The sequence below is a fragment of the Lagenorhynchus albirostris genome, chromosome 16, assembly GCF_949774975.1.
Source record: "Lagenorhynchus albirostris chromosome 16, mLagAlb1.1, whole genome shotgun sequence".
Classification (NCBI taxonomy): Eukaryota; Metazoa; Chordata; class Mammalia; order Artiodactyla; family Delphinidae; genus Lagenorhynchus; species Lagenorhynchus albirostris.
Window position 1 is genome coordinate 74,879,660 of NC_083110.1, and position 102,551 is coordinate 74,982,210.

The window sequence follows — 102,551 nt, forward strand, 5'->3', positions numbered from 1 at the left end:
CCGCCAGCCAATGCAGAGGACATGGGTTCAAGCCCTGGTCCAGGAAGATCCCACATGCCGCGGAGCAACTAAGCCTGTGAGCCACAACTACTGAGCCCATGTGCCACAACGAATGAAACCCACGCGCCTGGAGCCCGTGCTCCACAACAAGAGAAGCCACCGCAATGAGAAGCCCGAGCACCACAACGAAGAGTAGCCCCCGCTCGTCGCAACTAGAGAAAGCCTGCGCACAGCAACAAAGACCCAATGCAGCCAAAAATAAATAAATTAATTAATTAATTAAATTTTTAAAAAGAGTGGCAGCTGAGCTTCAGAGAATAAGGAAGTTGTACATCCAGGTTCCTCAGAGTGGCAGAGCCGGGGCCACCACGGGCCTGGCCACAGGGCTCACCTGTTTCCATTTCCCTCCACAGGCCACTGAGAAGAGGGGAAAAGTTTACTTATTTATTTATTTATTTGGCTGCATTGGGTTTTTGTTGCTATGCACGAGCTTTCTCTAGTTGTGACGAGCAGGGGCTACTCTTCATTGCGGTGCGCAGGCTTCTCATTGCGGTGGCTTCTCTCTTTGCAGAGCATGGGCTCTAGGCGCGCGGGCTCAGTAGTTGCGGCTCACGGGCTCTAGGCGCGCGGGCTCAGTAGTTGTGGCGCACGGGCTTTGTTACTCCGCGGCATGTGGGATCTTCCCAGACCAGGGCTCGAACCCGTGTCCCCGGCATTGGCAGGCGGATTCTTAACCGCTGCGCCACCAGGGAAGTCCCGAGGGGAAAAGTTTTAAGGTGCTTAATTCAAGTATTTATTGAACACCTACTACATGCCCGACAGAACTGTGTGCGGAGCATCTGGGCATGCTGGGCCGTGCTGGGCAGGCTGCCGCCACATGGGAAATCACATTTGATTCCGCTGGGGGCGTTGGGACAGGGCAAGGGTGGTCTCACTGAGGAGGTGGCAGGTAAATGGGCCATGGAGGATGAGCAGTGTCCTTGCAGGTGGAGGGTTGCTGGGAAATGGTACAGGTGAAGCTGAAACAGCTGAGAACAGGCTCATGTCCAGGTCCAGGACTCTTGGACTGAATCTTCACCAGAATCTCCTGGTTGCTGGTGCAAATGGACCCCTGGCCCCCCAGCTGTGAAGGCTGACTTTGCAGCCTAGGAGACACCCAGGAACCTGCACTTTAACTCCCAGGCTTTGGGGAAGTCCTGATGCGGGAAGTCTGGGATCACTCCCAGAAACAACTCAGATCGATCTGAAAATGTTGATTCCATAGCAGGGGTCCCCACCGTACCCCACATACCCGACTGTCTTTCTTCTCCAGTGAAAAAAAAATCCAATAACAACAACAAAGCTGTGAATCTATTTCACCACACTGGATGATTTTATTTTTAAAACCAAATTTCCTGTATTATGAAATATAGAACTTCAAGGAGGCACCCTCCTCTGGGTGGACCATTTACTATAATGCAGAGTCCACCCCTTTCCACTAGGGGGCGAGGTCTGCCTCAAAACTGGGAACCAGAATTTCAGTGGCAGAAATTTGCAACTTAAAAGCTCATCTTGCAGGGTCTTCCTTGCTTAGTGGTTAAAAGTGAACTTTTTTTACATCCCAGATTCTCATCTGGGTCATTCAAACATCTACAGTGTTCACATCACAAAATCTCTGAACCTGGGAAGTAGAAGTCTTGAGACAAAAATTCTTAAGATGATCTTACAAGCTCTCCTTACAAGTGAGAACTTCTTAGACTAGAATTTAAAAAGTCCACAGTCACCAGGCCAAAAGCAGTGACCATGAGTGTTGGTCAGCCTAACATATTATGTGCCATGTCCATGACCTTCTCTGTGTTTGCTTCTCCTATCACCGACCATCTGGCTCACCTCCCCAGACCTTCCCCTCCAACAAAGATGGCCCAGCAACTCTTTTAAGTCATGAAGTAGCAAGACAAGGGTTTGAGTCCTAGCTCTGTCCCTTACTAGCTGTGTTGCTTTAGGCAAGTCACCTAACCTCTCTGAACCTCAGAGTCTAATCTGAAGTGGGCCATCAGACCTGTGGTGTTAAATAAGTTGATGTGTGATTGGTAAAGCACCCAACACATAGTAGGAGGTTGATACAATTTATCTCTGTTCCTCCTCATTATTTGGAGTCATTCAGTATTTATTAGGTCAAGATGGATGCTCTGTGATCTTGGGCAAGTCCTTTTTCTCTTCTGGGCCTTCTTCCTCTTATGCAAAATGAAAGGTCGAGCTAGGCACTCTTGGTAGACCTTCCCAGCTGCATTCATTCATTGAGTCCTCTGATTCCAGGAGAGCAGAAGAACAGAAGTGAATGGCTGTGCCTATGACCAGGAAAAGTAGGACCTGGGGAAGAAATGAACTGTCTTATTTTCCTGTGAGCTCATCGGGAAGAGCAAGAAGGGCTTTTATCCTCACTCTTTAGAGGGTTTGGTGTCCTGGAGGCTAGAGTACCAGATGAGAGAGGACATTTTTGCTCTTGTAAGCCTAAGATGAGAAGGGGATGTGCTGGGGCCTGCCAAGCTGCTGGGGAGAAAGACGGGCTCCCCAGGAACTGGGTGGGGGAAGTCCCAGCCCCATGTGCCCACAGGAGGATGGCATAGGATGTGTTGGAGGCTGGCCTACAGGATCTGAGGCCTTGAGAGCTAAGAAGCAGTGAGGACAGAGTATCCTGTGGGAGACAGAGAGGAGAGAACCCTCTGTAGGGAAACCTCTAGGGCAGTGCTATCCAGTAGAACTTTCGGCAGTGATGGAAATGTCCTATATCCACCTTGTCCAATATGGTGGCCACTAGCCCCATGTAACCACAGAGCACTGAAATGTGGCTAGTGTGACTAGGAAATTGAGTTTTTAAGTTTATTTCATCTTAAGGTATTTACATTTAAATCACCATAAATGCAAGTAGAAGGAACAGGGTAGCAAAGGTACCAACCATGGAACAGGACTGGGACCTTCCAATTTCTAGAGACCCTCCAGAGTACTGAGTCTTTTAGTCTCTCCCCAAGGCCCAGAGAAGGAAGCGTCAGTGGCCATGCCTGAGGCTCAGCCTGCAGTCACCAGAAACATTTGCCTGGACTGCTGGGCGAAGGCTACCTCCTCAGGGGCAGGGAGAAGCATGTTGGGGGAAAGGAAGGTTCTAATGCCAGGGAAGCAGAACTCAGCTCTCTATCAGGAGTCCCAGTGTTACCCCACTCCTACCTGCACTGACAGTTATTTAAATTTCAATTTATTAAAGTGAAATAAAATCAACAACTTAATTTCTCAGTGGCATTGGCCACATTTCAAGTGTCCGGTGGCCACATTTGGCTGGTGGCTACCGTATTGGACAGGGTGGAATAGGACGCAAGGCTCCCATGGCTCCCCTTGGTGACTCTGAGTGAGTTATGTGCCCTTTGCGCTTTCAGCCCCTGACGTTCATTCTACAGATTTCTCATGGGCGGCTGGCTGCTGTGGGCCAGGCGTGGGTTAGGGCTTCAAAGGTGAACAACACAGACAGCCTCTGCCCTCATGGAGCCCACAGTGTGGAGAGAGACAGGTGTTGATGGAATCATTGCACTAAGCAATGCTTCAGCGCCCTGAAGCGAGGAAGCCCAGTTGCTTGAAAGCTTAAAGCAAAGAAGCTGACCTAGAGCCCAGGAGGGCATGCGAGGCCCAGGGAGGGGTCTTTGCACGGAAGTAGCCCTTAAGCTGAGACATGAAGTATGAGTGAGATTTTTTTTTTTTCCACTGTGCCACGTGGCTTGTGGAATCTTAGTTCCTCAACCAGGGATTGTACCTGTGCCCCCTGCAATGGAAGTGCAGAGTCCTAACCACTGGACCACCAGGGAATTCTCACGAGTGGAATTAAAATGGGTTTGGATGGAGAAATCGGAACCCTCATGTGCTGTGAAATGGTACAGCCACTTTGGAAAACAGTCTGGCAATTCCTCAAATGATTAACCATAGAGTTGCCATATGATCCAGCAGTTCCACCAAGTATATACCCAAGACGCATGAAGACATATGTCTATACAGAAACTTGGGCACAAATGTTCACTATTCATAGTAGCCAAAAGGTGAAAAGAACCCAAATGTCTATCAGCTGACAAATGGTTAAAAAAAATGTGGTAGATCCATACGATGGAATATTATTCAGCTGTAAAAGGGAATGAAGTACAGTACATGCCATAAGGTGGATGAACCTCGAAAACATGATGTTAAGTGAAAAAACCAGTCACAAAAAAGCCACATATTATATGATCCCTTTCATGTGAAATGTCCAGAACAGGAAAATATGCAGAGACAGAAAGTAGATTAGTGGTTGCTTAGGGCTGGAGGGAGGAAGAGGCTGGGGAGAGAGGGAGGGTGACAGCTAAAGGGTACAAGGTTTCCGTCTGAGACGATGAAAATGTTCTAAATCGACTGATGGTGATGGTTGCAAAACTGTAAATATACTAAAAAACTATTGAACTGGACATTTAAATGGGTGAGTTGTATGATACATGAATTATATCTCAGCAAAGCTGTTTTTTTCTTTTTTTTTTCATTTATTTACTTTATTTATTTATTTTTGCCTGTGTTGGGTCTTCGTTGCTGCACATGGGCTTTCTCTAGTTGCGGCGAGCAGGGGCTACTCTTTGTTGCGGTACGTGGGCTTCTCATCGCGGTGGCTTCTCTTGTTGCGGAGCACAGGCTCCAGGCATGCGGGCTTCAGTAGTTGCAGCACTCGGGCTCAGTAGTTGTGGATCACGAGCTCTAGAGCGCAGTCTCAGTAGTTGTGGCGCACGGGCTTAGTTGCTCCATGGCATGTGGGATCTTCCCGGACCAGGGCTCGAACCCGTGTCCTCTGCATTGGCAGGTGGATTCTTAACCACTGTGCCACCATGGAAGTCCCAAAGCTGATTTTTAAAAAGGAAAAGTTGGGGGTCAGGAGAAGATTCGGTCCAGACTAGAACGTGAGCTGGGGAGCCGACTCCTTTAGAAGACGAGGAAGAAGGCCAAGTGGCCAGAGGCAGGGGAGCAGGCAGAAACAGCTGGAGTCGTGGTGGATTGGACATCGGGGGGACTTGCGAACCGAATCTGTGTTTTGAAAAAGTCATTCTGAACGATGCATGGCAAAGGAGTGGGGGGCTGGCGAGTGGGAATGAGGCTTAACGTTTAAGAGGCTTTTGTGGTGATCTGGGAGAGGTGAGGGGTCTTGGGCAGGAGTGACAGCCGTGGAGATGGTGGCCAGACAGATGGGGAGAGACGGAGCTCAGCTCCTGCTCTGCCCAAAGGGAATGACCATCCCTCAACTGCCCTGCGTGAATGTTGGCTGTGCTGCCAGGTCCCCAGGTGACCACCCAGGGGTATGACTGTGGCCACTCAGGAGACAGAAACCTCCTCTTCTATCACAGATTGTGTGCATTCTTCCAGAAGTGGTTGCCCCAGTTTTTTAAAAAATAAATATCCCCAAAGGACGCTGGCTGGTGGCAGTATAGATTGGTACTGTCTTTTTGAGGACAATTTGGAACACTTTAGAAAAGGGCTTAGGATGTAAGCGACTGTGGTATATCATTATAACGGCCCCAGTGAATCCCACCTCCCTGTGTCTGTGCCCCTTGGCCTCGCTGCTCCACTCATCAAGAGATGGAGACCATTTCTCCACCCTCTTGAATCTGGGCTGGCCCTGGGCCTTGCTTTGGCCAATAGAATGTGGCAGAAGTAACATCATGAACCCCTTATGGTTCAGGAGTCTGGACCATAATGGGCTTGCACCACCACCCTTGTCCTCTGGGAGCCCCAGGACCACACCATGTTGCAGCCTGGGCTAGCCTGCTGGAGGCTGAGAGGCCATGTGGAGAACTGAGGTTTCGGCCAACTACCAGCACCAACAGCCAGACCTGTGACTGAGGCCGCCTGAAACCTTCCAGCCTAGTGCCCCCTCCAGAGGAGCACAGCCACGTGAGTGACCCCAGAAGGAACCTAGTGCCCCCTCCAGAGGAACACAGCCACGTGAGTGACCCCAGAAGGAAATTCCACCGAAAAGGACTTCTCCAGCCAACCCTCAGAATCATGAGAAATAATTAATTTTTTAATCAATTTTAAGAAATTGAAGTATAGTTGATTTACAATGTTGTGTTAATTTCTGCTATACAGCAAAGTGATTCAGATATGTGTATATATATATATATATATATATATATATATATATATATATATACACATTCTTTTTCTTAACTATTCTTTTCCATTACGGTTTATCATAGGATATTGAATATAGTTCTCTATGTTATACAGAAGGACCTTGTTGTTTATCCATTCCATATATAATAGCTTACATCTGCTCACCCCAACCTCCCACTCTATCCCTTGAGAAATAATTGGGTTTTTTCGTTGTTTTTTTTTTGTGGTACGCGGGCCTCTCACTGTTGTGGCCTCTCCCGTGGCGGAGCACAGGCTCCGGACGCGCAGGCTCAGCGGCCACGGCTCACGGGCCCAGCTGCTCCGCGGCATGTGGGATCCTCCCGGACCGGGGCACGAAACCGTGTCCCCTGCATCGGCAGGCGGACTCTCAACCACTGTTCCACCAGGGAAGCCCAATAATTGTTTTTTTAAGCCACTGAGTTTTGGGGCAGCTTATTACCCAGCAATAATACTGAAAAACATGCTCTTTTGATTGAACAAATACACTTTAGGCATTTATACTGGTGAAAGCAAAATCCAGAAAAGAGCCAATGATTCAGTTACGAAGGTGTTCCTTGCAGCATTGTTTATAGTGCAGAACGTCAGCATGATCTTAGCTGTCCAACAGTAGGAATTAGAATACTGTACACTATGCAATCATTGAGAAGCTATTGTTGAAGCATTCTAGTGGCAAGATTTCCAGAATATACCAATAACTGGAAACACAAAAATTCTAAAAGCATGTGTGATCCCCTTAAAACATGCATATTTTAAATATATTTTAACATGAAATCGGTGGGTCCAAGGGCATGTGCAACTTCAGTTCGATCACATAAAATCGCTCTCTACAGTGGATGCCACAGGTTTTCTTCCTGCCAGCAGCGATGAGCTTTCCTGCTTCTCTGTGTCCCAGTCCCTTCCTGCCAGCCACGTTTGAGAGGCAGGTGAGTTCATTCTCAGAGCTGTTGTGACATAAAGCAAAGATAGCTTTAACATTTATTTCACTGAACAAGATTTCCTGGTTTCTTGGCCACCCAGAGACATCTTCCCCGGACCCATTTCTCACCCGAACAAAGGGGCCTGATAGGCTCCTGGACTCCCTTAAGGAGAGGGACCCATCAGGCCCAGCATCACACAAAACCAGCAGGAAGCCAGGCTCCATGGGCGTGGGATGGGATGGCAGCTGGCGGCAGGGGAGCTGTCATGTGTCCACCCAGAACACCAGAAAGGGCTCAGCGAGTCTCGAACACAGTGATTAACTTCTCTTTATCTCTGCATCACTGAACAGCATGGCCAACTGCTTGGCTTCCCCAGCAAGCTCTGCGTGAGTCACCCAGTATCTTACTGGGACCTGAGCATGTTTCCTGGCAGGCAGGTGCAACTGTTCCTTTATGCGCCCTTGAGATACCCGAGGAGTGAATAATACTTGCTGTCCCCCCTCTAACACCAACTAAATATTGAATCTATAATGCCTTACTTAAAACAAAATAATATTGCCCCCGAGTCTTTTTTTTCTGCCGGTTCAGTACCCAAGAGATGAGTCACTATTTTTCCCCCTTCTCCTGGCCATTGAATCAAGGCTGAAGGTCCCTGGGGTCTGGGACATCTCCTTAATTAACAGGAAGCTTATTAACTCATGGGTTAATTGAGAAAATCATTTACCAAACCACATGTGAGCATGCGTGTGAGAAACCCTCAAACTGCCATAAAGACCAGAGACCCAGCTGTGGCTTGCTGAGCTCTTTCTTCAAATGTGGGTCACTCTCTGAACTAGGACAGGCTGCAGGTGTTCCCTTTGTGCTCAGACAGACACTCAACTCTTAACCCCTGAAAAAAGAAGGAGGGACAAAGGCCTGCCCGGGGAACGTTGAGGAGCAGAAATCTCAGAGGGAAAAGCCGAAGGCCTCTTTCATGTTGAAGTGCCTTGTTTTCCTCTTACATGATGACATAACCTGTTAAATTCAGTTAGAATCACAAAGACCTGGATTCCACCTCCCCTTTCCTACAACTTTCTAGCTGTGTGACTTTCAGCAACTCACCTAGCCTTTCTGAGCCTCAGTTTTTTATCCTCCCAGAGCCACTGCGAAGATGAGATGATATGATGAATGGGGGTGTGTGGTAGGCAGAATAATGGCTCAAAGATATCCATGTCCTAATCCCCAGGACCTCTGAATGTTACCTTACACGGCAAAATGAACTTCGCAGGTGTGATTAAATTAAGGATTTTGAGCTGGTGAGGTTATCCTGGATTATCCAGGTGGGTCTGAAGTAGGCATCGGGGTCTTTATAAGAGGGAGGCAGCAGGTCGGAGAGGTGGAAGGTGAGGAGACTGTGGAAGGAAGAGACTGGAGTGATGCGGCCACAAGCCAGGGAATGCCAGCAGACTCTAGGAGGTAGAGGAGGTGAGGAGCCCTCAGGAAGAACCAGCCCTGCTGACACCTCGACTTTACCCCAGTGACACTGGCCATCATAACTGTAAGAGGATAAATGTGTGTTGTTTTATGTCACTGAGATTGTGGTAATTCATTCCAGCAGCCACAGGAAATGAATACAGGACGATGTGTACATATAAAGTCCTCCACAAATGGAAGGATTTGCTGTAATGTGGCCAGAGCAGGTGAGGCCAATGTCAGTGGGTGTGGCTGATAAGCCAGCAGGGTGGCAGCCTGCAGGTGTCTATTTGCATGGGACCGGCTGTGCTGCTCTGAGGCCCAGTGACAAGGCAGGACACAGAGGAAGTAGGGAGCATTGGCCCCACTTCTAGACGCACCACGGCCTGGCTGCAGTGCAGGAGACACTGCCTGGCACGTCCTGCAGCCTGAAGCCTGCAGCTCAAGACCGCTGGCTGATCTCAACCTCCACCTGGGTCACTGTTCAGGTGGCAGTGGAGAAACGTCCCCCTTGGGGCCTTGCGGGCCGCAGGCATCACTAAGAGCTTTGAGCCAGAAGACACAAATTTCCCCTGAAACTTCCTCACAGAAATAATGAAGTGAGCCCTGCGGGGGTGGTGAACACCAGCCCTTGGCATTTGGACAGCGTGCGATGGTGCCACTGATGAGGCCTTAGGACCCTCAGGCTACTGTCTGGCCTTCCTGTCACCCATCAAAGTTTCTCTCCGGGACACCTGTTCCCTGGAAGCGCCACTGACCTGGTTCACGGCCACCCCTCCCTGCACAGGTGTGACCACACCTAACATTTCATAACTTGGCTTATTCCCTGGAACTCATGTATGAGTCTCTGGGAATTCCTCCTCCTCTTGGCCACACGCATTCTGAGTCCACTTGGAGAACCGTCAACCACGGTGGCAGAGCGGGACGCTGGATGTCACTGGCTTCTCGTGCTCCAGGTGCCTCGGACAGTTCTGTTAACCCAGCAGCCCTGCAGCTGATGGCAAGGGCGCCCTGCCATCCAGGGGCTGGACTAAGGATTGGGGTCCCCTCTGCTTAATTATTCAGTCAACAAACCCCAAGTGGGTGGCCTCGGGCCTCTTCCTTGCGAGCGTACACTCACCTCACCTGCGTTCCTTGGGTCAAGGCGCCTGCTCAGGCAGCCTCTTCTCCGTCCCTGTCTGCAATTCCTACTTCTCCATCTGCCCCACCACGGCCCACGGTCCACATGGCAGGTCCAACAACCCAACTAGGCTATAAATTGGATCACGTTGTCATTTCATTGCTTTAAAACCCTCTACTGCCTTTCAAATAGGACTTGGAAATACATTTCCCAAGTAAAAATACAGGATGCCAGTTAAATTTGAATTCCAGATAACACATGGATAATTGTTTAGTATAAAACTTATCTGAAATTCAAATTTAACCGGGTGTCCTATATTTTATCTGGCAACCCTTATCGAATACGATGAATGTGATCTCAACTCCTCGCCTCGGCCGCCGCGATCCTGGGGGGCCCGATTCACCATCCTGGTGGACTCACGTTACGCCCTCACCTGCTCTCCATACCTCCCACCACCCCATGTTTCTTCCTGCTGCTTGAACATTGAATCCCTGCTCTGAGCCCTTGCGCTTTCTGTTCTCTGCCTAGAACATTCTTCCCCAGGTCCTCACACAGCTGGCCTCTACTTCTCAGGTCTCAGCTCCGGGTCACCCCCAGGGTGGCTTCCCTGAATCCCTCCAGGCGCTCTCTGCCCCATCACTCTCTCATATTTTCTTCTCGTTGCACATCTAAATCCACTGCTCAGTGGGCTGGAAAATCTCAGAAACTAGCCAAGTGGAAAAGGCACAGGAAACCCGGGAAGTGATTTTCCATCAGGATGGCCTGAGCCAGGGTCAGCGGAAGGCTCTGCAAGAATCGACCTGGTACTCCTGCCACACTACAGTTTCCTCTTCCCCGAGGGGCTGGCAAGACCGGGGCGGGAGAGGGAAGTGTGTCTCCTTCAGGGTCTTTCTCTCCCCACTTCCTCCGCGGCCTGGTTTTGTAGCATTGTCACGGATGGCATCTTTCTGTCCTCACCACCACTCTGCCTGTTCTCTCTTCTCAAGCTGGGCTGCCTCCTCTAGTCAAATGTTAAGGAGACTCTGGAAAGTTCCTCCTGGTCACTCGGTGTTTAGGAAGATCTCACAAAAGGGTCTTAACATCACTATGAGTTTTCCTCTGAACACCATTCTCAGAACAGGGCATCCTGAGCGATTCTAGAATTTCAAAATGTGTGGAGCCATGAGAGGCCAGGGGGAGGGGAGCGAGCCTGAGGACTCCTTTCTTTATACAAGGTCATCTCCTTCTGGAAGTTGGGAGCCAGTCATCAAAATGCCAGACGTTCTTGATCTGAGCCTTTAGTAGGTGTTTGCTAAATGCCCCGGTAGATTCCCTCCAATGAGCAAATCCTGTGAATTCCAGTATATTGCCCAGGTGGGAGGAAGAGCCGATAATACTTTCCTCCTCCCCCATCCCCTTTTAAGTATCTTCAGAATTGGGAGATGTACAAACCCAGCCCAGAGATGACAAGGAAGGCAGTCAGAAAATGAGATTCCATATGGAAATGGAAATTTTATGCAAGAAAATCAGGTAGTCAGCTCGGCACTGCCTCAGCTCAGTCACTCAATGCACTGGATCCCAATTCTGCATGCAGGGGGTGCTTGCTGCCTGTGGCTGGGCAACTGACTCTGACCAGCCTGAAACGTAACCTGCTCTTGTGGGATCATGCCACAAGTGCAGGACAATTTTAAGATCATCTTGGACCTAATCTTACTTTCAGAGGCTTTGCTCCTTCTCACGTCAAATATATTAAAACTCAGCCCGTTCCACATCAAAGCTAAGCTGTTTTGCTACAAATTTTGAAAGTTTTTATCATTTTGCTTTTGAAATTATTTAGCTGTGATAAATATCTAGTGTATAATGTCTATGATTTCTCAGTAGTCATATATGTTTGGGAACATTTTGGGAAGTGAAAGAAATCTAATCTCTGTTATCTTTAAACGTCAAGATGTTCGACCACTCAATTAAGGAACTCAGCAATTAAGGAAGTTGACAAAATGTTATTATGGGTGGGCATATAATTAAATGTTTATTAATTCCAATATTGCCATTTTTTAATTTTGAAGCTAATAGATTTTTTTTTCTGGCTTTAATCATTTTCAAAGGCTCATAGGTCCAAGTGCTGTCTTCTTTTTTAAAAAATTTTTTTAAAAATGTATTTATCTATTTATGTCTGTGTTGGGTCTTCACTTCCACACAAGGGCTCTCTCCAGCTGTGGCAAGTGGGGGCCACTCTTCATCGCGGTGTGCGGGCCTCACTGTCGCGGCATCTCCTGCCGCGGAGCACAGGCTCCAGACGCACAGGCTCAGCAGTTGTGGCTCACAGGCCCAGCTGCTCCACGGCATGTGGGATCCTCCCAGACCGGGGCCCGAACCCGTGTCCCCTGCATCGGCAGGCGGACTCTCTCAACCACTGCACCACCAGGGAAGCCCCTTTGTTTTAATATTAATAATTATGTTTGTCCCCCCAGCTTTTAAGAGTCATCAGTGTTCTGGGAAAGCAACCACATTTATTGTATGTTTTTCCTGTATCCCAACATACCACCTCGGATGCTTGGTGGGAAGTGATGTACTTAGTGGTTGGAGAAACTTGGGACTGGAGGATTCTCCTGCAGAATCTCCGAGCTGGGTGCACCTGGCCTCACTGGGCGCCTGTGGAATTGAGCTCCAAGCACACGCACCAGGATATGCTGGACACCCGTTTAGCCCACAGGCAGGGCCCATAGCCCATCTTCCAGCTGCACCTCCTATGCCATGCAACAGGGAACATTGCCTGGTTCTCCTGCCCTCAGTAGCAACCCAACCACCACTGGAAGATGTGGGGAGGGAGTAGCCAAACCATAAGAGATAAAGGCTTGATAAAGGGATAAAGGATGGAGAGATACACCATGAGACCTTGTGACAACAAAATAAACATAATGCCATGTTTGTATTAGAATAATAACAATAACTAAAGTTCATTGAGTTTACTATGTGACAGACCCCTTGATAAGTGCCTCACATACGTCATTTCGTTTAATCTTTAAACAACCCTGCAAAGTTCCAGATAACATCTTTATCTTCACTTGACAAATAAGGGAAGGAGAGAGGCACAGAGCAATCTCTAAGTCACAGAGCCAAGAAGCAGCAGAGCCAGGACATGAGCCTGGGACCGTCAGACTCCAGAGCTCTCAGCCACTGCCCTGCTGGAGAAAAAGACCCACCTCTTGTTATCCAGCTGAAAACTATGTTTGAGGCTGGCTTTGAACAAGGCAAGAGATGCTCTAAGAACAGCTTGGAGCTGTGGAAGGTCAATGGCTTACTCGTGATTGATGAAATTAATAAAAAACTATAGCCCACGAACAATGTTTAAATTCATTTTGGCTGAAATTTACTCCATCATTATGAGGGAAAAGAACCATTATCTTCCCGATAGTCCTGAGTTGGTTGATGCATTTAAAAAGCAATTTTGGTAAATTAAAGGATATTTTTACCCTCTCTTCCTGAATGAAAAGCCAATAGAGCACAGAAAAGAGCACGTTTGTCCTCAGAAAGATGGAAAGTGATACACTTGAGGGAGAATTATGCCTGGACGGAGTTAGTAATGACCATGTGATGAAACCTCTGAAAAGAGCCTGTGGCCTAATTATCTGTCCCCAGGCCCATCCAACTGCCCAGAATCCCACCTTTAGAAGTCTGGCTTTTCCCGGTAAGTGGCCTGAGGTGACCTCTAAAAATGGTTCGCTATTCACTTGACCCAGAAAACCCCACAAAATCATGCAAGTCAAGAGGTTCAAATCTTCGTGTTCACTTTAAGATCGCTCTGAAACTGCCCAGGCCATAAAGGGTATGCATATCCGAAAAGCCACCAAGTATCTGAAGGATGTCACTTTAAAGAAGCAATGTGTGCCGTTCTGCTGTTGCAGTGGTGGAGTTGGTAGGTGTGCCCAGGCCAAACAGTGGGGCTGGATGCAGGGTCAGTGGCCCAAAAAGAGTGCTGAATTTTTTACTTCACGTGCTCAAAAATGCAGAGAGTAATGCTGAACTTCAGGGCTTAGATGTAGATACTCTGGTCATGGAGCACATCCAGGTGAACAAAGCCCCCGGGATGCCGCGCAGGACTTACAGAGCTCATGGTCGGGTCAACCCATACATGAGCTCTCCCTGCCACATTGAGATGCTCCTTACTGAAAAAGAACAGATGGTTCCTAAACCAGACGTGGAGATTGCCCAGAAGAAAAAGATATCCCAGAAGAAACAGAAGAAACAAAAACTTATGGCCTGGGAATAAATGCCACAAAAAATAAATGCAAGTAAAAGTAAAAAAAGAAAAGAAAAGAAATCTGTACTTTTGGGTTAAGACACTGTTGTTTCTAGAAGTCTTCTGTTTTCACCTCCTGACAAAACGGACTGTGTCTTATTGGGCTGCGTATCTTTGGGCCACCCAGCTCTTTCCCTAACTTGCTGTGGGACCTTTGGTGGCTACTGCAGACTGTGTCACATGCGCCAGGCATGGGGGGAGGACAGGGGAGGGGGAAGAGGCCGGGCTCTCCACTGAGGTGATCACTCCCAGTAGCACAGAGAAGACAGGACTTAAATAACTGCAACTCAGGGAGGAGAAAAGAGGGACCTGAACAAACTGACCTGAGGCTTCAGAGACAGATTCCTCTCAGCTAGTTGGGGAAGTGACCAGGCAACAGGTTCAGTACCATTTTAGAGGAACAGCAACAAAAAGCAACCTCTTTGGGGTGGCCAGAGGGTGTCTTCCTCCCCCTTTGTAACTGAGCCCCCTGTAGCCCGTAGAGAAGGGTGGAGGTATCGAGAGACTGGAATTTTTTTTCATTCTCTGCTGTTTCTCTCGCACCCTGGGCAAGCCTTTTCTCCTATCTGGGCCTCTTTATCTATAAATGGGTTGACGGAGAGGCAAGCACTGCCCAGCTGCCTCCCAGTGAGGTTATAAGAAAGAGGCCCGCGCTGTGAATGGCTCTCAGTCAGAGTGCCTTCACAGATGGGTCTTTGCTCCTTGCCCCGAGGGCGATGCTGTGACTGACGGAGCCGTCTCCTGACCCACAAGCTCACCATCAGCAGGGTGGGGCCAGGCCCCAGCTCTCTGCAGATCCTCCCTTCCTGGGGGTCCAACCCGCCTCCCTAGCTTGCTCAGGCCATTGCATCTTCTCTAGTGGAACTAGTGACGCCCCCTTCCTCAGCAGGAGGTCGGTGACCACCAAGGACACCACCCCAGCCCAAGGCCTGAGCTTGGCCACTGGCCGCTCAGAGGCGGCACTGTCTCCAGTCTGTGCAGTCCCAGAACGTTTGTCCTTGTTGCCAAGATAGGCCGAGACGGGACTTCCAAGGAGCCAGATGCTGCTTCTCTTCAGGCACCAGGTTACCCTGGTTACCTCGCAGGGGCATCCGCCTGCCACTAAGACAGAGCCTGCAAGGTAACTGCTGCCTTACGCACAGCACAAAGGCCGGGGGGAGGGTGGGCCTCTGGGCTGAAGGAGGACGGTCATTTACTGCCATGTCCCTCTTGCCACTCATTTAGTGATGTGCTCACTCCATTCGTTATTCATTCATTCAGACATTCGTTTGCTCCTTGATGTTTTCAGCTATCCATTTGGTCATCCACCCATGGATTTATTTGTTGATTCAGTTAGATATTTGTCTCCCAGTCCACTCATCTATCCATCTACCCACCCATCTATCCACCAACACATCCATCCCTTTATTTGGTTGGTCGGTAATTAAATCAGCTAGGCAGTCAGCGCACATATACGTACTCCCACGTCCAAAGCCCTGGACAGGGGAGGGCAGGGCGCTAACATCCACTGCCAGGCTACTATGTGCCCGGCAAGGTGCCGGCCTCTTAACGTATTGGATCCTCACATTAATCCCGGAGGCAAGTACTAAGCTTCCCACCTACAGAGGAGAAAAGTTAGCCCAGAGACACTGGATGGCCTGCCTAGAGACAGTCAACCAGTGGGAGACAGAGCCTAGGTCCCACCCCGGGTCTCCCTGGCTCTACAGCCCATGCCTTTTCCCCTTTTTGTTTAACATCACTGTTTACACAACAACACAATCACAATAGTAAACATTTTAATTGTCCCCCAAACTGTGTAATCCCCCCTCTTGCCCCCTTTACTTTTCCATCCTCTGATTTCTCTGTAACTATAAATTCGTTTGCATTTTCTACAGTTTATCCAGTAGAACAGGAATCATGGAGTATGTTTTTTGGAGGGAGAGTAGTGTTTTGTTTGTTTGTTTGTTTTTTCTCGGCCACTCTGCGCGGCTTATGGAATCTTAGTTCCCCAACCAAGAATTGAACCTGGGCCCTCGGCAGTGAAAGTGTGGAGTCCTAACCACTGGACCGCCAGGGAATTTTCATGGGAGAGTAATGTTCTTTCCTCTTTATGTTTTCCTTGCATACGGGTCTGGCTTCTCTCACTTGCTAATATATAGAAATAAAATTGGTTTTGTGTATTGCTCTTGTATTCTGCCACCTTAAATTCATTCTACTAGCTTTTTTTGTAGATTTCTTTGGATTTTGTGGACAATCATGTTATCTAGGAATAAAGATCACTTTCTTTCTTTCTTTTTTTTTTTTTTAAAAAATCACTGTTCCCAGAGTGCTTTTACGTTCTTTTGATACTTACCCCGGTCCTGGGAGGTGTCTGTCGAGCAAATGAGCAAAGTGTGGCTCAGGGAAGCTGAGTGAGAGGCCGAAGATCACAAACTGCTAAGGACAGAATCTGAACTTGAACTTGGATTTTCTGACTGCAAAGTTTTGTTCTTGCCACAGCGTTGTGTGCTCCAAGAATTAGCCACATAGAGTAGCAAGTTCTGAGTGGCCCTGGCTGCTGGGTGTGTGGGAAAGAACCCTGGGTTCTGGGAAGGGAGCAATGAACACGTGCTGAGGGGCAGGAAAGGATTTCTGGAGGCGGAAGAACCAAGCCAGGCCTTGAAGTACAGGGAAAACGTTGCCATGTGGAGAGCACTCCAATGGGGCAGAGGTGCAGAGAGTCTGTGTAGGGGGTTGGCTAGAGCAGAAAACCTGTACTGGGCAAAGGAAGAAGATGCTAGAATATAGGTGGGGTTTTCATCAAAGAGTTCGGAGCACTTTTCTAACCCACAAATCTGATCATGTCCCTCTTATTTAAAAACTTTCAATGCCCCTTCTCCGAACCCCCCAAGATAAAGCCTATACCATGTGCTTGGCTTATAGGCCCTCTGTACCCCGTAACTCTGCCTGTGCACCCACAGGGTATCCTACCTCTGACATGCCTGTGTAGGTGCTTGGATGTACTGGCTTCTCCCAGCAATGACTCAGGGAGCAGCTTTGGTTTCAAGGAACTGCATGGGCAGGCCTGCCACTCCCTGGCTGGCCTCCTGCATCCAAAACAAACAGTCTGGCGGGCAGCATGTGGGCAGGAGAATGAAATGGGGGAGAGCATTTCAGGATAACCAGGAAAGCTTCCAGAGCAAAGCTTGTTTGTTGTTAGGAAGTAAAGACGACGAATCCAGGGATGGGGCTGAGGAGGGGAGGGGCGTGAGCCTTCTTCAATGGACACCATCATGGTAGCTGTTACTGAGCACCTGCCATGCACTAAGCCCCATCCTCACAACCGCTACACAGCAGAGGGATCATCTGGAAAACAGGAAGCTGAAGCTCAGAACATGCAGTTGAGTGGCTCAGTTACACAGCCAGCAAGTGGCAGATTTGAACTCAGGTCTCTCTGGCACAAACAGCATCCCTTTGCCACAGCATCGTGGGTCAAAACCTTAGATCACAGACATGTGAAGGACATAAAATTATAAACCAGTAGTGAGCTAATCATTTTAAGACATGCAATCATTTAAGTCTTTGTGAGAGCAGATTTTCTAAACAATGCTAACCATCTTTCTGTGACAAAAAGCGTGAATTGCTGAAGAGCTGTTCATTCAGAGACTGAGCTTTCTAAGTCGTGCTGTTGGGTTGCCATACTGGACTGAGAACCATATCGGTGGCCTTATGTAAGTGACTTAAATGAAGGACTAGAGAGAATTCAGAAAAAGGAATCCTGCAGCAGCAAATCCAGTGAATCCCACTAACTCAGCTCCTCTAACCCAGCTTCCTGGGAAACTCCACATGTCCCACTGGAAGGGGAGTGGCAATCATGAGGGATCAAGGGCCACGTGGCAGTTCTTAAGACAGAGTTCCGGGCCATGTCAGGACTTAGGCGCTCCCAGTCCCTTGGAGCTGGCTGGGCCCACTGATACCCTGCCTAAGGGCTCCATTCTCCCAGCCTCCTGAGCCCATCTCCACAGGTGCCGCAGGGGGTTCGGCATCCGGAGCTAAGCCTGGGGCTTGGAATCAGGACACTGGGGCTGCTACTGGGTGTGAGCCCTGGGCAGCCGCACGCTGTGCTCACACCCAGTCTGTCCCACTGGGTGTCCCACCTGGCAGGTGTCTTTCATGGTCTCTGGGCCATTTCTAGGCCTGGAACCTGCTTTGTTTCTGCCGGCCTCCCTTCCCAAAGCCAGATCTGACCCCAGGTGTCCCCACCGTCCCTAGTAGGGGGCCTGCCTCCCAGAAACCAGCCACTCTTTCTTTCTGCCTTCTTTCTTTCTTCCTTAAATTAATTTAATTTTTAATTAATTTACAATGTTAAGTCAGCCATTATTTCTTGACCCCCTCCTATCTCCAGGGCACTGTGCTGAGACTATAGAGATAATTAAGACATGGTCCCTGCACTTGAGGAAATCATGGTCCCTTACAGAGATGCCCCTATAATTTCAACCTGGGGAGCAGTGGGGTCACAGAGGACAGAGGGTCATTTCTCTAAGAAAGGTCAGAAAGATTCTAAGAGACAATGAGTTTCGACTGGGGTCTTAGTGGTGGGCAGGTTTTATTTGTAAGAGATCAGGGGGCCGAATGGAGCTGGAGGGAAGAGTCACTCTGGGCACAGGCAGCAACATGGAAAAAGAAACAGGAGGGGAAACAACCAAACTGGCCACCTATAGAATAGGTAAATTGTGCTTTATTCGCAAAATGAAATGTTACACAGCAATAAAAGAACAAATTGTTACAACACCCAATGACATAGATAAATCTCACAAACACAATGTTGAGCAGAAGACGTTAGACCCCAAAGAGTATACAATATGGTGTGTAATTGCAATTACATGAAATTCAAGAACAGGCAAAACTAATCTGTGGTGATAGAAATCAAGCAGTGGCCTCCTCTGGCTGGCATAGGAAGAATTTTGGGGTGTGAGAAATGTATCTTGATGTGGATTGTGCTTACATAGTTTATTGGCCTTTATATCTAAGAGCTGTAGACTTTACTAGGTGTCTTAGTCAGCTCCGGCTGCTGTAACAAAATACCACACAGACTGGGTGGCTTAAACAGAAGTTTATTTCTCTCAGTGCTGGAGGCTGCAAGTCCAAGATCAAGGTGCTGGCTGATTCCATTCCTAGTGATGGCTCTCTACCTGACTTGCAGATGGCCACCTTTGTGCTGAGTCTTCACATTTTGGGGAGGTGGGATCTCTGGTGTCTCTTCTTGTATGGACACTAATGCTATTGGATCAGGGCCCCACTTCTGTGACCTCATTTAATCTTAATTACCTCTACAAAAACCCTATCTCCAAATATAGTCACATTGGGAATGGGGGCTTCAACATATAATTTTTGGGGGACACATTCTTAAGTTATACTTCAAAACAAAACAAAAGAAAAAAGAAATAAATAATACTAAAGTCAATTCCTCATTGCCAGAGATTCTGATTCAGTTGGTCTGGGATGGGGTCTTGTCCTAAGAATGTTATTTAAAGCACTCGCAATGATCCTAACACACAACAAGGCTTGAGACCCACTGGAATAGTCCCTCTTGAAGACCTTCTCTCTCCGAGGTTCTAGGACTTGAACCTGGCAGGAGAAGCCAGCTGCTGGGCTTATCCTGGAATGCACAGACTGCAGTGCTGGATAAGAAAATCAGTGCAAAGCTCTTTTTAATCTGAAGGAAGTCTTGCATGAATTGCTGGTTCTGAGACAGCTGCTGAAGCCTCCAGCCTCGGGGCAGTTTGGCCCTGTCACCGAGCAACCGTGCAGACTTCTCAGGGCCAGCCCCCTCGTGCACACCTGCACGGGCTGCACTTGGCAGGGGCTCAAGCTTGGCATCCCTTTTCAGCTTCTCGAAAGCCCCGAAACCCCCGCTGAGGAGGCAGGAAAGCTGTTGATTCGAATAAGCCGCAGTGGGACTAGGACCAGGCAAATAATTGTGAATGGAATTCATGCTTGAGACTTCTGGTTCTCACAGCTGCGGATTGGGGGCGGGGATCACCATGGGAATTCTGAGTATTGTTCAGCGCTGGCTGCAGCTTCCATTGTTGGACTCTGATTACAGCTTTTGTTTCACCATAAAGTACAGTTATTAAATGCCAGCCGAGAACAAAGATGTATTTACTGGCCAGGGGGTCTGGAAGGCAAGCTATTTTTAGAGCTGCCCTGCTGTTAGGTCTGCTGATGGGGGAGGGGCCAGGGGAGGTGGTTCCAGGTGAAAGTGAAATGTTTCTGAAGGAGCAAAGATGATTGAAAATGATGAAGAAGTCTTCACAATCCTGCTCTAATCTATTTATATTTATGCATTTTTGTGGCCAGGAGAAGGGGGTGGGGGGTACTTGGGAAAGCAAATTGAAGTTTCCCTGTATTAGTCAGGGATCTCCAGAGAAAAAGACAAATAGGAGATGGGTAGATAGATAGGTAGAGTTACGGTAGCATGTTTATTATAGGAAGTGGCTTGCATAGTTATAGAGAAGTCCCATTACCTGCTGTCTACAAACTGGAGAGCCAGGAAACCAGTGGTGTAATTCAGAATGAGTCCAAAGGCCTGAGAATCAGGGGTCCAATATTTGAGGGCAGGAGACGATGGATGTCTCAGCTCAAGTAGAGAGAGTGAATTCACCCTACCCCTGCCTTTCCATTCTACTCAGGCCTTAAACGGATTGGATGGTGCCCCCGCCTTATTGGAGAGGGTGATCTTCTTTACTCTGTCTACTGATCGAAATGTTCATCTCTTCCAGAGACACCTTCATCAACACACCCAGAAATAACGTTTTACCAGCTATTTGGGCATCCCTTAACCCAGTCAAGTTGAAACATAAAATCAGTCATCACATTCCCCCAAGACTGGCATCCTGGGTCCTTCCAAATCAGGCCCCTTATTCCCCAGCACCATATCCACATGGCCCTGCTCCCCAGCCATATCAAATTTCCCAAGGTCCTAGACCACAATGAGTACTTCTATCCTGGTCATCCAGATATGTGGGCGGTCCACACCATACCCACTGCCCAGGTGAGAGACTCTGAATGTGTCATCCACCTTGCTCAGGTGGGCTCAGGAATTGGGCTAAACAGGGTACTATTGATGGAGCCAGTAATGTGTGCCAAGCACTTGGCTAAGAGCTTTACGTGCATTATTTCATTTAAGACGTATGCAGAGGCTGTGAAGTAGGAATTGTTATCAACTCCATTTTACCGATGGGGAAATGTTGAGGCTCAGAGAAACAAGGTAACAAGCCCAAGGTCATGGCTAGTCAGCTCAGATGGACTCCGGAGACCAGGCTTTTTGCTTGCGTCCATAGGGTCAGCTGGTGGAAGCTGTCACCTCTGCTTCCCTTCCCCTGGGGGTCACAGCACGGCACACGTCAGCCTTCCCGAACACTTGAGGCACTGGTTCTTGTCGAACGTAAACAAACACTTCTGACAAACGGCAAGATGGATGAGAGAAACCACTGGCCTCTGACTTGAGGAACTTGGCTAGCATTAGACAGGTGAGTTGCCGGGGTCTGAGGAGGAATTCCCAGAGCCCAAGATGGACTCATGCCCAGATCCTCCCCCAGCTTTGTCTGGAAAGAGCCCTTCACCCTCATGAGTGTTCCCCACTTCAGTATGGCAATTAGCCACCCGGCTGTGGCCCTGGACATGCACCTTGGCTTCAGAAAATCTTCCTTTTCAAGTTTTCTCGCCACGCTGGAGCAAGAGTCCACGTGCTTGGAAGATGCAGGCATTGTGTGCTCCACAATTTTAGGGCTTCCCAGAATCCCAGACCTGCCACAGGTAGTCAGGATAATTAATGTATGACCTAACTGGGGTGTCTGATGGGGCTGGAACCTCACCAGACCCCAGAGATCACGTGGGTTGCTGGGGACCTTCAGGGGTCTTGTGGTATCAGGCGATATTCAGTGCCAGGTTCCCTTTTTTGTTGCCTGTTCGTCCTAAGGCAGGAAAGTGCACCTAGGGCAGGTGGTCCTGTTCTCTAAGGGTCTTGGAGGCAATCATCTCCCCTGACCCTCGATTTTTTTTCCTGTGTGAGCCTGGAATTCGAGATTGGTTGCTGACCTGTTTGGAAATCCTGTTCTTGTATCCCAGTAAGCATGGCATATGGACGGTCCCTCAGAGCTCCTCCCTGAAGGAGGATTGTGTTCCAGCCCTGGGACACGAGAATTCTCCAGAAGGAGAATCAGTCACCTGATCTGTATTCTGCGCAGGTCACCTAATCCCACCCCATCCTGGGTAATGACTGAGAATCACCCTTCCTATGGCTTGGCTAAGGCCAGGAACATGGGAGGGCCACTCTTCTGACTCCTTAACCTCAAAAGCAACCCCACCAACTCCCTTCCCAGGGTGTGAGTTTCATTTTCACACTGAAAAATAGGAAAGAGCTGTCTTTAACTCTCTGCTACCCAGTTTCTGGAGGGAATAAGAAAGGAAGAAATCTGGGTTCAGAGAATGTTTGATTCATGTTTGATTCTTGTTCTCTCTGCGTTCTGATTTCTAGTAAAAACAGGAGTTTACTGCTGGAGTTGCTCCTTCTGTTGACTTCTGATTCTGACTCTGTTCATAAAGGGGGCTGGTGGCATCCATCATTCAACAAATATTTCTGTTCTAGGCACTGAGGATACAAAACAGATAAAATCCCTGTGGGTGTGGACGTGACATTCTAATGCGACACGCAGAAAATAAACCAGATAAAAAAGTAAAATATATGATGTGTGGGAACGTGATCATTGCTAAGGAAAAATAGAGCAGGGAAGGAGCTAGGAAGTGCCTGTGAGGGGAGGGAAAGTCAAGTGCTCAGTCCGTTACTGTGACTTTGGATCATCCTCCTGATTTCACTGTTCTAATTTGTGTTGTCAAAGAGGCTAACGCCTGTCTGGAGGATCCAGGGCCCAGCATGTAAGCATACAGAAGGGGCTCAATAAATATTTTTGCTGGAAACATACAAGTGCTTTGCACATGCAAGGCAGGATGATGATGATGACAAGGATGTTTGAAAGGTAAACTGCAGATTCTTGAATTCAGAGTCCTCTCCCTTTTCTTCAGATGACAAGTATCCATGGAATATTCCAGCATTCCTCAATGCCGTCTGTGGGTCCTGAACGTTCTTGGTTTGCTCCCAGACTGTAATTTCAATAAGGGAATATTCCACATACTTTTTTTTTTGTTAAATAACACTGAAAGTACTGTTATGTAATAAACTTCTCCATCCAAAAAAAGACCAGAGGAAAAGCAGAGAGTGTTTTTTTGTTTTGTTCTGTTTGTTTTTTCTTTTTTCTGTTTCTGTTTATTTGTTTGTTTTTCTCATTGTGTTCATTGGCCGATCCAGAGCCTTCCACACAGAGGGATGCTAACAGGTTCTGGTTACACTGCAACCTCAAAGTAGCCCTTACCTTGGTGTGTGTCCTTGGGCAACTTGAGTCACTTCTCTGGCTTTCCTCATTGTCTGTAAATGTGACTGTCAAAATCAAACACCCTTTGGGGCTTGTTAGGCAAAAACAGCAAAGGAATAATTTAAAACCACTCAGTCAGTAATGTCTAATGATAATAACAGGAGAAAGATTCCCTCTGGGTCCCATCTGGAGGGAGTGAGAGCTCTCTGCTTCAGTGGTCTGATCTCTGAGCTAGGGTTTTCAGATCAAACACAAGACATTAAGGTTGAATTTGAATTTCAGATAAACAAGGAATCTTTTTTTTTTTTAAGTTTAAATATGTCCCAAATATCCCATCTAGAATCTTCTAGGATTCTGGAGCTGGAGACCCTTCTAGACCCCCTAGCCAGGGACAACAAGCTCAAATATCCAGAGAGACCAGGCAGGTGACACCTGGGTTTTTATGTGAAATCTCCCTATTTTTAACTGTTAGCTACACATTCAGTTAAAAATAAAACCCACTGTGTGGACAAAAGGAAACAGCTCTGGCCAGTTTATAAACTATGATGAGGCCAAATCCTTTCAAGCATTGTAAAGATGAGGAAATGAGGCCTCGGGAAGACAGCTGTCAGCAGGGCTACACAGCTAAGGTTTCTCAAAAGATAACAGAACAATCATCCTGGAAATGTTGAAGACAAGCAGTCTGAAAGAACCAGGGCGGGAGCATTCCACGCAGGCTGGGAGCGGTTTTCCCCTCTATCAGCTTATCAGACTCTGAGAACATTCTGTAAGGTGAGCGGTTGAGGTCACTGAGCATCAGAAAGGTAAAGTGTCACCCTCTGCCTAAGGTCACAAAGGTAAGTGTCCACAGGTAAGTCTAGGGCTGTTTTCACTCCACCTCTGATTTTGATGAGATAATATCTAAGCTTCCTTTAGAATCCTAATGGAGGTAAACTCCAAATCCGATTCTCTACCTCATAAACAGAAGTGAGTCAGGAGGCCAGGCTGAGTGCTGAGACTTTTGACCCAGTTCACAAATAAAGAAGGCGTTAAGTAGTCAAGGTTCCAGGCTCGTAGGCATTTACCTTGTGTTTTCTGTCCTAGCAGCTGTACACGTCCAGCCTGTGCTACTGCTGGACATTGATTTGTCTCCTGTACATGTTTGCATAGGAAGGATGTTCTGAAAGGTGTTCCTAAAGATTTTGATGGAGAAGGAAAGGAAGGACACAAACGGAACAAATATTTATTGCCAGCCTAGCGTGTGCCATGCACTGTCAAAGCCGTGGCATATAGTCCTTTCCCAGCTCTTTGCGTATCTGAATGATTCTTTTTTTCAGGTTTTAGCTCAAAAATCACTTCGTCAGACTGCCTTCCCTGACCACCCTCTCTAAAGAGCCCCTCCTCCCCCACTATCTCTTTAACTTGCTTAGTTTCTCCATTGCATTAAAATCTGTATTTATCTTGCTAGTTTAAGGACTAGCTCCCGCTACAGACTGCAGACTCCATGAGGTCGGGACGGCATCTATCTTGTTCTCAAGTGTGTGTCTAATGCCTCTTGCGGGATTTGGCATGGTACGTGCTCAACAAACAGGTTAAATATTTACGAATAAATATTTATGATAATACATATTTATGTTCCAGCCTTTCGACTAATCGAATATCGACTAATCGAATGACTAATCGAATTTCGACTGATCATTCTTTAAGTTTCTCTAAGCCTCGTGTCCTATTAAGTAGGAGGTGCAGATACAGTTCTAGGGAGAGAGAAATTGTTAGAATTGGCGCGAAGAGCTGTAAAGCGTTTTTCCCCAGGTCACACAGCAGCCTGTGAATTTATACTTCCTGGACTGATTATGGGACAGCTTGCAAACAAACTATCTGCAAACGAATGAAGCCTATTTTTAAAGATCCCTGTGCCTGGAAGTTCTAGGCGGTGACACAAGAGAACCCTGAGTCCCAACCCCGAGCCAAACCCCGTGGTCCTCGAAAACTACGAATCCCAGGATGCACCGCAGCGCAAGGGCCCAGCGCTCCGCGCGCGGTCCTCCCCAACGCGCCCGAGGTCGCCGCCCCTGAACCAGGAAGACGCCCCCTAACCCGGCCCGCCACGCCTCCAGGACCCGCGCGGGGCCTGCCGGGACTTGTAGTCTCCTCGGGCTGGGAGTGCCCGCTCTGGAATCTCTGCCGCCGTCTGGGGGCTGAGGTAGCGCGGGCACGCGTGCGCAGTGCGCGGGCGGGCCGTCGTGGGCGCCGCTCCCGGCAGCTCGGTGCCTGTGGGACCAGGGGCCGCGGCGGCGCCGGTGCTCCCGAGCGAGGGCCGCCGTGAAGTTCGGCGTGAGGAGCGCGGCCGCGCCGGGGCGAGGTGAGCAGGGCCGGGCTCCGGGAGCGCGGCGCCGGCTGAAGCGAGCTGGGAGGCTCGAGGGACCGGCGGGCGCTGGTAAGTGCGGGCCCGCGGGCGGTGGGGGGCGCGGGGTCCCGGGCTGCGCCCCGAGGCCTCTCTCCTGGCCGGTCGGCCCGCGCGGCTGCACCTGGTAGAGGCCGCGGGGCCGGCTCACCTGCGCGCGCCGAGTTCTGGGCGGCGGGAGGGGGCGGCGGCGGCGTCTTCCCGCGGCTCCTTCCTTTATTGTTTTCCTGACCTCGGCCCTCGGCGGCGTCCGGCCGAGGAGGATGGGGAGCCCGGCGGCAGTCGCTGTCGCCGAGGAGCCGTGCGGTGGCTCTGCTAAAAAGTACCGTCGCGCCCTCCTCCCGGACGCCCGGCCGGCCAGCTGTCGGGGGATTCCCGGCGGGCGACGCCTGTCGAATGGCTAGACTTAAGGGCAGAGCTCACGGGGGCTCAGCTGCCTAGGGGCATCGTCTTGTATTATGTTAATGCGCTTTCACTTTAGGACTCGCCGAGTCAGAAGTCGATTCCGCCCTGTGCCCTAGCATCCTGCAGTATTAGTGCTTTACCCTAGCACCTTAATGGTGCAGTGACCAGTGCGAAAGTTGGAAGTGACTTGTTCAGGGTCACGCAAGTAGGACCAAGGAGGCGACCAGAACCCAGGTCTTTAAGCTTAGAGGCCAGCTGCCAGTCTCACCGCTTTGGGACCGTCTTGAGTGGTTTGTGGTTTATTTCAGATTCTTTCTATTGACCCTCCTGGATAGACCATCAGAGGGGAAAGTGTTGTCATAATGAAAGTCGTGTTTACCGCCTTTGGTAGAATTCTAGTTATGCTGTGCCCAACAGCAGAGCATCTGCGCGCGGCTGGCCACCTGAATAATGAAACTCGATCGCTCTGTTGGGGTCAGGTCCTAGAGGAGGTTATAGAAGATATAGTAAGGCAATTTGGGCCATTTTTTTCCCCCTCCGATTTCACCTTACAGTCCTATAATGCTTGTTTTCTTATTTTATGATTGATCGTTGTTGGTTTTGATAAGATTTTCTTAGCTTTAACGGAGTCGTTGCCGTTTGTCAATTCGTTTTTTTAACTAGAAAACCTTATTTCCTGTGTGCTTAACGACTGGAACCAATAGCGCACTATGCGGTTTATACCATAGTCTTTTATCCGAGAACTACTCATCTGTCTGCTTTATTTCCCCCCAGGCACACAGCTTACACACTTTCTATGTTAGTTTAAAGCCATTGAAACTCTACAGCAAAATTGGGGTAAGCTTTATATGATTCAGAGAAAAACTTGAAAAAATCATTTTGTAAAACAGTGTTTTTTTCACAGAAGAACTTGAAGAATTGCTATTTAAAAAATAGTAAGATTCATTCTGACTAAAAAGCCTATTGCGTTTCATACTTAAATTTTCATAGTAACACATTTGTGGCAAAAGATATTTCCCCAAGTAGAGTTAGTTTAAATCCTTAACTTGGCCATATCTTCCCAGGGGAAATTACATTTTAGAATATTTATGTATTTAAACAAGAGTATTTAAGCTTAGCAGAATTTGAGTTAATAATTAATTTATTTTATAGTGCTGTAAACCCTACAGTGTATCCATTGACAGGATTCTCTTGAAGAGTGTACCTGTATCAAAGGATACGGCCATGCATTTGTCCTTTGTGGTAAGCAGAGGATAACTTTGTGGCATTAAGGAGATGTGATTTATATGTATTGAAACTGCTTCATACCTCATTTTATCTTGTTAATTAGTATTTTTATTGTTGTTTTTGAGGAAGGGGGGAAGTCGCAGGTTTGTATCCCCCTCCCCCCTAGTTTTAGCAATGTAGCAAAATAGGAAAGAGGTGGTGTGTAAATGTGAGTTTGTCATAGACTAGGAGAGACAGTAAAACAGGATAAGTATACAATTGTTAGGAAACTGCCATGAGTTCATAAGCCGGAAGGACCGTTTTAGAATTGTTTAAGGACATTAAGAATAGCATAGAGTTATTTTCTTTAAAAAGTCACTGTGGGCAACACTCACATGTTGGTTGTTAATACATAGGTTGTGATATTGAAGACCCCTAGGAGAGTAACTTGGGAAAGATGGAAACATTTTATCTTTTTATAGGGCTTTTTCTCAAAAAACATTTAATGCAGCTTAAAAAATAAAGACTTTTATTTAAGCCTGAAAGTTCTTACATTCCTACTGCAAAACCCACAGTTACTTCTACCGATGATAATTTGTAATCCAGAATGAAATCCATGAAGTAAGTTATTAGCATAATTTAAGTCGGCCTTTGACATTGAAGTACCGTTTGATGTTAAATAATTGTTCTTGTTTAAATAACTGTCATTTAAGAACGAGGAAGATAAATAGTTTTCTGAATAAAATGTAGTAATTATTCAGATGTGACAGTAGTTACTCACACTCTGCCTTTATTAGACAGAAAATTTCAAGTTCTGTAGCAGTAACTGCCTCAGCTTTATTACTTTTTCACATGCTTGAGCATTTTACTTTTGATAATATTAAAATTTGATTTTAAATTTCAAGGTGATTCTCTCATTTAGATCTGCAATGATACAATAAAATGGCTTTATTAGGAGATAAATATTAACATTTAGTTTTAATTCTTTTGGCCATTTGTAAGTACCTAGCATTTGGAAATTTATTGACTGGTATCAGAAAAGAGTTCCTAGGGTAGAAACTTTCTGTTGCTTTAGATGCTTGTCTGCAATGCTTAATGATTTTTAGAAAGATAAACGTGTGGATTTTTTTCTTAATTTAAAAATAAAAATTGTTGGTATTTGTTGCAGCAATAGGATTTTGTTATGCTTAATGAGTGACATTAAACCATTTGAACTCTGAGTGATATTTTTTCCCAGTAGTTGCTGTATGATAAAGAACACGTGAATTTGTAATTCCTAGAAGATATTTAAGCAAACATGTGCTTGCTGTTTATTTTGGTAAGCCTTTGATTAGTTGAATTGCTTTGATTTAGGAGGATGGTATTTTGAGGATTTTAAATCATAAACATTCTTTGAACTGGAATTTCTGTTGAATGTAAAAGAAAAATCAAAGTCATTTAGGATATTATTTTAATACTTAAGTCTTTAGAGTCTTAAAAATATTGAAGTCTTAAATATTTTTTCCTACATGGAACCCTTATCAGACTTATCAGTCTGATAATTTTGTTCTTCAGAAAGTTGTGGTTTTACTCCTTTGGGTAGCCTAGCCTTTAATAGTTTAACCCTTGAAATCTGGATTCTGGATTCAGTTTAACCTCTTCTTGAAGAAAGGACAATCACAGGCACTTAGAATTGGAAGTGGTCTCAGAGGACTTCTAATGTAGCATCTTGTTGGGTCCCGTAAATCCCCCATGGGAATTTCCACATCAGGTGTTCCTGTCATTACTGAGGGCAGTGGTGCTGTGCCGTATGTCGTCAGGTTATTGAGCGGTCTGAGCTTGGTGAGAACAGATTTAAGACGGTTATATTTTTCCACATTGACTGCTTTCAACTATGCTTTGTTGGATCTTCCCTCTCCCTGCTTCCTCATGATTTCATGGGCAAATGGTAGCTTTTCTATCATTCACAGCTATTAAAAGCTCCAGTCTAATCTATTTCAGTTTAAACCTTCAATCTCCTATTAAAGCTCCACTCCTCCTTTAACCCAGTATCTGGCCACTTATTCCCTGAAGCACTTGGAGTGGGGAGGGATTGTGATGTGCTCCCTGGATACCTCTTTCTTTTCCCTCTTTGTGGATGTATTTGAATAGAGACTAGTTAGAAGAAAAATGAAAAAAGGCAACTCTTTCTTACCTGGCGTTATTAAAGCCTTTTCTTGATTAACAGTGGCGAGCCATTAATATCTAGTAGTAGGCTTCCAAACTGGAATTTTTGGTGAGATCTTGCAGGGAGAGTCCCCACTGCACAGTCCCTGGATATGAAATTTGCTGTGGGTAAACCTTTACCAATCTACACTCCTTCCTCATTTCTGTCCTCTCAGTCTACTTGCTGGTTCTTATGAGTGTTTGGGGGTAAGGTGGGTTTCTCTCTGCAGCCAGATTTTTTGATAACAGCAAGACAGCTCAAGTCCAGCTACCTTCTGTAATTTACACTTAATACACTGGAAACTTACTTCCTTTTGATGTCAAATGGTGGCCTGCAGCCTGCTTAAGTCTGCTCCCTTTCTGTGCCCTGCCGTTTCTCATCAATTCTCTTTGTCCCCCTGCTCAAATAGGCACAGGGTCACTCAGTCTACTTCATAAGCAGACATTGAACTGGAGAAAGAGATGACAATTTGTCCTTCTTGTAGGCACTTCTGATCTTGGTGAATGATTCTCTTGGGGCCCCCTACCACTGCTTTTGGGTGACCATCACCTTCCTTCTCCCTGAACACTTGGAATACTAGTGTTTTTCCCTCTTTCCTGTCAGCTGCTCGTGTAGAGTGGAATGACGGTAAGACGTTGGTTAGAGTACCATAGCCCTGAGGTGTGTGTGGGGTGTCAGGGCCAGACTCCACAGGTATTTGATCCTTGATGTCTGTATATCTTAAGCTTTGTGTTGTCAGAAGTTTTGGGACAAGAGTAGTCTCATTCAGCATCTAATCAGGACTTGAGTAGTGAAGTCCTGTGGGCCTAATGAAGTCTCACTGTGCAGAATTTAATTTTTCTTTTCTTTCTCTCTTTTTGATTTTTGTTTTGTTTTTATTTTTTTGACTTGCTTCATGGTTCCTGATTGATGAAGTGTTAACTGTGTGTGTTAATTTATGAATGTTTGTATGATCTAACTATGCCCTTAGAGCACAAGTAAAGCTGAAGGATAGATTTTGTAGAGGTTTTAATTACACAGTTTTATCTGTTCTTACCTCATACGAGCTTTACTGAAAGTATAAATCCAAACAGAAATATACTATCGAACCTTTTTCCTTCCATCATCTAAGCAAACCAGTCGATTAAATCGTTTGCTAAATGATTTCTCATCAGATGACGCAAAAGCGGCTTTCTGTCTGGAAACTTAAACATTAATATTTGATGCAATAATTATGGGTTCCTTAATTTTTCATTCAACAAATTGTTATTGAGTCCCTTCCATGTTCCAGCCACTGTTTTAGGCATTGGAGAAACAATAGTAAATAGAAAAAAAGTCCCTGATCTCATGGAGCCTACATTCCAGTGTGGGGAAACAGACAAGAAATAAGTAAATGATATTGTTTGTTAGCAGTAAACACTAAGGAGAAAAATGAAGTGGGGAAGGGAGATGGGAAGTGGCAGGACAGTTTGGAGCATTTGCAGTTTTAGATGGGGCGTCAAGAAGGCTTCCCTGAGAAAGTGACATTTGAGTTAAAAGGCTCCGAGTGGGGAGCTTGTCTAGTGTGGTAGGCGTCAGTACTAGATGAGTAATCAAGCGGGGGAACTGGGACAGTTTGGGGTGGGGGGTAGGTGAAGCCTGTATGTCTTTGTAAGAGCTTTGGTTTTTACTTTGAATGAGATGGGATTGCATTAAAACAGTGGTTCTTAACCTTGGCTGAATGTGGGAATTATTGGGGGAGCTTTAAAAATGTACTGATGCTTAGATCCAATCTCCAGAGTTTCTGATTTAATTGGTCTGAATGCTCTAATCTAGGCATCAGGATTTTCAAAAAAACTCCCAGGTAATTTTAATAAGCAGCCAAAGTTGAAGAGATTTGAGCAGAGTGACATTTTATAGTACTGAAGAACATGGGCTTTAGAGCCAGATTCCCCTGGTTTGGATCCTGGCTCTGCCACTTCCTAATCATGTGACCTTGTACAAGTTATTTTTAAAATCTTCTGTGCTTTGTTTTTCTCATCTGTAAAATTATTATAAGGATTAAATTAATTTTAAATATTTGCTTGGCAAATATTGAATAAACACTCGAACATACGTTTTAATGAGATCACTCTGACAGCTGTATTGAAAATGGAGTGAAGGGGGCAGGGATGCCCTTGCAGTAGTCCAGCTGAGAGGTGATGGTGGCTTGGACCAGAGTGGCAGCAATGCAAATGGTGGGATTCTGGATATACTTAGAAGATGGAGCCAGTAGGATTTGCTTATGGACTGGACATGGAATGAGAGAAGCAAGCCTTGATCAAGTGTGACTCCAAATTTTGCCTGAACAGCTGGAAGAAGGGAGTGACTTTACTGAGATGGGAAGGACAGAGGGGAACAGATTGCTGAGGGGGTATATCTGGGCTCAGTTTGCTAAGTGTGAGAGGCCTGTTAGGTAAGTAAGTAGATCCATAGAGTTGGCAGTTGTATACATGAGTCTGGAGTCCAGCAGAGTGTCCAGGGCTGGAGATAGCAGTATTTAGACCTATGTGAATGAGTGAGCTCACCAAGAGATTGAGTGTAAATAGAGAAGAGGTCCGTGGACCATCCCCTGGGACACTACAACATTCAGAGGTCTAGGAGAGGAAATGTTTTTTAAGGTTTCTGATGTGCTCTGGAATGAAAGATAAAAGACAGTTATAATTCTTTTTTTTTTTTAAACAGCTTGGTTGAGGAATAATTCACTCAAAGTGTGCAATTCAGTGGTTTTAATATATTTGCAGAACTGTGCAACTGTTATCACAGTCAGTTTTAGAGTATTTTTAGCACCTTAAAGAGAAACCCTGAACCCTCCCATCTCTAGGCAACTCTTCATTCCTTCCCATCCCCCATCCTCCTAGGCAACTACTAATCTACTTTCTATCTTCATAGATTTGCTCATTCTGGATATTTCAGATCAGTGGAATCATATAGTGTTGTGATCTATTTAGAGAGAAGTGATATCCGTTAATCCCTGGCTTCTAGATTCATTAGATGCTAAATCATTTGGTAAAGGTGGGGACTATAAGATCTCACCACTGTAAAGATACATATACGTACATTTTGCTCTTTGTAATTGGTAAGAGCACGGGGGTGAAATTTTGAGACTGAATATTCTGTTCCCTAACAACCTGTTTTCTTGTGGTATTGGTATTCATTGAAGACTCTTGCTTAAATCAGTGATTATATTGGAATTGCAAAGTGGTGATTTTCTATTACTATCATATTTTCAAAGATCATGAGTTCATACTAACTGATTCAGATGCATTGTATAGAATTTTTCCTTTTGTTTTGTATTTGTACGTTTTTTCCCTTACTGTGAAAATCTAGGTTCCTAATAACAAAATTTGTTTTATTTTACTTTAAATATAATCATAGCATCAGTATGTTTTACATTGTCCTGTGATGCACCTGAAGTACTATCATTTGCATAAAATTGTTTCAGAATTACAGTAGCAAGTAGGATTGCTGGTCATAGGGTAAATGCACATGTTAAATAGTGCCAGGTTCATCTCAGTAGGGTCATACCATTCTGCATTCCCACCAGCAATATAAGAGAGTTACTGTTTTCTTACAGCCTTACTAGTATTGTAGGTTGTCAGATTTCTGAATTTTTGCCAGTCTCATAGATAAGAAATGGTATCTCTGTGTAGTATAGACTTTTTTTGAACTTTTCTTATGAAAAAAAGTTCTTATTAACCTTTCTTTTTGTAAAGAAGGATTGTGAACTTCCACAGAAGTAGACAGGATTGTATAACTACAGTATCCATCATCTAGCCCCGACAACTGCCCACCCAGGCCATCCCTCCTTCATCCACCCCTCCTTCCAGAGTATTCAGATAATGTTTTGTCTCTGTATGAATAAATATCTCTAAATGATGCGAATTCATTTTCTTAGTAACATAACCACAATACCATCACCACACTGAAAAAAATATATATGTTTCCTTAATTTCATGAGGCAGTATTCAAATTTCCGGTTTCCTTAGATAACTCAGTGTTGTTGTTGTTAACAAGATTTAGATAAGGCCCACATGTTGTGATTATGTCTTTTTAGGTCTTTTAACTTATAAGTTCTTCCTCCAGTTCCTTTCCCCCTACTCCCTTGGAATTTATTTCTGAAGAAGCCATGTTGTTTGTCCTGAGAAACTAATTATAGTTTGAATTTTGCTGTTTGAATCTCTGTGATATAGGTTAACGTATTCTTTCTCTGTCTTCTCTATTTCCTATAAATTGGTAGTTAGATCTAGATTCAGGTATTTGTACTTTTTTTTTTCATAAGTGTTTTATAGATGGTATAAATTCCACAAGGAGGCACATGAAGTCTGGTTGCCTTTTTTTGCTTGTGGTGTCAGTAGCAATGCCTACAGTATCGTGTGTCATTTTGGGATTTTCTTATCATGAGTGATTGAGCATCTCTTAATATGTTTGAGGGTCATTTTTATGTCTTTTTCTGTGGAATGTCTGTTCATGTCTTTTGCCCACTTTTCTACTGAAGTTTTGATATATTTCCCTTGACATTTTTTGCAGACTCTTTAAATGTTAGGGAGATTAGCCCTTTGTAATATAAGCTGCAAGTATTTTCTACTGGTTTTGACTTGCTGATCAGGATTTGCCATGCAAAATATTTTTTAAAAAGTTATTTGTAGTCAGATTTATTTAATGAATTTTTTATTATGCTGGATTTTTAAAACTTTTTGGAGTTTAAATTACATACAATAAACTGTATCCATTTAGAGTTTACAATTTGATGAGTTTTGACCATATTGTTGCATGCAGTAGGAGTCCCTTTATATTGTAGACTGCTTTTCCATTGTATAAACATACTACATTTTGTTTATCTTTTCACCTTTTGATGGACATTTGGGTTGTTTCTAGTTTGTAGCTATTATGAATAAAGCTGCTACTACTAATGGTTGTGAATTAGTCTTTGCATGAATATATGTTTTCATTTCTCTTGAGTAAATACTTAGGAATAGAATGGCTGGGTCATAGGGTAGGTGTATGTTTGGTTTTATTGTCAGAACTTTTCCCGTAGTGATTGTACCATCTTACATTCCCATCAACAGTACATAAATTCTGGATGCACCACACCTTTAATAACATTTGGTGTTGTCAATCTGTTTTAATTTTAGCCAGTCTGGTGAGTATATACGGCATCTTTTTTAAAAGAAATTCGGCATTATTGAGGTACAATTTTACATACAATAAATTTTACCTCTTTTAGTGTATAGTTCTGTGAGTTTTGACGGATGCATGTAATTATATAAGCTCTACCACAATCAGGATGTGCAACAGCTATGTTGCCAAAAAAATTTCTCTCTTGTTCTTTCTCTCTTTTGTTCTTGTTCTCTCTTGTTCTTCTATCGCAAGCCCTAGCAACTCTGATCTGGTTTTTATCACTGTAGTTTTTTTTTTTTTAATTTGTATGCAATACAGCTCACTGTATGTGGTATTTGAGCCTACTTTTGATAAATACATAGTTGTGTATCCTATTACAATCAAGATACAGAACAGTTCCATCACTCCGTCAATTACCCTTTGAAGTCAGTCCCTCTCACTGATCTGTTCTCTGTCCCTATAGCCTTTTGGTCTGGCTTTTTTCACTTAACAAAATACCCATATTGTGTGTATCAATACTTTGTTCCTTTATCTTGCTAAGTAGTATTCCATTGTATTGGATGTACCACAGTTTCTTCATTTACCAGTTAAAGGACATTTGGTTTGTTTCTGCTTTTTTGCCAATTATGAATAATGTTGTTTTAAACGTTTGCATATAGGTTTTGTATAAACATAAGTTTTCAATTCAGTTGGATAAATACCTAGGAGTGGCATTGCTGGGCCATATCGTTAAGGGTACGTTTAACTTTCTAAGAAACTGCCAAACTGTCTTCCCAAGCTACTGTGCCATTTCGCATTCCCACCAGCAACATGAGAGACTCGTCATCTGTTTCACATCCTTGCCAGCATTTGGTATTGTCAGGGTTTTATTTGTTTGTTTTTGTTTTAGCCATTCTACTAGGTATGTAGTGGTATCTCACAGTTTTTATTTGTATCATCTTACTAATGATGAGCATCTTTATGTGCTTATTTATTATTTGTATGTCTTCCTTTTTCTTTCTTTTTTATTATTTAAAAAAAACTATGTATATCTTCTTTGTTGACTTGTCTGTTCAAATTTTTTTGCCTATTTTCTTACTTGGTTGTTTGTCTTATTGAGTTGTAATAATTCCTTGCCTATTTTTGGATATCAGTTACTTGATAGATATATGTGTACTGAATATTTTCTCCTGTTCTGTGGCTCATCTTTTGATTTCTTATTGGTGTCTTTCAAAGAGCAGTTTTTAATTTTGATTAAGTCCATTATATCAACCATTATATGGTTTAGGCTCTTTGTGTCTTATCTAAGAAATCTTTGTCTACCCCTAAGATCATGAAGACTTCATTTATATGTATATATAAATGTCTTTAAAAAATGTATCAGTGTGTGTGTGTATGTATTTTTTTTTCAAGAAGCTTAATTGTACGTTAGGTTTCTGATCCATTTCAAGTTAATTTTTTTCCACATGCATAGTTAATTGTTCCAGCACCATTTGTTGAAAGACTATATTTGGAATTGCTTTGACATCTTTGTTGAAAATCAATTAACAGTATATGTATGGGTCTGTTTCTGTATGCTATTCTGTTCCATTGATTTATTATATCTTTTCACCAGTCCTACACTATCTTTATTGCTGTAGCTCTGTTGTAAGTCTTGAAATCAAGTAATGTCGGTCTGTTCTTTGGGAAATAGATTTAGCTTTTCTAGGTTATTTGCATTTAAATATATATAATAGAACCACCTTGTCAGTTTTTACAGAATATCTTGGAATTTTGATTGGATGTATTGTATCAGTAGTTCATTCCTTTCTGTATCTGGGTAATATTCCATTGTATGTATGTACATTTACCTGTTGATGGACATATGGGTTGTTTACAGTTTTGGGCTATTGTGAATAGTGCTGCTATGAATGTTCACGTATAAGTGTTTGAGTACCTGTTTTCAATTCTTTTGGATATATACCTAGGAGTGGAAATGCTGAGTCATATGGTAATTCTACGTTTAACTTTTGAAGAACTACCAAACCGTTTTACACAGCTGTTGTACCATTTTACATTCCCACCAGCAATGTAGGTGGGTTCCAATTTCTATACATCCTTGCCTATACTCTTATTTTTTTCCTCTTTTAATTATATCCATCCAGGTGTGTGTGAAGTGGTATCTCACTGTGGTTTTGGTTTACATTTCCCTAATGACAAATAATATTGGGCAACTTTTTGTGTTCTGGTTGGCCATTTGTTTTATCTTCTTTGAGAGAAATGTCTTCTCAAGTCCTTTGTCCATTTTTTAATTGGGTTTGTTTTTTCGTTGTTGAGCTGTAGGAGTTATTTGTATATTCTGGATATTAGACCCTTATTTGCAAATACTTCCTTCCATTCTGTAGGTTGTAGTTTCATTTTCGTGATGTCCTTTGATGCAAAAAAGTTTTTAATTTTTATGAAATCCAATTTGTCTTATTTTTTCTTTTGTTGTTTGTGCTTTCAGTGTCACATCTAAGAATTCATTGCCAACTCCAAGGCCATGAAGATTTTCCTCTATGTTTTCTTGAAGTTTTATAGTTCTAGCTCTTATTTTTAGATTAATTCATTTTGAGTTATTTTTTGTATATTGTGTAAGATAGCGGTCCAGTTTAATTCTTCAGCACGTGGCTCTCCAGGTGTCCCAGCACCGTTTGTTAAAGAGGCTTCTTTCCCTATTGCATGATGTTGGCACCATCGTTGAAAATCAGTTAGCCATAGATGTATGGGTTTGTCTCTGTGCTCTCAATTCTGTTCCTTTGGCCTGTGTCTTTCCTCATGGCGTACCACACAAGTTGACAGTTTTTACCTGCAGTATGTGTTAGTATAGTGTATTAATTTTCCAAGCTTTGATTACATTTTAGAAATTTTTTAGAACTTTGGGAAAGTTCATTAAAAAATTATCTCCAAGTGCCAGATCTGTAATAACACACACATACAAACTTAATTTATACTTTTGTTTAAAACTTTTTGGGGAACACTTTTGGTGGCGCAGTGGTTAAGAATCCAACTGTGAATGCAGGGGACATGGGTTCAATCCCTGGTGTGGGAAGATCCCACATTCCACGGAGCAGCTAAGCCCGTGCACCACAACTACTGAGCCTGTGCTCTAGAGCCCGCAAGCCACAACTACTGAGCCCGCATGCCACAACTACTGAAGCCCACGCACGTAGAGCCGTGCTCTGCAATGAGAAGCCACCACAGTGAGAAGCCTGCACACCGCAATGAAGAGCGTCCCCTGCACGCCGCAACTAGAGAAAGCCCATGTGCAGCAATGAAGAACCAATGCAGCCAAAAATAAATAAACTAATTAATTAAAGAAAACTTTTTGGCGTGTTTCACCATTTCTCTGGCTGTATGCAGAATAGTGATTTAGATAAACAGTATATCAGGGCATATTCTAATTGAATTTTCACTGTTAGTTAAATGAAAAAATAGTTACATAAATAATTCAACCTGCCGAAAGATGTTGGCGCTGGCTGTAGAAGTACCTTTGGAGTAGGAATAGTCTGCAGATTTGCATCACGTCAGGAGGGAATCACATATCTACAGTTTTTAGAGAAAAATGGATGGAAACACTGCTTTTTATCCAAGCCATGGTTTTTAACTTTAATGAACATAACAAAAATTTCAGTACTTCAGAATCAGAATATGATACGCCTCTGAAGTCTCTTTTAATCTGTGACTTCTCTTTCTCTCTCCTTTTTTTTTTTTTCCCCCTGTAGTAGTTTATTTGCTGAAGAAACTGGGCTTTGGTCCTGATGTTTCCCACGGTCCACTTTTGCTGATTGAATACCTGTGGTGAAGTTTAATATGTTCTTCTGTGTTCTTTGTTTTCCTGTGAACTGGAAGCTTGACTTAGGGAAATCTAGAAACTTGATCAGATTGAGACAAACTTTTTTTTTTTTTTTTTTTTTTTGTTATATGTTCTTTATTGGTGATGTTTGTGTCTTCCATTCGGGGGGCATATAATACCTGCTTATCTCTCTTTTCATGATGTTAACTTACTTTATTTTGATTCATTTTGGTTTTAATAATACCAAGGATTTTAGAGTGACAGGATGATGTAAACGTTAAGATATAAGCTCTGGAGTCCAAGAATCTGGGTTCATGTTTTGATTCATTACCTGCTAGTTCACTAATCTTGGAAAGGCACTTCCCCTTCTCAGTGTTATATTTCTTACCTATGAAATGGGGATGACGATGCCTACTCATAGTGAAAAGTTAAGTAAATTATTCAGCTGACATGAATAGCTGTCCCTTGTCCGCATCAGTTCTATATAGTTGCATTTAGTAACCACTCACAATAAGCTTAATTTCAAGTGATTTTTGCCTATGCTTTTATGTATTCACATTAACCAGCCCCCACCTAATGTTGGAAAGTGGGCTTTTTGTTGAATAAACCATACCATAGCACATTTAATGCTTGAAGTCCACTGAGAAGTACTTACTGTTAATGTTTTTATTTTACAGTGTAATGTTCAAGCATAGAAATGCCTTATGTGGATCGTCAGAATCGCATTTGTGGTTTTCTAGACATTGAAGAAAATGAAAACAGTGGGAAATTTCTTCGGAGGTACTTCATACTGGATACCAGAGAAGATAGTTTTGTATGGTACATGGATAATCCACAGGTTTGTAAAATCCAAAGGGTTACCTCTTCAAAAGCATACAAGAGTTTTAATTATGAAAGTATTTGATATACTATGCAGGTGTTAGGATTTGTCTTCCTAAACAAAATATGTTTAGATTTATTTCTACTGACTGTATTCTCCTTGCCCTGTACCCCCAACTCCTACTGTGTTAAATAAATTTCAGAAGATGAAACTAAGTTTATTTGATAAAAATTTATGCATGTATTTATGTTTTCCCTTCCTTGGGAGGGGCAACTCTTAACTCTGGTAGAAAATTTTTGAATCGTTTTAATTTAAGATACTGTCTCTAAGATAGAGACTACTATCTTTTGGTAAATAAACTACTTAAACGAGTTGATACTCTTGCACATGTATAGTCCTTTCATCTTGTAGTGTCAGACTTGAGTGTTGCCACTCGTGAATTTGATTTTATTGTTGTTTTGCAAATTATTGGAGGTAAATGTCATATATTAAAAATTAGAATCCCAGTTTTAAGATCTGTGAGTGGCCTTGGATTAGAGATCATCTGTTGAGTAGTTTTAAATTTTCTCTGCCTGTGAAACTCTTTATTCAAATTGAGAAGTATGTTGCAAGGAAGCATGTGCAAAGCAAGAGATGAGTCCCTAGCAAACTTCTAAGCTGATTTGGTCTAGTGGATGACTTGTGCAGGTGAGGAATGAAAAGTTGGGGAAGAGCAGGGACTGGTAGGAGGTTCCATTCTGTGTCACAGAGTAGGACCCAGATCCCCTAACAACTGGTCTGGTATTCTTTCCTCCCCAGTACTGATTTTAGGTTAGACAAAATAAATATGTGCTAATGCATTTATATTTGTTTATATATAATTTGAGATGTAAGGAACTATATTCAATATCCTGAGATAAATCATAATGGGAAAGAATATAAAAAAGAGTGTGTATGTATATGTGTGTATATGGCATATATATATGCAGCAGAAATTAACACAAAATTGTAAATCAACTATATTTCAGTAAAAAAATTAAAATAAAAAAGGAAAAAAAAGAGAACTAGGATAAATACTAGACAATTGCAAAAGTAATCAATTGGCAATACCCTTGAAGGCCACAGGGTACTGAGTAACCCCCAGCAGGACTTTGTGAAAAGCAAGTCCAGTCAGGAAGCAAACATCCCCTCATCCTGTCCTGTAATGGGGACAGACCAAGGAGAGATGATAAATTGGAGCTTGGCTTCTGACAGGTTTTTTCTTTTTTCCATTTTTTGGCCGCGCCATGCGGCATGGGGAATCCCAGTTCCTGGAGCAGGGATCAAACCCGCGCCCCCTGCATTGGAAGCGCAGAGTCTTAACCACTGGACCGCCAGGGAAGTCCTATGACAGGTTTTTTTTTCCTTCTGTTATACAAAAGGTAATAAGATGGTGATCAGGGCAGCCTCCAGCGATCTGGTTTAAAATATACCCAAGGTCACACAATACAAGAAGTTGAAGTTTTAGAAAATACAGTGTCATATATCTTGGATTTGGAGTTTATACATTTATCATTTCCTACACCAGATATACTGACAACTCGCACTTCTACTGATGATTAAAAGAAATTATAAACGTAAAAAAAAAAAAAAAAGAATTTGAGTTGTTAGGGACCTTAGTCCTTAGTATTAATTCAACCTCCTCCTTAATGCAAGAAACCCATCTATCCCTGATCTTCACTTTAACTGTTGTTTGAACTATATATTACTAAAAAAACAAAAAAAAGTGTTTATTATATTCGACACAGTTTTTAATTATTATTTTTTTTGTGCACCAGAAGCTGGTTCCTTGGATCTTCTACTTATTGATCTACTTTTGCCTCTTCTACTTACTGATCTACTTTTGCTCTCTGATTCTCTATAAATTTAGTCCTTTATCCACATGCAGCCTTTCAAATTTTGGAAGATAATTTGTATTTTAATTCAGTTTATATTATTTGAGTGCTGACTTTGTATGAGACTTTCTTTGCTAGGAACTGTCTTTTCTCTCTCCTTATCCTTATTGAGTTTATTGACACCCTGTTTTACTCCCTTATCTCTGGGTATGACCAACTTTCTTGGGTGATAGTAACCTGTCTATGCAACTGCATGATTAATACCTTTATTTACTTGACCAGAGTCACTGGGAGAAGGAACAAGTCAGCAGAAATCAAAAGTTCATGTTTACCTTCTTTTTCCTTTTTTTAAAAACATAAATCCAGTTCCTCCCTTTTACTACCCATCCCTTTATCTGTGGCACAGTCCCTTCCCAAACTCCTTTTCCCAAGGTGGAAAGTAACTTAGCCCCCTTTGACTCCCTCTGATTACAGTTTCTTAGATTCCAGTTTCGGTTTTCCTCCCCCATGCAAACCACTGCTCAGTCCTGCCTGTGAGCTCTCTCTCATTTGTCTTCATAAGATCTGGCTGACTCGTATATAGTTTCTCCTGAATTTTATTTATAACTCCTTGATTGTTTTTCTGTCTTTATATGTAATAGAGTCTTCTTAGAATTTCTCCTTTTGTCGGTACTTCCCACTTAAACAGAGCTAAAAGAAGAAAAGTACAAAATAGAATATGTTTATTACACTGAAGGAACCATAAGCTTGAATTTCAGAGGAAAGGTGTGATTATAGCTAGCAGAGGGAGTGAAAGTCTTGACGGAGGTGGTAACATTTGAAATTGATCTAGAAGAATGGGTATGATTTTGGCCAAGAGGTGGAGAAGTGGGTATTCTGGTGCTCAAAGAATAGCATGGGCAGGAAATCAAAGTAAGAAACCCTGTAGTGTATTTGGAAAATAGTTCACTTTGGCTATAGCAGGGAGGGTATATGTTAAAGTTTGGACTCAGCTAGATCTTTTTCACATGAACTCTTCTAAAGCCAGATTTCTGTGGTGTAATTAGCCCATTAGTGTTTTTGAATGTAGTATAGAATTTTAAATCTGTCTTTTTATTCAGTTCTTAATAATTTTATCTCTTCATTCCAACTGATAAGAATCTTTTACAATCTGCATTCTACTGTCCAGTGTATTAGCCATCAATACCAGCTTTGTGTCACTTTAAAATGTATTAAGGCACATCTCTTCATGAAAACTTCAGTAAAATGTCTTGATAAGATTATTGTGGTTGAACCACATGAAATTGCCAATATACCACCATTTTGATCTACTAAAAAACGGCAATTTCATATGATTCAATCTGGTTGCTATGTTAAGTGCTGTAACACTGACTGCTTTACTGATCATAGTAACCCTGATAATGAAAGAAGTTAGTTTGGCTCACCTGTCCTTAGGGAGCCGTTCTTCCTCTGATCACTGCTTTCTTTACCACTAACCATTGGTTTAAAAATCCATTGTAGTGTATTACTAGGGATCAATTTGGGGCTTTCTGTGTTGTTTTTTTAAAAATAAATAAATTTATTTATTTATTTATGGCTGTGTTGGGTCTTTGCTGCTGCACGCAGGCTTTCTCTAGTTGCAGTGAGCAGGGGCTACTCTTTGTTGTGGTGAGTGGGCTTCTCATCGCGGTGGCTTCTCTTGCTGTGGAGCATGGGCTCTAGGCACTCGGGCTTCAGTAGTTGTGGCACGTGGGCTCAGTAGTTGTGGCTTGCGGGCTCTAGAGCACAGGCTCAGTAGTTGTGGCACACAGGCTTAGTTGCTCCGCGGCATGTGGGATCTTCCCGGACCAGGGCTCAAACCCGTGTCTCCTGCATTGGCAGGTGGATTTTTAACCACTGCGCCACTAGGGAAGTCCCGGCGCTTTCTGTGTTTTATTGAGGGAATGAGAAGTGGTGGAGAATTAAATAACTAAGTAGCTTTATTAGGAAGTGAATTTGAGAAAGCTTGAAAGAGTATTTTGGCAAAATGAGTACAGGAACTCATGAGAACAAACGGTTTCTTTCCCTTTTTATCTTAAATGTCAGATTGGTTTATTATTTCTTGTTCATTGTCAAGTAACAAATTTTGAAACCCAGATTTTTTCTGGTTGAACTTGGCAGTAATCGTACCAGTTCTTAGAAACTAGGTATTTTGAATATCATTTTATCTCCCAGCTACTTATATTTCCTTTTACTGTGCCACTATTTAATCTGTGATGCTTTATGTCATGCAGTGATGACATAGTTGCTCATTTCTCTTCCTCACACACGGGGTTAGAGCTGTATTCAGCTAGTTCAAATAATAGACTTATGGAGGACTTAAAAGAAAAATAATGATTTTGAATGGAAGGATAGCAGTGTTTGAAAAAAAATCACATTGGTAGTGGTTAGGAGATCTTGAAGATATTTTAACATTTCATTTTCTTATCCAAAATTTTTTAAAAAACCTTTAAACATAAAACATTTTATATAAAAATACAACCATTTAAAGGTATATATTAAAAATTATAATTTTATTTTATATACATATTTATGGAGATTTAAATTTGGAAGCTTGTACATAGTCTGTAGTTTAAAGCAGAACATAATAGAGTTGTAGTTTACATAGAAACTACAGGTTTTGAAAAGACCTGTCCCTGTAAACAATAATCAGTTCATGTTTGTGAATCTTAAGTCTTTTAAATTTCTAGGCTTCCATAGAATTAAATGTTTCTGCTAAGCTTATAGAGGTTTGAGAAAGGTACCTCCTAATCATTCCTGAGAACAAGCCCACAGATTTTTTTATTAAATATTTATTTATTTATGTGGCTGCATCAGGGTCTTAGATGCGGCATGTGGGATCTTTTGTTGCCGCATCTGGGCTTCTCTGTAGCTGTGGTGCATGGGCTCCAGAGGAGGGTTCCCTTTTCTCCACACCTTCTCCCGCACTTATTGTTTGTAGATTTTTTGATAATGGCCATTCTGCCGGTGTGAGGTGATACCTCATTGTAGTTTTGATTTGCATTTCTCTAATGATTAGTGATGTTGAGCGTCCTTTCATGTGTTTGTTGGCAATCTGCATATCTTCTTTGTAGAAATGTCTATTTAGGTCTTCTGCCCATTTTTGGATTGGGTTGTTTGTTTTTCTTGATATTCAGCTGCATGTGCTGCTTGTATATTTTGGAGATTAATCCTTTGTCATTTGCTTCATTTGCAAATATTTTCTCCCATTCTGAGGGTTGTCTTTTCATCTTGTTTATGGTTTCCTTTGCTGTGCAAAAGCTTTTAAGTTTCATTAGGTCCCATTTGTTTATTTTTGTTTTTATTTCCATTTCTCTAGGAGCTGGGTCAAAAAGGATCTTGCTGTGATTTATGTCATAGAGTGTTCTGCCTATGTTACCCTCTAAGAGTTTTATAGTGTCTGGCCTTAAATTTAGGTCTTTAATCCATTTTGAGTTTTTTTGTGTATGGTGTTAGGGAGTGTTCTAATTTCATTCTTTTACATGTAACTGTCTAGTTTTCCCAGCACCACTTATTGAAGAGGCTGTCTTTTCTCCATTGTATACTCTTGCCTCCTTTATCAAAGACAAGGTGACCATATGTGTGTGGGTTTATCTCTGGGCTTTCTATCCTGTTCCATTGATCTATATTTCTGTTTTTGTGCCAGTACCATACTGTCTTGATTACTGTAGCTTTGTAGTATAGTCTGAAGTCAGGGAGCCTGATTCCTCCAGCTCCATTTTTCTTTCTCAAGATTGCTTTGGCTATTCGGGGTCTTTTGTGTTTCCATACAAATTTTAAGATTTTTTGTTCTAGTTCTGTGAAAAATGTCATTGGTAGTTTGATAGGGATTGCATTGAATCTGTAGATTGCTTTGGGTAGTATAGTCATTTTCACAGTGTTGATTCTTCCAGTCCAAGAACTTGGTATATCTCTCCATCTGTTTGTATCATCTTTAATTTCTTTCATCAGTTTCTTATAGTTTTCTGCATACAGGTCTTTTGTCTCCTTAGGTAGGTTTATTCCTAGGTATTTTCTTTTTTTGTTGCAGTGGTAAATGGGAGTGTTTCCTTAATTTCTCTTTCAGATTTTTCATCATTCGTGTATAGGAATGCAAGAGATTTCTGTGCATTAATTTTGTGTCCTGCTACTTTACCAAGTTCATTGATTAGCTCTAGTAGTTTTCTGGTAGCATCTTTAGGATACTCTATGTATAGTATCACGTCATCTGCAAACAGTGACACTTTTACTTCTTCTTTTCCAATTTGTATTCCTTTTATTTATTTTTCTTTTCTGATTGCTGTGGCTAAAACTTCCAAAACTGTGTTGAATAATAGTGGTGAGGGTGGGCATCCTTGTCTTGTTCCTGATTTTAGAGGAAATGGTTTCAGTTTTTCACCATTGAGAATGACATTGGCTGTGGGTTTGTCATATATGGCCTTTATTATGTTGAGATAAGTTCCCTCTGTGCCTACTTTCTGGAGAGTTTTTATCATAAATGGGTGTTGAATTTTGTCGAAAGCTTTCTCTGCATCTATTGAGATGATCATATGGTTTTTCTTCTTCAATTTGTTAATATGGTTTATGACATTGATTGATTTGCATGTATTGAAGAGTCCTTGCATTCCTGGGATAAACCCCACTTGATCATGGTGTATGATCCTTTTAATGTGCTGTTGGATTCTGTTTTCTAGTATTTTGTTGAGGATTTTTGCATCCATGTTCATCAGTGATATTGGTCTGTAGTTTTCTTTTTTTGTGACATCTTTGGTTTTAGTATCAGGGTGATGGTGGCCTCATAGAGTGAGTTTGGGAGTGTTCTTCTCTCTGCTGTATTTTGGAAGAGTTTGAGAAGGATAGGTGTTAGCTGTGCTCTAAATGTTTGCTAGAATTCGCCTGTGAAGCCATTTGGTCCTGGGCTTTTTGTTTGTTAGAAGATTTTTAATCACAGTTTCAATTTCAGTGCTTGTGACTGGTCTGTTTATATTTTCTATTTCTTCCTGGTTCAGTTTCAGAAGCTTGTGCTTTTCTAAGAATTTGTCCATTTCTTCTAGGTTGTCTGCTTTATGGGCATATAGTTGTTTGTAGTAATCTCTCATGATCCTTTGTATTTCTGCAGCGTCAGTTGTTACTTCTCCTTTTTCTTTTCTAATTCTGTTGATTTGAGTCTTCTCTCTTTTTTTCTTGATGAGTCTGGCTACTGGTTTCAATTCTGTTTATCTTCTCAAAGAACCGGCTTTTAGTTTTATTGATCCTTGCTATTGTTTCCTTCATATTTTTCATTTATTTCTGACCTGATCTTTATGATTTCTTTCCTTCTGCTACCTTTAGGGTTTTTTTGTTCTTCTTTCTCTAATTGCTTTAGGTGTAAGGTTAGGTAGTTTATTTGAGATGTTTCTTTTTTCTTGAGGTAGGATTGTATTGCTGTAAACTTCCCTCTTAGAACCGCTTTTGCTGCATCCCATAGGTTTTGGGTCGTCGTGTTTTCATTGTCATTTGTTTCTAGGTATTTTTTGATTTCCTCTTTGATTTCTTCCATGATCTCTTGGTTATTTAGTAGTGTATTGTTTAGTCTCCATGTGTTTGTATTTTTTACAGTTTTTTCCCTGTGATTGATATCTAGTCTCATAGCGTTGTGGTCAGAAAAGATACAATTTCAATTTTCTTAAATTTACCAAGGCTTGATTTGTGACCCAAGATGTGATCTATCCTGGAGAATGTTTCGTGTGCACTTGAGAAGAAAGTGTGTTCTGTTTTTTTTTGGATGGAATGTCCTATAAATATCAGTTAAGTCCCATCTTGTCTAATATGTCATTTAAAGCTTGTGTTTCCTTATTTATTTTCATTTTGGATGATCTGTCCATTGGTGAAAGTGCGGTATTAAAGTCCCCTACCCTTGTGTTACTGTCGATTTCCCCTTTTATGGCTGTTAGCATTTGCCTTATGTATGGAGGTGCTCTTATGTTGGGTGCATAAACATTTACAGTTGTTATATCTTCTTCTTGGATTGATCCCTTGATCATTATGTAGTGTCCTTCTTTGTCTCTTGTAATAGTCTTTATTTTAAAGTCTATTTTATCTGATATGAGAATTGCTACTCCAGCTTTCTTTTGATTTCCATTTGCATGGAATACCTTTTTCCATCCCTTCACTTTCAGTCTGTATGTGTCCCTAGGTCTGAAGTGGGTCTCTTGTAGACAGCATATATACAGGTCTTGTTTTTGTATCCATTCAGCCAGTCTGTGTCTTTTGGTTGGAGCATTTAATCCATTTACATTTAAGGTAATTATCGATATGTATGTTCCTATTACCATTTTCTCAATTGTTTTGGGTTTGTTTTTGTAGGTGTTTACCTTCTCTTGTGTTTCCTGCCTAGAGAAGTTCCTTTAGCATTTGTTGTAAAGCTGGTTTGGTGGTGCTGAATTCTCTTAACTTTTGCTTGTCTGTAAATGTTTTAATTTCTCCATCGAATCTGAATGAGGTCCTTGCTGGGTAGAGTAATCTTGGTTGTAGCTTTTTCCCTTTCATCGCTTTAAATACATCCTGCCACTCCTTTCTGGCTTGCAGAGTTTCTGCTGAAAGATCAGCTGTTAACCTTATGGGGATTCCCTTGTATGTTATTTGTTGCTTTTTCCTTGCTGCTTTTAATATTTTTTCTTTGTATTTAATTTTTGATAGTTTGATTAATATGTGTCTTGGTGTGTTTCTCCTTGGATTTATCCTGTATGGGACTCTCTGTGCTTCCTGGACTTCATTGACTGTTTCCTTTCCCATGTTAAGGAAGTTTTCAACTATAATGTCTTCAAATATTTTCTCAGTCCGTTTCTTTTTCTCTTCTTCTGGGACCCCTATAATTCAAATGTTGGTGCGTTTAATGTTGTTCCAGAGGTCTCTGAGATTGTCCTCAGTTTTTTCATTCTTTTTTTTTATTCTGCTCTGCTGTAGTTATTTCCACTATCTTATCTTCCAGGTCACTTATCTGTTCTTCTGCCTCAGTTATTCTGCTATTGATTCCTTCTAGAGAATTTTTAATTTCATTTATTGTGTCGTTCATCATTGTTTGTTTGCTCTTTAGTTCTTCTAGGTCCTTGGTAAACGTTTCTTATATTTTCTCCATTCTATTTCCAAGAATTTGGATCATCTTCACTATCATTACTCTGAATTCTTTTTCAGGTAGACTGCCTATTTCCTCTTCCTTTGTTTGGTCTGGTGGGTTTTTATCTTGCTCCTTCATCTGCTGCGTATTTCTCTGTCTTCTCATTTTGCTTAACTTGCTGTGCTTAGGGTCTCCTTTTTGCAGCCTGCAGGTTCATAGTTCCCGTTGTTTTTAGCGTCTGCCCCCAGTGGGTAAGGTTGGTTCAGGGTTGTGTAGGCTTCCTGGTGGAGGGGACTGGTGCCTATGTTCTGGTGGGTGGGGCTGGATCTTGACTTTCTGGTGGGCAGGGCTACGTCCAATGGTGTGTTTTGGGGTGTCTGTGAACTTAGTATCATTTTAGGCAGCCTCTCTGCTAATAAGTGGGTTGTATTCCTGTCTTGCTGGTTGTTTGGCATGGGGCGTCCAACACTGGAGCTTGCTGGCTGTTGGGTGGAGCTGGGTTTTAGTGTTGAGATGGAGATCTCTGGGAGAGCTCTCGCTGATTGATATTACATGGGGCCGGGAGGTCTCTGGTGGTCCAATGTCCTGAACTTGGCTCTCCCGCCTCAGAGGCTCAGGCCTGACACCAGACCAGAGCACCAAGAGTCTGTCAGCCACATGGCTCAGAAGAAAAGGGAGGGGAAAAAAGTAAGTAAATAAATGAATAAAATAATTAAAATTTAAAAAAATTATTAAAATAAAAAAGTAATAAAAAAAAGAGAGCAACCAAACCAGTAAACAAATCCACCAATGATAACAAGCACTAAAAACTATACTAAGATAAACGTAAAAATCAGAAACAAGTCAGTCGTAGACAGCAAACCCCAAGTCTACAGTTGCTTCTAAAGTCCACCGCCTCAATTTTGGCTTGATTTGTTGTCTATTCAGGTATTCCACAGATGCAGGGTACCTCAGGTTGATTGTGGGGATTTAATCCGCTGCTCCTGAGGCTGCTGGGAGAGATTTCCCTTTCTCTTCGTTCTTCGCACAGCTCCTGGGGTTCAGCTTTGGTTTTGTCCTCACCTCTGCGTGTAGGTTGCCCTCAGCCTTCTGTTCCTACCCAGACAGGACGGGGTTAAAGCAGCAGCTGATTAGGGCGCTCTGGCTCATTCAAGCTAGGGGGTGGGAGGGGTATGGTAGTTAGAGTTGGAACATGGGAGGAACCTGCAGCGGCAGAGGCTGGTGTGACACTGCAACAGCCTGAGGCGTGCTGTGTGTTCTCCCAGGGAAGTTGTCCCTGGATCGTGGGACCCCTGGCAGTGGCGGGCTGCAAAGGCTCCTGAGCGCGGGTGTGGATAGTGACCTGTGCTTGCACACAGGGTTCCTGGGGCTGCAGCAGCAGCATTAGTGTTTCACGCCCATCTCTGGGGTCTGAGCTGATAGCTGTGGCTCGCGCCTGTCTCTGGAGCTCGTTAAGGCAGTGCTCTGCCTTCTGTGGGCAGACAGGGAAGGATTCCCCTCTCCTCACACACCCTGAAACAATGGTCTCTTGCCTCTTAGGCAGGTACAGACTTTTTCCCGGACTCCCTCCTGGCTAGCTGTGGCACACTAGCCCCCTTCAGGCTGTGTTCACGCAGCCAGCCCCAGTCCTGTCTCTGGGATCTGACCTCCAAAGCCCGAGCCTCAGCTCCCAGCCCTGACCTGCCCTGGCAGGTGAGCACACAAGCCTCTCTGGCTGGTGAGTGCTGGTTGGCACCGATCCTCTCTGTGCGGGAATCTTTCCGCTTTGCCCTCTGCACCCCTGTTGCTGTGCTCTCCTCCGTGACTCTGAAGCTTCCCCCCTGCCCACCCCCCTCCCACCCCCATCTCTTCCAGTGAAGGGGCTTCCTAGTGTGTGGAAACTTTTCCTCCTTCACAGCTCCCTCCCAGAGGTGCAGGTCCCATCCCTATTCTTTTGTCTCTGTTTTTTCTTTTTTCTTTTACCCTTCCCAGGTACATGGGGAGTTTCTTGCGTTTTGGCAAGTCTGAGGTCTTCTGCTAGCATTCAGTTGGTGTTCTGTAGGAGTTGTTCCACCTGTAGATGTATTTTTGATGTATTTGTGGGGAGGAAGGTGATCTCCATGTCTTACTCCTCTGCCATCTTGAAGGTCCCAAAAGGTTGATTCTTAATCTACAGTGGAGGAAACATTCAAAATCAAGATTGTTTTACTTTTGAAATCTGTCAGTCTTTGCGTTTATATTTATTACTTTTTTCCAGATTCTTTTATCTGATTTTCCCACCTCCATCTTCCCCCTTTATATAATCCATCCAGTTTGTTATAAGATATATTAATTAAAACACAGTTTGATTACAGAACTGCTCACAAAGCCTTCTTTAATGTTTTCAAATTCTTAACAGTATAAATTCCTTGCTAGTTTGTTTCTTATTTAGGTCCTGTATAATTAGGTTCTTAGTTCAAGTTCCTAAACTGCTGTTTCTTTCTTCAGCCCTATATGACTCTATATTATGGCCCAACACAGCCTTTTTCCCATTTCAGTAGAGAGCTTCTGGACATCCTCATCTGCTTGCTGTAGCTCATCTGTTTTCTCTGCCTGGAATATTCTCTCTCCTGCTTTTTGTGTTTCAGAATTTTTCTTTAATAAAGTACAGCTTAAAAGCCCTTCATTCTTTCACTGAGTCTTTCCTGATAGCCTCAGCATGAAATGATTCTCCTTCTTCTTAATTTACCCTTAGCTCTTTTAAGACACAAACTACATCTTAAACTTGTTAAGGGAAGAATAAAAATATTTTTTTATGAAAGTGCCAATATATACATTCCCTGAATATGGTTTTAAAAGTATCAATAATTTTTGGGAAAAATGGTATAAATGTAGATTAGTTATGGTGTAATAAATACTAATATAATTTAAATGAGGGAAAATTCAGTCTTTTTCAAGAGATATATTTGATTTAAAAATTTTAATAAAACAAAGTTACATGTATACTCTTTTGAAATTTCTTACATTTGTGTTTGTTTTATGTCTAAATATTTTTCCCCATTGCTTTCTGGAGTAAAATCTGACCTTGTTTATGAAAAAGAAAAGTTTAGATACAGTGCTAACAAAATAGCCTTTTAGTTATAAAATGCGTTGTGGTGGAACAGACTAGAGTTCAGTTTTGTTATCCATGTTGTCCACATGATTTCAGACTTAGTAAATACTTGAACTGGAATGTTAATTTGTAAAGTGTGACATTTAAAAAAATCTGATTTCTTAACTTTTTTGGTGTGTGTAGAACATTTTATATGAAATAAATTTGTAATGTTGGATAATAATTATATATTAATAATCTGTTTATAGAACCTGCCTTCTGGATCATCACGTGTTGGAGCCATTAAACTTACCTACATTTCAAAGGTAGTCTCTCTGTATTGTCTTACATTCATGCATGAATTAAAATCCCTTAGAATGAGAGTGTGAATAAAAGGAGCCATTTCCTCGCTTTGCCATTTAAGATGATGTTCTGGTTCATATTACATTGAAAACAGTACCTGATTACTATGTTTAGGAAGTTCTTTGATAAAATTAGAAAGAATATGGAGTTAAATTACAGGATGTGGCAAATTGAAAAGTTAACATTAACTTTTATGATCAGGTATATGAACGTCAGAAGGGGAGATTCATCTGTTAACAATTAGGTTCTGTCTTTGGGAAATCTGGAGAAGATTTTTCTAAGTCTGTATTTATTTATTTAAACTGTAATTTTTAATCTCATTACCTTTGTTTGTTCCTTTATGTTTTACTTTGAGGAAAATATGAACCATCTTCATGATAAAAGATGGGTTTTTTTCCCTCATTTGACTTTGTCTCTACTAACTTGTTTTCTTGTTTGTTGATTTTTCTGGAATTTTTGCAATACTGTTTTTCTTTTCTTTTCAGAAATTTAGATTTGGTATTAGGTAGTTTTTTCCCTCTTATTGTCTTTTCTTAGTGTTTTGGGAACTGAGATAGAGAGATGCTGAGGAACTAGTTTTGTTTTACACAAAGTAATAAGCTTGATGATGACTTAAGATGAGATATGAAAAATAGCAACTCAGTATGATTAATATGCATATACATACTATTATGCATACACTGAGATTTGTTAGCAAAGGTCTTCAACAGAAGAACAATTTACAAGTGTGCCTCTATTTAAAAGAAAGATATTTTGATTAAAAAAAGCTGTTATCAGCATCATAATAGAGCTATTCATTCTCATTGACCAAAAAAATTACATATTTAAAGGGAACCATTTTATGTTAAAGCCATATTATGTAAATTTGCAAAAGACAAATATTGTTGAAGTATATCTCAAGTGTTCCTATAAATTTAAGACATTTAGTAATACTTCAGGGTATCTTACGGCTTAAATTCTATAGAGACTATCATTAGGAAGCAAGTGTAGAATTACATTGTAGAATAAATTGTAGATAATTCCGGCCCCCACCTCCCCTTTACTTGATTGCCTACAGTAAAGGTATACTACAATGTAAATATGCTGCCAGGGACCTTTGACTCTTAATGAAGTGATGTGGAAAGGCCTGTTTTCTTGGAATAGGCATTTGAGGTAGAAATGGCCCATGTGCCTGTATCTTTTCAATTGCTTGTTGCCTGGTCTTTTTAAAAATTAAGGTATTAACTCAGCAAAGAAGGCAGACTGACTGGCCAGCTGCATTCCCCTCCTCCATTGCTTCCTTTTTAAAATATAACCTTCCCTGTGTAGTTCTGTTAGGTTTCATCTCTGTCCCACAGCTTACTGAAGTTTGAATTGTACACCTTGTACTCTACTTTAGACATGCCACTTTTTCCCCAGAATTAATTCCTGGAACAAATTTCATTGTGACTCACTGCTCAATTTGTAGTTGAGATCAGTCAGGAACCCCAGACTTAGAATTCCTTCTGAAGGTACAGAACAGATGCTACAGTTGTAAGTTCTAACACTGGGCAACAGCATGGCAACAGTCATGAATGGGCTTCCATGTGAGCTACTTTATTTAAAGGGCTAGCAGCAACCAGGTGCAACTAGTTGCTTCACCTTCTAAACGGGACCATGTGCTGCTTTTAGTAAAGGAGGGGCCCATTATTATCCTAGGGTATTTTAATGTACAAGTGGGAATCCAGTGCCATTTTGATTTCCTCATTGCAGGTTAATGCCTTCTGGATTTTTGGACTTTATTAAATATACAATCTCCCCCTTACCCACCACCATTTCCTCATGCAGTTCACAGCTAATTTAGAAATATGCAATTTGGCAAGAATTCATAGTTTCTGTGGAGTATTCATTGAGGGTATTTTGAAAACTACATTAAACCAAAAATATGTGTATGTGTGACATAAAACTTAATGGTTTATTTTCAATTTCTTTGCACTTCCTTTGAAGAAAAAACAATTTTGTTCAAAGAGAGCATGGAAGTATCATTTGTTTTAAACATCTTAAAGTTGGGACCCATATTCTAAATTTAATTTACAGTTCTTTTTCAGTTGCCTTAAAGTTTAATTTTAGATCTGTGTGCTAAATGTGTATGATTACTGGGAAATCATACATGTGGAATTCACATAGTGTTTAAGATTGGTTATAGTAGCACATGAAGAAGTGAGTGATTCATCTCTCTTTCTTGTTAGGTTAGCGATGCAACTAAGCTAAGGCCAAAGGCTGAGTTCTGTTTTGGTGAGTAGCCATATTTTATACGTTAGTTATTTTAAGTTAGACTAATATAATTTCATCATATTGTAAGAAAAAACAGTCACAGAAAACCACACAACACAATCCTATAGGGTAATGAATTATTCTAAGGCAAATTCCCTTGAAACTATCATCTGGTGAAGAAATAAAACTGCTCCCCAACCCCTGAAGCCTCTTTCCTGTGTCCCATCCCAGTCACAGCCTCCTCCCACTCAGCCCATGTGTAATCATTATCTAGACATTTATAGTGATCACGTCCAGTGAGATTAATTTTAAACGCTCTACCCGATATTATTTGATATTCAATACTTAAATAACAGAAAGGATTTAGTTTGCAGCTTATGGGTAATGAGAAGTTTACAGTTTGGGAGCAAGGGTAGTTGAGGGTATTTGATTAAGTGCTCAGTGAACATTTAATGAATGTCTGGTATATGCACTGTGCTTGCCATGGGGCTATGAGAGTAATAAGAAGCAATTGCTGCCCTTAAGAATCTCACGGGCTGGCTGTCTCACAGACAGATACAGTACCAGGGAGTTATCGTTACATTTATCACAGGCGGTAGATAAAGCAATGTACAGTCTATTCAAGGAAGAGCTTCAGATCCTTTTTGGAGATCTTGGGAGTGAAGGGAGCCACACTGGATGAGACTAACCTGATCATCCTTTATCACTGGGGAGAAAAGCTGGGAGGACAGAGGCGTGCAGGGGAGAAGAACAAGGTGTGAGCAGAGAACTGAACACTCAGTAAAGCTGGAGAGAATGGTGAGAGACTGAAAAGTAGAAAGAGAGGAGTCAGGGTGTAACGTGTTGACAAGCGATTTTTTTTTTTTTTTTTTTTTTTTTTTTGCAGTACGCAGGCCTCTCACTGCTGTGGCCTCTCCCGTTGCGGAGTACAGGCTCCGGACGCGCAGGCTTAGCGGCCATGGCTCACGGGCCCAGCCGCTCCGCGGCATGTGGGATCTTCCCGTACCGGGGCACGAACCCGTGTCCCCTGCATTGGCAGGCGGACTCTCAACCACTGCGCCACGAGGGAAGCCCAACAAGCGATTTTTTTTTGTTTGTTTCTTTTATTTTCTGGAAAACGAGAGAAGAGAAATTAGAGAGCATCTAGAAAGTAGATATAGGGTGAAGGAAGTTTTTTTTTTTTTTTTATGGATCGGAGAGCTTGATGCAAGTACATTAGTTAAGTGGCTTTTGAACTGCTGTTCCTAACATAGAGCCTGAATTAGGGGGAAAGAGGAGGTATGAAGAACATCAAAAGGAAAAGCACAAGGACTCGGTGACTGGATATGTGGGAGTTGAAGGGAAGAGAGAGGTGTCCAGTAGGTTTGCTTCAAGGAAAGAAATGAGGGATCCAGGAGAGCAGATTAGATAGGGTGAAATGTTCGGTAAGGAGTTTGAATGGTGGGGAAACATCCAAATGGAAATATTCTGGTGACAGTAATTGAGGACTGGATGGAGCTTGAAGATCAAGAATGGAAAACTTTAGAATCTGTTAAAATAGTGGGTGTACTTGAAGCTGGGAGGATCGATATGCTGTTAGAGCGTATGTTAGTGGACATTAATGATGAAATTATTGATGTCAGTTTCCAGCTGACATCAATAGGGACTATTTTACATTAAGTAAAAAAGATACTTCTTGGGGTAGAATTGATGTTAAATTTCTTTGTTTTCTTTTGCTTGAAAAGAGCCGGTTTCTTCTGTAGGCAGTATGTTAGGGATAGCATCTGATGGCAATCATATATATCCAGTAAGGAAGTGTGATATGAGCAAGATGTAGTATAGCTGTTCAGAGAATCCTCTATAATGCTTTTATTGCCACTAAGAAACTAATAAAAAGTCATGTATTTATTACAAATTTATAATTTTTGGTTGCCAAATAGGAAAATGCCTCAGAACCTTGTTGAATGGAAGCCTACTGGGGGCAAGTCAAGTGATAGAGAACTTTATATTTTAGAGTGTATCATGTGCATACTCCTGACAGGTCTTTAATGTAAAATCTCAAACATACAGTTTGAAGGGCTAGCAATATACAGTAAAAGATTTGCTATTCAGTTACTGGGGTATTTAGAATGAGTGATTTTAGTTGAAATCAGAGATTAACAGTTATTTATTGGTCTGCCAACAGTTTATTGGTCCTTTACTATTAGAGGGAGTAAAGATTCATAAAATGTTTGCCTTCAGAGAGAGGCACTGGCTTCTAAAATGGAACTACAGCTTCCATTCAAAATGGCAACATAAAGACTTTCCTTCCCTGTTTCCTCTCAGATTGCCCCCAAACAGTGAGAACAAGAAACATCCAAACCATCTTTGCTGAAACTAGCAGATTTCTGTAATCCACAGTGTATAAAGATGGAAAGTGGATGGAGGAGGAATAAATGACTTGACAGAGTAGAAGAGACCAGTGGAAGGTAGCTATTTCCATGTCCTGCCCCCACGCCAGCTCTGGATAGACTAGGTGTTGGCTTTGGTCTGGGGAGGCAACAGGGAGGAGGGACCCAACACAGGGACTTTGTTTGCATGTCTACGTAGAAACAACCTCTAGTCCCTACCTCCATCTGGCTCCAGCAGGCAGCCACCCTTCCCCCATCCCAGCGAGGAATGGCATGCGTAGTATCTCCAGAAATAGAATCAGTGAGGCTGTGTGCGTGGGGACAGTAGTCTCAGAGAAGTGGGGGGATGAGGCATGAAACAGAAAATGGGAGGATTAAATGAAAACTTCTGCACGCTGAATGCAACTGTTTCCCGTGTCCAGGCCCAGAGCACCAGGCAGCCAGGTGGAGGTGGGGCAAGAATCTGAACACCCCAGAGAAGAGAGCCATAGGTACTGACAGCTGGGCATTTCTACCAGAGGAGATTGCTGTACAGCAAAGCCCACCAGTCAGAAACCCTACATATATTCAAGAGAGCTTCCAATCTGTTTTTTGTTACCTTGTTTTTAAATATGGTACCAAAATGCAATCCTGGTCTTGGCCAGTCCAGGATTGCATGACATTTGAGAAGAAAGAACTGTCACATAGGAAAAAGAACATGAGACAATGCAAAACTCCAAAGAAGAAGTCAAAGAAAGCTAAAAATAAAACAAAGATAGATAGTAGGAGAGAAATAAGAAAATTAAGTTAGAGTTTCCATTAAGAAAGCCAACGTCTGACTAATAGAGAAGGAAAGGCTAGAGAAAGAGTAGAGATAGAGAAAACGGGAGAAAATTGGCAAAGAAGTATAATAAAATGTCTCATAACCGTTTGAGCCGTAACCAGTTGATCCTGGGGTGTGAAATGATTTTTGTTTGGAGTCAAGCTAATGTTTATGCTTCAGGTTTTATCCATTTGGTACATTCACTTTGATGGTAAAGACTTGAAATGAAATAAGGGAGTACTTAAGTGAAAAGATAGTAAGCACACAAGCCTCTGCTATGCATTCATTATATACAATGAAACCCTTGCTTTAAAAGCATGGGAAGTTACAGGTTTCATACAGTTTATTATTATTATTATTATTAAAAGTTTTTTCCTTCCTTTCCCTGTCCACTGTTCCCCCAGCATTGCTAATATAAGTTTTTAGTAATTTGCTTTACATTTTCCACAATACTTCTTTACTTGGAAACCTCCAAGTGATGATGATGGTGATGATGATGATGATGAAGGTGATGAAGATGGTGAACAAGAATATCTGTTCTATCCCAGGCACTGTGCTAGTTTCTTTACACAGATCACCTCCACCCCCCAAGGCAGGGATGGGTGGCATTCCACTTCATAGATGAGGAAAACAAGAGTCAGAGATTAAATACATTTCATAAGATGGTATTGCTAGTAAGTGCATGAGCTAGTCAGGTCTGCCAGCTCCAGGCTCTGATTCTCCCTCCTGTCGTATCGCTGTGCCTCTTCCTGCCATTAAATAATGCTTAAAGCACATGATTTTTTATTCAGACTGCAAAGTGTGCTGAGAGTCTTTTTAGAGGTGTATTTGCCTCTCTTCTTTCCCTTCAAAGAGATCCTTATATAAATGTTATTTATTCAAAAATATGTGTATTAAGAGCTTTATAGCAGGTGTAGTGTATTACCAAGAGCTTAGATTTTTAAACTCTTGAGATGTTTTAGGTAGCTGCCCAAAACAACATTGAGGAGGAAAATAGCTGTTATGAGGAGAGCTCAACTTTAGCCGGAGCTGGAAAAAGATTATGAAAGGATGCTTTACTGATTGTTAGAAATTAAAAACAGAAGCTATATATTGACATATATAATAGCCTAGTGAGTTACTAATTTATCTTAATTTATATTTATGGCATTTATAATTTCTCCAATCTCTAGTAAGGTATAAAAGAACAGATTTATAGTGTGTTAAATTTCTTTAGGTCCAAACTAATTGTTTTATAGCACTTCACAAGATAAGACTCTCATATCAATACAAGGAAGCTCTTGTTTAGTGTCTTGGTCTCAGTCTCAATTTCATAATCTTGTGTATTTGAGAAATAAGCTTTTTTCCCTTGAGGGTTTTCATTACCCGCTTCCCTTAGTCATATTCAACTGTTAGTGTACCATTTAAAATTTTGATGGAGACTTTTGGAAGTTATTTGTATATTTACAAAAAAAAAAAAATTGCAGCACTGTAGCTATTCAGATGCCTTATCTCCTAGAATAATGTTTGTTTTTAAAAATAAATCGTGTGATGTATAATTAATAAGCTTTAATTTGAACATTGACTAGTAGTTTGTCAACAACTGTATGCAGATGTGCTTTGCTTTATAGAAGTCGGTAGTCACTAAAGGGGTATATGTAAATTAAATTGCATAAAAAGTTCCAAATGTATTAAGATTATAAACATAAAGAAAATGCATAAGTGCTGGAAAAATAAAGCTGTTTATTTTTATAATCTTGAGTTGGAGAGACTTTCTTAATATGATGTGAAAGCTAGAATCATAATCATTAAAGGAAAAGAAGAAGATGGATGGACTGGTTCTGATTGATCAGACATACCATGAACTAAGTGAAAAGACAAATGATAGACGGGGAAAAGTACTTGAGATAAAACAAAGGATTAATACAAAAGTGCTTATAAATCAGTAAAAAATAAATCAACAACTCGGTAGAAATATGGGTAAAGAAAATAAACAGCTCACAAAACAGATGCGGGTGGCCAATAAACATATAAAGCTAATTTGTCTCAGTAATCAAAGAAATTCATATTTAAACAAGGTATAATTTTTCACCAGTTAGGTTGACAGAGAGTCAGGAAAACACACCACACTTGGCATTTCAAACCCAGGGCATTTGTTACAGGGAATTGGATAACCAGATGTTGAAAGGCTGAAGGAGCACAAAGGGAAATGCTGCAGTAACCCACAAATTAGAACCTGCAGCTACCATCCCCAGGGCTGGAGAGAGGAAAGGGAGGAGATGGTCTTACCAGAACCTAGGACTCTCTGAGGGGACTGCAAGGCTGATGGAGGGAGGGAGCAGCAGAAGAGCCTGGAGCAGTGGCCGTTGTGTGTTGGCTGCTGCTGGAGGGAGACCAGCAAGAGCAGGACTCTGCATGGGAGTCCCCTCCGCCACCTCCCTCCCACCTTCCAGGCTCCCGCCAGGAGCTCCCATCGGCAGAACGTGGCCCATGCTGGCAAGGAAGTCTAGGAAATAATGTCACAGAGCCTTGGGGCTGAAAACAAGAGGTACTGGTGAGGACTATTAGACAAGATAGGCCTTTGGATACACTACTGGTAGGAGTGTAAATGGATTCAGCCTTTGGAGAAGACAATTTACTAATATCTATAAAAATGTTAAATGTGAATTTTCTTTGACCCAGTAAGCCTATGTTAAGAAATTTATCCTATGCTAGTGCTATCCCAAGTGTGGAGAAGTATACGTATATGTTTCATTGGGATATTTTATATAGTTTCAAAAATCAGAAATAGCCTAAATGTCCATCGACAGAGGATTGGCTAAATAAACTGTGGTATTTTTACATTCACTGAAAAACGTGGCCATTAAAAATGAGAGTTTTACCTATGTTATTGAGTGATAAAAGAAGTATCATATATGGTCTAACATTTTGTCAGATTCGAGAGAGTCACAATACTGAAGCTTGCAAGGTTTTTCAGCTGCTGCAGACATAAATTTAGAGGTAACAAGTGCAAAATTTCATATGTTGTAGTTTGTTTTGTCTCTCAACAGTTATGAATGCAGGGATGAGGAAATATTTCCTACAAGCCAATGATCAGCAGGACCTAGTAGAATGGGTAAATGTATTGAACAAAGCTATAAAAATTACAGTAAGTATTTGTACTTTTTGTGTGAAAAAATTTTAATGTGTGGATGTGATCTTTACAGTTTGTAACGATACTTACTGAGTGTCTTCAGCTTACCAACAGTTTGTCCCAGAGTTACTCAAAGTTTGTTTAAAAGACAGGTTATAATGTGAATGAATTTTCTTGTACATGGTAACTTGGCCCCTAAAATCAGCCCATAGATGCCTTTTTAACCCATTGTGTACCTAATAAGGGTCTATATTACTGTAGATTTTTTTTAAAAAATTATTTATGATACTTTTTTTTTTAACTTTTTTAAAAAATTCATTTTTGGCTGCTTCGGGTCTTAGTTGCAGCATGCCGGATCTTCGTTTAGGTATGCGGGATCTTTCCTTGCAGCGCACGGGCTTCTCTCTAGTTGTGGCGTGAGGGTTCCAGAGCACGTGGGCTCTGTAGTTTGCGGCATGCAGGCTCTCTGGTTGAGGCGCGCAAGTTCAGTAGTTGTGGCGCTTGGACTTAGTTAACCCGCGTCATGTGGGACCTTAGTTCCCCGACCAGGGATCGAACCTGTGTCCCCTGCATTGGAAGGCAGATTCTTTACCACTGGACCACCAGGGAAGTCCCTTACTGTAGATTTTAACCACTGTTTACAGTAGTGTTTCTAGGGGAAAATGCATGTAGAGTTTTACCTTGAAGATATGTTTTTACCCCCAGGGAAGATAAAGAGACTTCCTGCCACCTACCCAGGGAACAGGAGTGGCATTCCGTCTCTCCTCTAAGCCGTGACTGGGACTGGCGTTAGGTAGGTAGGAGTTGAAGATAGGAGTGGGACAAGGCAGACAAAGGGCTTAGAAATGACATATGGGGATAGGATAGGGACTGATCGGAAGAGCTGTGGCAACCAGAGGGTCCTGCCCGCGTGGTCCTTGAGGGGTTTGTCTCAGGCATCGCTTCTTTCCCTCCAGTTCCCGGGCACTTTCCTCCTGTGCTGTAGCTTCCTGCTTCCAACCTGGGCTTCTCTTCTTGGTTTTCTGATGAAATCAATATGTTTTGATTATTTATAGTGTGCCAGGCCTTGCACTAAAGGTTCTACATAAAGTATCTGGAAAAGTGAGACTTAGAAGGATTGAGTAACTTCTATGGGTTAAATGGCTGGTAAGTTGTGGAGCCATGAGCCACCCCATCTGCTTGAGTCTGGAACCTAACCCTGAAGTGCAGCACCTCACTGCTTCCTGAAAAAAAGAGCCTCCTTCCTTACTCTTTGACCCTGAAGCAGAAAACAAACTTCGGGGAGAGTTTACTACTGCTGCTGATGAGCAAGTAGGCAGGAACTGTTCCCTGATGAAGCCTCTCCTTCCCTTTCTCCTCTTTACACACTAGTGGAGAAAACACACACAGCAGGCCCGCATGGGAAGTGTGGGCAAGGAGGTCCTGTGTGAGATTTGTGTAAATTGAAGTGTATTTTTACTAAAATGAGGTTATTTACTGACCCTAAATGACTTACTCTTTAAAAACATATGCCCTGACAGCATATGTTCGTTTCCATTTAAATAAGTGATTCCGTATTTATATCACAACACAATAAAGAGTTAATATAATTAAAGCTGTTCTCAGAGTTAAGTCGATTTTTTATCTTGCACCAGAACAGCTTGTTACCACATGACAGAAAACAGCCAGCGCACTGCATCTGATCTGTACGTGGAGCAGCAGTTATTTTAGGTTTGTGCAGTTTCAGGAAAGCAATTTTAAACTGATTCAGAAGTTCATTTTCTTAAAAGGTTTTAACTGATTGTTTTTGACTCTTAATAAATAAATATTCCCTATTTGGAAAATTTCTTTAGAACGACAACATGTAGTAACTTTACTGAATTAATCTATTTTTTTTACATTTGCAATGATAAGCAGCACTGGTTTCTTAGAGCTTTAAGAGAAAAAGTAGTGAATGGTCTCAGGCTTTTTACCATTTGGGAGATTCTTGAATTGCTATATGTAATTTATTAATGGTATGAAACCATCTTATACAAGTGACACTTTAAGCTTATTCAAATGCAAGAGAAACTGATTAGGAATTGGGTAATGTTTCAAAGTATGTGGACTTTTAAATAGCTTTTGTGGTCTTGCAGCTGTTACATGTTGAAATTTTTATAGTTTTTAAGATAAATCTGTTGATATTTGTGTTTTTATAATTCACATTTAGAGAATATATATTTAAGATATAGAAATCCGTAGCCAGTCAACAAAGTGATTATAACTATATTAAAGTGAGTATAGAATTGATAGCACTTACTAAAAATCAGTTTTATATAGATACACATTAACTCATAGAATAGCAATGAAAGAATTTCCCATGCTTTAATAAGATATATTTTTAACTTTATTCTTTAAAAAATCTTACCAGTTTTAATTGCATATGCATTTTACACATTTCAGTGCAGAATCTTTAATTTGTCATACTTTACTATGGAAATTGCTGGTGATTTACGTGTAGATTTCTTTGAATATTTCAAGTTTACATTTTAATATATGTGCAGTTTACCTTTCTGTGGAGTCACTCCAAATGACGTTTTGGTGAACCTATGTAATTTAGTAGTCTGCTGAGTACAATGTAATATGTAAACTTAAAAGTTTTGGAAATCCAAAATTAGATTTTGGAGGTATGTGGTTTCAGAATAGAGGTGATTAGAGGGCAGTGGGTAAGGGAATGGTGGTTATTTATCTACTTATTAATTATAGTACCATGCCGTCTTAATGGACCATCATCCAACACCATAGTTTATGGCTTTCCTTACTTTCATGAAGTCTTTTTGAGTGTGTGTTGGTGGCTACCATTAAAAAATTTTCCCCCTATTTAAAAAAAAGAGAGGAAGAGCAATAGTAGAGGAACAACCCTGAAGGAAGTATTGACTAGAGTTTGGAAAATCAAAAAAAAATTTTTTTTAATAAATTTATTTATTTTATTTATTTATTTTTGGCTGTGTTGGGTCTTTGTTGCTGCGTGCGGGCTTTCTCTAGTTGCGGCGAGTGGGGGCTACTCTTTGTTGCGGTGCGCGGGCTCCTCATTGCGGTGGCTTCTCTTGTTGCAGAGCACGGGCTCTAGGCGCGCTGGCTTCAGTAGTTGTGGCTCGCGGGCTCAGTAGTTGTAGCTCATGGCTCTAGAGCACAGGCTCAGTAGCTGTGGCACACGGGCTTAATTGCTCCGGGGCATGTGGGATCTTCCTGGACCAGGGCTCGAACCCGTGACCCCTGCATTGGCAGGTGGATTCTTAACCACTGCACCACCAGGGAAGCCCTCAATATTAGATTTTAATCTAAAAATTAATGTTTTTAAATTATGGCCAAAATTCTAAACTTTTTTTTTTTAATTGACAACTGGGAGTAGACAGAATAAGCTGAATACAGGACTTTAGTCCTAACAGAAGTGTGTGCCCCAAAGCCTGCAGGTCATGGGTAGAGCCCTCAGAAAGATCCTAACACCCAAGAGTTTGTTCTTGCATGCCTTAGGTTTCAGTCTTTAAGCCCTGCCATTATTCTCCATTTTGTTCATCTGTTCTCTAGTCATCTTTACCTTTTCGTTTTTCTACTATTAGAATTTCCTACTGTTAGGATCATGTGCAAATACTTGCCAAAAATACATTCAAATCTCTCACAAAACAACAGTCAGAACAATAAAGGATAGGGAAGCAAGGGAGAGGGGAAAAAGGCAATAGGCAATTAAACCAAGCATGTTCAATGTCTTTGACATTTGCCATCTGTCTAGGGAGGTCACTTTAAAAAAAAATGCAATTCTAAGTTAATTGTTGAACTGTAACATTGGAATTACGCTATACTTAGCATTTTATTTTATTATAAGGACAAATGAGAAGCAGTAGGTTTAACAGCATAGGGAAGTTTTTTTTTTTTTTTTTTGCGGTACGTGGGCCTCTCACTGTTGTGACCTCTCCCATTGCGGAGCACAGGCTCCGGACGTGCAGGCTCAGCGGCCATGGCTTACGGGCCTAGCCGCTCCGCGGCATGTGGGGTCTTCCTGGACCAGGGCACGAACCCATGTCCCCTGCATCAGCAGGCGGACTCTCAACCACTGCGCCACCAGGGAAGCCCAAGGATTTTTAATATACTGTCATTTTTAGAAGAAAAATGGAAAAACCAATGTAAATTTTAGTATATTTTTAGGGTGATATTAAAGGTATTTTTTAGGATATTCTCATGTATGATTAAATCCTCAACTTCTTGAGAGGGAATAGCCACTTTTTATATGGGTCACCTTTTAACAGCACATTTCAGCTAATACATAAGTTGAATAGATAATTCTGTCTCTGGTTTCAAATTCTTTTAATGCCGTTTTCTGTTCTTAAGGATAACTTGGCCACATTGTCAAAATAATTGAAATACATGATGCTGTTCATTAGAAAACACTGGGACTTCCTTAGCAAATTGTTTCTGGGTGCAGTGAACTTTATAGCCCTTTCATTCTTAAGTATTTTTGCAAATCTCGTCAAGTAAAATTCTGTCCATTATCATATTGCCTTTAAAAAGCACTCCAAAATGTGCAACCTCTTAGAAAAAAACTCTTAGAAGAATTCAGGCTTTCCCCTCCGGAATTCATTTCTCTTCTCTGCCTTTCTTGTTTCCTTCTTTCTTTTCTTTTTTTTTTAACTTAAAAAAAGTTTTTTTTATTTTTAGATTTTATTTATTTGTTTTTTATTTTTGGTTGCGTTGTGTCTTCATTGCTGCCCATGGGCTTTCTCTAGTTGCAGTGAGTGGGGGCTACTCTTAGTTGCGGTGCACAGGCTTCTCATTGTGGTGGCTTCTCTTGTTGCAGAGCATGGGCTCTAGGCGCGTAGGCTCAGTAGTTGTGGCACACAGGCTTAGTCACTCTGCAGCACGTGGGATCTTCCCGGACAAGGGCTCGAACCCATGTCCCCTGCATTGGCAGGCGGATTCTTAGCCCTGCGCCACGAGGGAAGCCCCCTTTCTTTTGTTTCTGCCCACGACTGGTATTGTAGTTTAAATATGGAGAGAGGGTAGAGGGTTGGCCTAAGCCTGGGGAGAGTCATTAGGGGAAGCATCTAAAGGGACAGGATCCCCTGTCCTCGGGATGTTGCAAAATCTTGGGCAGGAATGGAGGAAAGGGAAAGGTAACAGCACAGAGAGGTAATACAATGTCAAGTGCTCTGATAAACTAGGGATGCAGTATAGCGGTTAAGTGTGGAAGAGAGTTACACGAACTTAGCTAGAAAGTGGAATAGCCAGGATCTAAACTTATGTTCCTGGGACTTCCCTGGTGACACAGTGGATGACACTCTGTGCTCCCAATGCAGGGGGCGTGGGTTTGATCCCTGGTCAGGGAACTAGATTCCCACATGCATGCCGCAAATAAGAATTTGCATGCCACAACGAAGGAGCCTGTGTGCTGCAGCTAAGGAGCCCATGTCCTGCAGCTAAGGAGCCGGCAAGCCGCAAAGGAGCCCACCTGCTGCAGCCAAGAACCAGCGCAACCAAATTAATTAATTAAAAAAAAATTATGTTCCCTAATGCCCCTGAGCCTGTTTTCTTACTGCTACGGTGGCGATGCTCCCCCTATGCATAGGGTTGACAGGAGGGTTAAATGGGAAAATATATGAAATAGTACCTGCCCAAGTAAGCACTCAGTAAATGATGGCTGTGTCATAAAGTAATACTGTAAAAGAAAAATTAGTATGAGAACTTAAAGGGGTATTTGCATATACTAAAAATAATTTTTATATATGCCAATTATATATAAATTGATGATCAGTTGGAAATTCTGTGATAAAGAGGGTCTCATATATAATGCTTGTTGCAAAATGATTCATTGACTTACTATTTTAGGTACCAAAGCAGTCAGACTCACAACCTCATTCTGATAACCCAAGTCGCCAAGGTGAATGTGGGAAGAAGCAAGTGTCTTACAGAACTGACATTGTTGGTGGTGTGCCCATCATTACCCCAACTCAGGTAATAAATTAATTCTTCTATTGTGTGATGGTTTAACTACTGCATGTTGATTTTTGTATTGCTATCAAAAGTCAAGCAGTACATCTTTACTGAATTAATGCAATAATTAATACAAAAATTTTATATTTATTTCTTATTTCAGAAGTATATTTTTATTGTAAAATATCTGGAAAGCATAGATAAACAACATTTAACACTTTTCATGTTTTCTTCTGAGCCTTTCTTTGTACTTTTGCCCCTAGAAATGGGGATACTTTGTAAACAGCTTTTTTCACTTACATCTCAAACATTTTCCAAGTCATCAAAAATTATTTCATGTCATTTTTCATGACTGTGTAGTAGTTTTGCCATGAATTTACTATAAATTACAAACCCTCTGTTGTTGGACAGTTCTTTTTCCTTCTCTTTCCTTTTTTCTTTTACAAACAATGTAAGTGTTGTAGGAAGGGGAACCCCTTCCAGGGCCCAAGAGTAGGCTCTTGTCTGACACCCGGCAATGAATTGTCTGAGGAGACACACGTGCTGACAAAGCAAGAAACTTTACTGGGAAGGGGCGCCCAGGCGGAGAGTGGCAGGGTAAGGGAACCCAGGAGGACTGCTCTGCACGTGGCTCACAGTCTCAGGGTTTATGGTGATAGGGTTAGTTTCGGGGTGGTCTCTGGACAATCACTCTGACTCAGGGTTCTTCCTGGTGGCGCGTGCATCGCTCAGCCAAGATGAATTCCAGTGAGAAGGATTCTGGGAGGTTGGTAGGGTATACGGACTGGCTTCTCCTCTGTCCTTTTGACATTTCCCGAATTCTTCTGGTTGGTGGTAGCTTGTTAGTTCTATGTTCCATACCAGGACCTCCTGTTGTAAGAACTCACGCAAGTGGTTACTATCGTGCCTGGCCAGAGTGGGCGGTTTTGGTCAGTGGCTCCCCTAACAGAAGTAGGAAAAACCCACTCTTCCTCCTGTGTTTCTCCTGTACTCTCACACTGCTACACTCACAACACTTCTGACACGAAATGAGTGGGTTTTTTCCCCTACACAAGCAATGCTGTGACACCAGCTGGGGGTCTGACAATTTATCTCAATTCTGACACTGCCTATCTGGATCCCACAGGTGAAGGGCTCAGTCCCACAGGACTGCCCCTCCACCCCCTTCAGATGTCAGTCGTAAGTCCACGTTGTTACCTGTGCTTCTGACTGATGGGCTATAAATTCGAGGTTCCTGTGGCCCCCTTACTGGGTTCAATTAGTTTGCTAAAGCAGCTCACAGAACTTAGGAAAACAGTTTAATTACTGTATACCTGTTTATTGTAAAAGGATATGATAAAGGATACAGATGAACATTCAGATAGAAGAGGTGTGTAGGGGAAGGTATGCGGGAAGGGGTGTGGAGCTTCCATGCCTTCTTTGGGTGCACCATTCTCCCAGTACCTCCGTTAATTCACTAACGCAGAAGCTTTCTGAATTCCATATTGTAGGGATTTTTATGGAGGCGTCATCACGTAGGCATGATTGATCATCCACTCTGTTTCCAGCCCTCTCCCCTCTCTAGAGAGTAGGGAATGGGGCTGAAAATTCCAAGCCTTTAATCATGACTTGGTCTTTCTGGTGACTATCCCCCATTCAGGAGTCCACCAAGAGTCACCTTATTAGAACAAAAGACATGCTGTCACCCAGGAAATTCCAAGGGATTTATGAACTCTTTGTCAGGAAGCAGGGTCAAAGACCAAATATTAGCAAAAAGATGCTTCTAGTGCTCTTATCACTTAGGAAATTACAAGGGTTTTAGGAGCCCTGTGCCAGGAAGTATGGGGCAGGTGGGGGCAATGAGATATTTTCCATTATCTCGTAAATGCTTTGATGAACATGCTTGTAGCATAAACTTTAGAGCCATAGATAATATGTTTTAAAGGATAAACTCCTGGAGGGAAAATTGCCAAGTCAAAGTATTTGTAAATATGTGTAATTTTTTAAACCTGTTTTTCTACAACCTGGCCTAGATGAACTAAACAGAAGACTGGAATTTTAAGTCAGTTCTATCCCCAAAGTACTGGTATGCTGAGTTAATTCTTACTCTTGGGTATTATGGAAAATATAAATTTATTTTAAAGTTTTTGATGAAATTAAAACTTGTATGCACTTAAATTTCTTGGGTTGCTCTTAAGTAAATGAGTTTGTAATGCAAATTAAATTACTGGCAATTGAGAAACTAAGAATTTTAAGGTAATTAATTGATATTGCCAATGTTAGGCATTTTCATTACCTGTGTGCCTTTTTGTACTTAAAAGCCTTATTAGTTAATTAATTATTGAGTGCTTTCTTTATGCTAGACAGAGGATATATGTACTAATGAGCAAAAATTCCCTGCCCTAATGGGAGGTTACATTTTTCACCAAAGTTGGATAAAAAATAAACTGGGAATTTGTGTGTGTGTGTATTTACTTTTTTAAAAAAGTAATGATTTTAACCTGTAAGACTTCTGGTTAAGATAGAGCTAGACTAAGCTGCTTTCACCTGTATTATGTCTTGTGTTGATAGAAGAGCTAAGACAATTTGTCTTTAGTTGTATTAAGATATTGTAGTTGTTTGTACCTGTGGCTGTCTTAATTTTGTATAGAATTAAGATTTGTGTTTTAATTTTGATATCGATTATTCAGTAGGTTCTAAGAGCGTATGGCAGGTGCAATATTAAAAAGATCCCAAAGAATTGTATTGCTTTATCATTTTACAATATAGTTTATTTAAAGTAGTATTTACTCATTATAAAAGCATTCAGATAACAGTAACAAAATGACATCTCATTTGCATGATTAATTTATTCAGTAACTATTGGTTTAGCAGGTTAAGTGCTAGGATTACAAAGTTAAGTACATAATTAGTGCTGTTGACCTGTCTAAATGTAGAACAGATTGAAAATTCCCTAAGATATGACTTGAGTACTTAGTTTTTCTCTTGAGATTTAGGAGTTCTTGAAAATACACCTTTGGTTGATGTGTAGAATAGATTGTCACCTATGTTGTACGTTATAAATAAACAGCAGGCCAATGCTTTGGGGAACATGAAAACTGTGTATAGTCAGGCTTTTAAAAGCACTGGACTGAACTGTTAAAAAAAAATTAAAACTGTGAAACTTTTAGAAAATAGCAAAGGAGAAAATCTTGAGGATCTAGGACTAGGTGAAGAGTTTATAGACTGGACATCAAAAGCACAATCTATATAAAGGGAAAAAATTGATAAATTGAACCTTATCAACATTAAAAATGTTTTGTCTGTTGAGGATGAAAAGAAAAGCACCATGCTGGGAGAAAATATTTGTAAAACCGCATATACAACAAAGCACTTGTATCTAGAATATATAAAGAACTATATCAAAACTCAATAGTAAAAATACCAAACAGTCCAGTTAGAAAATGGGCAAAATTCATGAACAGAGATTTCATCAAGAGATAAAAGATACGGGCTTCCCTGGTGGCGCAGTGGTTGGGAGTCCGCCTGCTGATGCAGGGGACACGGGTTCATGCCCCGGTCTGGGAAGATCCCACGTGCCGTGGAGCAGCTGGGCCCGTGAGCCACGGCCGCTGAGCCTGCGCGTCCGGAGCCTGTGCTCCGCAGCGGGAGAGGCCACAGCAGTGAGAGGCCCGCGTACCGCAAAAAAAAAAAAAAAAAAAAAAGATAAAAGATACACAGGTGGCAAATAAGTGCTAGGAAAGATATTCACCATCATTAGCCAGTAAGGAAATGCAAATTAAGACCGCAATGAGATATCACCATATAGCTATCAGAATGACTCAACTAAAAATTAATGATAACACAAATGCTGACAAAGATGAGGAGAAACTGAATCACTCATACATAACTGGTGGGAATGTAGAATTGTACAGCCACTCTGAAAAGAGTTTAGCAGTTCTTTATAAAAGTAAACTTGCAATCAGTGTATTAACCTAGGATTTGCACTCCTAGGCATTTATCCTAAAGAAATGAAGGCTTATGTTCACACGGAAACAGCGTGAATGTTCACAGCAGCGTTATTCCTAATAGCCCACATGTGGTAACAGCCCAAGTGCCATTTCAGTGGGTGAATTAGCCAGTGGTACGTCCAAACCATGCATACTACTCTCAATGAGAAGGGTCAGACGGTTGGTACAAGGACCAACCTGGATGAATCTCCAAAGTGAACGCAGAGTGAAAAAAGACCATCTCAAAAGCTCACCTACTGTATGATTCCATTTATGTTAAATTCTCTAAATGTCAAAATAATAAAGATGGAGAACAAATTAGCGGCTGCCAAGGAACTGGGGATAGAAGCTCTAAAGGGGTAGCCCAGGGGATCCTATCGTGAACACTCTGTACATTGGCGCTGGTGGTGGTTACACAGATCTGGCAATAAAATCGCATAGAATGATATATACAGAGACAATGAATGCATGTAAAACGGGTGAGATATGAATAAGGTCTGCAAAATGTTTCGGTGTCAGTTTTGATAATGTGCTATAGTTATACAGTTTCCCTGTTGAGGGAAACCGGTTGAAGGGTACATAGGACCTCCTGTACATTGTTTTTTTACAACTTCTTGTGAATCTTTATAATTATTTCAAAATTAAAAGTTATACCCCCCCATCCAGCGCCCCCCCCCCAGCAAAACAAAAACCAAAAAACACTGGTGGCAGGACTTTTGCAGAAAAAGAGAAATAGAAATCTGTGGTTTAATCAGTGGTATTGAAAGTTATGATTAAGTATCTCAAATTAATTAGAAAACTCTTTACTCCAAGATCCGTGTTTCTAACTGAACTAAGATGGATTTTAAGATTTTTCTACTAGAATGACACCGTGAACTACAAGTATGCTTTGAAGGTAAACAAGCAAAAAAGGAATATCTTTATTTTGCTTCATTTTAGAAAGAAGAAGTAAATGAATGTGGTGAAAGTATTGACAGAAATAATTTGAAGCGGTCACAAAGCCATCTTCCTTACTTTACTCCTAAACCATCTTCAGATAGTGCAGTTATCAAAGCTGGATATTGTGTAAAACAAGGAGCAGTGGTGAGTAGTTTAACAAAATATGTGAAGTAATGAAAAATGAGTATATATTAGCAAACTCTCAAAATGGGTTAGGGTTAGGGTTTGCTTTGTTTTTTGAAAGATCCAAAGTGAAAGACCAGCTTACTGACCAGGAGTCATCGGATAGAATAGGGGTTATTCTGTGTTCAAAACTCAGTGCTATTATTTTCTTGGTCTCTGGGTGGCTGGATAAGTTAATGCTTATTACCACTAACCTTCAATTTTAACTGAGCTTCCTAACAGCTTAAATTTATTCCAGAAAGTTTTTCTGTTGATTTTTTTACCCCCCTTGGGAATAGGTCAGGGAAAGGGAGCTCTAGTAGGGAGATTGGCAGGAAAGGGGAGACCAGGGGAGCAGGGTGTGGAAGGGTCACTTACTTGATACGGGGTTGGGCGACCCCAGTTGAAAACACTGAGACCTTGGGCTACTTACTTAACCTCTCAGGCTCTCAGTTTCTTTTTATGGAAAATTATATTATAAAACCTACCATCCAGAGGTCTTTTTTGAAAGATATAAATAGAAAGCACTTAGCATAGCACCTGGTCCTTAGTAAGAGCTATTACCTCTTGGCCCAGATATTCTCACACAACCAGATCCATAATGATGAATTGTGGGAAGAGCAAGTAAATTTACCAGTGTTTATGAATCCAGAATACCTTTCTAAAATGTGAACTAAATCTATAGACTTTCATGAGAAAATAAACTTCAAAGTTTAAAAATAAAATTTTAAAAATTTCTGTGAGTAAAGAAGTACTTAAATGTCTACTGGCGGTTCTGCTTGACCTCACATCACTCCTGGCAAGTCTGATTAGCTTAGGTCAGCCAGAGGAAGGTTCTTTCAGCTCTAATTGTGTGATCTTCTTTAGGCTAAGGGAAATGAAGGTAAGGGCTGAAGGTTTTTCATTCCAGCATGTCTACGGGTAAAATCAGAATTCTCATCAGGTCGAGTGTTAATTAGGGCTTTTAAAGAGACATTCCTTTCTTTTTGTTTTACTCTTAAATCCAAAATACTAACTAACCCTTAGAGATATTGAAGTACTTTCACAAAAGCTATATTTCATTGACAGAAGATATTTGTACAAAGCATATTCACTTTATTAAATACGTGTTGCTTTCCTTCTTAGTGTTATAAAGTACCTGTGGAAGGATTCATGCATTTTACAGACGAGAAGCTTCATGTGGTTTAACAACATTTCCTGTGCTTGCTGTTGAACTCTTGGTGGCATTTACTTTGTGGGGGATGGGGAAGTGCCTTTTTTTTTTTTAACTTTTAGAGCATAAAAAAAATAAGACCATATTATAAAATCATACAGTAAGAGCTGAAAGCCAGCCACCAGAGTTGAATTAGGAGTTCAAGGCCTGAGTAGCAAAAGAGATGAAATTTCCTGTATCTCCTCACTAAGGGATGGTAGTAAGGTTTTCCAGTGCTTGACATTTCTGATTGTGGGTTCATATCAGAATAATTAAGTTGTTACTAACATTTGACATTCTTAGAAAGTTTTATGTCTTAGAAGTTTTATGTCTGTGTTCATCTCTGATAGATGAAAAACTGGAAGAGAAGATATTTTCAATTGGATGAAAACACAATAGGCTACTTCAAATCTGAACTGGTATGTTGCTGAGTCATGAATGTTGCTTTAAAAATGTTTGACAAGTGTTACACTGTGGTGATTATATAATTTCTTGTCCTGTTTTCTATTTTTAAAATAATTAAAATCTGGTTTTGAGAGGTATATGCAGTTCAGTTTATTTTGTTGTGATGCTTTTGGTTAATGATATTTTTGTTAAATACATCTTAAATAAAAAGAGTGTATCTTCAAAGGCATTCTACCTTGAAAGAATTAAAAATATCAGAACCCCTCAGTCTACAGATTTCCTCCGAAGGCATTGGAGGAGGTGGTAGAAAGAATTAAGTCTCTGAAAGTCAACATTTGACCCTCTGATTTCTGCCTTCTCTTCCCTGCCCTCTCTTGATATTTTCTTTTCCATTTCAGATTGACTTTTAAGTTTCTTCATATAAGATATTTTTGTCCTATCTGAAGGTAGAATCAAAGATTGAAGGTCCATCTTTCACTTGTTTGAGTAACATCCTTATTTAAAATACTCCTGTCGTGTGACTGAGCTCTGCAATAGATTGTTGGATAAATTGAGTGCGATCCTACCTCTTCTTTTTATGGGACATTTGAGGGGGGAACCATACGTTTTATTTGAATGACGGTACCAGAGCAGCACTGTCCAGCTGAACTCTGCACTGATGGGAATGTTCCATTATCTGCATTGGCCACGTCTGCTGGTTACATGTGGCTCTTGAGCACTGGAACTATGGCTAGTGCGACTGAGGAGCCTGACCGTATTTAACTTTAAAAGTAAAGCCGGTTGTATCTGGTATTCGTTAATTTAAATTCAAGTAGTTACACGTAGCTAGTGGCTACTCTATTGGACAGCAGAGCACTGGAGAATAGGAAGGGAATATTTAAGATTCATCTCAGGTGTCTGTTCTTCTGGAAGGCTTTTGGACTCTGGATTTCGTGGCTTCTCTTTACATACATGGAAGCTGATGCCCACACCTGTCATGATACTTCCCACTGGCTTTTGTAATTGTTTGCATACTTGTCTTTACCAGTTAATTGCATGAGCTTCTTGAGAGCAAAGATTCTCTTTTGTACCCTTTTATGAACACAGCACCTGGTACTTAGAAAATAATCAATAAGTGTTTTTGAATGAATAAAAAAATGACATAGTATAACAAGGATAGCCATTTTAGCATGGGACCCTTTCTTAGACTTCAAAACCTAAGAGCCTCAGTTGGAAGCAGTAGTTATTTGGTTCAAAAAGTACCAGCCTTGGTGTCTCAGAAGCTACCCTTGTGCTTGGTTGGCAGGTTGATTCGTTGCTTTCTGTTAATGCCAGTCCTCTGGGAGGAGTCCTTCCTGCACCAGACGTTCATTGAGCTCTCCATGGCCCTGGTGCACTGGGAACTGGGAATAAAGAGGGCAGTCAGTGATGTTCTGGCCTTCAGGAGTTCAGTTTTACCAGAGAAATTGACATGTCCCCTTGTCATCCACAGTAGTTATAATGAGACAAGAACTATTATAGAAATATTTACTATAATTTGAAAACCTGCATGTGGATATTATGCTATAAAGTTTGAGATGAAAGAATACTTGAACTATCATAGGAGGTAGGGAAATTATATTATGTGTATTCAGGAATATGTTAAGTATTTAGCAAACACAGATAAAGCTGAACACTTTAAATATAATTATTGACCTTTGTCAGTTACTAAGATGCACATCCCCTCCCCCCGTTTTAACATTTCTGAAATCTTCAGGTCTCTTAGGGATGCTGAAGGTGAGGGAGCCAGGCAGCAGCTGTGCTGTGTTGTCATTGCCTGTGTGTGCACAGCACCTTTGGGTAAGATCAGAAGACACCAGCACCAAAACCTGCAGAAAAGGGTGCTGGCAGCTGGAAGAAAATCTCAGGGACACAGTGGGAGATTCTTAGGAAATGCTGTAGTATCACCAGTGCTCTTTCTGGCCCAGAGAATAGTATGGAGTGAAAAGCACTGCGATTGATGGCTTCTAGTCAGAAAGTGAGCTGGGGTCTGAATGTGAGGTTTTAAAAAACCTTAACCCATTTATTTTGCCTATTTTTATATATGCTCAAGGATAATATATGATAAAAGTTGATGTTTAAAGTATAAAAGGGCTCTTTTACAAAACCTTTTGATCATGGAAAAGTTTGAACATAAAGTAAATAGATAGAATAGTATTCTGAACCCCTATATAGCCATCACCCAGATCTCATAATTATCAACACATGACTAGTTTTGTTTCTTCTGTACCACCACCTACTTCTCCCTTCCTATTTTGAAGCAAATATTAGGCATATCATTTCATCTGTAAATATTTTTGTATGTTTCTCTGAAAGATAAGAATTTAAAAGTTTCTTTCAGTAGGTATAAAAGATTTCAGCAGACAAGAAAAACTGGAGAAAATATTTAATAACATATATCACAGATAAAACATTAATATCTGTAATATGTAAAGAACCTTAAAAGTTGGGGGATCCTTCGTCACCCTGTTTTCCCTCTTTTCCTCCCATCAGTTCCTTACAATTCAGATGTAAATTTTCTAGGCGAGGCACATCAGTGCAGGTGTCCCAGGTGGTGGTGCAGGAGCAGGAAGGAGTGTCTGGAGTGGCAACCAGTGTGGGCGGCCAGAGCCACGCAGATGAAGAGGCCATCCTAGAGCTTACCTGCAAATGAGTTACTTTCTAAAACTTAAAAAATAGATTTTGGTTTTAAAAAAGTGTTCAGCCATGGTTTAATTATTTTCTTAGTACTGCATAAAGTAATGGTATGTCTTAAACTCATGGTGTCGTTTTCAGTGAAATACAGTGTATAGTATTTCATGAAATGTTTACTGTAAGTACTGTGCTAACTAGGAGCTAGTTATATCTTATGTGTGAACCTTATATCTAGTTTTGTAACCTTAGGTGAGGTACTTAATATGGCTAATCCTGTTTCCTCAGGTGAGTAATAGTGCATGTATTCTAGGGTTGTGGAAAGTGAGATAACACATTTAAAACATAGCAGATGTCCCGGCACTTAGTAAATGTTTAATAAATTGTGCTTGTTAAAATGATGTGTTCATATAAAAGTGATATTCCTAAAATGACAAATTTAACTCAAAGAAGCTGGGTATTCACTACTCTGGTACCCTCTGTATGAAAATAACATTCCAAAATAGGAAGTACTCCACTTACTGGGTATATAGGGGTTCACCAAGGAAAAGTCTGGTGGTTAATGGTTTTTAATAAGCTACACTGTCATTTAGCGCATAAATAATGTGAACATGGGTTATATGCCAGTTTCCTTGTTTCAAATCACAGTGTGTATCAGGTTATAGTATTTGAGCTATTCTGATGCTGGATGGTTCAAGAAGGTAGATTTATGTCTTAGATGTGCTTCAGGAAAGAAGCATGATTTTCGCATAGACCTCTAAATAAAACAACTAATGCTTAAAAGCATTTTAAGAATATATGTCATGTATCTGTTTATTTGCTTTTTTTGACAGGAAAAGGAACCTCTCCGCGTAATACCACTTAAAGAGGTTCATAAAGTCCAGGAATGTAAGCAGAGGTAAGCACCACCTCTGACTTGGTGTCTGACACAACTTATTGTTACACAATATATAATTCCTTAGTTTAATTGATGTACTTACAGATGATATTTTTCTGTGTTATTGCTAGTGGGTTATGCTAAAACTTTCAAAACCTTCAGATGAAACTGAGTATTGAGATTTTTTTGTTTGAAAACTACAAATTAGGAAACAGTTCTTAAGCTTATTAATGGAAAGGACAAAATTTAAAGTGAACAGCTATCGTACTTGACAAATTGATGTATTATTAATTCTAGTGTTTCAGGGTTGCTGCAATAGAGCTTTGTAAGAATGTTAACTGTGCCATTGTTTCTTTGAGCAAACTGATTTCTTCACAGTTGAAAACTTTGAATTTTAAAGTTGTTTTATGAACCTTTCTAAAAATACATACAACTATATAAAATATGTAAAATTTAATGCAAAAATAAATTGGAAAACGATCACTTAGTATTTCTCAATTAAATCAGTATTTTATCTCTAATATTTATTTTCTCATTGACACATATTTGGTACTGGGTAAAGAAGTGAAAGGAAACTATCAAACAACTGCTATTTAAGTACAATTGGAAAATTTTTTTCGTTAACAGTGACATAATGATGAGAGACAACCTCTTTGAAATTGTAACATCGTCTCGAACTTTCTATGTGCAGGTAGGATACTTCTTTGGAGATTATAGATCCTCCTAACAAGAAATAAATAATTTTAGAGGTGAAATAAACATAAATAAATGTGTTGCTCATAAAAATAAGCAAAAAATATGACAAATATAATTGCCAATTTAATAAAAAATGTTATATGTAAGATTATTGGCAGGTCATATGTTCAGCCAATAGGGGTATTCTTTGATGGAATTAAGTTTTATTTGGAGGAAGGGAAATGCTATTTAAGTTAGATGCTAAGTGTACTTTCAATTTGGATTATTTTTGCACATATTTTGGAATTTTAATTATATCACCTTTTGGTAATTTTATAAGAAGGGGGGCTCGAATATCCATAATAAAAGTACACAGTATATCGTATCATTTCACTAATGGTAGATAGTATCCTATGTTTAAGTTTAAAATACACTTTTTACTTAACACATTTATTTAGATTAGAAGTTTTTTAAAAGAACATTTGGTTTTGTTTTATAAAAGTTACTACATATGCTTATTGCAGAAAATTTAGAAAATACAGAAATATGAAGAAAAAATGTTTTATAAACCATGTAGAATTCCACATTCAGGCAACCATTCTTTTTTTTTTCCTTTATTAGAGCATATCTTTTTATAACAAATGGGATTATATGATATCAATATAGTGTTATATCCTATTTGTTTACTATATTATAGTCATTTTTTTCTACGTCGAAAATTCTCTTGGGCTTCCCTGGTGGCGCAGTGGTTGAGAGTCCACCTGCTGATGCAGGGGACACGGGTTCGTGCCCCGGTCCGGGAAGATCCCACATGCCGCAGAGCAGCTGGGCCCGTGAGCCATGGCCGCTGAGCCTGCACGTCCGGAGCCTGTGCTCCGCAGTGGGAGAGGCCACAACAGTGAGAGGCCCACGTACCACACACACACACACAAAAAACCAATTCTCTGAAAACCTTTTAGAACTATGCTCTCTTATATGAATGTTTCACAATTAAACTGTTTCTCTACTGTACTGTTACTGATCACTCATTTACATAGTTTTTGTACATTTACTGTGATTTAATGTGGTAGTGCACATTTTGTGCATAAATTTGCCTGAATTTCTTACTTCTTTACAATACGTTTTTAGATCGAGGATAACTATCAGAGCGTGAGCTTTTTTAAACCTCTTTATTTTGCCAAATTGACTTCTAGACTGGTGCTCCTGTTTGTAGTGAATGAAAGTATACTCTGCCTTTGCCTACTTTGAGTTTTTCCTTTTAAAAACTCTTTGTTAATATCATTGGTTCAAAAATATTACTTGTATCTTTAAAATTTTTAAACTACTAGATAGTAGAATCCAGAAGTAAAGGGCAGTACCTCTCCACCCCTCTGAGGGCCTTGTTTAATTGGATTAAAGTCATAGTAAGGTTTTTAATTCACATTGGAAGTCATGGTCCTATCAAGGAAGATGATGCTTTGGAATATGATGATTTAGGGTATTGTTAGAAATTATTATTTTATTTATTTATTTATTTTTTTTTTGCGGTACACAGGCCGCTCACTGTTGTGGCCTCTCCCGTTGCAGAGCACAGGCTCCGGACGCGCAGGCTCAGCGGCCATGGCTCACGGGCCCAGCCGCTCCGCGGCACGTGGGATCTTCCCGGACCGGGGCACGAACCCGTGTCCCCTGCATCGGCAGGTGGACTCTTAACCACTGTGCCACCAGGGAAGCCCTAGAAATTATTTTTAGAAAAATAACATATAAAATGATGTCACAGTGGATTTTTAACTGCACAATTACATAAATATTCATCTTGAAAATTCAAACAATATAGCAGTAGAAATGAGAAGATCTTTCTTTGACTTCTTCCTCTTCTTGTTTTCTCTCCATAATTATTCATATTGACACTTTTTGATGTGTCTCATCTTAAAACATTACATGCCCAACTTACATCTCTGTAAGTTACCCAGCAAAACCTGGTTTAAAAAAGTGATTTCTAAAAGTTTTTGGAAACCATTGCCTTAGAATGATTTTGTTGTTGACACTGTTAATTACCAAAATGAATACATTGGATTTATAGACATAGGAGCTGATTTTGAGGAAAAATTGAATGAATCCTTCCTTCCCCTTAGGCTGATAGCCCTGAAGAGATGCACAGTTGGATTAAAGCAGTCTCTGGTGCCATTGTAGCACAGCGGGGACCTGGCAGATCAGCGTCTTCTGTATGTTTCCTGTTCTCTGGGGTGATACTCCCTTGGGTCCCCTGATCCTGTCAAGTTATTTTTCTTCCTCTCCCCCTAATCCTTTCAGTTTCTTTCTGTTTTGAGATTTATCTGCATGTTGACTTTCATACCAATTGGACTTGCAAAAAAAATAATGCATTTCTAATTTAATGCTTCCTGTAGTGTTATGTATACATAACTTTCTGTGCATTGTATTGTCTTAAATGCACAAGCAGGGCAACTAAAGAATGAACATTTCCTTGTTTTGTTTTAGGAGTTCTTACTTGTCAGTAGGTCCAGATTTGGTATAATTTTACCAATTCTTAGTATGGTATTTGGCCTAATCATGTGAGGCACCTTTAGTTGTAGCATTACACAGTTTTGTGAAGGTCTCAATTTCCTTTTTGCTTCCTATGATTTCAGTTTAGGTTTTTGCCTCACTAGTGCTGGAAGACAGTTGAGCAGCTGGAACTTTAAATAGAATCTAGTGTTCTCAGTCAGTATTTTCCATTTCATTCTCATTTTTTACTAGGTTAATTTAAAAGGCTGCTTTTTACTATCTTAATTATCTTTTTGGTAGTATAATAATAAAATTAAAACAGCTAAACATTCTCAGTAAGGAAAATGTCTTTACTTTTTAATTTATCATGTACAAATTCATCATATAGGAATAAGATTTAGCTTTGGAATACTTTGGCCACTGATCTCTGATCTGAAAATACAAATTCTACTAAGGAATGAAAAACTTTCAATCGCCTTGAAGTGCAGCACATTGGTCTGCAGAAGGTGGTCTAACGTGGAGCATGAGAGCCTTTAGTATCTAGACTCATTGATGCTGGATAGTCTGCACTTCCAGTATTTTCCTGCATTTCTAGTATTGCAGTAATATTGTCTTTTAATCGTTTCTTGTTAGAAATGACTCTAGATCAGTAAATACAAATCCATTTTTCTCACTTTTAAAGTTATTCTTCTTGTATCCTGTTTGGAATGTCTCAGAAATTATTTTCATAGGTGTTAATTTTGTAACTGCCTGTGTTTTATGTGACCTTTTCAGCAGTCAAGTATGAGACTCTCTGCAAAAACAATGTCTGTTGGGAAGAGGAAAAGTTGGAGAAGGGCGTTTGTGTTTTGTGCTTTGTGGTGGGGGCAGATTGGACTCTCTAAGCTGTAACTATCAGCGGAACTTTCTCTTCCCCCCCTCCAGTACAGGTTAACTCTAATCTTAGCTTTGCACTGTGTTCCAGATGCGGCAGGCCAGAAGGCTGTCGAATCCTTGTATACAGAGGTATACGTCCAGAACTGGGGAATGCAGCACGTATGTGGGCTCTCACGCAAACGTGCCTTCTTACTAGAGGGCCTGGACTTACTCACTACTTAACAACTGATTCTGGAAAGTTGAGTTAACTAAACTGCCTTCTGCAGTTATCATAACTGACTTTGTCAACACTAACGCAAACTATTTCACTACAGTTATCAGGTTGGATACGGATATTAATAAATAAATAATAAAAAAGAGACAACTTTACTAATTTAAAAAGTCATATCTACTAAAGCTTAATTTACTGAATTGCCACAAGTTTCAATTTCTGTATTTCCTGTATTTTGAAATTTTTTATACTACACCACTTAAAATGCACCTTTGTGGTAACAGTTTGCTCAAACTCACAGGTGCACATGCATTGGATAAACTCTACATTAGTATAGTGTGCATGGTGTATTAAATCTCAGGTGAAATTTAGCCATCTAATGGGAATCTAGAGTGTTTTGTAGCACTTTGTTTTCAAAGCCACTAATGTCACAAATGAACACAATATACTAGGAACTATATGGCAATGCATTTGGAATGGTCATATTTCAGGCTGTCTTCAGATTTGGTTTAGTTAGAAGCGTATTGAAATTAATATTCACAACTGAAATTATTTCACCACAGTTTTAATAAATGCTTAAATATGTACCCTTCTCTGCCTTTAAAATCTTAAACCATATGAATGTATGCCATATGCAAAAATAAATGCAATTAAATAAGAAGTGAAAAGACTATGATATTATTGGTTGCAGTGAAATTCAGGGAACCAAAAACTTAAGTTCGTGAGGCTGACAGACAAAATAATAGGTTTGAAAAATGTTGAGTTTTGCTTATTAAAGAGATAATGGCCTTTTATTTTTATATTCTGCATTTTCATTTTTTAATCTTTCTAAAATGTGTGGGATAATTCCTAGTGTTTATTGAGAATAAACTCTTAAATAAAATGGTAAAGCTGGTAGGCCCGCTGTTAAACACAGTTCAGTTGCAGTTGGCACACTGCATTCCCCTTTAGGCTGAGTCTTCAGTGTCAGCTACGAACTTTGGCTTCAGAAAAAAGAACTGTTGTTCTTACTGGGCGTGGTTGTTGGCTGTCAGCGCTCTAAACTCACTCCTAAAACTGCATTGCTTTGGGTAGGAACTTGCACATGTACGCTGCATGGCTCATGCTTCTGCTCTGTGTGTGTGTGTTTTGTTCTGTTTGTTTTTCAGAGAATAAAGTCTCACACTGAGTTACTAGCCTTGCCGTTAATGATTGCCCGTGTCTGATCAGCACCCCTCTTTGCAGGAGCATTCCCGCTGTCCTTCCGAACCCAAACATGCTCTCCTCTCTGCCGGTGCCACAGCAGCCACCCCGCGATCCACAGCCTCTCGCAGCGACTCTCTGGTCTCAAGCTTTTCCATGGAGAAGCGAGGATTTTACGAATCTCTTGCCAAGGTCAAGCCAGGGAACTTCAAGGTCCAGACTGTCTCTCCAAGAGAACCAGCTACCAAAGTGACTGAACAAGCTCTGCTAAAACCTCAAAGTGAAAATGGCCCTCAGGAACAAGATTGTGACCCCGTGGACTTGGATGACGCAAGCCTTCCAGTCAGCGATGTGTGAGATGGAAGCACGTGGAGCCTGACCCGCCTCATCCGCCCTCAGTGTCCTTTCAAGAGGCTTCTCGCCAAAGATGATAAAGGGGAAAGGGGCTTTAATGCATATAGTATACTGCCTCATCGATGTTCTCTTTATAAGCTGGTAAGCCAAGAAGCTAGGGTGTGGCCAAACTCAATGCAATTTCTTTAAAAAAAGAAAGAAAAAAAGAGAAAAGCCCGAAGTATCTCAGTATCAGCTGTCTGAAGCTTTGTTCTCATTGGGATGATAAAAGTGTGTGTGATATTTTTTCCAAGCGAATTTGACAATTTAAATGTTTCACAATTTAAAACATGAAAAATGCTTATTAATTATTTTGGTTGTTTTAAAAATGCTACTGTGACTTCCAATTAAATGTTCAATCTCTACACATTCTTACCGGTTAATATTATTGAATGGAGTATTGCCAGACAAAAGGATCTAAACTCATGACGTCTGTGGTGCTGTGACATTTACAGTGCAGTGTGGACAGTTCTGAAATGGTAGCCATGTTTGATGCTCTGGGTCTCAAGGTGAGCTGTGAGTTTTGCATAGAGGATATTATTGGACAGTTAGTGAGGGTCGTGTGTTGTACTGGGATGGAGAAAAGGGGAGAATTAGAATTCAAACAACCGTATCTCGGACATTTATTTGTAAAAGCTTAAGACGTGCAGCAGTCATTGCTTTATTCAGTGAAAATTATTTGATACGAAATTTCTTGGAGATCTGATTTTCTTGTCAGAGTTTTGTAAAATAGTTCTTATTTCTATATTTGGATCAGTGAAAGACCTCAAGTTTATGTGTAAAGACATACTGCCCTTAGTCATGCGATTGTAACCTCTGTGTTTTGTCACTAATAGCCTGTATTCAAGTGCCTGTGTTTTTTCATCTTGTTTAGGAATATTTTGAGATTAATGTGCTCAAAACCCCTACATGATTGGTTTTAAACTATTAGGATAAAATTAATTTTCAGTAGCATAGGTTAATGTACTAAATAACATACCATTTTGTGTTAGAGATACCAGAATGTTGTTATTCTGCTATCTGTGCAATATATGTTTTAAAACACATATTTGACTTTACATTTAATCATGGAGATATCATAAGTATAAGCACCTCTCTAAAAGATCGTTAGTTTCAGGTGTTGAGTAATAGACCAGTTTGACCAAGTACTGTTTTTACGGTTCATTCTTAAACATTTGCTTTAAGAAAATAGTCTTGAATTTCACATGCTGCTATTTTTATGATATTTTGCCGTATTACAGTACTGTGTTGTTTTGAATTCGTAAATGTCACTGTTTCTCCTTTTCATTTTCTAAGATGACTTCTTGTTTGAGAAAGAGAGGGGAGGGTGGATTTCTTATTACAGTCGTGGGGTCCAGAGGTTACTGTCTATTATACTAGAATTATCATAGCATCACTTTAAAAATCCGAATGCATCAAGAATGCACCACTCAACATTTTTATTCATAAGCTAATATTTTTAGAAGTTGTATTTAGATTTTTCCTTTTTTGCAGCTACATTTGAGAATGATAGAATGAAAAGGTTTTAAGTAGTTATCACTTTCTCTGCAGATATATCCATTACAGCAGCTCCTTTAGAAAGCTCTTTTTTCATGAACACACCTAAGAAATCTTGTGTAGACAGTTGGCTATTTCAGGAGCCTAATGCTGTTTTCTTTGGTACAGCTTTTACATTGCATGTTCATGTTAATATTTTGGTATTGGTAATTTGATATATTCCATAGTGGCAAAATATTAGCTCTATTTTGGGACTTTTTATAGAACTACCCTTGTATAAAATAGCACAGGGAAATGGTCTTGTGATTGTCAGAGTCTCCTAATATTTATCTCAATACTTTTATAATTCTATGAAAATTATTTAATTATTTTAAAACTTATACTTTTCCTGTAAATATGTCACATCTGAATTGTCAAAGAATTACTTTGAATACCTTAATATTTGCTGCATTTTTTTCTGTATATGTAACATGTCTTCTTTCAGAATGGGAATATATGTGTGCTTCCCATTGTTTACTTTTATGTCTGACATCTTTATACATCAAACTGGTTGAACACTGTAATGACTTGAGAATAAATTGCTCAAAATTAATTCTAACTTATTTCTCATTTGGTCTGGTTCAGTTCTTGTGTGAACAAGTAAATAGAACAAGTACAAAATGTGTTTGGTTAATTGACTTGAATTTAAGGACAGATTATTTGGTAGACTTGGAAGGGTATAACTTGATATGAAATTGCACAAGGAAACATGAGTCTTTTTGGGGAAAAGAGCTTATTTTGCTTAATTAGAAAACGTGTTCTCAAAAGCAAAATCAATTATTCTGGCTTCAAAGCATTGTTTGAATCATCCAGGCTGCTTCTGCGGTGTTTGGTTATTGGTTAGATCGGTATGACACAAATAAGGATGAGTGCAGAGGACATACTGATCCCCAGGTGAGCTGTAGACCTGCACTCATAAAAATGCCCTGTTAAGTATTAGAGGCTGCTTCTTGCAAACCCACTGTTAGTAACAAGTAGTCCACACTTGCTATGTATCCAGCATCTAGTAGTAATGCAACTGGATAAAGGATATCTGTGTTGGTAATTTTTATTAACTGGTGCAACTTAATTTTCTTTCCCTGAGAAGTATTTTAAATGTTTTTATTTTTTAAAAAAAATGTGGAAGTTCTAAACTTTGTTGCTTTCACCAAAAAAAAAAAATAAAAGATCCCTTTCTCAGCCATTTTTTTACTTCTAGTTAAAGTAGTGCTGTGTCTTTATCAGAAGTTCTAACAGTTGGTGAGGCAGGAAATGTTTGTATAAAACTGGAATGACATACCAGCTTAGTACCAGACTTGGTAAGAATCCTCCTTGTCATGGGAGGTTTGACAGTCCACATATGACGCAGCGAAAAATACACTTAGATGGGTTCGTATTTTCCATTTGCAAACTTCCCTGTGAAGCAGATCCAGAATTGGTTATTTGTATATGTTATTTTTTAATGACTTAACGAAAATTGTATTTTTGTCAAACCTCACGTAAGACATGTATTGAAAATATTGCTGAATTAGAGTTAACATTTACAATTTTGACTGACGAAATCCTAGCGTTTTATTTTTATGACATAACGTGAATAGTGCCTTACTATGGTATATTCATGAAGTAATAGCGCCACCTTCTGGTTACATCATTGTTAAATTTGAAATCTCACTATTTCACTCAAAATTAGAGAAGATACGTAATTGCCTAGGATAGTTTGGAAATTAATATAAAACTTAAGTCAACATTTGTGACTGACTTCTTTAATAAACCTTTTATTTGGAGATAACTGTAGATTCCCATGTAATTGTAAGAAATAATGCAGGGCTCTTGTCTACCCTTTTTACTCAGTTTTACCCAATGATAACATTGAAAAACTATAGTAAAATAATATAACCAGGATATTGATACTGATGTGGTCAGGAAACAACAATTCCATCATCACAAGGATCTCTCATTGTGGCCCTTTTAGAATCACATTTACCTCCTACTTTACAGGTTTGGAAATAAAAGTCAGTTGTTTAAAATCACACTAGGTTTACAATCCAATCTTTTTTATTTCAAGGTCTGGGCTCTTAACCATTATGGTACTGCTGCCTCAGTAGAAGTCTTGAAAATCATTCTTTGTTTATATTGTACTATCTCCAAATTAATAAATGAGTTGAATTTTCATTCAATCTATTTTCAATATTTTTCAGAACCATAATATTTTAAATGATATTCTTTATGCATGCATTTAAATTTAACATTTGAGAATCGATAGTAGATAAATATCCTGATCGTAACCTCCCGGAGAGGTTTTTAGCCCTGACGTTTGACATGTAAATTAATAAGGTTATCAGAATAAGGATTTTAAAATAGCTTTATTTTAGGTTGCCAGATTCTGGAATTGGAAGGAGTTGCAGAAACTGGTTATACACTGGGTATAGGGTAAGAGTGAGGTGTTTTTCCATGTGAAGAAACTTTTGACCTTCTGATGAGGTCTTGGGCCAAATGGGTGTCCAGTGTTACAATATGCAGTGCACAGGAAACCTAAGAAAAAGATGACACCCACAAGGAATTTGCTAAAAGAAATATAAAGTGTAATATGTGATCAAATCAGTCATGGAAAATTACACATCCAGAGACTGAGATGGTAATGGTGGAGTGGGTAATAAGAGAAGCATAGTGATGGAGGGGATTTGGAAAGGTCCCAGAAGAGAAAAAGTCCTTATAAGTAAAAACTATGTGACATGACAATAAATTTGGAAATGATGATTTGGAATTTGAAGTATCCAGATTCGTGCATAAAATTTAAATTGTTCTCTTGCAGTTTCATTGCCTCTTTCTCCCTTCGAAATGAGAGTACTTTTACCTGTCATACTGGTTTTCTTCAGCATTGGTCGGCATTGGGGCAGGAGAGAAAGAGTGGGTGGGAAATGTGGGGATCTTTCCATGATCTAGGAACTTAACCACATCAAAACTCACTTTTGCCTGGCTTTGGTACCTTCACGATGTGAACTTAATCTCTTCCCTGTGGAACCTTATTATTTCCAAATAGAGGCCATTGGTCCCAGTGACATCTTTTCCTTTGTGACTTTCATATGCATTGTGCTCCTCGTCATGGTTCATGTTATCACTCATGTTACTCTTTCTTCTCACTCTCCTTTTGCCTGTCTGTATTTCCAAAGTGGAAGATTTCCTAATCGATTAGAAATGGCGAGTGAAGGGAAGTGATGCTTCAAGGATAACGGCAAGTTTTTTGGCCTGGACAACTGGAAGAACAGAGAGCCCTTGAGCTGAGGGGCAAAGGTTGCAGGTAGAGCAGGTTTGAGGGCAAAGGTTGCAATTGCAATATTGGGTGTGATGGTTTGAGATGCCTATTAGATACCAAGGAGAAAGGTCAGGAAGGCTGTTGGATATACAAATTTGGAATTGAGAGAAATCTTTATTGGAGATAAAAATTGGGGAGCCTTCAACATACTAGGTGCTATTCAAAGCTATGAGGCTGGATTATAGAGATGAAGAAAGGAGAAAAGAGGACCAAGGAACGGACAGGGTGCTCCGACATTAAGAGCTCAGGAGAGGAACTGGCAGTGGAAAATGAGAAGTTGTGGCTACAAGTCAATTGGAAGCAAAGGACAGAAAATGAGTCAAGGAGGAGGGGCTCAGATGTGTCAAACGATGCTCACAGGTCTAGTAAGAGGCCGACTGAGAAATGACTGCTCGGTTTGGCAGTGTGGAGGCCATTGGAAATCTTAATAGGAGCAGTTTGGTGGAGTGGACCAAACAGAACTATTGTGAGTTTTGCTGTAACAGGAGCAGAGAAATGGGATGGTTGCTCGTAGCCAAAGCGGATTCAATAATTTTTTTTTTGTTTTTTTTAAGATAGAAGAAATAGTGGCCTTTCGTTGATGGGATGACCCAATAGCAAAAGGAGGATTGATGATGTAGGAGGTGGGGAGACTTGCTGGAACCAAGTCCGGGAGGAGATGAGATGGAATCTAGCACACCAGTAGAGGGCTTGGCTTTATTCAATGTGTCGGTGTTCTGTGGTGGGAGGGCAGAGTAAGTGGGTGCATGTGGAGGGAAGGAGTCTCTGAAAGTCTGGTTGCCTCAGTCTCAGCAACTTAGGAAACAATCCTCAACAGTGAGATGGGGAAGACGGTTTTAGAGGTTTGAGGAGAGAATAGAAAGTGTGAATTGTCTCGGACTGTGGAAAAGGAATGGACTACGGAAATAGAGGACATCCTGGCAACACTTGAGCTCTGTGGTCATGAATTACTGTCTTAAATAACAGGCAATTGCAGTCATTTTTGTCATGCTTCTAACTTTAGTGGAAAGGCCTCTAGTGGTTCCCATTGAAGGGCATGGTGCTGGCTTTTGGGCTGAGGTGGGAATATTTTATCAGGTTAAAGAAGTATTCAACTATTCATATTTTATTGAGTCTTTTTTTTAAATGAAGAAGGGTAGTTGAATTTTATCAAATATCTTCAATATCTGTGGAAATAATCTTGTTTCCCTCAATTAATTAGATCAATTAATTTGGTGGATAACATTAATCCATTTCCTAATATCTATCATTACATTTCAGGAATAAGTACCATTTGGTCAGGATGCATTCTTTTGTTTTATTTTATTTTATTATTTATTTATTTTTTTGCGGTACGCGGGCCTCTCATTGCTGTGGCCTCTCCCGTTGCGGAGCACAGGCTCCGGACGCGCAGGCTCAGCGGCGATGGCTTACGGGCCCAGCCACTCCACAGCATGTGGGATCCTCCCGGACCGGGGCACGAACCCGTGTCCCCTGCATTGGCAGGCAGACTCTCAACCACTGCGCCACCAGGGAAGCCCAGCATGCATTATTTAAAAATGTACTGCTTGATTCTGTTTGCTATAACTTTATTTGGGTTTTTTGGCATAAATACAAGTGATACTGGTTTGTATTTTTCTTCTGTGTGGATCTAGTCTTTGTAGACTTTGTGGTGTTATGCCTAGCTTCGTGGAAAGAACTTGGAAGATTTTCTTCTTTTAAGCTGTTTTGGAACAGCTGAAAAAGACTTGGAATTATTCCTCTAAAGAGTTGGTGAACTTTCCCTGTGAAACCTGTTGGACCTGTTTTGCGGGGCTACATTTGACAACTTACTTCCTCATGTCCTCTATGAAAACTGATGCGCTTAGGTTTTCTATCTTTTCTGGAATCAGTTTTTTTTTTAATTAAAAAAATTATTTACGTACGTATATATTATTTCTTCATTTATTTACTTTTGGCTGCGTTGGGTCTTCGTTGCTGTGCCCGGGCTTTCTCTCTAGTTGTGGCGAGCGGGGGCTACTCTATGTTGTGGTGCGCGGGATTCTCATAGCGGTGGCTTCTCTTGTTGCAGAGCACGGGCTCTAGGTGCATGGGCTTCAGTAGTTGTGGCGTGTGGGCTCAGTAGTTGTGGCGCACGGCCTTAGTTACTCCGTGGCATGTGGGATCTTCCCGGACCAGGGCTTGAACCTGTGTCCCGTGCATTGGCAGGATGATTCTTAACCACTGCGCCACCAGGGAAGTCCCTGGAATCAGTTTCAATAAATTATATTCCTAGAAAAGTATACATTCTAAGTTTTCAAATGTATGTGCATGGGGCTGAGCAAAACACACAGTGTAAGAACTCACTTTGTCTTCAACTCAAATGAACTAACATGAACACTTTGTTTATATGGCAAGTTGTGATATCTGATTTTTACTTGGCACCAAGATGATTACAAACGCAAACATGGGCACCAGAATAAAGTGCTGCAATTCAGGTAGAAGGAGGCCATCTAAATCAAATGTATGGGTCGTCTAAAAATTAAAATTCAAGTGTGACATATATAATTTATCATAAAGAATCAGTGATCCCAGGAGAACAAGTCTGGGTTTCTCATTTGAGAAACAGTCTCCTTATGGAAAGTGTTTAAACTTCTTAGCTTCAGGCGCTTACATTTCCACCTTCTCACACAGTGCTTCTTGTATATCCTACGCGCCAGTTCCAGGGAACCATTCTTTGTTTCCTGATTTTCCTACCTCCCTGTCATTATTCGCGCTGGTTCTTCTGCCTGAATGCCACTTTCCTGATCCCTTGTGCTGTTTAATCCCACTCATCCTTCCATTTCCGCTAAGATGCAACTTCCTCCTTGAGATGTTGGACTTGCTTTCTCAGCTTCCCCACAACACAAGCCACGATGGCCCCAAATTACCTGATTCCCTCTCCCTTCCTGTGCCAACATTCAACTCAGTTAATTGGAACTGGAATGCATTTTAAGATTTTGTGCTTGAACTCTGGGCTGACTGTATAGCTGCTTCTCTCACCACTGCAGTCTTTTCAAAAAGCCAATGACTTCAAAATTTGGAAGAGATTAGAAAATGGAAACAGCCTCAGTCTAGCGGTTTGTTGATTAGATTGGCCCAAAAGAGAAGTACATAAGAGAGAAAACAAAATTTAAACAGATCCTGGTAGTGTTGGCCGCTCAGTGAAAGTACTGCGAGAATGCGTGGTTTCAGCAGTCACTCACAGCTGTTGGAGGTCCAGGGTCCCTTTCACACTCATCACATTCAATTTTACATTGAAGTTTGGAGCACCCATAACTGCCCCATTGCTCTTCTGAGCCTGCAGTGGGAGAAAGTAAATTCTAATTCCCGAAAGCAGTGGCTCTCAAAGTGTGGTCCGGAGACCAACAGTGTCACCGTCATCCGAGAACTTGTTAGACGTGCAAGTTATCGGCCCCTCCCCAGTCCTACTGAATCAGCGCCTCTGGGGATGGGAGCAGCAATCTGTTTGAACGCCTCTAAGTGATTCCGGCGCCCATAAAGTCTGAGACCCGCTGCCCTAAAGCACCCATTGCGTGTCGTGAATTCTCTCCTAGGCATCTCCTTAGGAGAGCTGAGAAAATGGTCACCCATATCACCATCTGTGTTCTGGGGTTCAGTTGAGGAACCCCACTGAGAAAGGCTGCCTGCATCCACCTGCTTTGAGAGATTACACTCAGATAAGAATAAAAAGTTTTCTTTATTTGATATCTTCTATAGAGACAGAATTTTATCAGGAATCTAGGAAAGGTGCTTATACCATTTAACTCTGAGCCTCCTGGCAATGGAAGAAGCAGATGTTGAGTTCTGTAAGTCTGTTGTTTGATGCAAAGAAGCATGTCACCTTTACTCAGCCAGAGAACCTTTTTGGCATTGAATATTCAGAAGCTTCTGTTGTATGGATGTGTTACAAGGGACACTGAGTAAGATGGGATCAATGTCCTTAACACTAGCACAGGAGTCTGTCCAGTTTTCTCTAAGCTGTTAGTATTAAAAATCTATTTATTTCGACTGAATTGAAATAAGACTTTTATCAGTGTCTTAGTCAGCTTGGGCTGCTACAACAGAATACCTTAGGCTGAGTGGCTTATAAGTAACAGAAATGTCTTTCTCGCCATTCTGGAGGCTGCGAAGTCCAGGATCAAGCTGTTGTGGCGTCTAGTGAGAACGCTTTTTCTGGTTCTAGGCAGCTGCCTTCTCGTTCTGTCCTCACGTGGCGGAGGGGCAAGGGAGCTCTCGGGAGTCTCTGATGGGGTGAGAGTGGAGCCCTCATGGCCTCATCACCTTGCCAAGGCCCCACCTCCCAGTACAATCACCTTGGGGGTTAGGTTTCAAGATATGAATCTGGGGGGGGACACAGACATTCAGGTTATAGCACTCAGGCAGTAATCGCTCAGAGTGGAGTCCATTTCTGAACTTCTTATAACATGAATAGGGATATTTCTCCGCCAGAATCATACAATATGAGTAATTGTAGTTAACAATATATTTTAATATCATAGAAATGTTTTTCTATTCAATTTTTGAAACTCTGAATCTTTATCTTGGAGTTCCAAAATACCTTACTTTTTAAAAATTGGAATTACGTCAAGTTTGTTGTTTTGTGAGGTGCTCCTGTTACAACTGAGATGTGATAGTAGCTGTGTTAGGTGACTCTGTGGGCGGGGGGGGTCTCCCCACTGGGGATCTTCCTGGTAGCTGTTTGCATTTGGGGGAAGGAGATTTGCGGAGAGGAGGCCATGTGCGTGGAGGGAGAGGATGGCTGGGTGGAGGCTCTGAACACAGAGAAGGCTGTGAGTAACGTGCCTTTGGAGACAGGATGATAAGAAGTACCCCTGCTTTAGGACCAGGTGGCAGAGTGGGCACAGAGAAGGGTGTTCCCCCCAGTTCTGTGGAACCCGGTGTGGACACAAGCCACAGAACTGACATCTGCCAGGCCATTGGTCACTTCAGCTGGTGAGGTGTTGGGGGCTGGCTCAGGAGAGTCAGCTGTTGAATTTTGGGGAATCATGCAAGCTGGTTGTCAAACAGCCATTATTGAAAATTAGACATAAACTCACAATTACATAAATTACATTAGGAACAAAGGTAATAAAAAAACTCAGAACTCATCACTTCCTAGTTGTTTTACTGCATCTAACTATTACCCACGCTCTAGGGGTTATTTACATCTACTGGACCCGGGTGGTTGACGGACTGTGCGATGCTGTGCGCCCTGCCTCTCCTTCCAATTCCGTGTTAAGTGATGTTACATCGGCAGCGTGACGTGCCCACAGGGGGAGCATTTACACCACAGAAATTGGCAAATTGGAAGTTACAAATGAAGGCCTGATTTATTCTTTTACTGATTGTCTAAATGAGGGGTTGGCAACTTTTTCTGTAAAGGGCCAGATAGTAAACGTTTTAGGCTCTGCAGGCCATAGGGTCCCTGGGCTCTTTATTTTTACTTTTCAAATTTAGGTCTATGATCCACTTTGAATTAATTACATTTGATGTCTGTATGGGACCTATGTTCATTTCCCCCCCCCCATATGAATAGCCAATTAATCCAGCACCATTTATTGAAAAGACCCTATTTAATTGCAGTTATGCCTTTGTGAAATCAGGTGACTTTTGTCTGTAGGAGTCTGACTTGGACTCCTTCCTGTTCCATTGATCTATACTTTCATCCATATGCCAATACCCAGCTGTCCTGATTACTGTTAAATTATGTTGTGATTCCCAAACACCATCTTCAAGGGTATCCTGGGAGTTGCCACCTCTATAGAGTTTGCAAGGCCATTTCCTTGTGCCAGGACACAGAGAACTGGCCCCTAGGGATGGGGACAGTGAAACAGGGAAAACAGAAAGGGAGTGGATTAGCCACGTCCAGATACCAAAAGAGCTTATCTAAAGACGTCAAGGTTTTTTGTTTTTTAAAAATGTATAGATATCTTGGTGCATTAAAAAACATAGAAAAGCATCCTCATTTTAAAATGTCAGAAAATATAGATCTGGAACAATCTGTAATCTTTTTGTATTCATTCAGTGCTAAGCACTTGGTACACACTCTACCATGTGCCCAATGAATAGAAGGCAGTCATGGATGGAGCAGATGCTGAGCTCAGAGGAGGGAAAAGGTGGGTGTGAAGTGCCTAAGGGACTAGGAGTGACCCCAGGAAGGAGCACAGCCCAGGGTTAAGGGGCCCTAGGAGAGGGGGCCTTGGCTTTAAGGAGAGCACGACTGGGGAGGTTGCCCCCTAACAGGGCTTTGGCTTTCTTGACCTTTCCTTCCTTCATTTTAATACTCTCTCCCCTAGTATTAATGGTTAGTGCAAAAAATAAAAAGCAGCAGAAACTATCATCCATCCCCCATCACCCCTCTACGCAGAATGAACCACGGTTAACACTCAGGTTTTGTTCCTTCCAGGTTTAAGTCTGATGATTATTTTTTTAAACAATCAGGAGCAAACAGCACGCACAGTTTTATATCCTGCATTTCTTGTTCGGTGTATAAGTAACCCCCTGGGTCTTTCTTCTGTTTCCTCTTGAATCTCAAGCCAGGGAAATTGGGCCGTTAGTGGAGGATTTCCTGAAATCTCTTTGAATGATCACAGGGGTTGGGCTCAGTCTTCCTGAAATTGAGGGTTCTGGTTTTTTCTCCCTCCACTCCTATCAAGCTACAGGTCTTCACGTCAGGAAGGCTAGTGTAAACGCAAGAGACTGAGTTTTCAGTCTGATTTCTAAAAGTGGTGGTTCTTCCTTTTTTTTTTTTTTTAAAGGAATAGAGAGTCAATTTAATAACTGGGTGCTAGGCACTGAGATAGGCTTGAGCACCCAGAAACTGTCCCTAAGAAGCTAAGAAGTGGAGTCCAGCAGGAGAGAGAGAGGCAAGTGTCCATGGTGTGTGGTGATTCTATGGAAGGATGGAGAAGGGCTGTGGCTGTGAACCCAGTGGAAAAGTACCTCGGCCGTGACTCATCACGGATAACGTGCTGCTGATGCCCCACTGTCACCGTCCGGGAGTACTGACAGTGACAGCAGAGGTCATATCAAAAACGGAACCAAGCTGAAGGGAAGAAAGTAAATGAAAATCAAGATGAAAATGTATTACTTCAATGCAGTTCCTGGCTTCTGCTGCAAGCGAGCATCTCTAACTCAGCCAGTGTGCGACTTGTGTCTGCTCTGTGGCAGGCACTGTCTCCCTCAATGGGCAGGCCAGGTGGCTGGTCCAGGCAGCTCCCAGCCTGCTGAAGCTGTAGGGGGGTGGCATGGGGTGAGCCATCCAAGCACAGTTTGGTTGACTAAATAAGGGCTGTGGATTAGACAAACGGAATTCCCAGTGCCACCGAATTTTGGATCTCTAAGGACATTACCCTGGTTATAGAACAACTGGATGGTTTAAACATGTGTTCACATAGCATCACTACATAGGAACAGCCTGTGGTTTTCAGCCCGGCTGCCCATTGCAGTCCCTGGAGAGCCCTGAAAGCTAGACACCAGGGATGCTCAACCACACCCCCTAGAGGGGTTTGTATGTATTTATTTTATTTATTTATTTATTTATTTATTTTTGCGGTACGCGGGCCTCTCACTGTTGTGGCCTCTCCCGTTGCGGAGCACAGGCTCCTGACGCGCAGGCTCAGCGGCCATGGCTCACGGGCCCAGCCGCTCCGCGGCCTGTGGGATCTTCCCAGAACCGGGGCACGAACCCGTGTCCCCTGCATCGGCAGGCGGACTCTCAACCACTGCGCCACCAGGGAAGCCCTCACCTGGCTCTTTGATTCTAGTCACCCTGCTGAATGTGAGGTGGCATCTCGTTATGGTGTTGATCTGTTGATGACTAACAATGTTGAGAACTTTTCACGGGCTTGCTGGTGCTTATTGTTTTTCCTTAAAAATTGTTTTTTTTGGAAATAATTTTAGGTTTAGAGAAAAATTGCAAAAATAGGACAAAACTCTTATTTACCCTTAGCCCAGATTCCCCAAGTGTTAACCACATGTGCTTAATCATTCTCTAGCTCTGAAACATTTAAGACTAAGTTGCAGGGCTTCCCCGGTGACGCAGTGGTTGAGAGTCTGCCTGCAGATGCAAGGGACACGAGTTCGTGCCCCGGTCCGGGAAGATCCCACATGCCGTGGAGCGGCTGGGCCCGTGAACCATGGCCGCTGAGCCTGCGCGTCCGGAGCCTGTGCTCCGCAACGGGAGAGGCCACAGCAGTGAGAGGCTCGCGCACCACAAAAAAAAAAAAAAAAAAAAAAAAAAGACTAAGTTGCAGACGTGAAGTTTCTTTACTTCTAAATGTTTCAGTGTGTATTTTCTTAAAACAAAACAAAACAAAAACAAAAACCACTTTCCCTTTTGCAACCACAGTAAAATCATCGAAATCAGCACAAACTCAATACTATCGGTTACTGAATTTATCCAACTTTTGCCAAATTCCTGGGTACCAGCATTTTTTTTTTTAAAGCTCCCCAGGTGATTCTATTGGACAACAGGGATCTCTGTCACCTCCTCTCGCTGAGGAGGACCATTAAAGCCAGGGAGGAGAATGTCCTCCCTCAGGTCATTAATGATTTAGGAAAGAGTTTTCAGGGTACCCGTCCTCTGGGGCACCTTTGTGTGACTTGGGAAAAGACACCTCTCCCAGAGCTGACCCAGGTGGGCAGCCGGCTGGCGAGCAGACAGCGTTACACCCCCTGCACCTAGCACACGGCGCATTCTCCATCCAGGACTGGCTGTAGCCATGGAGGAGGGGGTGGGGGGAGAGGCCCGCCTCCTGAGGGCCTGGGACAGCCAGTCTGTTCTGCTTAGTTGGATGTGTACCCTTCATTTCCGCCCTTGGCGAGTCTGCGCTTGACATTTGAGAGGGGAGGAGAGAGAGCGACTGCAGGCAGAGCGGCAGACTCTTTGTGGCACAACGTGAGCCCAGCTGCTAAAATCCTAGCTGAACTCTATTTACCATACGCTCTTCTCTCCTGCCAGAACCCTCCCTCTGCTTCCTTATCCCTCAGGCCCGCTTCCACCCTGGTCCTGGTGGTCTTTCTAACACACAAATCTGACCACATCCCATTCCTGATTAAAACCCCATCCCTAGATGAAGCCTGAGTTCCTGCATCCTCAATAAATGGGAACAGTGGCCGTCTCTGCTCTGCTCTTCCCTGCCTTTGTTTAAGGTCTACAAAACAGAAACTCCCGGGGTGTGGAGCTCAGCTATCTGAGTCTTTAGCAGCCGTCCAGGAGCTTCTGATGCACGCTCAGGTTTGAGACCCCCTGGCCTAGTAGCTGTGGTCACAGGGAGGTCCAGGCAGGACCAGCCCTTCTCTGGTTCAAGTTACTCTAAGCACACGTTCTTTACAGCTGGTGAATCAAGAATATCGACAAATATTTCCAATGAACCTATTCTGTGCCAGACAAAGGAAGCAGGAAAGATGGCGTGTGGGTGGGAGAATGCGACTGGGTGACGCGAATCCCAAAGCCCGTGGAAGGCCATCTGGGCGGCCCCTTGAGCTGGTGGCAGCCTTGTCTTGGGGGGTTATACCGAGGGGAGCAGAGACCTCAGCTGCCAGCGACTTCTGGTCCAGGTTTTTAGAGTAGACATGGCTGCATAATTCTTTTATATTCTCACAGCTTTACACATCTCATGGTTCCCATTGATTTAAGGATTAAAAAAAAAAAACTAAAAGAGAAAACACTTGGCGGTATATGTAAGAAAACAATTCAAGTTTGTAGAAGAAGAATCTGGGCCTTCTAGGTCAAGTTGGTTTAAACTTTGATTTCTAAGCACCTTAGAGATCCTATTGATAAATAAACTTAGTGAATACTTTTTTTTTTTTTTTTTTTTTAGTGAACGCTTTTTAACGCTTATAGAACTTCGGCACTTTGAGGATACCTTAGTGTCTATATAACTAGATGGTGAGATAACTCAGAGGTTGAAGCACCCCCTCCCTTTTAAAAAGTCTTTTTACGAGTACCTTTAAAATTCTGTCTCATAATTTCCTTGAGTCAAAGTTGAACAATCTTTCCTAAAAGACAGCATGTTCTATATGTGAACTTTTTCCCATATAGGTGAAGGGGTCACATATGGTTCACATATGGGTGAAAGGGGTCAAAATGTACAAACTTCCAGCTATAAGATAAATAAGTCCTGGGGATGTAATGTACAGCATGGTGTCTACAGTTAATAGTATCGTATTACATATTTGAAAGTTGCTAAGAGAATAAATCTTAAAAGTTCTTATCACAGGAAAACATTTTTGTAACTATCCATGAGGTTGGACAGATGTTAACTGCACTTACTGTGGCCATCGGTTCATAACATATACAAATACCGAATCATTATGTTGTACACCTGAAACTAATGTAATGTTACATGTCAATAACACCTCAGTAAAAATGCATGCCTGTTTGCACTAATACGTGCAAATGAACAGATACACAATGAACCATCAGAATGCTTGAGAGTGGGATGGAGATGGAGAGATGGATATGTGAGTAAAAGAGAATAAATAAATACAGAAAACAAGAGAGGGGCCTTGAATGGAAAAATATAAAAAGTATGATTTACTCAATCCTGTGCACCTGAGGTCCAAAATAAATATATCCATATAGTCCATATCCAAAAAGACTACACGTTCTAAAAAAACCTCTTAAATGTTAAAAGATATTTTCTTAAAAAACAAACAAAAAACCCTTTTCTGAAGGCAGGTTTTTTGTTTTTTTTTTTCCAGTAAGTGCTTTTCCCAACTCATTTTTGAATGATATTTTCCAGGGTTCATTTTGTGACTAACCCAAGGGGGTAGCAGGATGCTCCCTTCTCTACCTAAAGATGACATCATCAAACCACCACCAACAGGGTTTGCATTTCGGTTTGTTTTCTGTGATGTGGTGCTGGTTTGTGTTGACTCATCCAAACTCCTTAGTAAGGCATATGAACTTCCACAGTCTTGCCCCAAGCTCCCTTCCCATGCTTATTTCCTACCTGTCTAGACAAAACTGGCTCCTCGTTGTTCTTCTTTTTTTTTTTTTTTTTTCGGTACGCGGGCCTCTCACTGCTGTGGCCTCTCCCGTTGCAGAGCACAGGCTCTGGACACGCAGGCTCAGCGGCCACAGCTCACGGGCCCAGCCGCTCCGCGGCACGTGGGATCTTCCCCGACCGGGGCAGGAACCCGTGTCCCCTGCATCGGCAGGCGGACTCTCAACCACTGCGCCACCAGGGAAGCCCCTTGTTGCTCTTTAAACAGCCTTATCTTGGTTCTGTGCCTTTAGACATACTTCTTGTGCCTACTTTCAAATGTCACTTCCTCCATGAAGCATTTTCCAATGTGGCCAGGAGAGTTAATCACACACAACTGGGAGGAGACAGAGTGACCTGGGTACCAAATCTCACCTCTAACACTCACGACCTCGATAAGTTACTGGATTTTTCCAAGTCTCAGTTTCCTTATTTCAAAAGCAAGGTTGTGATAATAATACCTACATTACAGGGTTGTTGTCAAGCTTGTATAGTCAAACTGCTGGGAATCTGCTGATGCTCAATAAATGCTTGTTCCCTTCCTCTCCTCAAAAAGAAAAAAAAGAAAAAACGCGAACAATCTTGCCTAAAAGGCGGCATGCTCTACATGTGACCTTGTTCAGCTTTTCATGCAGCTCCTGAATAACAGAAAATCGACAAGCTGTCATTCATTACAATTTGGTGCCTGCCTGTGGGTCTATTTGAAATTGTGTCTGTCTGATATTTGGTCATTGAGAGTAGAAAAAACTGGTCACGCACGTTGCACTTTTAGTTTTCTAAAGCAAATATACTGGAACGAGCTAATTAGTGCAAACGTGGACCGTTGGTCTTCTGCAGTTGATTTAGGCGACAGGTTAGTCTTAAATTAATGAAAGGTCTGAATTAGAGATCTTGAGGGCTTGAAAGGAAACAGAGCAATAGCCAGGTCTGGAATTGTTTTCTACGGGGGGTCCTTCTTTAATTAACAGCTGTGAATGTTTTGTGACTTGATATCAGAAATCCTAATATTCCTAAAGTGCTTCAGAAGTTCTCCAGAATATGTTAGACATCCATACCGTTTGCACTATTTCTGAAGGAGGGGTTTGCACTGAAGAAGTCGTTGCTGAAATGAATTAACTGTTACAAAGCTAATGGAATCTCTTTGCTTCTTATCCTATTGGGTTATGCTAACTGCATCTTCAATGTAATTCAAAGTTCTCCTTCACCTAAAATCGAATAATGTATCTATAGTTTTAAATGTCTGTTACTGAATCCACTTTTTTTTTTCAGTCTAGCATCCATACTGCAGCAGGGTGATTTTGCCAAAACACAGCTCCTTAAAAGCCTAGTGGAACTTACCAGCATCAGTGTAAGCCCAACTTCCTTAGGCGGACAGCTGGAGCCCTTCTCAACCTGGCCCCCTACTCCAGCTGCCTCTCCTGCCCACGGGGACCCCTTTCCTGCCTGTAGCCACACTAGAATTTTCCCAGCTAGGCGCACTCGTAATATCACGCCCCCTCCCACCCCCGTGGACGATGTGCTTCCTGCTGTTCCCCGTCCCTCAAGATGGAGCTCTGTTAGCACCTTTCTAACGCCCCAAGTTTCCCCTCACGGAAGTCCTTCAACCCCCCTGCATTTGTTTTCTTGTCCTTCTCTCTCCTGGGTAACAGGCACTAGTTTCCTGCGCCTCACGGAGTGCGTTCACGTGGCTGTTTACACTTAAATGAATTAAAATGAAAGACGAGTAAAGTTCAGTTCCTCACGGGCACTTGCCGCATTTCAAAAGCTCAGCAGCCACATTTAGTTGGTGGCGACCTTCCGGGGCAGCACAAGTAGAGAGAGCCTTTCCATCACGGCAGGAAATTCTAGACTTTGAGCTCCTGCGGGGCAGGGGCTGCATCATTCAACACCACGTCTCCGGTGGGCAGTAGAATGGCCACCACATGGCAGATGCTCAGAAGTTTCTCCTGAACCAAACCAAACCGATCGGACGTGAGACTGTCCTCAGAGAAGCAGGACCAGGGTGTGCCTATTGTCACAGGAGGTCACCACCTTCTGACGGTGGGGTGGCAGGAGGTGATGGGAGCGTGCCTGCTACTCAGAGGGAAGGGAGCCCAAACCAGCTCAGAGGTGGCATGTGCCAGCCAGGGTTCCGTTACTATGGAGAGAGTGAGAGTGGGCGCTATGGGGGAATAACTCAGGATCCCTGCCGCCCTGGGACCACAGGGCAGCCTGGTTTGAGGGCATTTTGGGGGAGAGCATCGGGCATGAAGTCTGGACTTCATGTGACTGTGATTGAGAGACCGGGAAGTTAGGGGGTAGGGGACTGACAAGACTTTAGGAAGAGTCAAAAGTATTACCACTGCTCCCTAGCTTCTGGTCCTGCAGATGAGGAAAGGCAATAGGGCTCTCACCCCTCTGGGTCCTTCCTTCATGCACTTGGGAGACCCCGTGGGAGATCTTTCTCCTTCTGAGAAGCACAGCCATGGTTCCACTTCAGAAGCCCCATTTCCAAACCCAGGCTTTGGCAGCCATGGTGTTTCATTGTTCATTCTTCATGAATAGGCTTGACTTTGTTCAAAATGAAAGCTTACGTGCTGCAGATCTGGCCTGCAGAGGGGATGGCAGGGAACTCGCCTGTGTGGCTTCAGAACTGCCCCCTTTTCTCTGGAAAAATCCTCTCTAGGAATCTGTGCCAAGACCTGGCGAGTGAGAAATGACTTTTCATGATGTATTCAAAAAATGCATCTTTTAAGAAACTGTCTTTATAAGTGGCAGCAGAGGAGGAAGAAATAAAAGAGAGAAAGAGTAACCCTTTCAGTTCAAAAGCATTATTTCTAGATATGGAGATGCTGGGACAAAGGGATGGTCAATGCTGGGCGCCTGAGGCCACGTTTCACCTGATTTATTCTGTTCTTCCACACGTGCCCTCTCGTGGACACACACACAACACCCTCCCACGCGGACGGTTCAGGGCCCCCATAATCCTTTCAGTGGGACTTTAATTTTCTAACTCAGAGTCCGTGGACTTGTTGGGGCCCCTGGACCAAGCTGTCCCCTTGGCGATCCGCGTTATCCTCAGAGCACGGGGGTGATCGTGATGCGATCATGGTCTTTCTAAAACCTTGGGCATTTCCAATTCTGCTTCTCAGGTTCTGCTCGGTCTTCCATTCCTCCCTCAGTTGACTCCTCCTGAGGAAACCACCAGCATGGCTTCCAACAGCAGGGAGGTTCTTTCTTCCTTCCCTAGTAGTACAGCCCTGTGGCCTATGTGGCTTGCATTTCCGATCATCACAGTCACAAATACCTCTTCTAGGTTGTGAACCATCACAGGAGTGGTTCCATTGCCAAAAACGCTCTTAGGTTAGTTACCCCAGGGAGACCCATTGTCACGGCCATTTTCCTGGTGAAGGTCCCTGAGGTCCTTAAGCAACTTACAGAAAGCACAGAATTAAGGGCTAGCAGTGGGATTTTGAATCCAAGCCCATCAGATGACATGGCTCCTGCCTGCTTCACTAGGTCACACTAACTCACAGTGGAGGGGAGGAAGGGAGCTTCAGGTAGAGAGGAGAGCAGGAGCAAAGGCAGAGAAACCTTCAACAGGAAGGTATGTTCCAGAAAATGCAAGTTATTCAACTCTGGGGGAGCAAAGTGTGTGTGGTAGGGGGACGGAGTGGAGAACGGGGTGCGAGCGTGATGGGGACCCAGTGGGACCCTCAGGGACTTATTCTCTGACAAGAAGGGAGCTCGGATAAGTTGTGGTCATGTTTTGTTTTGAATCATCTAGTTCACTCTGCAGTCTGGTCACTTGGCTGGAGGGTGGAGGATGGGAACTTGCAGGCACAGACCGTTTAGAAGGTGCTCTGGCTCCATCACTCTTAACTTGTGGTGTGACCTGGGGAGTCACTTACCCCTTCTGGCCTTCAGTTTTCTCATCTGTAAAATACAAGTATTGGATGAAAAGGAGTTTTCACCAATTTATCCACCACCGCAGGCCCTGTTTATCTCATCTGCTCACTGGCCTGCAGTGGGGAGAGTCTTTTTATTTCCTGATGGACTTTGCTAATTATTCCTCTCCTGCACCCCGCCCAACCCCTTTCTGGGTAATCACAGCCAGCCAGGCACTCAGGGCCTCTAATCAGCAGAGGTATCACCCTCCTTTGGTATCCAGGGCTGAGTGAATTCTGAGTGAAGGCCTCCCTTCCCACAAGAAGGATGTTCTGGTTTTAGGAAATACTGCCATGGGGTCTAGGGACACAGGCTGGAGACCAAGACATCTTTGTCATGCCCCGGGTTCCTGGACCTCCTGCTTCCGGGCTCTTGGTCCCAGGGACCCCTCTGGACGCTGGACGCTAACATGCCTCACATTTGGGAGGTGCTTGGAGCGGAGGTTACACATATTTGGATTTTACGTTTAAACTATTTTTGTTGGAAAAGTACCGCGTGCCCAAGGGAACAACCCAAACACAGAAGAATAGTGAAAAGTCGCTAAGCCCCCTAGGCCGGTCATCTCAGGCCCGTGCCCACCTGCCCTTGGGAGCCTCTGCCCGGCTGGCCGGGCCCAGGGCTGCGTGAGGCCGCCTCTTACAGGGTCCTCCGGCTCAAGCTCTGCCCACCTGCCGGCCTGGCACCGCCAGGGCACGGAGACCCACCTCAGGGTCGTCCCTGCTCCTCCTGACAACGCCTAGA

General features: G+C 41.7%; 1 protein-coding gene and 1 pseudogene across 5 annotated transcripts; both read left to right on the forward strand.

Moving 5' to 3' along the window:
• The first annotated feature begins 13,446 nt into the window (after nucleotides 1–13,446).
• LOC132507513 (large ribosomal subunit protein uL22-like) lies at nucleotides 13,447–13,906 on the forward strand (annotated as a pseudogene).
• Nucleotides 13,907–25,463: 11,557 nt separating this feature from the next.
• On the forward strand, nucleotides 25,464–84,163 carry PLEKHA1 (pleckstrin homology domain containing A1). Of its 5 annotated transcripts, none has more exons than XM_060126150.1 (13): nucleotides 25,464–25,741; nucleotides 39,093–39,253; nucleotides 51,500–51,556; nucleotides 53,801–53,846; nucleotides 60,026–60,123; nucleotides 65,947–66,072; nucleotides 70,959–71,102; nucleotides 72,663–72,731; nucleotides 76,200–76,264; nucleotides 76,871–76,934; nucleotides 79,033–79,122; nucleotides 80,367–80,437; nucleotides 81,714–84,163. In XM_060126150.1, exons 2-13 carry the CDS (start codon nucleotides 39,113–39,115, stop codon nucleotides 81,922–81,924), a joined length of 1,182 nt encoding a protein of 393 aa, XP_059982133.1. In that variant the 5' UTR covers nucleotides 25,464–25,741; nucleotides 39,093–39,112; the 3' UTR covers nucleotides 81,925–84,163. The 5 variants fall into 5 exon arrangements, with proteins under 5 accessions (XP_059982133.1, XP_059982134.1, XP_059982132.1 ...); XM_060126151.1 differs by having other exon boundaries at nucleotides 80,367–80,407; XM_060126149.1 differs by lacking the exon at nucleotides 80,367–80,437.
• Nucleotides 84,164–102,551: the final 18,388 nt, after the last annotated feature.

What these genes read in the sequence shown, in the direction of transcription:
- PLEKHA1 (XM_060126149.1), top strand. Translation starts at nt 39,113, where the DNA reads ATGCCTTATGTGGATCGTCAGAATCGCATTTGTGGTTTTCTAGACATT. An exon ending in GGTACATGGATAATCCACAG is followed by an intron (nt 39,254 to 51,499) that starts GTTTGTAAAATC and finishes ATCTGTTTATAG; the next exon opens with AACCTGCCTTCTGGATCATC. An exon ending in ACAAAGCTATAAAAATTACA is followed by an intron (nt 60,124 to 65,946) that starts GTAAGTATTTGT and finishes TTACTATTTTAG; the next exon opens with GTACCAAAGCAGTCAGACTC.